The following is a 144,179-nucleotide window of genomic DNA, read 5'->3' as shown; positions in this document are numbered from 1 at the left end:
ATGCTGGTCGCCTCCTGGTTGCAAAACGGCTGCTGCACCATCACCCTCACATCAGCATTTCAGTCATGAAAAAGGAGGAAAGGGGTGGAAATGACTTTTGAATAGCCAAGCCACAGTGTCAGCCATAAGGGGATAGTAAGAGTCTCTCCCTCAATTACTTATTTTGAGAATTAAGTGAGAGAACGAATGTAGAGTATTTACACAGTGCCTGGTACTAGCTAGTGATCAATAAGTATCAGTCGTTAATATTCATAGTAGCCTTGGACTCCATGTGATACAACTGTACCATTTAGAGTACTTGGAGGAGTGAAGACCACATCCTTCAGCCAATGACCATGAAGTCTACCATTTCTCCGTAGGGCTTAACAGAAGCAAAAGATCAGACGTACACTATGTATTCTGACAAGATTCTGGAACGCTGGCAGGGAGAGATGCTATTCGTGAGCAGATGCTCTAGAAAGCAGACCAGCAGGAGAAAAGCTGGCATCCCCAGGGAGAGACTCATTCCGTTTCTAAATGAAGGCATGGGGTAGGGTTCCTAGGCTAGAATTAGAGAACAATTTTGATGGCAAACCTCGGCCAAATCCAATAAATTTCTGTATCACAGAATATAGACAAGATGATTTTGGAAAGTCTCAATTGTCAGGCCATGGATACAATGAGTAACTGTCATTAAAAATAACATCTTGAAACATTCCTTAACAAACCTATATATTGAATAGTTACAATAAATTTAATATTATCTTGTGGCTGTGTGGAGCTGATTAATATCTTTTGAGTCTTTTGGGGAACCAGTGGAATAAATATAATATATATTAGGGAAAATTCATTGGAATTAGAAGGAAAAGAAAAAGCATGACAAATAATAACTTGGGACTAAACATGGTCATAGGTAATGAAATCCAGGCTACGATGGTGATGAGGAGGAGGACGGCAATGACATTGATGATCATGGCTGAGGCTTCATCAACACCTACTCTGTGCCAGGCACTGTTCTAAGTGCTTCGCAGACCATATGCCATCAATTCTAAATGGGTAACGTTCCCTCGGGGTGACTACTCTGTGTCCAGCACCAGCACTTTGTCCTGACATCAAATCTAGGATGTCAGTTTGCACGTTTCTCATTCTCATTCCACAGATGAGGAAATTGAGCCTTAGCACGGTAGCTATTTCCTTGTACCTGAGGAGCTGGGGTTTGAACAGCCATCCATCCATCCTCCTCCTGAGCCCACGCCCTGAGACCACACTCTATGCTATAAAATATACTTGTATGTACATAAAATTTCATAGGAAAATTTTAACCTCTTTTCTTTTAAAAAAAGATGAATTAGAGATGTACTTCTTGTGAACAAATTGCCCGCGGTATTGCTCTGCTGAGAGGTGAAGTCTGGATAATATCTATATCCTTTAGCAAGGGGGAGGGGAGGCAAGGCCACGATGAGTCATTCCCTCTGCCGGGCCAGCTCCTCATTCTTTGGTGCTGAGAGGAAAGAGATCTGACCCAGAATCACCAAACTGTGACTCTCCACTCAACCGATTTCCAACAAAACAATCGTCTGGGCCGCGTTCCACATCACCTGATTTATCTCCAACATCGGATCATGCTCTTTCTTTCCATTTCTCTCTCCAAACCCACTCTTACTCCTCTGCCCTTTGAATTCTTTGTTCCTTCCTCCCTCAGACGGTCCAGGGGTTTTTCTGGCATCTCAAGTTCATTGCCAGAGAAGGTCACATTGAGCCCTCAAAGACGTAACACGGAGCGTGAGTCATGTTCTTGCAAGCAGGGCTTTCATTGTTTCCTGATGGCCTGGGTGGCACCATCTCCCTTCACAGCTTTCATTTCAGGATGTTTAGAGAGCAATCTCAGAGCTATGTCCACTTAGGTGGACGAAACAGGAGTCTGGAGGAGCAGCTGCAGTATCTGGGGTAAATTACCTTTTGCCAAAATGAAAGAACAAAAGTTTGGTACCTGTTCTACTCAGTATTTCAAATACTATTTTGTTCTTTAAAGGTGTATACTTCTGCTCTAGCTGGCTTGGCTCAGTGGATAAAGCATCGGCCTGCAGACCCAAGGATCCCCAGTTTGATTCCGGTCAAGAGTACATACCGTGGTAGCAGGCTCCTCCCTGGCCTGGGCCCTGGTCATGCAGGAGGCAATCCATCAATGTGTTTCTCTCACACAGATATTTCTCGCTGTCTTTCCCTTTCTCTAAAAATCAATAGAAAAATATCCTTGGGTGAGGATTTAAAAAAAAAAATTGTACACTTCCTACTGTCTGGGGCCCATGGCAGGCTGCCCCAGGATATCCCACAATGGCATATAATTACTTCAAGCTAAAATCTCCTGAGAAGGAGCAGGAATGAAAGGAGCTCTCTGACTCTCCTCGGTCCCCCGAAAGCAGGCAATAAATCTCATGTGATAGGTGCCCTCCCCACTCGTGAGGGCTGAGAGACGGCAACCTTATCACGGAGTTAGAAAATCCAGAGTCGAAAAAGCCTGTATAAACAAACCTTGCAATGTCATTACTAATTTACTACCTGAGCCAAAATCTTGCTTAGATTCCCTTCTAATGAGCACTAACTTTATTTGTCCTGTCAATTTCTCAACAAAGTATTGTTTCTTTGGCTGAAAAGTATAAAAAAGGTGCCTAGTTCTATCATTTCTTTGAGCCTCATTTTATGATCTGAGTATCATATTATGATTCTCCTGTGTGCGTGTATTAAATTGGTTTTGTTCTGTGGTTAATCTAGCCTTGTGTCAATTTGAGTATTTTCTTATTAGTCCAACCAACCGAAAGCACTAAAGAAGGGAGTGGGGAATTCTCCCCACTCCAAACACCATTGATAGGCACCATTGGAGAACAAGCCAATAAAAGTACATGAAGAGCCTGGCCAGCGGTTGAACATCGACCCAGGAACCAAGAGGTTGCAGGTTTGATTCCTGGTCAGGGCACATGCCCTAGTTGCGGGCTCAATCCCCAGTAGGGGGTGTGCAGGAGGCAGCTGATTGCTGATGTTCCTCTCTGTTATCGATGTTTCCCACCCTCTATCCCTCTCCCTTCTCTCTCTCTTAAAAAAAAAAATCAATCCTATATAATAAAAGGCTAATATGCAAATAGACCGAACAGCGGTATCTGACCACCAGGGGGCAGGTGCTTAATGCAGGCGCTGCCCCCTGGTGGTCAGTGTGCTCCCATAGGGGGAGAGCCACTCAGCCAGAAGCCGGGCTCACAGCTGGCGGAGTGCAGCGGTAGTGGCGGGAGCCTCTCCTGCCTCCGAGGTGGTCAGACATCCCCCAAGGGCTCCCGGGCTTCGAGAGAGCACAGGCCGGGCTGAGGGATGCCCCCCCCACCCCCACCCCCCGTGCATGATTTTTGTGCACCAGGCCTCTAGTAAAAACACATTTTTTAAAAAGTACATGAAGAATAAAATCCAAGTAATTTATGATATCTAAAAACACCTCAGAAGACATTTGTTAGTTATTTAGTATAAAATATAGATTCTATAGTATGCTGTTGCCAGACTTAATAATAATAAAAAAATAATAACAATAAAGCCCAGAATGTTCTGAGCTGTGATTATGGAGCTGTGCTTTGCAACCCTTCTATATATATATATATATATTTTTTTTAAATGTATTTTATTGATTTTTTACAGAGAGGAAGGGAGAGGGATAGAGAGCCAGAAACATCGATGAGAGAGAAACATCAATCAGCTGCCTCCTGCACACCTCCTACTGGGGATGTGCCCACAACCAAGGTACATGCCCTTGACCGGAATCAAACCCGGGACCCTTGAGTCCGCAGGCCGACACTCTATCCACTGAGCCAAACTGGTTTTGGCCAGCCTTTCTATATTATCCATCACAGAGCAAACAGAGATTTGCCCTCATCCTGTCTTCCGTAGCCTGACATTCCAAATGTGCCTTCGCTTCCATTCTAAGTGGACGATCTATAAGGTTTGCCCCTCTTTCTCTGAAGCAGTATCACTTGAATCTGTTAAAAAATCATCTAATATAAAAGGGTGGAAGAGCACAAATATTTACAACAAACTTATTCCATGCCAGGCAATTTCACATTTTACAAATGTTATCTCACTTAATCTTCAATAGAAGCCTATTAAGCCCTCCCTCATCTTCCTTTTGATAGGGGGAGGAAATGTAGGCCAACGTCTTTAAGTAATTCACCGCAAGTCATACAACCAGATCATGGTGAGCCAGGACTCGAACCAAGTCTATCCAGCTCCAAAGCCTGTGCTCTTTCTCCTCTATTGGTGGCTCTCAAGCCCGGCTTCAGACCACTCTCACCTGGGGAGCTTCTAAGAACAAACTGACACCTGAGCCCCACTCTAACCCACTTACAGGATCTCTGAGATTGGGCTTTTTTTAAAGCTCCCAGGTTATTCTAATGTGTAGTGACGGTTGAAAAATCTGTGCTCCCTGCTAAGCTGAACGTTAAATGTCAAGGTTGGAGAATGAACAAACTATTACAGAGCCAAAAGTCTGTATGTCTGTGACAACTTATGTAGGATAAGTTATTTTAACATTTATTCCAAAAGAGCTTTATTTCCCATTTGATTTGCTGCCGCGAGAAATGCAATCAGCATTGTTTTCTCCACCTTGAACTCAGGGTAGGAACTGAAGCGATTTCCTCCAGGTGGCCTCGGGAGTAGGCGGAGAGCTTGGCGGGGGAGTTAGAGAGTTCCCAGCCTTTTGTGCAATCCCGGGAGCCCCATGGCTTCTCCTGACAGCTGCCCAGTGTGGCCCAGCGGCCTGATTCCCAAGCACCAGGCACAAGTGCACCTTAACGGCGGGACCAGGCAGGAGTGGCTTCCCAGTGACAAGTAGAACCTTGTTTCAACACCCCTGTTTCTGACAGACTTACTCAAAGCTAAGGAAACGGGGACCCGCCTTGTAACAAAAATGTCCCGATAAGGACGAGAGAGCTAACGAGTCCTACCAACCGTGGGTGCAGAGAGATGGAGGCTGGTTGCAGAAGACCCCATGGTGCCGCGTATGAATCCTCCGAGGCAGGAAGGTACTGACGTTTCTCTCATGTCATCTTTCCTTCTCGGGATCTTCCGAAGGAGTGCGGCTATAGAAGCCAAAGATCCTTGAGGTGGGACCGCTCTGCAGCCTGCAGATATCAGGCAGGGAGAGCCTAGAGGAGGGACTACTACAGCGAAGGGGAGAGAGACGAGAGGACTCCTTCCAAGGAGCAGAGAACACCAGGCCAGCATCCAGTTCTTGGCCTTTCCCCCCAGTTCCTGTGACTGCCCTTCACTCCGCAGGGACCGAGAAGAGACAAACAGCATTGGGAAGGGCTTGGTCTTCACGTGGAGTAAAGGCAGTTCCTTCAACGTTTGTCTTCTAAACCAAAGCCGTGAGTCCGAGGAAGGGGTGAGCCAGGTGGCAGCAGGCCGGGGAGGAAATGCCTGGAGCAGGCAGGGTCTCCTAATCGCCCTCCAGTCATCTCAGTGGGATCGTCTGCTCTGCCTCCGGTGCAGCCAGGTGCGCTGTCAGAAGAAGGTCCCGGGCGGTGCAGCCAGGTGCGCTGTCAGAAGAAGGTCCCGGGCGGCTGTCTTCCCTGCTCTCGGGAGGTGTGGGGCCGGAGCCCAGGGCTGGAGAGGCCTAGCGACCAGGGTGGCAGCCGAGTGAGAGCCATCCGCCCTGTCTCCCGGTCAAGAAAATGTGCCTCCCCTACCTGTTCCCACGTGGTAAGTTGTCCCCACTCCCAATAGCTCAACATAAAACAGACCAACAACTCGACTCGAAGCATCTTAATTTCCCCGAGAGAAAATGAGTATTTGCAACTGGCAGCAATATCATAGGCCATAAAAGCTAAATAAAACGGGCTATCAACAAACACTTTGAAATACATCTTTGTAATTGAAGGGAAAAAAAAGAACACTTTTTGGTTTGTTTGTTTTTAGAAGAGGGGTCAGTTAGACTCAACAACAAAACAGAAAACGGGGAGTCCATTTTTGGGGTGGACCTACCTAGTATTTCCCCCAGTAGTTTCCGATCCTGCACAACTTCCCCAACCCTTTGTCTGGCTTCGGCGTTTTAAAGGTGCAGTCCTGAGAGGGAGGGGTCCGGCGATCCCCAAGACACCTTCGTAGGATTGAAGTGAGACGGCGAGGGGACTAGAGGTTCTTTCCCAGGTGAGCCCCCAGCGGACAGGGGGGCAGAATAGTCCACAGAAGCTACTGGGCCCAGCCTGGCACAGAGCCGTGGAGTCAGCCCACAGGCCCCCTGGCAGCACCCAAGCACAGAGGGTCTTAGCAGCACAGCGTTGCTTTCCTGCGCCCAGCATGGCTTAGGTGCCACAGAATGTTTCCAAGAGAATGTAAGAGAAGCACTGGGTCAGAAGGGACCTTGCAGACCGGAAGGGAGAATGGAGCAGCCCAAAGCCCCCATGCCCTCTCATGTATACTCCCCACTCCGGCGTGTGGCACACCTGGTGTGCCGCTGCAACTCCTAGGAAAGGTGGGACCCCTGAGCAGACCGAGATTACATTTCTTTCACCTGGACCAATGAAGACGGCATTGCTATCAAAACTAGAACTTGGAAAGAAAATTGTTGCATTTCTTGAATGCCTGTTTGCAGGCTGATTTTTTTTTTTAATATATTTTATTGATTTTTTACAGAGAGGAAGGGAGAGAGATAGAGAGTTAGAAACATCAGTGAGAGAGAAACATTGATCAGCCGCCTCCTGCACATCTCCTACTGGGGATGTGCCCGCAACCCAGGTACATGCCCTTGGCCGGAATTGAACCTGGGACCCTTCAGTCCCCAGGCTGACGCTCTATCCACTGAGCCAAACCGGCTTTGGCTGCAGGCTGATCTTGTACCAGCTGCAGTGTTAGGCACAGGCCTCACCATTTTCCATGTGAACTCAGAATCTGCCACTGTGCGTGACCATTATGATGCCCTGCTGTCCAGTGGCTTTTCTGCCTCTCTGCCTCTCCCTGCCGTGGGAAACATACCTGTAGTGGAATTCAGAGGCCTGTAGGTAAAGACAGAAAAATATAGTCTTTTCTTTACCTCCTCACATTTTATATACAAATGAGAACACCGTTTCACATCCTATAATTTGTGTCTATATTATGTAAAAACATGTGTGTTAGGAATTATTACATTTCCAGAAATCTATCTTCATAATCTTTCCACAAAGTCTGGAGGATGCTTTGCTTCTTTTTCTCGCTCCAAATTCTTTAAAATCACAGCACGACCAATCGCAGTGTCCTGGGCTTACAGCTTCCTTGTCCTAATACTAGTAGTTGCATGGAAGCTTTAACATGGTGCTTCTATCCTGAGTTATCGCCTGGAATATCTGATCTCTCCTCATTAAATGATTTCTCTGGGTCTAAATAGCTCTGCTTCCTTTGGTGCTAGGTCTTCTGGCCAAGAGGCAGATTCCCACAGCTCCATATCAGTAGTTCAAGTTCCTAGAAACCTGTGTACAGCACATGGGGTGCACAGGCCCTCAGCTGGCGGATTGTTGCCTGGAAAGTTGAGATTGCAGGCCAGGTGATATCAGAGTCCTGGGTTTAAAAACTGGCTAATTGTATGACCTTACCCAGGCTATGCAACGACTCTTTTTTAAAAAATTATTTTATTTTTTTCAATTATATATGACTTTGTATTTGTTTCAGGTGTGCAGCCTAGTGGTTAGACAATCATATACTTTAAAAAGTGTTCCCCCAGATATTCCCAGTGCCCAAATGGCACCATTATGCAACAACTCTTAACTTTCCTCACCCATAATAATATCCCACAATGTCTCTGACAATGAGATAATGTACACTGTGTCACCAGATTATTATGACCACCCCATCAGTACAATGAAGTGAATTAGTTATGCAAATAATAATAATAATAATAATAAAACCTTTGAGTATTTGCTTAGGAAGTTTTCAGTATTCAGTATTTTTGGAAGTGTCAATGAAGTACTAATGGGGTGGTCATAATACTGTAATCTGGCCGGTCATAATAATCTGACCACTCAGTGTACCTACAATGCTTGGAACTTAGAAGGCATTCAACAATAAAGAATCCCTTGGTTCTTTTTCTAAGCTAATATGGCTGGGTTTGTGTATTTAAGTGTTGGGGTTTTACAAAGACTAATGTCAAATCTTTTAAGCCATTTTATTATAGTCAGCAATAAAGTACTTATATTCGTGTTTATTCATCTGCTGATCCCCTATAATGTATTTGTCACGTTATATTGTAGCTATATGATTATGCGATGGGATCAAGCGGAGCTGTAACTCTGTCTAAAATTCCCCCTCTATCTCCAGAACTTAAAAAGCACACGCAGTAAATGTTTAATAAATGAACAAAGAAATTAATGGATCCCTAATTAAGCATTTAGGTCACGGACTTAGCTAATACCTTATGTCCCACGAGTGCTTTTAATCGAATACACATTTTCTGAGCAGACAGAATGCTCAACATCGTGTGTTCTGTGCAGTTAAGAGCCTTCTTACAACAAAGTGCAGTAACATAATCATGTCATAGACAAGCACAAGAATGTCTATACCAGGGGTCCTCAAACTTTTTAAACAGGGGGCCAGTTCACTGTCCCTCAGACCATTGGAGGGCCGGACTATAGTTTAAAAAAAAACTATGAACAAATTCCTATGCACACTCCACATATCTTATTTTGAAGTAAAAAAAACAAACGGGAACAAATACAATATTTGTATTTGCATGTGGCCCACAGACCACAGTTTGAGGACCCCTGGTCTATACCATGCATATAACATGGATAGAGAGAGCGCGAGCTGGGCACTGAGGGGAGAGAGAGATTACGCATGGTTAAGAGGATTAAGAAGTTTTCACTGAGGACTGAGGTACACTGGGGCTGACCTCAGGAGAGGAGTGAGATCCCAGCAGCAGTGGAGAGAGGATGCTCAGTGGGGATTTGTGCCAAAGGCAGAGCGATGGGCAGTCAGAGGGCTGCAAGTGGTCTGGTCTGAAGGACAAAATATGTGCAAGTTGGTCAGAGCTGTAAGCAGGGAAGTCTTGGAGGGCCAGCCAGACCGAGAAATTGATTCTCTTCGATTATTCTTCATGATAGTTGACATACGATGTTATATTAATTTTCCAATGTCAAACATAGGGATGCAACATTTATCTACCTTACAAAATGATCCCCGCAACCAGTCTAGCAAGCATCTATCACTGTCGTTATTATAATGTTATTGACTCTATTTCCTACGCTGCACATCACACGCCTATGACTTATCTTATTATTGGAAGCTTGTACTTAATTCTCTTCCCCCTTTTCCACCCAGAAACGGATTCTTAATTCAGGCAATGGGTGCTATGGAAGATTTAGAACAGGGTAGCTTCAGATTTAATGAATGTTTAGCAAGTGCCTTATTTTACAGGTTAGGCAAAGGAGGCTCAGACAGATGAAATGGTTTGGTCCCTGATACTTCCAGCACAGGGTGGGGACGCCTCTGGAAGACTCACCCTGCAGCAGGGTAGGCTGGACTGGGGGGAGTGAGACGGAAGCTAAGGGGGTTTTCTTAAAGTCACCTCGTGGGCCACTGCCACAAACACAGCAACCCCACACAGAAGGTTAGCTCCCCTTTTCCCAGTGAGAAGATTCAAACACAGTTTCCCATCTGATGTAGACACTGACCCAAGGCAATGGGAGGAGCCAGGTTGTGAAGCAGATATTTAGAAGCCAGCCTGATGGGAGTCTACATTTTGAGGGCAGTGAGTGCTCTGGTCAGATTTGCATTTCAGAAAGGCAATTTTGTCAGCAGTGTGGAGTCTGGGTTAGAGGCAGGTTGGGAGGCAGGGAGGTAAGGAGACTTCTGCAGAAATCCAGGAGGTGTGGTGACCACGTGAAGGTGGTGGTTGTGAGACACTGAGCAGAAAAGGCAGGTGGAGAGACAGTTGGAAAGTGTATGAGGCAGGATTTGAAAACAGAGTTTCTGTTTTGAGCTATTTGGTGAAGAGTGGGCCACGGACTGTGAGATGCAAGACCCATTGATGAGGACAAATGTATAGGGCTAGGGAGTGGTATTAGGAAGGGAGAGATAAAGGCAAAGGGTGGGAGAGAAAGGATGTTACAGCAATATGAGCAGAAGAGTCAGGAGGAGTAGCTGCTCAGGAGGAGTAGCTGGGGTGGGGAGAGGCAGCTCTGTTTGGGGAACTTTATTGTCTCCTGCCCTCTCCTACCAGCTTAGATTTCAACGTTGTCATCAGGGTTAATCATGTGGTACCATCAGAATGACTCTCTTTGCTGCTCTGATTGTTCCAGGGGGAGCAGGAAAAAGATGGCAATTACTGCTCCGTAATTTCCTCTCAGGAAAAGCTGGAGCTCCTTCTAAATGAATCATAACATTTCATTGACAGAGAAAAAAAAATTGAACAGAATGAAAACAATCTTCCTTTGAAGACAAGAATAAACAAAGTCACTGACTGTAATCACTTCCGTCTCAGCTGTCACCACCAAAGGAGAAAATGGCTAGAAGATCATTGGTCCAGGAATAATAGGTGACCAATTGACCTTCCATGGTTTTAGCACTGAAAATCCCACATCCCACAATCCTTCAAGGGCCACCCTCCCCAGGAATAAGAGGGTCATAGAGGTGAAGGTTTAGCCAAGAAGGAACAACAGAAGTGTGGTCAGGGAGGTAGGGCAGGGCTGGGCAGCAGCAGAAAAAGGGTGAGTATGCAGTCCTTCGCCTGTGTACCCAAGGACTGCTTGGGGCATTGGCAGAACATGGAGGTCCCTGGTTGCCATGGTTTTCCTCACCTGTCAGTCTTAGCAGCAATTCTGAGGGGTGCAAGTCCAATCCTTCGAATCCTGTAGAAGTCTCTCTTCTTTCTGATCTTCATTAAAGGTGCCCTGTCACAGAGGGTCAGAGTCACCCCTCTTGTGGGGGGGATAAGGGAGCCTGAGCCAGACACAAACCCCCCTCCCCGCAAGAGCTCCCTAGTCCTCTCTAGTTACTGCCGCCACCCTCTTAGACTTGGGCTCAGCGTTGTGTCAGGCTCCGTGACAACCCCCCACCCCACTCCACCCCACATGGCTGAGTCTCCCAGCCATGCCAGCCCTTCTTGCCAGGAGAGGTACCATGTTATATGGTGGGAAAAGCACTGGATTTTCAGACCAACTTCTCTCACTTGCATCTGCTCCATCACTTCCCGGTTGAGTGGACCACAAATACTTTTATAGCTGAACTTGGCGCTAACAGTTTTCTCTTTACCTACCTTTTTGGAGGAGTCATAGAGATCACTTATGTGAAAGGTCTTGGCTTAAAAGTGAAAAAAAAAATCTAAGCATCTCTACATACACATGTAAGGTCTCAGTAAAGATTCTTTGTAACTGCCCACATGTTTGAAATTGATGACTTTATTGACACGAATGTTGCCATAGAAAGTGTTATGCTAATAGGGTAGTAAGAATCAGTTCCCATATCACATCCACATGAAAAAACTGCCAGACAAATTTCCAGTAACAGTCCAGAAACGGTCTTGGTGACACCCAGATTGCTCTGCAGAGGGGCGGATCACATATGCCGTTTACCCCCTTCTGCCCCAGGAGTGAGAAACTGTCTCTACATCAAACGGAGACACGCTCTCAAGTGGATCAATCCCATGCAACATGGAGCAGCTAAGTGATGGAAAACACGGCTGTGCAGAGAAACGAGGCTTAGCCTGTGGCTGAGAGCAGTGCCGGGTGAAGGAACACCCTCCACACACACACACACACACACACACACAAGGCAGGTGCCCTGGGACAGTGAGCCCTTGAACTTGCAGGAGCAACGCCCACCTGTGGCAGTCGGGGCTCCTGCTCAGTAATGCCAGTGGGGACATAGGAGTCACAGGTTTTGCTTTTATTATTATTATTATTGTTATTATTAAACATTTCAAAACATGAAGTTGCTGAAAAGCCCTTTCTCAAAGAATCAGAAAGTGACAGAGATTTGAGGAAACTGTCGTTTGGGGTCCGGTGGAAGTCTTGTGTGATCGGGACACGCATGCAGAGTTTAAGACGGAAACCTGTCCTGAATATACAGGTGAGATCACACCGCAGGGCCATTCACAACACACGAGACCTCAGTGTCTCCGTCAGTCTCTGCTTATTAAGTCCACGGTCAGGGTCAGGATATACGATGGTGACCGGCCAGCCGCCCATCTCTCAGCATCTGCCAGGTGCCTGGCTCCGGGTTGGCACTGAATGTTTAATGAATAAATACGCAATCTACTGAAGGAGAGAAGGGAGGGAGGGAGGAAGTGACGCTGCCCGTTTGTGTTTGAGGAATAACAGAGTTGGCAGGTGAGGAGACAGTGTCTGGACTGGGACCTGCGGATGCCGGTTGTCTGGACTGTGCTATATAAGCACACAGCAGCAGGCTGCCTGTTCCTGCCACGCATGGAGCTCACTGGTATCATTTGGTGCAACGTCAGGCCTCTCTTTCCCAAGCCCTTGCTACATGACTTTGGAGGAAAATACTCCACCTAACCACTGAAAAAAATGCTAGAAATGTGTGTACCTAGAAAAACTTTTTTTTTTCCTGCATCAGCTACCTGATTTCTAACACAGTGCATGCCAATCTAATGTCAATGCGATTGCACATCCATCAGGTACTGACATTCTAAAGTGATTCCTCTGCAGCGGCCATAGTCCTGGGGCTGCCCTCGGAGAGGGCGAGGGAAGCCCTGTGCACAGCTGACATGGTCTGGATAATCTCCCGCCCGTGCGCAGTGCCCGCTCTTTCAGAAACAATTGCAAATGACCCGATTGAGTGAGAGAACGCTCGAGAACACAAGCCAAGGGACCTGGAAAGCTATGAAAAACGCCATGTCTGGCTGAGCCCGCGGGGATGTCCCTGGTTGGATGCACCGACCACAATGGCTGTGACATATGGTTCAAAGGCCGATGTGGACACCAGCATGGGGGCGGGGGCACTGCAGGCGGATGGGAAAGGGTGTGACTGCCTCCCAGAGACCTCCCAGAGACACACCGGGGTGTTGCTGGGCTTTGAGCTCAGGAAACAAGAATAACAGGGAGTTTTCCTGGATCTTGATTTCTCATGCATCTTGGCTTAAAGTTAGGCGAGAGCCAACTTTCAATCGCACACGGTAAGCTTGGTGGTGGCAGCATTCAAAAAGAAAGAACGAACAGGCTAGCCAGAAGCAACGCACACTCCCGTGGCCAGGAGAGCGTGGAGCTGACACGTGACTCTCCCACCCCTTCTCCTTTTTCTGCTTCAGAAACCGGCCTGTGGCTTTAGCTCAGCCCTCCCAAGCCGGACCTAAGCGCAGGCATTGCAAGGCAGCACGCTGAGCCGCTTCTTTGCAGCTTATTGGCCTATGTGAGCACTGTGCCAACACATGTACGTGAAAACCAGGGGCCCAGAATGTCCCGGGAGCTCAGGCAGCTGTCGGTTGCCGGGCCAGTCTCTCCAGGCACTCAGCAGCGTTCACGTTCAGCAGGGCCACCCTCCTCTTCGAGGTTCCTTGTGGGATCCGGTATGCGATGGACACCAAAGAAGTCCATCTGCCCACGTGGGCACAGTTCTCTGTGATTCCTCGACATCCTCCACCTGCCGGATGCTGCCCTCTGTGACGTTAATGGTGACTTCTTTTGCAGGCATTCGCTTAGCATCTCATTTAGCCTGTTAAAAAGTGTAGCACAGTGGATTGAGTTACTGGGAGGGAGCCAAAGTCCTCACATTGCATTCGTCTCCCGAGAGGGTTACACACAGACACACTCACACACATGCACACACGCGCGCACACACAGAGACACGCACGCACACACGCACACACAGAGACACACGCGCGCACAGAGACACACGCGCACACACATGCACACACACACGCACACGCACACAGAGGCAGGAGGCATGACCCCCGAGAACACATGCACGTGTGCTCCTTCTCACAGGCTTCTCTGGGGAACCTCTCACACCACGGAGCCTGGCACGGGGCGTGCTCAGTAAAACATGGCCGACTGAATGAATGAATAAGCTAAGGTCCATCACAGGGTAACGTGAAAGGTTTCACAGCTGGTTTCAGTAGAGTAGTTAAGGGTTTGAGCTTTGGAGTCAGACAGACTTTGGCTAAAATCCCGACTATATAGTTTCACAATGGACAAGTTTCTCCTAACATCTCTAACCTGTAGTTTTCTCACCTGTAAAACGGGGAATAATAATAGTACCTATCACAGAAGGCTATTATAAGGGTTAAATAAGAGGATGCACGTAAGGTGCTTAGGCCATGCCTGTAACTGAATAAAAATGAAAAAAGACTTAGTAAGTATAATAAGTAAAAAATAGGACAGTGTATCCCCTTTTAAGTGAAGATACCCCAAGGATAAAACTCCAGACTTCATATTAAATACTAAAGCGTTGACTAAACTGTAAGTTCTTCAACCATATGCACCACCGCACCCTCCTTCAAGAGAAAACAACTTTAACTAGTGAGGGGCAGCTGTGCCCATCCCACTCACTGGCCATGCGCTTGGAGCGAGTGTGAGATGTGCCCTGTGAGTGTCTTCATCGAGGGCGGACAGAGACGTGCCACCAATCCCAACCCAGGAAGGACCTGCTGTCCAGCTGCAGGGAATACAGCCAGCAAGGAGCCTCCGGTTGTCCCTCCAGAGTGGCCTCAGCTGCAGAGCCACCTCACCCAGGGCCTTGCCCTTCCCAAGGTGGACCAAGGAGCGGGGTGAAGGCAGGCGTACAAAAGCCTGGCTATTTGGCCCAGAGCAGGCCAGCTCCGACAGGCCGTTTATCTCCAGAGCTCCGCATGGGGTGGGGTCGGTGGGGTCGGCCGAGGCTGCCCTCAGGTCTGCACTGTGGCTCAGCTTCCCCCTCTGCCCGCTCCTGCTTCCAGCCCTCCCTCCCATGGTGCTGACAGGGAGCTTCCCGGGGAACATCCTGTCTAATATCAAGTCAGAGTCTGCTTCCTGGGAAACTCAGTCAGGCTCTGCTCTGCACGAGCATCTCCCCGTGCAGGTGTGAATTATTGACGACAAATGCATATTGATTATGCGATTTGGCCCCTGCACGCAAGGCAACTCCTTCATCTGCAGTGCCTCCAAAGAAATGGTGGGCTGTGCACCCCTGGAGAGAAAGAAATCGCCCTGTTGTCTTTATTAACGGATGACGCGCAGGCTTCTATCCTGTCACACAGACCCTGCCGTAGCTGCTGGTGATGGCCCTCTCAGAGTCCCTTGACGCGGCTGGTCCATCCATTCCCCCCGCTGCTGTGAGTTTCGGCTGCTAACTGTTCACAGCAGCGCCCTTCTTTTGAGAACTGCCTGCATCTGATTGGAACCACTTCGCCAGAGATGCCCAAGAGGTTTCACCCTAATTCCTGGAGACAGCCCCAAGCCAATGCCTGATTGTAGGGGACACAAAAGGCCGCCCCCTTTGCCTCAAGGGGTCTACATCTCTGATGCCACTCATGCTCCGGAGGTCCCGTGGGATCAGGCGGAGGCTGCACTATAGCCGTTCAGCTGGGCTGATGTGTTTGCTGAGCCTGGTCCTCAGCCCCACCCTGCTTCCCCACTCCGTCTGGTTTCACCTGAGACTTTCCATCACTTGCAAGAGAATCCTGATCGCAGGCCCTGCTTCTCAGGAACCTGACCTAAGGTCATACTCTATAGGTGATTAAAAAATTTTTTATTGATTTATTGATTTCAGAGAGGAAGGGAGAGGGAGAGAGAGATAAAAACATCAATGATGAGAGAGAATCATTGATCAGCTGCCTCCTGGACACCCACCACTGGGGATTGAGCCTGCAACCTGGGCATGTGCCCTGACTGGGAATTGAACCGTGACCTCCTGGTTCATAGATCGACGCTCAACCACTGAGCTACACCGGCTGGGCTAGGTGATTTGAGGGATATTTAAGGATAATTTTGACTACATGCAATTTTAGCCTGATTCATTGACTGCATGAGAAAGGATTTCACTGTTTTTCCTCTTCACGCTCCCAGTGCCCAGCTCAGTCTGAGACACAGTAGGCTCTCTGTTTAACTCTGGCTGGGTACATGGATGAAGGGACGCACAAGCACCGCGTTTGTCCGTGTCCCTTGCTTTAACACCTGTGGTCAGTGCTATCTAAGGATTCAGTCTACACTCAGCTCTTTCACGCCTGACCTGGCACCAGGGCCAGCAGTGCCACCTATGGATTTATTTTCCCCTAAAAGCAGAAAAGTCATAAAGTCCCACAACCAAACTTGTTTCCTAAAGAAAAGTGTGGCAATTATGAGGGTAATTCCATCTGAGTTCAGGTGTTCTCGCATAGAAGCGTTGAGGACTGGGCGTGGCATAGAGACACAGAGGCCTTATTGAAATGGGCCAAGTTGACGGCTGCGTTCCCCTAAACTGGTGGGCAGTATGAGAGCTTTCCAGAATGGAAATGTAAATTTTCTGAACGGCCTAACTGCTTTCCTTCGAGTTGTTGGCAAGATTTCACAAACAGTTTTAAAGATTACACACAGAAAATGTTCTGCTCTATATTTCAGTCTGTTTTTCTAAGCTTAAATATCCAAGCAAATATTCAGTAGTTGGTTGATTCTTAATTTCCCAACCTGTTTAAGTAAAGAGTCAGAGGCTATGAAATAGTCATTCCCAGAACAGTCAGAGAATATGTGTGGTGTGAGCCTCAGGTACAACGGGGCAATTTCTTAAATCTGTACATCAAAAGCCTATTCACAGGACAAGTTTGGGGGCAGACAGACCTAGATTTAGCACAAGGCTTTGCCACCCATCCCTTTGCCGTCATAAGCCCTGTTGCTCTAATCTTTGAAACTCAGTCAATCCCCTTCCCCGAAATTGGGGAAATAATGCTCGCTTCTTAGTTTTTTCTGAGAGAATTATGCATGTCACTTAGCATTAATAGGGGGACCAACTTCTCTCGGTTTACCCAAGACTGACCTGTTTTAACAGAAAAGTCCCAGGCCCTGGTCAGGTGGCTAAGTTGGTTGGAGCATGGTCCCGTACACCAAAAGGTTTCGGGTTTGATTCCTGGTCAGGGCACATACCTAGGTTGTGGATTTGATCCTGAGTCAGAGTGTGTATTGGGAGGCAACCAGTTGATGTTTCCCTCCCTCCCTCCCTCCCTCCCTCCCTCCCTCCCTCCCTCCCTCCCTCCCTCCCTCCCTCCCCCCCCTTTCTCTCTCTCAGGAAATCAATAAGAACATATCCTTGGGTGAGAATTAAAAATACTGAAAATCCCACATTCTGGGAGCCTGCCCAGGACAGTGAATCACCCCAATGACAGCCATCAACATTAATTATACTCGCAAAAGGATGTCAGTCAAACAGACCAAATTTATGTAGAAAGCTCTAATTCTTCTGAAACTATGACTATTGCTGCTACCACTTTTTCCTCGTGTGTGTGTGCGTGTGTGTGTGTGTGTGTGTGTTAATCTTCACCCAAGGATATTTTCCCATTGATTTTCAGAAAGAGTGGGAGGGAAGGGGAGAGACAGAGAGAGAAACATCGATGTGAGAGAGACACAACTACTACTACTTTTAAATAACATCAATAATCGCAACTCTATAAGACATGCACTTGGATCAAGGGCCAACTGGAGTTATGTCTTCTAGTGATGGGCACAGAAGGTTCCATGCCACAAGCAAACCCATTTTCAAATGATGACAGTGTATTGCCTTTAGGAAATCAAACACCTGGAATGACAATGCGTTCTCTCGGAAGCATTTTATAAAGGAGAAGCTTTCACGTCTGAGGCCGCAGGGGGAAGGTGCCCGCCCCTTTCACAGCAGCTCCCCTATTCAGGGGTTGGTCGTCACTGCAAAGCAGTTACAATCTGGACACCTCAGGTTTCAAGCCCAAACGAGAGTGAGAAAGAAGACGAGGACGGAACTACAACGCCAGATTATTGTCTCTAGAAGTTCCGAGAAGTAAGGTGCTTTGCCCTCCTATGGGAAAAAAGCAATACAGATACACGAAATAATGATACCACTTTTGTTCCTCCGGGTCTATGGCATTTTGTATATCACATATGTTTTCCCCTCTGATGTGGTTTCCAACCAGCCAAACCTTTTTATGTAACATCCCACCCTCTTGACTTAATGACAGGAAAAGAAAACGTGTCCTTATTGTAATTACGGGCTTAAAAAAATCTGATGGTTCACAACTCAATGATGACAGAAGCCTGTTTGGCACCTTTAGCCTTTCCAGCCGTCTGCTAATTCAATCCTTCTTCCACTTCTAAAATTCTTATTTTGTGAGTTTCAGCACCACTGACTCTTGTTAATGGGCCACCTCCTGTTTCTCACCCAGTTTTACAGCTTTTCCATTCTTCCCTGGCCTCATTTTAATTTCTGCAGGTTTAGTCCTCTGTGAATCATTGATTTTAGGCCTCTTAATCCTGCCTCTTTAATGAAGAGTAATTCATGGGCTGAGGTTTCTCAAGGGGAACCAGATTGACTGTGATATCTTCTCTGTAGCCTCAAACCCAGATGGACTTCTTTCCTTAGGGTTTAAAGTCAAGGCCCCAGCTCATTCGGGTGGAAGTGGGGATGGCCTGGCTGCTCCGGGGAGGCCTGGACGCAAGACTGGCCTAAACCCGCTCAGCCTCTTCTCACTTTCCCCCAAAATGGAAGCAGACGTTCGCAGCTTAATGTTAACGCTGCAAATATATCTATACCTAACATGGTATGACCCCTTTCAGTCCCTTGCAGACAACTAAGAAAAAAAAGGCTGAGATTATGATTTATCAGACACCGATTCTTCTGTATAACTAGGATTCTAATTATAAAAACAATACATATTTATGCTAAAGGAAATTCAGAGTAGAGAAGGGCGCAGTGAAAAGCAACACTTGCTTGCCCTGGCCAGTGTGGCTCAGTTGGTTGACTGTCATCCCGTGCACCGAAAGGTCGCCAGTTCGATTCCTGGTCAGGACACCTGTCTAGGTTGCAAGTTTAATCCCCATTTGGGGTTCGTACAGGAGGCAACCAATTGATGTTTCTCTTTCCCTCTCCCTTCCTCTCTCTCTAAAATCAGTACAAACTTTTTTTTTTTAAGTAACACTTGTTCCCATGCCCTGGCCACCCTTGGCCTCCCCAGAGGTATTCGGTGCGTGATTTTATGGAATGTGGCTGGGTTTCCTAAGACATAGGAGCAGAGGACCATCTCATTCTCTCTCTCACACTCTGTACTTCCTGGTTTTTAACTGCGGCTTGATTATTATATATTTACTATTTGCTTGCTTGCTTATTTTCTATGTCCTCATGAGATTATAAACTTCAAGAAGGTAGGCACCCAGTCTGTTGTGTTCACCACAGTATCCCAGAGTCTAACTTAGTGCCTGTTGCAGAACAGACACCCAACAAGAAATCTGATGAAGAATGTATGTGTGAAGATAAATCGAGAGAGAGAGAGAGAGAGAGAGAGAGAGAGAGAGAGAGAATCCCTAGAAATAGAACCTGTTTACATTGCCCTGACTAAACCTCAGCTTCCCCACAGGGTTTCAGTTATGCTCCTGATTGTCCCTTGCACTGCCCCGTGGGATGACTGGGAATGGTACTGTGCCCTTTCCTGAAGAGGCAGCTGAAGTCACCCAGGCCATACAATTTGCCCGAGGCCAATGTCAAAATAGGTGGTGAGTTGAACTAAAAATGGTGGCCCCGGGTCCCACATCCAGCCTCCCACAGCTGCCAGAGCTCACCCTAAATCCTCCGCCATCTGGTTCCAGGCAGTGGGAAGGAGGAGCATGGGGTCTGGCGGCAGACAGACCTGGGTTTGTGTACTCCAACATGGCCACGTCCCGACTCCCTGTGCCATGCTGGCCGAATACCACCTTCTGAGCCTGTTTTCCCAGGTGGGGAGGGACCTGCTCACCTCTTGGAGTTCTGAGGGTGAAAGGTAACACCAAACAAAGTATGTTTGGCTCAGAGTAGACGCTCTGAAAAGGTCAGTTTTCTCCTCTCCTCCTTCCCGAAAGATTAATGACTTGTCAGCTGTAACTCAAGAGAATTCTCTTCTTTTCAGTCAAATCCCGTTCAAGAGACATAAACGAGAACAGACCTCTAACTGTTCCTGAATTCCATGATTTACTTGCTGCTGCTGCTGCTGCTGCTTCATAAATCGTATGGCATTCATGCGAGGTTGGTCCGAAACATTTAATCTCAGCCAGTCCACCGAGGGCCAGGTTGCTAGCCTCCAGAGGCAGGGATCAGTGCATGTCTCAGGCAAAACTCTCAGGAACTCCCCAGGCCTGGCGCAATCCCGTGCAGTGTGAGCCCCATGCAAGGCACTCACCTAGGCTAACAGCCTGGGGTGTTTCTCTCTCAGGTATCAAGTGTCCAAAGCAGGTGTTGCTTTGCAACTTGAACCTCAGATCAAACAGCAGGAAGGCAGTAGAACCTGCTTTGGGAAAGCAACTGGGTTCCCACAGAATCGTCATCCATCATGTGATGGTGGTGCTGGAGCGGGGATGGGTGGGAGGGGAGCCGTAGGAAACCTTTCTAATTTTAGTCAAGTATTAGGCTGGTCTCAGTCAATCAGCATGTAGTTAGTGAGCACATACACGGCGGAGCATAACTCGGAAGCAAGCTCAGGGGCCAAGGGAAGAATACAAAGAAGAAAGTTTCTATCCCAGGAGGTTTCTAATAGAACTAGAGGCCCAATGCACGAAAATTCATGCAAGAGTAGCCTTCCTTCCCCGGCTGCCGGCACCGGCTTTCCTCCGGCACTCGGGACGCAGGCTTCCCACAGGCACCTGGGACCCCGGCTGGCTTCCCCCAGGCCGCCTGCAGGCACCCAGGACCCGGGCTGGCTTCCCCCTGGCCCCGGCTTAAGGAAGAACATCCGGAATGACGTCCAGAAGATGTCCAGTCTAATTAGCATATTACCCTTTTATTATTATAGATTGGTCTTGCAAGTCTTCATCTATCTAAGGAAGCAGCCAATAATATAAAGATACTCCGTGGAAATCCCTACACATACACATACACCCCACATCCCTAGACTGCCAGGATGGAACTAGTGAGTACCCCCAAGAACCCTTCTAAAGGTCTCCCTCTCTTTGGTTTTTCCCCAATAATTTATTCTAGTCTCCCCCTCCATTTAATGTCTTGTTTTTGTTTTCCTAGGAGACACTCATATTTACTTTCCAAACTCTTCTCAGATATCTCCTATTACTGCCATCCAGGAGAAACGGGGCTGCCCCGGCTTCCTTTCTGGGTCAGGCCTCCCTCTCTGGCCACAGCCATCTTTCCTGGATGGGCCAAGCCTTGCCTGCGGTCAGACACTGCAGGCAGGGAGGGGAGGGGGGCGGGTGGAGGCAGAGGAGGATGCTTAGGTGAGAACAGTCCGGGCACTGGCTAGCCCAGGGGTGGGCAAACTTTTTGACTCGAGGGCCACAATAGGTTCTTAAACTGGACCGGAGGGCCGGAACAAAAGCATGGATGGAGTGTTTGTGTGAACTAATATAAATTCAAAGTAAACATCATTACATAAAAGGGTACGGTCTTTTTTTATTTAGTTTTATTCATTTCAAACGGGCCAGATCCGGCCCGCGGGCCATAGTTTGCCCACGGCTGGGCTAGTCCCATTAGTGTGAGCTGGTCACGGTGCCAAGAATAATCAGGCACCTCGGATAGATGCGGTTCCTGACGACATGAAGCTCACCGGGAGGCCACACATGCTCGGGGCTTCGTGTACTAGGAGCTAGAACCACATAGATTTCTACCTCACTGACTACTCAAGGAGGTAGTTCTGGGAGAGAAAAACAGGCCCTAAGCCTGAGGAAAGGGCACGTTCAAGATGCGGAGTGGATATTCGGAGGCCGCCAGCGTCCCCGAACAATTCATTAGCCAGAGAGAGCAAGCAGCTACAGCGCTTCCTCTCATGCTGTTTGCTGAGCTCAGGAGAGGAGCTGGGGGAAGGAGACACAGTCACTGGTTTATCGATGCCGTGGAGTGGGAGTCCCAAGTGACCGGAGGAAAGCAAGGTGCCACAGAGAAAGAGCGAGAGCTCCCGCTGAGACAGCCAGTTCCAATTTGTGAAAGGTCGTTTTTGTCACATTCTTTTTGCCAGTTAGCACCCTCGAACAGCAGGCATAAGACAGGGGCCAGAGAAAACGGACAGAGGGGAGGCGTGGCTTGTTTGATGGCTTGCTTGATGGAACCCGAAGTGGAGAAGGGCTCCGAACATGAGATGCCCTGTTCGCAGGCACTGGCAGCCCCTCTCACCCTTCAGAGAGCGCCTGGACCTGTGGGCAATTTTATCTGTGTTCAGCAGAGAGACTGCTATTACCTACCAGTGGCTTTTATCTCCGTCCCAGCACCGCTTATTTTATAACCCTCACCCCTCATTAACACGGCAGCTACTTCAGAGCAAGGGACATGCGTGCCTTTTCCACTCCGAGGTGGTTGGCACTGGAACCTGGATGGTGCCTGGTACCTAGACGGCGCTCAATAAATGAACATTCGATGAATGAGGCCAAAGAGTGCTTCCGGGAACTGGTGGGGAAATTTCCAGGCCTAGCAAGGACCACCTGTAAGGCACAAGTGTGCTGGGAATCTGAACAGGGCGCTGCAGTAGGCACCTCCGTGCATGAGGACGCATGCTCCATGAAGGGTTCCTCTGGAGGAGGGAAGCTTTGAAAAAGTGGCGAAGGACCGTCAGCCAGGTGGCCCGGTGATGCCCAGGGAAAGCTGTGAAATGCTAACAGGTCATCTTGGGGGAGCAGAGGAAGACAGGAAGAGGCGAGTGGACACTGCCTGAGCCAGACGCTGAACATGCAGGAAGCTTTGGTCCAGAGGATAAGACACAAGCCAGGAAGAAACAGTATGTCCAAGGCCCTGGATGGAATAGGAAGAAAACCTATTTCCTTGGGCAGATTCCAGGTAGCTGAGAGCTGTGTTGGTGTGAGATGGCTCTGCTGAAAAGAAAGGGAAATCTGAGGTAACCCTGTCTTGTAAACCGACACCTTAGATCAGTGGTTCTCAACCTGTGGGTCGCGACCCCTTTGGCGGTCGAACGACCCTTTCACAGGGGTCGCCTAAGACCATCCTGCATATCAGATACTTACATTACGATTCCTAACAGTAGCAACATTACAGTTATGAAGTAGCAACAAAAACAATTTTATGGTTGGGTCACCACATGAGGAACTGTGTTTAAAAGGCCAGAAGGTTGAGAACCACTGCCTTAGATGGAAAACCTTCTCCACACCATGTCAGGGACCCAGGACATCTGGTGGCGGGTGAGCTCACAGCATAGGAAGACCCGCTGATGCATTTAGCAGCAATTATAACTAAAGTTATCTGCTCCCTGATCTTAGTTTGGAAATAGTTCAATGTAGCCATTGTTCATTGAATTGTGAACACAAAAGCAGCCTGGATGGCTTATCAGTATGAGCCATCTGCCCTCTGGTGCTTTGTGTGTGTGGTCCTCACTCCCCCGGCAATAGTTTCCGCTGCTGCTGAGGTCCCAGGGTCTGGGTCCCAGGGTCTGGCTCCGCTTGGCCAGACTTTAATAACAACACGAGATCCCAGGGTGCGTGTGAGTGTGGACTGAGGAAGTGCTCTCCCTCGCTACCTCCATTTCCATGTGTGGACCGGAGACAACAAATCAACATTTCAGAGTCCCTGTGAGGATTAAGTGAGATAATATCGCCATGTCATAGCGGCCTAAGCGATGTCTAGGAGAACTAAGCACAACACACTGGCTTTAAATTCTTATGCTCCATAACCAGATGCATATGCTGCTGGTGAGCGTGTAAGCTGGTGTAACCACTTTGGAAAACTATTCGTTTGTGTCTATGAAAGTTGCATATATCCCCATCCTAGGAGCCAGCAACTTCACTCCACGTATATACCCCAAAGAAGTGTATGTCCACAGAAGGGCATGCACAAGAATGTTACATGGAAACAACCTAGGTGTCCTTCAACATGTGATGTGGTATATACAAGGGAATACTCCTCAGCCATAAAAAAAAAAAAAATGAAATGTTGCCATTTTCGATAACATGGGTGGATCCTGAGAATGTCATACTGAGTGAAATACGTCAGATGGAAAAAGACAAGAACAGTATGATTTCACTCAGACGTGGGATGTAGAACAGAAAGCAGCAATGAACAAACAAACAAACAAACTCATAGATACAGACAACAGAACGGTGATTACAGAGGGGAAAGGGGTACGGGAAGGACGAAGAGGGTAAAGGGGGGGAGTCAAATGTATGGTGATGAAAGGAGACTAGATTTGGGGCGGCGAGCACAATGGAGTATAAAGATGTTGTATTATGAAGTTGTACACCTGAAACTTATATAATGGTATTAACCAATGTTACCCCCAATAAATTTCATTTTTAAAAGGTTTAAAATTTTAAAAATATACATATAAACAACAAAATATTAATAGCTATATTGTTTATAATAGCCCCAACTGAAAACAACCCAAATGTCCTTCCAGTAGAATGAAATATACATAATGAAAACGAGGAAATGTTGCCACTCACAACAACATGGATCATTCCCACTGGCATAATATCGAGCAAAAGAAGCCAGACACCAAAGAGCACCTGTTGTATAATTCCTTTTATAAAAATCTTGAAAATAAACAAAACTGGCATACAGTGCTGGATGTCAGGAAAGTGGTTATGTTGGGTGACTGGGGAAGGGCATAGGAGGATTTCTGGGGTAGTGATAATGTCTTCATATGGAAGATGGTTACAATTTTTATAATGTCTTATAAAAATGCATTGAACTATGACCTGTGCATTTTTCTGTATGTAGGTTATATGTGGTAGATTGTATTATTGCTCCTATCTTTCCACCAGGGACAACTCTGGTGGAGAGTATACTTCCTTGCCCTATTGCTGTAGAGCTTGTCCATGTGACGGGCTTTGCCCAACAGGAGGTTGGTTGGTAGGATGTAAACAGAGGCATAAAATGTGTTTGAACAGTTTGATTTCGCCCTCTTGGGTTTCTGCTGTCAGGGAAGAAAATATTTTCCTGACGCCCTTCTGGGTTCTTCTGGCTGGTTTAAGAATTAAGTGGACATGAGACAGTTTGACGGGAGAAAATCAAGTTCGTACCTATTGGGGTCTCACAGATATGCAACCTGAAGAAATGACCAAAGCAGGCAGCTTTTATACTTTTTTTTAGACAAAGAAACCACAAATTCGTGAAGAACTGATAAGACTAAGAAACATAAGCTTGGGTGCTTAATTAGTGAAGAATGTAAGCAGCGTTCTTCACACACGCCGTTCACACAGCCCTTGCAGCCCCGAGTTTCCTTCCTATCTCGGTGATGAGGAGTCTCCCTGCCTCCCGGTGGGAAGGGCACCTTTCACACAGGAGATTTACTTCCTGCTTCCAGAGACAAAGGACAGTCAGCATGCTCTTTTTGCACCAGCTGTTTCTTAAGTCACTTTAATTAAAAATAATCAATACGCCCAGTGGCATATTTTGGGGCAGTCTGCCCTGAGCCCCAACACAGTCCGAGTCATGAGGAGAATATACCTCAGAATGCTGCTGCTCTTTTGGCCCAATTCCCAGAACAATGCACGTGGAAAAGAAGGTTCAGCAAGACCTGGAGCCTGGAGCCTGAAGTCAGGCCTGGATCGGTCAAGTTGCAGCTGATGAGGAGGAAAAGGACTGCTATTCTAAGCCAGTGGATGTTGAAGTGCTTTGTCATGCAGCATTATTATGACAATAGCTGACTAATACACACTATTCTTCAGTAAAAAAGTACTTTCCGATCTCTATGCTCCCCCCCCCCCTCCGTTCTAATAGTCACCTGTTTCAATTTAAAGTTACTGGCACCCACCTCCAGCACTTACACAGCCAATTCCTGTCAGACAATTACTAGTAAATGCAGCGCATTTCCTTGTCTATAAAATGAGGATGACGCTTACTTCACAAAATGCTCTTGGGAAGTTTGAACGAACCAGTAGATCCAAAGTGCTCTGTAAATCACAGAACACAATTTTAAAGTGACGGATGATGGGACAGGAAGGAAGGTGGGAAAGCAAACGTGTGCACCACGTCACGCACCAGGCAAAGCAGCTTCCTCCCTGCCACGCACATCCTGGCTCAAAGGGAAAGGACACAAGTGTGGGGAGGAGGCTAGGGGGCAAGTGGCAGGGCCCAGGCTGGAGCTTCTGAGTGTAGTTCTGTGGGGCCCAGTCTGCCTTGGGAGATAGCAATGATGATTAGGCTTCTAGAAGGCCAGCTGATGCACAGGCAACGTACGCACTAGGAATCCCAGGAAGGGCCTCTGTGATCCTCAAATCTTCTCCCTACCCATTACCGTCTACCGTACCTGAATGGCCACCATCAGTTTTGTATAATTGGGTTATGGGCCCAGCCAGCATGGCTCAGTGGTTGAGCATCAATCTATGGACCAGGAGGTCATGGTTTGATTCCTGGTTGGGGCACATGCTGGGGTTGTGGGCTCGATCCCCAGCGTGGAGAGTGCAGGAGGCAACCAATCAATGATTCTCTCCCATCACTGATGTTTCTCTCTTTCTCTCTTCCTCTCTGAAATCAATAAAAATATACTTAAAAAATAATAATTGGTTTATGGCACTGTGTGCCTAACCATCCCTGTTAATCCATCCTGCCTTTCTTATAGTGCTTCTCGATTTACAAAGAGCAGGCCCATCTGCTGTCTCATTTTGGTATTATTTCCATTGTGTGGATAAGGAACCTGAGACTCTGAGAGATTGAGTGATTCCTGCAAGGCTCCTTCCTTAATGAGTGTTAGAGCTGAAGTTGCAACAGGTTTTTTGACCAAAGCTTAGCGAGGTAACACACGGATGTGGGCACGAATTCCGTCATTAGATGACCAGTTGTGCCCTCAGAAAACAGGTGGCATTGGCCTGAGGGGACAGGACCAGTAAGTTATAACAGGGAAGAGGGGAAAACTGAGTTTGGAGCGTGCAGTAAGCAGTGGACTTTGAAAGGAGGTGGGAGATGGGGAAGATGAGGAAGTGGGAGGGAGACGGGGAGTGGAAGGAGGAAGAGGCTGCAGAGCCTTGGCTGGTCTCCTAAGGGCATTCATTCCCATGGGAGGAGCACTTTCCAACAAGAGCTCAGAGAGGGAAGCAAGGATCAGAAAGGATGCTAGTGAGGCCAGGGACCCTGCAGTCCTACTTCCTTTCCAACAGCAACATTCTGCGGCAAGAGTCCCCCTAGGGGCTTCGCATAGCCCGCCTGGTCCTCTCTCTCCTTCCCTATCTACTCCACACGCTGCCAACCCCTAAGACTGGCCGACTGCCTGGCCTAAGACTGGTTGCTACAGCCAGCACAGTCCTCACGATCAAGATGGTGAGACCTGACACGGGAAAGGAGATCCTTGAACAAAGTTGCCTTTAAGCAAACACACTTCCCTTAGAGTGCCAACATCAAGGACCCATTTCAGCTGATTCAACTAAACCTAGCAGCCCTCAAGGCAGGAGTTGGGGTAGGTGTTGGGTCTTGCTATTTTATTGGCAGCAATTTTCACATGGGTGAGGCAGAGAATTTCCATTAGCAAGAGGAACCTTCACTGTTCTTTCCAAGGGCACAGTCTCTCCCTTTCTCCAGGCCCAAGTTGGTGTGTGGCTGTGACCTACCTACCTCTGTGGTCCGGAGGCCGTTGTGTTTCTGGGTCAAAGTGCCTGAGCTGAGGCTCTGAGGATTTGAGCACTGGGTTCCACAGCTCGTCTTCTTCTCTGGGTTGGATAGTCCACCTGGGGCTGTAGATCGGGGCACACCATTGGAGGACAGTCCATCTTCCAGCACACCTGGGGGAGGGAGACAGAGAATGGCATTAGAGTCTTGCCACAAACAATCCCCAAGAGCGTGGAAAATTTTCAGCCAAAAAGAAGAAAGGAGAGTCACCAGAAATCCCACCACGCCAAGTTACCCTTTTCGATAAGAACAGGTGTGTTGTTGTTTTGTTTTACGAAGATGAGATGTTTAAAAATAATTTATAACCTGATAACTTTACTTAATACATCAATGGTATTTCCCCATGCCATTGAATATTGTCATATTACTTTTTACATGGTCTGCTGTTATGGGAATATGTCACCATCTACTTTACTAATCCCTTCTAGTTGAATATACGTTTTCAAAATAAATGTTACTGGGATGAAACTCTTCAGAGTTAAAGATTTACTTTTAATTACATCCTTAGGATGAATTCCTAGAAATGGATTACTGGTTCGAAGGTTATACAGTTTTTACATAATTCCATCTCAAGGTGTTGGACTAGGTCCCTCCCATAACAAATGCCAAGAAATGATAGAATAAGTGTAAATAAACAGCCTCACTGAAACACAAGAGGAGGACTACAGTGAGGAATTCATGGCTAAAGAATAGCATATAGCAAGAGGGAGAGTACGAGAGGGAGACCGGAAGTGGGCAGGGGCTTTGCGATAGGGAGTCCAGGAGTAGCCAGGTGTGTTGGCCACTCTACTCCTCCACCAGCTGAGGCCAGTCAGCAAGGATGGAGCAGTCTCTGTGATATAATAAGAAATATGTATTTGGTCTTCATCCCTAGTTCTTGGCACAGAACACCTAAAACCCTTGTAATTTCCTAAGTGATGGAATGATAGAGCATCTTTTGTTATGACCTTGGTCTTTGCTCCTGGCTCCTAATATCCTTGGAACTTTGGGAGTAATAGGCAAATTTGTTCTACTGAGGCAACACATGCCCCCATTCCCACAGCTTCAGGATGAGGGCTGGTTGCCAGAAAGGCTTAACCTTGATCAGAAGCTTGGAACTTTCAGTCACCTCCCACCTCTTGGGAGGGGAGAGGAGCTAGAGATTGAGTTAATAATTGATCACACCTAATGATCAAACCTCCATGAAACCTCCTAAATGATGATGTGCAGGGAGCTTTAAGGTTGGTGAAAGCACCCCATGTGCCAGGAGGGTGGCGCACCTCAACCCCAGGGGGACAGATGCTCCTGCATTTGGGACTCTTCTGGGCCTCGCCCTAAGTACCTCTTCATCTGGCTTTTCATCTGTGCCCTTCACATTGTCCTCTACCCTAAGTGTAAGTAAAGTGTCCCTGGGTTCTGTGAGTCATTCCAGCAAATTATCTGGCTTAAGTAAGTATTTCTCAGAACAGAAGAACAATGTGAAACTGAAATAGCCTCCCAAGTGCTTGGCAGGATAAATAAAAAGAAAACTAACCTAGATGGACCTCAGTGAAATTTCAGAACGTCATTGAGAACAAGAAAGGCTTCAGAAGAGGACAAAAGTCAAGAATGAGGTTGACATCAGAGTTTGCATCAGCAACCAATGGATGTAAGACTGAAACACTGTGTTCAAGATTTCAAAGGCTATGCACATGTTAAGGTCTTTTGCAATGTATTGTTACGTTTATCCCTATAAATCTCCAATTACCCCATTGCCCTTTTGCTAACAGTATATGAAATGCAATAGTACCCAACCCCTCACAAACACTGAATATTTCCTTTTTTGTTTCCCATCTTTGTCAGGTTAAGAGGCAAAATAAAGTATCTCACTGCTTGGATTTACACTTCCTGACTTACTAGAGATATTACATTATTTGTATGCCTATTAGCTAATTAGGTGTGTGTTTGTTTTAAATTGTCAAATCATTTGCCTATCGTTCCTTTGGGGCGTTTGTCTGGGTTTGTTTGCTTTTCATCACACTTAAGGAAAACAAACAAAATCCTTTCCCAGAGTGGTGAGGCGGGCATCGGGCATCGGAAGCACAGTGTGTCTATACTGAGGGAGGGAGGGGTGGCTGACGAAGCAGAGTTGATGAGGCTCCAATCCCAACACTGAGGAAGCAGAGAGCCAAAAGTCACATGTCACCAGTGAGTCCATGTGTTACCCACCTACTCTGCAAACTGCTAAGAGGCTCTCAACTGTGGCCATGGAGAAAAATCAGAATTTAAAACATTGAAAGTCACAGCAGAAAATGGCTGGCCCAGAGTTTCCTGACTGGCCGGCTGTAGTATATGGGAACATGGTAAATGGGTTCCAGATGTACAGAGAAGTGGGTTCCTCCAGCTGGGCTTACCTCAAATCTTTGCACCCCCTTCCTCCACCAGCCAGCAGCCTGACCCCTTTTCTTCCCATCTCCCCTCCATCTGGCACCAACAGGACCTCAAATGCCTGCGTATGGACAGCCCAGCACACATATTCAACCTTTATCTTTGCTGCTCCCTCAAACAGCTGGCCCTTGGCCCAGGGTGTGCAAACCCAGAGGATGGATCAGGAGAAGAGGCCCATGAAGAACCTGGGAACAGGCGTCTTGTGATTTGGACTGGAGATTCCAGGGCCTGGAACCCATGTAAGAAGAGTCTAGAACAGAGCTTCTCAGTGTGGCCTGGGCAATAGTTGGGGAGAAAAACTGACTAATGGACTTATACGGTCTAGAAGGACAACTGCAGTACTAGCCTGTCAGTTCCCCCAAGGCCATGGGTCCTGACCAAGAGGGCTCCAGTTCCTGAGATGAATCACCAGCCTGTCCTATCCGCACTTGGCCGTGGGGGTTGGTGGTGGAAATGGCATCCCCTCGTACCCAGCAGCGTGCGAGAAAGACGCCTGCAGAGAGCAACAGCTGGAACAGAAAAGACAGCAAGAAGGAGCAAGCAGAGTCCTGTCTGTCCTTGGGGAAATCAGGCCCAAAGTCTTTTCTCCCCAAAGAGACACCCAGGAGGCAAGAAACAAGCTGATAAACTGGGAGGCAGCCAAAAGGAAAGGTCAAAATCTCACCTTTCTGTTCCCTGCAGACACCCTTAGGACCTCTCTGTGTTCTCCGAGGGCTCACCTTCCCTGCCCCCTTTGATCAGATCAGCGGCACCTTCCTTTCTTGACGTTTCTACCTCTGCTGTTTTATTTCTTGAAATTTAAAAATTGCCCAAACCAATCAATCCATCCTCTAGCCTCCATCTACGAGAGCCTATCCTGTGCCTAGCACACTGTGTGCCATTAGAGGATACAAAACACGTACCCAAATCCCCTCTGCTTCTGTAATTTAATTGGGAACTTAACAGGTTATGTAAGAATGACTGAAAAATAGAGCCATGCAAACTTCCAATAACAAGATATCATTTCTTACCCATCAGAATGGCACAAGTTAAGAAGTCTGCTAATATTACATGTTGAAAGGGTGTGGGCTAATGGGTCCTCTCATATATTGCTGGTGGGAGTACAAAGAGAACTATCTATCTTGGAGGACAACTGGCAGAATCTATTCGAGCTGCAAATGTGCACACCTTGATGCCCTGGCAATTCTAATCCTCTGTGCCTCCCGTAGAAAACCTCCCTCCATTGCAGAGCCTGTGGGGGGGCGCTCTCTAGGCCACTGTTCTAGTGAAGAGTGGAATCGATGTAGCCATTCGTCAGTTGGATAATTAAATAAACTGTGGTTTCCCTATATTATGGAATTCTACTGTCGGAGCCCGGAGCAGGCTACCCCAAAAGATCTCACAGTGGGATATGGATGACTTTGATTTAAAGTTACTTGACAAGCAGCCAGTGCCAGAGGGCAGGCCAGCCCGCCCTTGTCTCCTTGGGGAAGGTGCCCTCCCTGCTCCAGGGGGGCTAAGAGAGACACCCTTTGGTGAAGGCCTGGGGTGCATGGTTGGGGGCAGGCTAGAAGGGGTCAATGAGGGGTAAAGGGACATATGCAATACTTTCAACAATGAAGATTTAATAAAAATGAAAAAAGGCACCCTTATTGCTAGCGTGAAGGAATCCAGGGCCAAAAAGCTTACATAAACAAACCTTGTTACTCCTTTACTAACTTACTACCCGAGCCCAAACTGTGTTGAGATTCCTCACGAATGAGCACCCAAACCTAAGTGTCTGTCCTATCAACGCATCACAAATGTATTGTTTCTTTGTCTACGTAAAAAGGGTAACTAGTCAACTTGTTCACTTCTCTGAGCCTAATTTATGATCTCCTGTGGGCATGTATTAAATTATACATTTTTTTCTGTTAATCTGGCCTTGTGTGAATGTCATTATTAGTCCAGCTAGAAGAACTCAAGAAGGGTAGAGGGGCGACTTCCCCCTGCCCAACACTATACAACAACCTAAAAGTATGAAGTAGATTTATATAGATAGACATCTAATGAATAATAATCAGTAAAAAAAAAAAAAAAAAAAAAGCAAGTAGTTAGTAAAAAGAACTTTCATATGGGAAAAAACTATTATATACCATGTTATCATATTTATATATTTTATGCAGAGATATATACACACACACACGTGTGTGTGTGTGTGTGTGTGTGTGTGTGTGTGTGATAACAATATTTGTCTTTGAGGCAAAGACAGGGGACCAAAGTCAGAAGGGGAGAGGGGTTCATGGGGCTGTGTCTGTGACATTTCTACTTTTTAAATATATTGTTAGTGAAATAAAAGTGATTTTTAAAAAAATAGAGCTATGTCATATTCTGCTTTTTCTTATTAGTAAAGGCTTTGTACCCACTCAGAGTATTTGCCTATGTAATTTTTAGTTATTAGACTACAGTTAATCATCAATTATGCTATCAAAAATAGTAATAAAATATAAAGATACAAGAACAACACCCAAGAATCCATACCTTGCTATTCGCCTAATTTACAAAGAAAGTTCCATCACTTAACATGAAGAGATGAGCTCTCGGTCCGACATCTTGGCGAGGCAGCCGTGGAGGCCCTGCTCCCCGAGTCTGGCTGTGCCGCCCAAGGACAACTCGAAGGAGAAAGATGCTGGAAAGTCAGCCAAGAAAGACAAAGACCCAGTGGACAAGTCCAGGGACAAGGCCAAAAAGAAGAAGAGGTCCCAAGGCAAAGTCCGGGACAAGCTCACTAACCTAGTCTTGTTTGACAAAACAACATGTGACAAACTCTGTTCCCAACTATAAGCTCATAACCCAGCTGTTGTCTCTGAGAGACTGAAGATCCACGGATCCTCAGTAAAGGTCCTACTGGCCAGGGCAGCCCTCAGGAGCTCCTTAGGAAAACACTCACTCAACTAGTTTCAAAGCACAGAGCTCAAGTAATTTACCCCAGAAACACAAAGGTCGGCATGCCCAGCTGTTGGAGAAGATGAATGAACAACAGGTCTCACCAGCTGTACAGTTTGAAAAATACAACTTTATTAAACCAATCAATCAATAAAACAAAAAGATGAGATGTCTGACCGTCTGTATGGCAGCTGGTAATGTTCACTGAGATACCCTAATAGCTAATGTGGATGGGAGAGAAGATAGTTGTTCATAAGAACCTGGGGGTTGCCGGCGGGACTGAAACCAGCCATGGTTAGTCCTCACGAAGGAGGGAACTCTTGAACAGTGCTGGAAAGGAAAGCCTGGGGCTTGCGGCATGAGGCTGACAGAAGAAATGAAATGAAATTCACATTCGTGGGCTCCTGCTGAGGGCCAACCCCAAGCTCAGAGCCAAGGATGCAAAGAAAGGCTCCTGAAACAACTGGTAGCGAAGAGCATGGAGTGGAATTTGATTCCCAGCTCCTCTTCATTGTCCCATCAACCTTGTAGGTAAGTGCTACCGTCCTCCTCCTGCCCCCCTTTTTTTCAGAAGAGGAAACACGGAGGTTCAGTAACCTGCCTTGAGACCCTACATCTGATGCCAGAGGCAGGCTGCCTCCCAGGCCTGCCAGAGTCTAAAGCCTTTGTTTTCACATACATTTTGTTTACCCACATCACTGAAGAAAGCTCTTCAGTGAAGCATACTCTTCCTTCCAGGGCCAGACAATAAGGAGACACCTGGTGTCATCAAAATGCATGAAAGGCTTTTTGTTTGTTGTTTTAAAGCTAATCCACAGCTCAAAGGTCTTCCTCCTCCAGGGTGGAGCAGATCTTTCCCAGTAACTTGCCAGCAGAGTCAAGTAGGTCACACGGAGGTACAGACAGCGAGATGAGTGCATTTAATTCAAATTTCTTTGTGTGTTTTCTACCCCTCAGTCCCCTGCAATGGTCCTCGTGTCAGGTGCTCAGCCCTCGGGTCGTCCACTATAGATTCACAGTTTCTCCCCTAACCCCCTGGAAGCCACAGCCAGGCTCGCTTCCCCCACAGCTCCTGTTTCAGGGCTGCAGCCAATTGGCCTCTACTCCAGGCAGGGGTCAGGCCCTCAGCATCTTTCTGGAGCCCCCTCCAACCTCTCCCACTCCCTCCCCAGGCCTTCACCACACTATTGTCCTTGTCCATGGGTTATGCATATATGCATGTAAGTTCTTTGGTTAATCTCTTCCTGTCTCTCTCCCCTTCCCTCTGAGATTCATCATGCTTCCATCTCTCTGGGTCTATTTTGTTCATCAGCTTATTTTGTTCATTAGATTCCACATATGAGTGAGATCATGTGATACTCTGACTGGCTTATTTCACTTAGCATTATAGTCTGCAGGTCCCTCCACCTGTCTCAAAGTGTAAGAGATCCTTCTTTTTTACAGCTGCATAGTATTCCATTCTGTAAAATTACCACAGCTTTTTTATCCACTCATCTATTTGGGGCTGATTCCAGATCTTAGCTATTGTAAATAGCACTACTATGAACATAGGGGTGCATATATCCTTTCTGATTGGTGTTTCAGGATTTTTAGGATATATTCCTAGAAGTGGGATCACTGGGTCAAATGGGAGTTCCATTTTTTATGATTTTAAGAAACTCCATACTCTTTTCCACAGTGGCTGCACCAGTCTGCATTCCCACCAACAGCATACTAGGGTTCCCGTTGCTCCACATCCTCACCAGCACTTGCCCTTTGCTGATTTGCTGATAGTAGCCATTCTGGTAGGTATGAGGTGGTACCTCATTATCATTTTAACTTGCATCTCTCTGATGATCAGTGACTTTGAGCATTTTTTTCATATGTCTCTTGGCCATCTGTATGTCCTTTTTGGAGAAGTGCCTATTTAGATCCTTTGCCCATATTGTAATTGGATTGTTTGTCTTCCTTTTGTTAGGTTGTATGAGGTCCTTATATATTTTGAAAATTAACTCCTTATCAGATGTATCATTGGCAAATATGTTCTCCCATACAGTGGGCTGCCTTTTCATTTTGTTGATGGTTTCTTTTGCTGTGCAGTAGCTTATTTTGATGTGGTCCCATTTGTTTACTTTTTCCTTTGTTTTCTTTGCCCTGGCCCTAGGAGATGTATCGGCAAACATTGCTATGAGAGATGTCTGAGATTTTGCTGCCTATGGTTTCTTCCATTTTTATGATTTCACTATAGGCCCAGTGCATGAATTCGTGCACAGGTGGGGTCTGGCCAGCCCACCCCAGTCGGGGTCAGAGGAGCCAATCAGGGGTGGGGCTGGCCAGGGAGAGAGGCTGTGGGCAGTTGGCGGGCAGGCCTCTCCCCCCCGGTAGAACTCTGTGTCGAACTCCCAGTTAAGGGGACAATTTGCATATTAGCCTTTTATTATATAGGATGGTTTGCATTTAAATCTTTTATCAATTTTGAGTTTAAAGCAAAGGTCATAGCAAGAGACTGACAGCAATACAGTCATAGTAGGGAACTTCAACACCCACTGACTTCACTGGATAGATTTTTCAGACAAAATATCAACAAGGAAACAGTGACCCTAAGTGATATACTAGATCAGATGGACTTTATTGACATTTATGGAACATTTCACCCCAAAGCTTCAGAATATACATTCTTCTCAAGTGCACCTGCGGCATTCTCAAAGATAGACCACATGTTAGGACACAAACTAAGTCTCTACAAGTTCAAGAAGACAAAATTTCATCAAGAATTTTCTTAGATCACAATGGCATGAAACAAGAAATAACTAGAATAAAAACACTCAAAAACTTTCAAACACATGGAGGATAAATATGAATCGGTTACCAATGAAATCAAAGAAGAAATGAAAAACTTCCAGGAGAGTGCAGGAATTTTTTAAAATATATTTTATTGATTTTTTACAGAGTGGAAGGGAGAGGGATAGAGAGTTAGAAACATTGATGACAGAGAAACATCGATCAGCTGCCTCCTGCACACCTCCCACTGGGGATGTGCCCGCAACCAAGGTACATGCCCTTGACTGGAATCGAACCTGGAACCTTTCAGTCCGCAGGCCGATGCTCTATCCACTGAGCAAAACTGGTTAGGGCTTAATAGCTTTTTATTCTTTATTTGATATCTCTGAATCTGACTCCATTTTGAGACCGAACCTCTTGGGGCTCTCAGTGTCTGTGAATTAAATAACTTAAATTCATGTTCACTCAACAAGCATCACTAGTAGCCAGCTTGCTATGTGCCCAGCAGGAGGGTATGACGGTGGGGCAGGCACTGCCCTTGGAGTCAGGCAGCCTAGGATCAAGTCCCATCTCCAACTCTGTAAGTTGTGTGACCCTTCAGAAGTGACTAAGTAATAACATTTCCCTCCCCCCCCTTTTTTTTGTCTATAATGTGTCAAACTCTGGTATGATTACTACCATTTTACACACGAGAACATGGTGCCTCAGAAAGGCCAAGAACTTGCTCAAAACAACCAACCAGCCAGTGGTGGAGCCAGGACTTCAGCACCCAGATCTGTGTGACTCCAAAGACATCCGTCCCCATCTATTGTCTCTGTCATTGCCCCATTACGTAGCATCACTGAGCCTCGATTTCCTGGGGTATAAAATGAGAATTATGATATCTGCATCAGAGATGGGTGATCAGAGAAAAAGAGAAGGTAAGCCTGGCTCTGAGCCTGGCACACAGTGGGGCTCATGTCACAGCTTCCCACGCCAGGCACGACAATGTGCCAACGGCTGATTTGAGATCCTTCCTTGACAGCAAGGGGAGGGCACTAAGTGGGTGAAAGAAAATAGAGAAAAGACATACGAACAAGAGAGTATCAGCAAAAACCAGCTTCGCCAAGTCCACAACCCTGTCCCAGATCCAATCAGGGTGGAGCAACCCCTAAAGGGTCTAAGGCCAGAGACTAGGGGAACCCAGGAGGCCAACCAAGAGGTCAGAAGGTTGAGCTGAGGCGGGAACCCCAGATTACAGGCAGACTGCTGTTACATAGGGTCTGTTCACTGCATGTTATTCGAGGGCTGACATGTGACAAGGACGAAAGATAAAGCATAGTACTCACAAGCCCTCAGTGTGTCTCGCCTCCTTTAGGAGGACAGGAAATTTGGAGCTTAACCAGCAACGGGGCCCTGTTGTGCTGAAGAGAAATGGACAGCGCCAGGGACAAACAGACCGTGGGGAACAGTTGGTGCCGTCCTGAGTATTTATTGCGTCTCTCAGCGGGGCCAGGCCCTGTTCCAGGCCAGGGAGGCAGAAGGGAAGGACAGAGACTCCGTCCTTGCCATTTGGCAGGATATCTGGGATGTAGGGGAGAGAGATGTCTGAGAGGTATTGCTGGTGAAAAGGAACAAAACAGCCAAAGAGAGGCAGGGGCCAGGTCACGAGTGATCATATGGCCCCCGGTTGAGGAGTTTGGACAGAGTCCTGTGGGCGAGCGCGCCTGGGCCAGTGGAGGGTCCCTTTGAAGGGCTCAGGCCTGGAGGCAGGGAGTCCAGCAAGGAGAGAGCCTTGCCCTCGGGGATCCACCTCCTCTAGAGGTTCCCTTCGTGGTCTGAGTGCATTTTTGAAATGACTGTCTTCCCTGCTGGACTCACCAAATTGGAACCCACTCTCAGAAGGCTGCAGCTGGAAACGGTGCCACTTCAGAAAGATGGCTTTGGCCAAACACACACCTAGTAAGTGCAAGTGAGTACTTGGAAAGAAGGGGGTGGGGGTAGGGGGAGTAAATTTAAATAAATTAAGATAATCATCTATAACCACAATCTGGATGAAAAGGTTTCCAGTGACCATTTCCAAAGGACATGGCCAGAATGAGCAGGATTAAGCTTGACAAGCTTCTCAGTCTGTGTCTCGCTGTTAGTGTCTAAGCAGCTGGTGGCGTCCAGCATGTCTTCCACAACAGCCACACAGGACAGAGATGCTGTGGGTCTTCTGCCGGAAGCATACATAAAACTTCAGTTGGGCCGATTGGATTTTGTGTTTCTGTAATGCAGTAATTGGCTCTCAAATCCCCAGTTCCTGTCTTTGGAGCTTTCCCTGGCTAGCTTTAAAAGCAAGTTTAAGCTTCCTTTATTTTTTTTTTTTCTTCTGAGAAGTCAAGTTCAAGCTCCCACTTTTGACAAGTTCCTGCAAGGTTCTGGAAGCAGGTACAGTTGGCTTTGATTTAAATCATATTACCATCCTTGATGTTTACGAAAGGAGGTGGCTTTTCCAATGGAAGAGTTTGGACAGAATCATCCATAAAGTCAATAACCTGCTTGTGTGGCCTGACCCCACCCCAATGCACAGATTCCATTGTGAGACAGTTCTGCTGGCCTTGGTGTAATAGACACAGGGACGTGAAGCCTGAGAAAAATCAATATCCTTTCAGGGTTTTCCTCTAACACAGCTTTTTCTTCAAGTTTTCCATCCTAAATATCTAGATCTGACCTCGGGGATTTAAAAAATATATATATATATATATATATATATATATATATATATATATATAATATATATATTGATTTCAGAGAGAGAAAGAGAGAGGGAGAGAGAGATAGAAACATCAATGATGAGAGAATCATTGATCATTTGCTTCCTGCACGCCTCTTACTGGGGATTGAGCTCCCAACCTAGGCATGTGCCCTGGCTGGGAATTGAACCGTGACCTCCTGGTTCATGGGTCAATGCTCAACCACTGAGCCACACCAGCCAGGCAGACCCCAGGGACTTATAAGAAGGCACGTAGCCCTGTGGAAAACCTCATGAAGCCAAGGTCATGCAGGAACTTAGATGACGCCGTAAGGGGACTGGCTCACGCAGGCCCCACACCACTGACCCACGGCCTTGTAGTTCCTATCCAGAAAAATCAGTAAACGGGGGGCTCAAACATCACTGAGGAGAAGACGGCCACTCTACAAGCCTGGTTCCCCACGCTGTGTTCTAACCCTGTCCTCTCTCAGAGAGCACGTCCACCTTCACGCATTCAGCTCACATCTGATACCCAACTCCCTGCTCTGAGGGGCATCTCAACCAGTATTTGCTGAAGGCCATCACACACCCCAGGCGTTTCACCAGGCTCTGTGGCTCACAGAGGCGGAAGTCGCAGTCTTCACCCTGCAGGTCCCATGTCTCGGAAGCATCAGGAACAGAGCCTCTCTGACGGGGGGCCCACACAGAAGAGGGGGCTTGAAATGTGAAGAGGGAGACAGGGGGTCCTTTTGAGCATCTGAGCCTTGAACTCTGCCTCACCCCAAGCCTGCCTACCCATGGCCTTTCTCCTCCCTGAGCCAATAGTTCAGTCCCTTTTTCTGCTCACAGTTCTGTTTCGGTGGATGTTGACTTGTTTATTACTTGCTAACAAGACAGTCCAGCTGACACAGGGGCAAACCGCAGCTGTGCCTGCAACAGCGCTCATCCACGTTCTGTAGCCCCTGGACATCGATTCACAAAAGATTCCCCGTCTCCTTTGAGCTTAAGCTGGGACCTGCCCTGGAGTTCAGACGTGTCAGGACAGAGGGGTGGTGCAGGCAGCGTGTTTGCATTGGGGACTGAGGAGCCTCCCCGAAAATAACTCGCCTTCAGGGCAGGGCGCCAGGCCCGGCAGCCTCGCCCAGCAGTGGGAGAGCCAAGCCTCAAGGTCGGAGGGGAGGACAACTCCAAAGACAACCAGCGTTTGTCCTCAGATCTGTCCTCTGTCCACGACCTGAGCCCATGGAGAGGAGGGGCTGAAAGCAAAATCTCAGGAAGCTAGCCCTAGCGGTTTGGCTCAGTGGATAGAGCGTCAGCCTGTGGACTAAAGGGTCCCAGGTTCGATTCCGGCCCAGGGCACATGCCCGGGTTGCAGGCTTGATCCCCGCCATAGGGGGCGTGCAGGAGGCAACCAATCAATGATTCTCATCATTGATGTTTCTATCTATCTCTCTCCCTTCCTCTCTGAAATCAATAAAAACATATATTTTTTAAAAATCTCAGAAAGCTATTTGCCACAAAAGTATCCACGGTAGGGTACAAGCAACGCTACGAGGGATCCCCTCTAAAATTACAGCACAACACGGAAAGGGAGAGGTCTCCCGACTTTACGATGTCACCTGCCCATTCTGGGTACGCCGCTCTAGAGCAGGGCTTTCCGCCTCACAGCACTGATGCTGGGGACTGGTCGTTCTTTGTGGGGGGGCGCTGTCCTGAGCAGTGCACCCCTGGCCTCTCTACTCATGGATGCCAACAGCAGACGCCCCCAACTTGTAACAACCCCAAATGTCTCTAGATTCACCAAATGTCCCCTCGGGGGCAAAACTCACCTGGTGAAGAACCACTGCTCTAGAGTATCCGTGGTTGGGGCAATAATTAAGAGTGCAATCGCTTCAGTGCCCACCGGAAGTGGGCAGAATAAATGCTGCAAAAATAAATGTGCCTGGACCACAGGCCGGCGCCCGGGGTTTTGCGGGGGAGGGGGCTGCCAGGGAGGGGACACTTTCTTAAGCAGAAAGACAAAAAAACAAAGAGCAGAGTCAGGACCCCGGGGTAGAGAGCAGCAGCTGGCAGGACTGATTCGCGAGCCGCACCCGAGGTCGCCCTGAAACGCTTTGGGAGACTGCAGAGGGCTCGGCCCCGGGAGGACGGGTGGTGGCAAGGCCCAGTGCTGAAACAGGCGCTTTTCTCTTCACGTGAGCCCGTCTGCACCAGAGCGAGGGAGACCTGAGAACATTTGGATTAACTTTGCAAAATCCCATAACCTCGAACCGTATTAAGTAGCTTGGTTCGCAATTACCCACTACTGTTCTCTCAGTCACAAGTCAATTTACCGAGGGCCACGGGGTCATAGACTCCAGACTCCATTTCTGGGGACAGAGAACAGGGCGGTGTTACCCGGGCCAGTTTAACCAACGGTCTCCAGGGCGGCAGGGAGATTAGCTTGGGTGAGAGGAGGCACTGAGACAGAGAGAAAATAATTCCTGTGGGCCATGGGAGTGGAGTTTGGTGACAACAGGCAAGACCCTTTGGGGGTTTTAAAAGGAACGAGATTAATTTATTCACCACAATTTGGGGGGCCCGCGGGGGGGGGGGGGGGCGCTGACGCTGAGGTGCTAGAGTGCAATGAGAATTGGCTTTGCTGTCAGACAGAGCTGGGGTTCAATCCCCTCGGTCTCATCTACTGGTTACGTGATATTGGGCAAGTTACTTCTGTCTCCTCATCTTATAAAGTGGCTAGAACAGACCTAACACTTAGTATGTGCCTTACCACGCTAGCTGACCTCCCATAAAGGTAAGCAGGAGGTGCCCCCTGGACAAGTCCCGAGGGGACAGTGATCATCTGTGTTGTTAGGTGGACCCTGTGAGGGACTCACAGACCAATGAGGCTTGGTCCCTGCCCTGAAGGGGCCTGACATTTCATTCTTCAGTCCCATCCAACCAACATTTCCATTGTGTGCAAGCAGAGGACCGACTGGTCCCTTTTTCCCACCTTACTCTCCCTGGGCCCTGCCAGGAATCCCAGGAAGGAGGCCAGGGCTTGAGGCTGCTGAGGCTGGAAGACGTCCTCCTTACACTGCTGCAGTGTGTGAGTGAGGCCGGCGTGCTGCATATAAAATACCTTGGAAGCAGCGCCTGTGCCAGCCTGGCCTGGACTCATGCTCTGCCAAGTTTTTGTTCGAGGTTCGCATCCAAGTCTCAGTTCCAGAGGCTATACCCTCCCCGGGGCCCAGCCCAGGAGCCCTGGTGCAGCCAGCCTCGAAGTCCCAGGCTCAGATTCCTGGGCAGTCAGCTCCCTGAGAACCCATCGTGACTAGCACCAACGAGCCACTGGCACCACCATATGCTCTAAACCAGTGATGGCGAACCTTTTGAGCTCGGCGTGTCAGCATTTTGAAAAACCCTAACTTAATTCTGGTGCCGTGTCACATATAGAAATTTTTTGATATTTGCAACCATAGTAAAACAAAGACTTATATTTTTGATATTTATTTTATATATTTAAATGCCATTTAACAACGAAAAATCAACCAAAAAAATGAGTTTGCGTGGCACCTCTGACACGCGTGTCATAGGTTCGCCATCACTGCTCTAACCACTGTGCAGTTTAAACCACTTGTTTTCTTGGTCCTGGGGCTCCAGCTGCCTTCTGTTCTCCATCTTGCAATTACATCCCTCTCACTAGCCCACCCTGTCCTAGCTTTGGCCTTATCTCTTGGCTAACAATATGCTCCCTCATTTTCCCCCGCTCCCCATTTCTGCAACCCCCTCTCTTATCATTCTCTTCTGGGCCTGCCAGTAATCTCAGAACCTAGCCCAGACCTGCCCTGGGCTGTTAAACTCCCGTCATTAGACTCCCCTAAACCCTGAGACCCTAAGGCCATCAGGACCCTTTACCTCCCTCCACCTACCTTCATACCATTTCTACTCGCTGCGGAATATCCATCTCTAGGAATGACCTGCCCACAGCCTCATCATCCAGTAAGACCATCAGTTCCTTCAGGGCAGGAACCCAATGGTAGTTATCGGCCGAGCCTGGAGCCTAGTACAGTGCCTGGCACATAGTTGGTGTTCAACAGTTTCAATGACTCCATAACGACTGCCTCAGGTCCGTTTTGGAATAAGATGAGGTTTAAGGGAACACACTCTGCCATGAACTAGCCGCTTGCCCTTAGGGAAGCCATCTCCACTCACATTGCTCAGCTGTAAAATGAGGAGGTTGGACCAGGACCAGTGAATCTCTTTTCCATCTGACAGAGAACCCCAAAGACCATGGGTTTTTCCCCCTCATGGGATATCACAAGTTTTGTATTTAAGTTAGTCATCTTATCTCAGCTTCCCTTCTTTCCACTGCCTACTTAAAACCACCACAACAAAACAACAGTTCTTCTTATTTTCTTTTTATCTGAGTTATTTGTTTTGTTTTTAAACTTTTTATTTTAAGATCATGTGTAGATTCACACACACACACACACACACACACACACACACACACACGTAAGAAATAATACCAAGAGATCTGTATGCCCTTTCCCAGGTTCCCCAGAACTATAGTACAAGATCACATTCAGCATTGACAGGGGTACACCCCACCCATCTTACTCAGATTTCCCCAGTCTTACTTGTACTCATTTGTGTATTTGTATTTGGTCCCATGCAATTGTATCACATGTGTAGGTTCATGTATCTACCACTAGTCACGACACAGAGCAGTTCTGCCAACTCAAGGACCCCTCGTGTTGCCTATTTTTTGTTTGTTTGTTTTTTAATATATTCTTATTGATTTCAGAGAGGAAGGGAGAAGGAGAGAGAGATAGAAACATCAATGATGAGAATCATTGGCCAGCTGCCTCCTGCACACCCCTCACTGGGGATCGAGCCCACAACCCCGGCCATGTGCCCCTGATCGGAACTGAACCCAGGACCCTTCAGTCGCAGGCCGAAGCTCCATCCACTGAGCCAAACCAGCCAAGGCTGTCATGTTGCCTGTTTAATAACCACACCCTCATACTCTCTTGTGACCTGGCTTCATCATCCCGCTGGAGCCCTCATTAATGAGCTAAACAGGTAGCTGCACCGGCTTACCCTTTGTATGAACATTAAGATTTTTAACGTTTGGAGGAATACACTTTGATATATTCCTTTGGCATTAATGAAATTATCCTATTAAGTAGCAGCTCCAGGCTGAGCCCTGATGACAAGGGTAGACCAGATGGTTCCTAATTCTCCACCGGAGACTATATTAATGAAAACCATCACTCTATGTGCCAGGAGCATGGGTGATTTAGAAAGCTACTTTTCTTCGTTGTGATTCAGTTTTTTCTTCTGTAAAATTAAAACAATAACAGATCCTATTTCAAGAAGTTCATGAAGAATTTAATTACAGATGCTCCTCAAGTTATAATGGGGTTATGTCCTTGTAAATTCACTGTAAGTTGAAAATATACTACGTTGAAAATGTGTTTAATACACCTAACCTACTAAACATCATAACTTAGCCTAGCGTACTTTAAATGTGCTCAGAACACTGACGTTAGCCTATATTTGGGCAAAATCATCTAATATAAAGCCTGTTTTGTAATAAAGAGTTAAATCTCTAATGACATTTCTTATGTGTGTCACTTTGGTACCATTATAAAGTCAAAAAAATCATTTAGTCAGACCATCTTAAGTTGAGAATCGCCTGTAGTGAATACACAGAAAGCACTTAGAACAGTATGGTATGTATGTTCTCTCATTTAATACCCACAACAACCCTATGAGGTAAGTACTCTTATTATTTCAATAAACTGATATGAAAACCAGAACATTTAAGGAAGTTCAAGTATCTTTCCCAAAGTTTCCATGTAGAATTGTAACTCTGGACGCTGTGATTTCAAGTATCGCTTTGCCCGTCTCACTTCATGAGAATATTGGGCAGCTGTACCAATAAAAACCAGAAACTGGGGTTCCAGGGGAGCCCTGGCTGCTGAGACGTGGGGGATTTTGCACGAAATAGGTGGCTATCAGGAAAACAAATCCTGAGATCCAAATAGCCCCACCATCTTATTTCTAGAGTTTGAGAACTATTCCTCGGAACAACAACTTCAACAACAAAAACCCAAAGGAAAACCTTTGTAAGATGAGTGAAAGAACATTTTGTCTACATTTTCTTCCCACACAGAGCTGGAAACACCTGGGGAAAAGAAGCTGGTACTCACCAGCTCCAACTCATTTAGCAAAGGGAAGGCAGCACAGTAGATGAGGCCCCAGAGCCTCCTCCCTCAAAAAGCCAATGTTTTGGATTCACAGTTCTTCCTTAGAAATAGTGATTTAAATCGAGGCACAATAAAAAACTTCCTGGATCATGTCTGAGGCAAGATAAAACTTCAGCCAGTCAATAGCCTAGGACCGTGGTCGGCAAACTGCGCCTCACGAGCCACATGTGGCTCTTTGGCCCCTTGAGTGTGGCTCTTCCGAAGCCTTAGGAGTACCCTAATTAAGGTAATAACAATGTACCTACCTATATAGTTTAAGTTAAAAAATTTGGCTCTCAAAAGAAATTTCAATCGTTGCACTGTTGATATTTGGCTCTGTTGACTAATGAGTTTGCCGACCACTGGCCTAGGAAGTGAAAGCTCACCGTTGGAAAAGGCGTGGAGGAAAGGAACCAGAGGCAGAGCTTGAACCATCCTCATCAGTCCCTCTCATCTCACCTTCCCTGGAGCTGGGAGCTGGGCCCCCGGGATGAGTGCCCACGTGCTGGTACAGTGAGAAAAATGAGTTACTATTGTGGGAATGTTCATATGGATGGGTGCTAAGATTGTCCATGTCCCTTCTTGGCAAGACTGGTATATGCTTCCTCACTTTTTCAGCAAGGGCTTCCTTCCCGACTCATATCCCCCTCTGCCCTGCCCTGTTTTTCCCCGTATAGCATTCATTTCTAATATACTGTGCACTTCCCTTCTTTTTAATTAACCCATCATGCCTTATTTCGGAGGGCAGGGATTCTTTGTTTATTTTGTCACTATTATTTTCTGCAGTGCCTAGAACAATGAATGCCTGGCACATAATAGGTGCTCCATAAATACTTGGCAAATTAATTTAGAAGTTTTTTTTTTCATGTTTGTGTAAATATCCTTTCCAATGAAATGGCAATAATAAATGATAAGCCTTTGTCATGCCCTGATGGCAAAATAAAAAATTAGCAACTCTATATTAGCATGTGCACACATTCACACATATTTTTCCTTTTTAATTTTACACAAATTTTTTTTTTTTTAAATTTTGCTGGCCCATGAATTCTACAAGTCTGGGACTCTAGGTCCTCAGGAAAGGGTTTGGAGTAAGGCAGGCTTGGCTTGCGTCTGGCTCTTCCAGCTGTGTGATCTTGGGAAAGTTCCTTTATACCTGTAAGCCTTAATATCCTCACCTACAAAACAAGAATAGTAATTGAGAGGGTGATTTCTATACAGCAGGGACCTGGTACGGAGTAAGTTTAGTTCGACGAATAAGTGACGCTCGCCACTGTGGCTCAGCGGTAGCACAGGCAGGCCTCCCCAAGGCCGTGTCCAAGGCCCTCTTGGGGTTTACCGACAGCTGGACCAAGCCAGGCCAGGGACACCCAAGGCAGTTTCCTGGCATTCAAGGAGCTAATCTCGATTCACTATTCAACTCCTTTACTATAAATACGAGTGATTAAATCAAAAGGATTCAAGGCACCACTTCCAAGCTGCTGAACTCCATCTGCCTGGGGGTGCTGACTTCGAAGACCCTTATAAATGAAGGGACTGATCAATGAATCCCTTCCCCCAGCATAACTAGGAAAGACAGGAATCGGGTCAGGAGCCATTGCCAAGAGGACAGCCTTCAGAAATGATGACAAAACAATCCTGAAATGTAAGCGAGAAAACAGCACTTTCAGAGGAATTTGATTTGCACACATTTTCAATATTGAATGTTTTGCTTTTCTTCAAGCACAACCTTGCTTTTTGCTCGAGTTCACACTGTTCAAGAGTCATGTTAGCAAAGGAAAGTTGTGGAGACAGGAAGGATGAAGACAGAGGTGAGGTCTGCTGCGTAGCCTTGAGAAAAAGAGAGCTGAGTCAGAGCAGGAGAGAGGAGTCTGGACTTTCAACTGTTTGGGGAGGGCAGAGAGATGAGTAAGTGGGGAGGGTAAGGCAGTCAGCCACCTTCTGACAGCAGGCTCTGTCCCAGGGTCACCCTGGGTAGGGATCAACCTGTACAATTCCATGCAATGAAGATGGAAGGGGGACATGTGCTACTTTAAAATTCTTGGCTTAGAGACCCTGACAGTTCTTCCCTGTTGAGGATATGCTTTCTAGCCTATTTAGAGTGCTCTGTCCCTAAAGGATTTCCCCGGGACATTGTCTTTGGTGAGATCCATGGAGGTTAGAATGGATTTGAGGGAAGGCTAACTAGTTGAAACCCCTGCCCATGTAGCCCACAGACTAGTATTTAAAGGGATGAGTTGCTGAGCAGGCGACCCAGAAATCCTCTGCAAAGGTCCAGCTGTGGGTGTCGATCCTCCTCCCCTGAGAAAGCAGCACCATGTTGGTGCATAGGACCACACAGTCCCTTGAAGTGGCCACCTCCAGGCAGAGTTGGAAGCAATGCAGGTAATGAGAACAGTGTGAGCATTGAATCTACTAGGGACTAGGAGACCAGATAGATCTTCTGACTAGTTCTGTCCCTAGGCCTCCTGACATTCTTGGTGCAGACCAGCATTAGCAAGAGGATTCCCCCTGCAAAGTGACCCTGGGAGTGCTCACAAGAGCACCTAAGACGCTAAGAAGGCACCTCTGTGAAAACATGTGCAGCTTGTGTGGTAGATGGAAATGTCAGCAAGCTTTGAATATTACATCTCATCCTATATAATAAAGAGGTATTATGCAAATTAACCCTCACACCCTCACAAGATGGCTGCCTACGACCAGGCCGGCAGGAGGGTTAGTGAGGGACAACCAAATGACTGAACCAGAAGTTGGACATCCCCTGAGGGATCCCGGATTAGAGAGGGTGCAGGCTGGGCTGAGGGAACCCCACCCCACCCCACCTGTGCATGAATTTTGTGCACCGGGCCTCTAGTAGATATAAAATAGTTCAAATACATAATGGGTAAGAGGCAGCTGGAAATGTCGGGATACCCTTTCTATGGAAAGACCAAAGGAAGGCACGTGGCATGGCCATTCTGTGGACTCCGGTGGCCTAGGGTTGGAGCCAGACTTGTAAGTGTCCTCAGTGGTGCCATTGTGGATCAGTCATTCATAAAATCATCTCAATGTCTGTCTCCTAGAGTGGATTCCTCAGAACCTGAAGTTTACAGAATGATAACTGATGTCCTTTGAAAAAAAAAAGTTATGGTAAATGTGTAAGTTTGGGCAATTCTGTGTTAAGGGATATTCATTTCCTGAGGCTACTGTAACAAATGACCACAACCTTAGTGGCTTAAAACTACAGCACTCTATTCTCTCACAGTTCTGGACGCCAGAAACACAAATTCAAGGTGTTGGCAGGGCCGCCTCCCTCTGGTCTTCCTGGCCTCACCTGGCATCTGCTGGCAGCCGGCATTTCTCTGCATTCCTTGGCTTGTGGCCGCATCCCTCCTTCTCCACCTCTTCTTCACACGGCCGGCCTTCCTCTGTGAGCGAGGACGTGTCGGAACTCACTCTGCCTCTCTTTTAAGGTTATGTGTGATTGTGTTTGCAGCCGACCCTGATAATCCAGGATAAACTACTGCTCTCAGGATCCTTAACTTTCCTCACGTCTTTTGTCACATGAAATAGTAGTCACCCTTTTTCCATATTCACCCGTTCTGGGGATTAGGACTGTTGACCTGGCTTTGGTGCTACTGTTCAGGTAAACCTCGAGGTTTAGCCTTGAATGCGCTAAAGCACATTGTGACTCTCTAAGAGGAGCTCACAGCATGAAGCATTGCCCGAGCTTATCTAACCACAGGTGCTGAGCTACTTACCGGTGCCTTCCTGGCGGGAAGAAGTGTTTTCTGCTTTATCGCAGGTCTTTTCCAGGCCCGAACCTCTCTGAATCGTCACACTGTATATTTCCAAACAACTCATCCAGGGTGTCCCCTGGCCCTCTTCGGCATCTTTGCAATTCCTAGGGGTTGGCATCCCTGTAGCAGAGGCCCCAGGTCATGGAAGAGCAGCACCTGTGCTGTGAGGGTCGGGAGGAAGCCCTTCCCAGGTCTTGGCACGGAGTCTGCTTTGCTGTCAGGCCCCTGGCAAAGCCTGCCATGGGAAGCTGCAGCCCTGACGCAGCTGGTTCTCAGCACACACACAAACGACTTTCTCTTTATTCCCAGAACACACTGGCACTTTTTCTTTTTTTTGATATGCTGTAGGGGTTTCCCTGGCAACCAAATTGGAATTTGTGTATTTGTCCTTTCCTGCGAGAAGTCCATCTGATGGAGGAGGTTGGAGGAGAGGATGCAAGACCCAGTCCCCTTTCAGTGTCTAATGAGTCATCGGTTTGGGGGCTTGAATCCTCCAAAAATGGTGCTGGGTCCTGGTTGTGTAACTTTCCTTTTCGGGATTGTTTGTGGCTCAAGGCACCAGTGTTCTCTTCGAGGACAGCACTTGCCCATTGTGAGAATGGGATCTTTTTTCATAACCCCTCCCTCCCTCCCTCCTTCCCTCCCTCCCTCCCTCCCTCCCTCCCTTCCTCCCTCCCTCCCTCCCTCCTTCCCTCCCTCCCTTCCTTCCTTCTTTCCTTCCTTCCTTTCTAGTTTTTGTTGTGTTTCTGCTGTTGTTAATCCTCACCCAAAGATATTTTTCCATTGGTTTTTAGAGAGAGTAGAAGGGAGGGGTAGAGACACAGTGAGAGAAACATTGATGTGAGAGAGACACATCGACTGGTGGCACCCCGACCAGGGCTGGGGATCCAACCTGCAACCAAGGTACGTGCCCTTGACTGGAATCAAACCGGGGACCCTTCAGTCCTCAGACCAACGCTCCATCCACTGAGCCAAACTGGCTAGGGCATGGGATAGGTTTTTTACAGTAATTTCTCAAGGGCCTTTGGTTCCTAGGGAAGTTGTGGGACTGTGGGGCTGGGACCATAACTAGTTTTGCATCCTGCAGGCCCCTTTACTCACTTCTGCCACCACTGTTACTGGTACTTAGATTCAAATTCAACTTGGTCATCTCGGCACAAGGTCCTCTAGGGACCCAGGACTTAAACTCTGACCACTCCATGTCCTGCTTGATTCTAAGACGTCACTTATTTCTGTAACCACAGCAACACTTGCTTCTGCCCGTCTCTGCTCCTGAAATGCGGCAGGGCTACCCTTCCGTTGTTTTTCTTGCAGAGAGCGGGACAACATGGATGGGAGCCAGACGAAAAGAAGGCAGAAGCTTAATATTCATCATTGAGAAGAGCGCAGTAATGGGCGGATGACAGCAAGACCTGGGAACTCTGAAAGGAGTTGAACTTGTACATCAGATGAACCGAGAACTGATCGTGAAAGGGGAAAGTAGGCATTTACGCCACCTTCTCAGGGAAACCAAGTGAGCATAAGGAGAAGCTATAAAAGAATTCCAGCTAATAAAAGTTAAAGAAATGTTAGAACATCGCGATTTGCAATTCCTAATGAAGTAATTCATGTAGATAATGGTTACTGATGACAACCAAATGACAATTTCATATGGTTCAATCTTACATGTTTTTTAAGAGTCCTTATCTTTTAGATCCATACTGAAGTATTTAGAGATGAAAGTACAGGACTTTTGGAATTTGTTTCAAAATAAGCCAATTGGTGAAAGGGAATGGAGATAGAGATGAAACAAGATTTGCATGTGCTAATAATTGTTGATGCTGGATGATGGTTCATTATACTAGTCTCCCAATTTATATGTGTGTGTGTATGTGTGTGTATGTGTGTATATGTGTGTGTGTGTTTGAAAATGTGTCTGTGTAGTTTTAAAACTTTTAAATATATAGATGTTTGAAATGTTATGTTTAAAACATACCTACGGCGACAATTAAGGGATTCCAGAATTGTTCTGAGCAACTGCAACTCCATGGTGTCTGCTGGGAAGAGACCATCCCTGTGAAGATACAGTTTCTGGTGTATGTCCATATGTGCGGGGGTGTGGGTGGGTGTGTGTGTGTGGGGGGGGGGTATTTAAATCAGCTTCTCCTAGAAGCTTTTGTTCTATTCCCCACTGATTTTTTGCTTATGGCCATGGGATTTGGGGATTCTAAGAATGCTGCAGTCAGTGTTTGCACTTTGAATTCATGTGCACAAAGAAGGAAAAAACAAGGCTTACGGGCATGGCACTCTCCCTGGGTCCCTTTGTTAACATTTTGGCAGCGCTCTTTAAATGATGCCTTTTCTCTCAGTTCCCTGGATGCTTTCTGAAGCCTGTGCAATGACTAGAAGGCTCTGTCTCTACAAAGGAATACCTGATTCAGAAGAGTAAACATCACAACAGCAACCTATTCATCAGCTGCCAGACCCAAACCACCAAAGGTGGTGACTTCTGAGGACTCCAGCTTGGGCCTTACAGCCCCTGGCGGTGAGCGAGGGTTGGTGGGCTGAGTGAGGGTTGGTGAGCGAGGGTTAAGGAAAGGTGAGCGGAGCTCAGCGAGGTACAGGGAGACTGAAGATCCCTCACGCCTCCTGGCAGCAGCTCCCCATCCTTGCAAGTGTGGAGGGCCAGCAGGGAAAGCACCCCAGGCCACAGCAGCTGCCCTGGAACCTCTGAGTCAACAGGGACCTGTGATGAAGGGACAGGAGGATCCCAACATTCCTGGGAGCTGAGGCCAAGGCCGGGAGAGCTCCTGGGGATGCCAGGATACTGTCTTCTTCCCAAATCCCACTCCAGCCAAGAGCATGATTTGCATAATAAAATATCGAATGCCTTCATACCCCAATGTTACCAGTCAGACTTGAATACCCTTAAAAACTGCCTTCAAAATGAGAAATGTACTTAATCCCATTTATTTGTTCATTCCACAAACACTGTTTGAGGGCTCTATGAGCTGAGCTACTTACAGGTGCGTTTGAGGGCTGGGACTAGTCCCTGCACGTCCCCGTCTCTCCTCTCTCCCACACTTCCTTCCCGGTCAAAGACAGGGGCTCCTAAACCTGGCTGTCCCTCAGGAGCGCCTGGGACAGGAGCAAGCACTGGCACACAGCCATGCTCATTCGCTGATATATGGTCTGTGGCTGCTTTGGTGCTAAAAACAGCAAAGTTGAGTCGTAGCACCCCTGAGCATGTGGCCTGCAGAGCCTCAAACCATCTGGCCTTTTACAGAACAGGTTTGCCAGCTTCTGACCTGGGAGGGGTCCACGGGCCAACGGCAGGAGCAGCATCACTTAGGAGCTGTTAGAAAAGCAGGGTCTTGGGTGCCCTCCTGGACCGATGGAATTCCAATCTGCGCCCACATGCAGGTCTTCTGGCCCCACCCAACGCTACCATCAGAAGCCCCCAGGGTGGGGCCTTTACTGTGTGTTCTCCAAGTCCCTCTGACAGATGAATAAGGTGCCGAGGCCCCTGGGGTGACCTCCCTGCAGGCCTGACACCAGATCCTCCAGCTGCCAGGGGAGGTGAGCACTGAAGGCTCATGCGTGAGGGAGTGAACGCCTCTCTGGGAACTGCCCTCTGTGGGAGAAGTGGCCCCACCCAAAGTCACTTCCTCCAGCTAGAGGCAGCCTGAATCTCACCCCTAGGGGGAAACACCTCTCACTACCATAGCTGAAGCGCCAGCCCAGCTCCAGAGCTCCCCAGGGGATCAGCTGAGACGCCTCTGCCAACAGCAAGCAGTTCAACTCTCCCTGCCCTGTCCCACCTCCCTCACAGTGTTCCCGAGAACTCTCCCCAGTAAAAGTCCTTCTCAGGCCTTTCCTGACACTGTCTTTGAGAATGGACACAGTGTGAGAGGAGAGAGAAGACATGGCCATAAACAAGAACATTCAAAACAGAATGAGAGTCCTGGGAGGTGAGTGCTAGAAGGGAACAGGTGACTGAGGCGGGTGTGCAGGAGCTGAAGGGCTCTCAGAGGTGTGGGGGCGGTGGCACAAGGCAGCCCCTGAGTCTGGCTGAGGGGAGTGGACTGCAGGCAGCTAGTGGAAGAGGAGGCTGGAGAGAAAGCCTTAAATGCCGGGCTAAGACAATTGCATTCAGTGGGCAAAGGGAAATCATCATGGAAGGCTCTGAGCAGGAGAAGCACACAATAGCGATCCTAGCTCTGCTTCAGGAATCTTCGCCTGGCAGTGGTGTGATAGGGAGAGCAGTGGCAATGCCTGGAGCTGGGGGGCCAGTCAGAAAGCCATTGCACATGACCCGGTGAAAGGCAAAGAGGTCACGAGCTAGTGATCAGCTAAGGGGCTGGCAGAGGAAGAGCCACGGGGCTCAGAATAATCTAGGCCTGCCTTCCCAACCCCCTCACTCACTTACAACGTACAGGCACTTGGGCAAGCACCTCGCCTTTCTGACATCCCCGTCTGTAAAATGGGGTTAACAGAATCAGGTACGGTCTAGGAGTGCCTGGCACATGCTAGGCATGCAATAAACGGAACCATGCTCACGAGGCCTGGCTGTGTTCAACCTGTGTTTGCACACACAGCGCTTGTCACCCCGGCAAGCAAACAGGAGTGTGTGCTAGGAAGGCCGGCCTTGTAAAGTGGTGATTATTGGACGTAATAATTTAATGAGGCCTCAATTTCATCGTGTATGGAGGCGCTTAATCCGGAATCGTCCCTCTTACAGTGCACAGGCGATCCCGCTTCCATTGTGGCCACTGCCTGCCCTGTTGTTATGACGACTGGTTTCCCAAATGCCCCGTTATCTTCTACAGATCCTGTCGGCTTTCTCATGCCTGAAAGTCCATAAGCCCTAGAGACAAGAGCAGGGCGATAGCTCTGAGCGTCCACAGGAAATAGTGTCGACTCCTTAAATTAGCCAATTGGCTGTCTGCTGCTTCTCCGACAGAAGCCCTGGCCGGAGCGCCAGCGCGGCCCTGCACGGTGGCCCTCCAAAAATGCGCCTACTCGTTGGAAATTGGTGCCACGGAGTATCAGCTGGCACGTCAGTTCCCTGCGGCATTGACTCTGCAGGAGAATGAAGCAGAAAGCAGAGGAGCATCCACCACGTATCTCTTGTACCCATCATCTGATGTCAACAGATCATCCTAGTAAAAGATTGAAGTTTAGGGTATTGTTGCATTATTTCTAAAACTAGTTCAATATTCACACATGTTTCTTTCAGCAAATAGCCACCTTTATGAACTCACTTGACACATGGGAATGTTACAAAGACAGTCACTATTATTACTAGAGGCCCAGTGCACAAATTCGTGCATGGTGGGGGTCCAGCCGGCCTGCCCCAATCGAGGCTGATCAGGCTGGGCCAGCTAGGGGGAGGGGCTGGAGGAGGTTGGCCGGCCAGCCCTGCCCCCTGGTCAAACTCCCGGTTGAGGGGGCAATTTGCATATTAGCCTTTTATTATATAGGATTATTATTGCAAAATCTTAATACCAGTAATTACATTCCTATGGTTTTCGGCAGAACATCTCCCCTCCTCACTAACCTACTTCCGTTCCTCCTTCTCCCTTCCTCCCGCTAATCTTCTCTCCTCTCTGACATATCCTGCTCACAGTCTACCCGAAATCTCTTCTCCTCTTTTTCTTTCCTGGCCAAAAGGACCCAATACGTTAAGGGCAGTATGTGTGTCTAGCAATTGCCGTGATTTCCTTCACTCTTGCAGCCAGCTAGTCATGTAACATGGTCCTGGCCAAGGAGACTCAAGCAAGCTGACTGGGTTTTGGGAAAGCTATTGCTTTACAGATTTTTAAAAAATTGCTCTTCTCTGCATCTCCTCTTCCTATCTAAGATAAGATGCTGCAGCATCTTGCAGCTAGAGGATGGAATCCACACCCCGAGGATGGAATCCACACTCCAAGAATGGAAAGCAATAAACGCTGAGAGCCAGCTCTTTGCGCCTCCCTGAGCAGTGCAGCTGCCACCTCCGGATTTTCTGTTAAGCGCAAAGATAAACCCTCTACTTGCTGAGCCACACTGGCCTGGTTTCTGTTCGTGCCACCAAACACTATTTCTACCCGATGCAAACGGTGAGGAGGATTCCCTCACCCAACAAATACTCGCTGAGTGCGGACTCTGTGCTGAGTAAAGAGATGAACAATAAATGAACAAGACAATGGCAGGCTGTGGTATTAGGAAAGAAGTAACCAGACAGCGACTGGGGAAGGCGGGTCTCTCTCAGGAGGTGACATCTGAACTGAGAGCTGAAGGGTGAGGTGGACGCACCCATGTAATGAGTCGGAGGAGGGAGAGCACATTCAGGCAAATGCAAAATCCTGGTGACAGGAATGCGGTGGGGTTGAGTGGGAGGTTCAAAGAACAGAGAGGAAGCCAGTGTGGCTGGAACACAGAGAGGAAGGAAGAGAGTGGGGAAGGGAGGAGAGGAAGAGAGGGAGGGAGGGAGGAAAGGAAGGAGGGAGGGAGGGAGGGAGAGAGACAGAGGGAGAGACTGGGTCATGCAGGCCGAGGGTTGGAATTTTATTCTATGTATAACAGAATGGAAAGCTACCAGGGGAATTAAACAAGAGAATGACAAGACCCCATATATGTTTTTAAAAGATTGTTCTCCCTATGACGTGATGAATGACTTGTCAAGGGCAAGAAGGGACCCAGCCATTGCAGGGGTCCAAGTACAAGAAAACTTGGTTGGGCTGAGGCAGGGCCAGTGGAGATGCAGAGTAGCTGTCACCCCCAAGGAACTGCCCATGATACCCTCACCTGTGGTTACAAGGACCCACCTGGCCAGCGCACTTAGAATCCAAACAGTCAGGTTTGAAGAGGCGATGGAGGAAGATATTTTTAAAATACCGAGGCGACAGAAGGAAATACAATTATAAGGTAACTGGAGGAAAAGATGGGCGAATTCGCAGCAAAAGTTTTGATTTTTCAGTATTCAGAGGGGAAGAATCGGATCCTGTCGGAGCTGATACACGGGGACTGTCACAGCATATGAACAAGGAATTAATGATTTCCAAGAGGTGGTCAGAACTCTGAGGTCCTAGATGCCCACGGCCCTGGCTCTCTCCAGCAATGCAGGCAGCTGAGGAACAGGGATGGAAGGCGCGGAGGGAGGGGTAGCCCAGGTGTGTGCCTGGAAAGACCAGCCCAGTGCAAGAATGAGCGGGGGAGGGGATCCTCCGTGCCTGGGTTGGCAGCACTGAAACCCTGCCACCTCCGAAACGGGAATACATTTGTTCTCCAGTGACTCCCATCCCACCTTGTAGGAACGGAAACCCAGAAAAGCGGAGAAACAGCTGGTGAATGTCTGTCGTTAACGTCTAATTCCTTCACCACTGAACATACTGTCTCCAAGCAAAATACAAGGAAGATGGTGATGAAAAGAGCGGAAAAGGTCCAGTGACTGGGGGCCATGATGCGTGTGAGAACCTGTTATTAAGGAAGGTCTCTCTGCCCTGACAACGTACGCAGAGGCCAATACTATGGCACTGGCATTGGGGGTGGGGGTGGGGGTGGGAGGTGGAGGGGGGCTTTTACTTCGAGTTCAACCAGCAAGGAGACAGTAGTCAAGGCTCAAATCTGCTCCCCATCCAGGGCTCAAGGTGAGATTTAAGGGGTTTCAGCACCAGATCATTCAGGACAACAGACCCTTGGCTTCTGAATGCTGACAGGAGCGCGGTTTCCTCCTGTGGGCTTCTCCACACTTTCTACGTTTTCTATAAGGAACATGCATTGCATTTGAAACCAGAAAAAGTGTTACTTTGCACAAAGACGGTTCACCTGTAAAAAGCCCAGCAGGTGACTGGGATGCAGGTGATGTTCTGAGCATCCCCTCCAGCCCTGCTCAGGCTTCAGCACAGGGAGGGGCTGCAGGTGGTCCCTCAGGACTCTCATCCTCAGCCTTGTCAACGCCGGCGGGAGGCCCCCACTCCACGTGGTTCCTATTTTCAAGAAAGCCAAAGGCAGATGGGGTGGAGGAGGGAAGTAAATTCGTGCTTAGCAGTGACAGTAAAATGGACCCTGGCCTGGATTTAGAAACAAGAGGCCCGAATTCTGATCCAAGCTCTTCTCTTCCTTTCTTAGCTGGGTGGCCTTGCTCAATCTCTTAATCTCACTAAGCCTGTATCCTCACTTAGTAAATGGTGATAATAATGGGTTTTTAAGTCTTTAGAGAGTTATATAAACCAATATTCAAAATAAAAATTCCCACATATAGCAGATGCTCAGTAAATGCTTTTTGAATTTAAATGATAAGGAAATAGATCCAAGCTCAGAAACAAGTGTGAGGTAATGACAACAGAAATCCTCTCTCTCTGAAAAAAATTTAAAAATCAATGGGAAAAATATCCTCAGGTGACTATTAACAACAAAAAAGGCACATGACCGAATGACCAACCTACCACCTAAGCCAGTGATGGCGAACCTTTTGAGCTCAGCGTGTCAGCATTTTGAAAAACCCTAACTTAACTCTGGTGCCGTGTCACATGTAGAAATTTTTTGATCTTTGCAACCATAGTAAAACAAAGATTTATATTTTTGATATGTATTTTATATATTTAAATGCCATTTAACAAAGAAAAATCAACCAAAAAAATGAGTTCGCTTGTCACCTCTGACACGCATGTCATAGGCTCGCCATCACTGGCCTAAGCACTGTTGTTGAAAATATAACCACAGGTGTAGCAGGTGTAAAGGGAGAGCTGGGGAGAAGGAGGCTGAGCCATCAGGAAGCCCCAGGTGGGCTCTCCACAGGTGCTCCCACCTAAGGGAAGGAATCCAGATGGTCTTCCTTCATTTCTTCAGGCTGCGAGGGCCTGCAGGGGTCTGTGCACACACTCCTCAGACACACACTGCTCAGTCCCCTACTCCTCCCGCATCTCTCCCTCATGCTGTTCCTTTATGTCTGCCTCCCCTGTATTATTGACTTACTCATCTTTGTACCAAATGTGTATGGGATGAACAAAAGAGCAAACAAATGTCTTTTATCCTTGGTCTGTCAACAGAGGGAGATAAAGACCTAGAACCGTGGTCGGCAAACGACAGCTCGCGAGCCACATGTGGCTCTTTGGCCCCTTGAGTGTGGGTCTTCCACAAAATACCGCCACACTCAAGGGGCCAAAGAGCCGCATGTGGCTCGCAAGCTGTGGTTTGCCGAGCTGCAAGTTTGCCGACCACTGACCTAGAATATTGTCTTCGTGGCACTATCAAAATGAATCAAGGTCAGCAAGTTTCAACATTAATCTGAAACCAACAAAATTAATTTTAACAAGAATAAATACAAAAATCCCAAATTTGGGTTACTGAAATCAATAGTATAACTACAAGATTCATTTATGGAATGCCACCTATATTCCAGTCACTGTTTCAGGTGCTGGTTACATAGCCCTGAAAACACCATGTCCCTGATGTCATAGAACTTTATCTAGAAAGAAAGGTCTAAGGGTTTTAACTAATCACAGGGTTCATGTGAGGCATCCGTATGTAGCTTGGAGCTAGCCATAGGTCCCCATGAATTGAGAGAGACTTTGACAAACCACATAGTGTTTGGAGGAGTATGGTTAAGCCCACAGAGGCCCAATGAGAAATGAGACACGACTGGAGGACCAATGGTGAGAGGAGATGCAATAGCAGTCCTTAAGTGTTGTGAGAGCTGTCTGTACAGACTTGATTTCAAGGGCCAGATAGAAATTCCAAGGCAGCAGGAATAGTTTCTCACAAAGGTAACAGCTCCACGGAGGTATGGGGCGGCCCTGTTCCCTACGGAGAGGTATCCCATCCTTAGCGATGCTGCAGGAGAAAACTATGCTGAGACCAGACCAGACTATCAAGAGATCATCAGCTCAGCTGGGTGTGACTCCGCAGTTGAGTGCCAACCCAGGAACCACCGGTTTGATTCCCGGTCAGGGCATATGCCCAGGTTGCAGGCTCAATCTCGAGTGGGGGGTATCCAGGAGGCAGCCCTGATCAATGATGTTTCTCTCTCATCGAAGTTTCTATCTCTCCCTCCCTTCCTCTAAATAAATAAATAAATAAATAAATAAAATATATTTAAGAGAGAGAGAGATCAGAATAGTCTCTGAGTCCCATCAACAGTAAAATCAAGAATTTCATAGTTCACCCCCCATTGATCGGGAAGGCAGTATTCAGGAGTGTGGGCTTGGGATTCTGGTCCTGGACTGGGACAAGTCCGAACTGTGTAAACGGGATGGTAATAGTTGCCACCTTCTCAGCTTGAGGATGAGCCCAGGTGATTTACATCCAGTGCCACGGGTACAGTGCCCGGCCCTTCGTAAGTCATCAGGACCTATTAGCTAACGGTGATACTAAGTGCTGTTCATTTTATTTGATTTTCCAGTTTACCCGGGTAAATCATTTTGCTGCGAGTCTCTAACTCTGCAATCTTTCGTGTCGCATTTACTAAATCAATTATTACAGCAATTTAAACCTGTAAAGTGGAAGCACGGTAGAGAACTTTGAAATGTTTTATTCTCCAGAGAAATTAGAGAGAAAAAACAACAGTACTAAAGGGGATGGGTAAGGATGTAACGAGAGGGACTTGTGATTAAATCAACGTGAAGCGAGGGAGCGATTAACCTGTAGAACGGCTGAGCCAGGCAACCTCCGTCTCCCTTCTCCTCGGGAGACCTCCCGCAAGACAACAGCAGTAAACATCAATCCAGCAAGCTGCTTTCATGAGGAGTCACTCATGCCAGACCAATTTCATTTCCTCCCGTGACAGAGACACGCTTCGGTGACACAGCGAAGCAATGGATATCCGATACTGTGGCTTCAGCTAAGTCTTTGATTCCAGCCTACATAACAGCTAAGTCTCAAAACGCAATTGAATTCTGCTGGCTAGTGGAAGTGATCTCCAGAAATGGGAGCCAGAGGCTCACCATCACTCTTTGAGTAAGGGGGAGGCATGAGCTCTTTCCTTTGTGGGACCTACGAAACCATGCCCCGTTCTATCAATATTTACCGAACACCTGTGTGTGTGAGGGGGAGGCCCTCTATTGGGAGGCATGCTCCCCGTGGTGCTGGCACAGAGGACACAGAGATGATGGGTTCACTCCCTGTGCTCAGAGCTCCTGAGGTTGGGGTGACCAGCAGGAAGTGGCTTTGACACTAAAGGAGGGTGACCAGGGGCTCAGAAAGAAAGGATCTTGGAAGACAGGGGGAACTGAGGGTAAGACTTATGAAGTAGTTGAGAGAATGTCTTGACCAGGGCAATGTAATTGAGCCCATTCTGTCTTGAATTAGGTGACCTCCAGAGACCCTCCCCAGCTTTAAAATTCGAGTGACCAAGCCATTTTTGTGATTTTACAGTCTGGACTCTGCTGAATCCAGCCTTTCCTTTCGTCCCCCATCAGAAAAAGATCGATGGAAACAGGAAAAAAATGCCATTCCAGCTTCCTATACAACACATTCACTGTGGGCCAGCAGGTGCCCCCCCACCCCCCACCCAAACCCCCCGGAAGCCTGGGACTGAGTCCATGGGCTGCCCTAGGCTTGGCAGGGTACCACCAGTGAGCATGCTTGTCCTAGGCCCCACCTGTTGCAGGGACCAGATCTCATGATGCATGTTGGGATCTGACTCAGGATGGCAGGGCAATAAATGAATAAGCTTTGGAGAGGAATAGCTATGTACATATTTAGCCAGCACGCAATAACTCTCTCATACGCATAAATATGAACACACACTCATACCATATACTCCCAGTCACCAAGGCAACCATTCCTGATGCTGCACTTTGTCCTTTTCAGACTAGATCTTTTCCACTACGTTTCCTTGGAGTGCAGCTCTGGCCTTTGGCTCTGCTCAGCGGTACCATACCTCCCTGGGAGAGGCTGTTCCGTATAACAGTTCCCAGGCCCACTTTAAAGGCTCCCTACGTCTCTTGCTCCTTCTGACACTGAATTCAGCCAGCACGTCGCCTGGAGAGTTGCTGAGAGCGTCAGCCACAGAAAATAACCGTCCTATTGAATAACTGACAAGTCTCGCTTTTGTTTAAAAAAAGGGAATCACAAAGTTCACGTGGAAAGGGAACCAGCTTTGGTCCTACAAGATGGACAGACCGATTCTCAAGACGAAAGGGACAGCTCTTCTTTAGGAGGTGTAGGTTAGGATTCTCCATCTTTTAAGAGCAGTTCACATGTCTTTCCGCCTCCGTAGAGTATACATTCTGCTTCGAGTTAATCTCATTTTCTATTTTAGATTTCATTATTTAAAAATGCCAGTAACATCAAGGAGTCAATAGATGGTTAAAGGATGTTAATCCAAATATTAATCTGTTTTTTTACAACATCCATGTAATAAGTAGTGAGATTTTTGCCTTTTCACATCACCAACAGTTTTATGATTAAAATTCAGTCTGTGGCAACAGTTAGCCTATTTTCCTCTCTACCCTACAATTATTAGTGTCGCTAAAATAATAATAATAGTAATAATAATAATAAACAACTTGATTCTGTGACAGGACCAGAAAGTTCTTTGCACGCCTTTCCATCTCAATCCTGCTAGCGGGAGGGGGGCGGGATTACCTGGATGGGAGTGTTTCCACCTACATGCCTTGCCCCACTGAAGCACTGAGGCCCCAGGGAGAGGGAGGGAAGTCCTTCACAACTGCCTGAAGGTGCGCTTACATTGCCTTGAGCTGGGATTCTGGTGTTGGAAGCTCTCTAGGGGCCACCTTCCCAGGGGGGAGGAAAGGGGAATCTCGAAGGAACACTCCACCCAGGCCATCTGGGTGAGGCGCTGCGTCTCTAGGTCCCCGGAGAGAGGGCCAAGGTCTGGAGAAGTGACCCGGCTGAGTACACAGGGGGCAGCCGGGGACATGGACCAAAGTGGGGGCGGAGGCGAGCCCCCGGGGGCCGGGAGCGTGGGTGGAATGCTGGGCAGGTGTGCGCGCCAGAGGGGCAGGTGTGTGCCCAGGGGCGCAGGTGTATGTGCCAGGGGGGCAGGTGTGCGCGCCAGGGGGGCAGGTGTATGTGCCAGGGGGGCAGGTGTGCGCGCCAGGGGGCAGGTGTATGTGCCAGGGGGGCAGGTGTGCGCGCCAGCGGGGCAGGTGTGTGCCCAGGGGCGCAGGTGTATGTGCCAGGGGGGCAGGTGTGCGCGCCAGGGGGGCAGGTGTATGTGCCAGGGGGGCAGGTGTGCGCGCCAGGGGGGCTGTCCTCTCACCCCACGCGAGCGCTGAGCCGGTCTCCCCGCCCCTCCCGTCCCTGGCGGGGGCTAAGAAGTGCTGGGCTTCCCAGGCACCGGGGTCCGCCTGGGACCCGCTCCCGGGCCTAGGGCTGCAGCCTGTGCGGGCTCTCACTGCCTGCTTCCTGCCTGCCCCTCTCCCTCCTCCCCTCGCCCCAGCCCCGAGTTCTCTGGGGGACAGCGCTGCCCTGGCGCCGCCACCCCGTCCTCCCGCGTCCCCCGGGCCCGGCCTCCTGCGCCGGCGTCGGCGGGACCCGCTCACTCACCCGCGTGCAGGCCGCCCGCCTCGGGGCCGCTGTCGGGGCCGGCGACGCTGGGCTGCGTGTCCGAGTCGGTGTAGGTGAGCCAGGTGGACTCGGTCTCCCGCGTCCAGCTCTCGTAGTAGCGGGGCTCGATGGCATCGGCCCTGCTCCCGCCGCAGCCCATCCTCCCGCGCGGCGGGCTCCCCGCGGCCGCTCGGCTCGGCTGGGGCGGCGGCTCAGCCCCGGCGGCGGAGCCCGGGCCGGCGAGACCCGGGAGGCGGCGGCGGCAGCATCGCGTCCCCAGCCGCCCGAGCCGCCCGCACCCAGCGAGGCTCCCACTCCCGCCGCGCCCTCCGCGGCGCCCCCTCCCCGCGCGCCCCTCCTCTCCGGCTCCAAGGCCCGCCCCTTCCCCACCTCTCCTTCCCCGCCTCCTCCCTTCAACCTCTCCGCTCCCCCGCCCCCCTCACCCCCTCTCTCCCACACCCTCCCTCGGAGCGCCAGCGGGGGACCCCCCTCCCCCCGGGGATCCCACCAGGGCTTCCGCCTGCAGGGGCTGGAGTTAGGGCCTCCACCTTCTCCCTCCCTCTTCCTCCTTCATCCATCCTGGGAAGCTAAAGCCTTTAGGAAGGGACCCCAAGCCTCCTGGCCACTGGGTTCAATGGCGGTGGCTGTTGCTGTCATTTCCCAGTTCGAGCAGAAAGAGTGCCTGAGGCAGGGCGCTGCCAGGACGCCCTACAAAACGAGAGGAGGCCCCTGGAGCTGGTTTCAACCTGGACAGGGGGGGCAAAGTATGTATTGCTGTTCAGAGTGAAGGGCAGCCGCGCCACGCAGCCCTGTCTTGGCTGGTTTGGGCCTGGGGAGTGCGACCTATGCTTTCCCAGAGAGCTGGATAGGCTCTGTCCCCGACACCCTTTCCAGGTCTGCCACTTGCTGACCCCAACTCTGTCCTCAAGAAAGCCAAAGACAGGGGCCCTGAGACATCGGACACCCTCTCTGAATGGGGCTGGGAGGCACGCTGGCTTCCCTCCAAACCCCCAAGGCAGCCTTGGCATTCCGGGGTCTGGCCCAGCTCTCAGCCTTGTTCCCTGGTGCACACTCAGCTCAGACTTGGGTGGGAAAACAAGTTCACCTGTCCCACAGACACCGGAGCCCGCCCCGGGGAGAGGAGGAAGCACCTGCTGAGAGGAGGAAGCACCTGGGAGAGGAGGAAGCACCTGCTGAGAGGAGGAAACCACCCCTACAGAAAGGGCTAAAAGAGGAGGACTAGAAGAATAAACCCTCCATGTTTTCATTCATTCAACCTGTATTTACTAAATACCCATTATGGCAAAACACTGTCATAAAATACACAATATAGTACACGATGTCATACCCACATGCTATGTTGTGTATATTACCCATTGTCTATAGGCAGTAGTGTGTACTGTTTAATACATCTTATAAAATATACAGAGATATGTATAGTATTCGTTAACCTATATAATAAAAACCTAATATGCTAAGTGTGGTCATCCACTCAACCAATCAAATCGTAATATGCTAATGATATGCTAAGGCTGCTCAACCGCTTGCTATGATATGCACTGACCACCAGGCGGCAGACGCTCCAACCGGTAGGTTAGCTTGCTGCTGGGGTCCGGCTGATTGGAACTGAGTGAGACAGGCCAGACATGCCCTGGCCTGGAGCCCCCCGGTGGCCCCTCCCTGGCTGGCCAACTTCCTGCATTCCTCTCCAGCCCCGATCCTGCACCGGTGGGGTCCCTCAGCCTGGCCTGCACCCTCTCGCAATCTGGGACCCCTCAGGGGATGTCGGAGAGCCACTTTTGGCCCGATCCCGCAGGCCAGGCTGAGGGACCCCACTGGTGCACAAATTCGTGCACTGGGCCTCTAGTAGCCTATAAATTTATGGGATACAGACTAGAGCACATTGTCTATAACATTTATTATGTAGCATCCAGTAAATAGGCCCAGTCCAGGGCATTGCCTGGCACACAGTAGGCCCTCAGTACATGTCCACTAAATAAATAATCTTTCTGTATAGTTCAATTCACTTCAATTATTACAGTTTAGGCTGAAGAAAAGTTATGCAGGGCAGAGCATCGGACATGCCTCTGGCAGACACTAATCAGAATCCGGAAGGTGGAAGTGAGTTAAGACTCTGAGCCAAGACCAGCATGCTGAGCTGCTCCCACCCCAGAGCCCAGGCTGGCCCTTCCCCTGCAGGCATTGCTCCTCCTTTAAAGACAGCCCCAGCAGGGAACCTCTGTTCAGCTGTGTGAGGTGGTGGTGCAGTCATCCAGGAGGTCCCAGTTGCCCTTTTTCTTTCCCTCTGAATATTTTAGTTTAAGAAGGATCAGCTTGACCGGCTGGCGTGGCTCAGTGGTTGAATGTAGACCTATGACCCAGGAGGTCACGGTTCGATTCTGGTCAGGGCTACAGGCTTAATTCCTGGTGTGGGGTGTGCAGGAGGCAGCCGATCAATGACTCTCTCTCATCATTGATCTCACCTCTCTCTCTCTCCCTCTCCCTTTCTCTCTCTGAAATCAATTTTAAAAAATGCTTTTTTGGAAGAAGAAGAACCAGCTCTCGGGGACAGAGCACTCTCAAGGTCTCGGCAGGAGCCCCTGCTTCCCTCCGTTTTAGGGTCAGGTGCACCTTTCACAAGCACCTGCTTTGCGATGTCACACCTGCAGAGGTAGTCCAAACAGAAAGAGCGCCTGAGCTGGGAGGTGGCTTTCCAGTTTAGGCTAAAGGGATCTGGACTTCACACTGAGAGCAGTGGGAAACAGGGGAGGGCTTTAAGCCATACCAGCAGCATCAGATCTGCCTTAGCAAACTCACACTGAGGGCAGGTGGAGAATGGGAGCGCGTTATGAGACGCCCAGAGAAAGGCAGTGATGGTGGAGGACTTGAGGAGTTGGGTGGATAGGATCGCCAGCTACGGGGGAGAGGAATGCTGGAGGCAAAGCAGCCAATTGCACCAGGGTGGAGAGGTCTGGAAATGGCCGGTCAATGAGGAACACTGTCCCGAATGAATTTGAAATGCCTGTGAAGTCTGAGTTCACATATGTAAAGCAATGAACTCAGAGCCGGGACTATAGCAAAAGTCGCCCTTTATAAATGCTAGTTTTCATGATCACATAGCTTCAAATCTGGGACTCAAGAGAGGTTTCAGCTAGTAAAATGGATTTAGGAGGCACCAGCATATGAAAGATATATGAAGAAATGTCTCTTTTCCCCAAATAGCCAGGCCTTTCCTGTTTGGGTTTTCTACTGCTCACACTTCCCAACTCCTAGTGCCCCACTTCCTGCTCCATCTCTCCTGTCTTATCTCTGTCCCAGCATCTGACTCCAACTTTGATATTCCAGCCACTACTTATCACTTTCTCCAGGTGTATCAAAGACTGGATGGATGAAGATACTCAGCACTCAGCTTTGAAAGGTCCTCCAGGTCTCCGTGCCTCAGTTTTCTCATCTGTGAATGGGGCTAGTGAATTGTGTGAGGATGGGTCAAGTGCTTAGAAGAGTGCCTGGTACATAGAGAGCCTCAATCAGTGTTAGCTATTGCTGCACTTTTGGGGCAAGGAGCAACAGAAGAAATATCTGAAAGTAGTGTTTTCACATGAGATCATGTCTGTGAGTTTGCTTAGCACAGAGCAGAAGTTTGGCCAATGTTAATCTTTTTTATTTTCCCTCCCTTTCCCCTCACCCTTCCTTTATGATGTTCCTACTAACAGCCTTTCTGCAAATAAGATTTCTCACCACCATTTATAATAATAAAAGTGTAATATGCTAATTAGACAGGACAGCTGACGACCTTCCAGACGAAGCCAGGGCTGTGAGGGCCCAGGCAAGCTGCCACAGCCGCAAGGGCCAAGCCCCTTGCACGGATTTCGTGCATCGGGCCTCTAGTTGCTATATAATCATTGATGGAACAGCCATCTGGGTTTTTTTCATTGAATCTGTTCTTGCTATTACATAAAACCACAAATTCAGAATCACCCAAAGTCAGAGTAAGTTGTTATCTCTCACAGAGCTGAAGTTTCAACAGGAGCTCGGAGCCTCTGACGAATGGCTCAGCGTTAGTGGCACACACAAATTAATTACAACTCTTTAGCTGGTATTGAATTTTCTCCCAAAACTTCAGGGATAAATGCAACAAATTAGATACAAATATGTAAAGTGTAATAAATGGTCTTAGACCATCTCTTCAGACGTAATCTCTCCTGTTCCCAGTCTTGCTTCCTTTCTTATGAAAAGCAAAAGAATTGGTCATCTTTTTCCATCAATTTTCAAAGCAACAACAAAAAATGATTCTAAAGGAAGGAAGCTTATAACAGGGAATTGAAACGCTTTAGCCAAAGCCATCCAGAGTAATACAATACATTATGCCTTTAAAGCTGTTGCTGGGTGGTATTTGTTACCTGATGGGATTCTCAAAATAATGTATCTGTGGCTTTAAGACCCTCTGTGGTGAGTACCGCCCCTGGCTCATTTCTATGGAAACCGGAGCTGTGGTCTAGGGCCTTCCAGGGCTGATTTCTGTGGCCCAGCATCACTGGGCTCTGCCCAACTATGTGGATCCAGGGAAGGAGACCTTCAGTGATGCAGTGAGTGCCAGGACAGAACACAAGCTCCACAGCCCCTAAGCCTGCTGCCAGGATCAGTCATCTGAAAGAGTAAAGAGTGATTCACTGCCTTATAAGTTTCATTTTTTCCACATGAAAAACTAATACAGATGAGGAGCAGTAGCAGCAATAATTCTGGGCAACGGGCTGCAGACCCCAGCTCCTGAATGCCATACCTCTGCAAGTACCCACTGCACTCCATGCCCTCTCTCTGGAGGATTTCAAAGCAGTTTCCACTGAGCAACCCCCCCCCCGCCCCCTTCCCCCATCCCCTGTCCCCAGTCCTGGCTAGCTGACGCATGCTCATGAATCTACAAAGTGTAATTTTCTGGTAAAGGGAGAAAGCTCGAAGTTAGCACCCCAAAGCACAAAATCTGATCCCACTCCCCGCACCTGGGTGAGAAAGTCAGCAAGTGTCATTTGAGGAAGGCCCATTCATGCATCTCTCGCCTTTGAAGAATGACTCCATCCCCTGGGGGAAACCTATGGTACACCTGGCATTGCAGACAAAGGTGATAAACTAGGGAAACTGAAATATTAAAATGGCAAGAGGATAAATGAGCTTTTTACTTGGTTTAAGAGGGTAGACAAGGTGAGAGAGGAAATTTTGCACACACACAAAAAAGGAACTGGATATGTTACCACGAAACATTTATATGGGAAATGAAATTTAAATGCGAAACTAAACACTATAGAGTAAATTCTCCCTCCACTAGTCTTTTTTTTTTAATATATTTTTTATTGATTTCAGAGAGGAAGGGACAAAGAGAGAAAGATAGAAACATCAATGAGAAAGAATCATTGATCGGCTGCATCCTGCACACCCCACACTGGGGATTGAGCCTGCAACCCGGGCATCAAACCGTGACCTCCCGGTTCATAGGTCAACGCTCAACCACTGAGCCACGCCACCCGGGCTCCACTAGTCTTCAAACTAAATAATTCTCATGAGAAGAGAGGTCTGCTCCTTTGGGTTCATTCTAAAGAGATTCAGCAAGTTTGTCCTTCCTTCCTTCCTTCCTTCCTTCCTTCCTTCCTTCCTTCCTTCCTTCCTTCCTTCCTTCCTTCCTTCCTTCCTTCCTTCGTTAATCCTCACCCCAGGATATTTTTCCACTGATTTTTAGAGAGAGTGGAAGGGAGGGGAAGAGACAGGGAGAGAAAGAAGCATCAATGTGAGAGAGACACATCGATTGGTTGCCTCCTGCATGTGCCCCGATCAGAGGGCCTGGTGCCCCGGACCAGGGCGCCTGCAACTGAGGTAGATGCCCTTGACTGGAATCGAACCCAGGACCCTTCAGTCCACAGGCTGACACTCTATCCACTGAGCCAAACCGGCCAGGGCTTCCGCACGTTCTTTCAGTGTCTTCAGAACGGTCTCTGCCTGAGTTGGCGTCCTGTGGCACTTTATCGTTCCCCAGGTGGAAACCCAGGAAAAAGCCGCTGCTGATGTTTCAAGCTTCTGATTTCATTATTCCTCCTTCCATTGAGAAGATGTAATGAATAACTGATTTGTTCTCTCCCGAGGGAATGTGAGCCGCCTTCTGCTGGAAATGGCCTGGGGGAGAAATCTGGTGAAGATGAGGCGGATGGGCATTTTTTTTTTTTTTAAATGAAAAACAGCTTCAAGTTGTGCATTATAATAGAAGAAAAGAGGACCGGATTATAGGTGAGAATAGAAGCCATATTCCCACAGGACTAATTCCAAAGAGAACTCTGAAAGCCCAGAGAAATTTTGATAAAACATCCACGTAGCATTCCATGTTCTTCAGGACCTTTAGAGCCATCAGTACCTGTATCTTCTAACACTGGAGTGGGAGGGTTAGTGAGATTCTCTTCTGCACTTCCTCTTCACCTGGAACAAGTAACTTGCCAAAGGTTAGGTTTCCTTAAACCAGCGGTTGCCAACCTTTCGGACCTCACGGACCACCGGTTGGCGGCCGCTGCTCTAAATGTCAGGGAGAGAAAGATTAGAGCCTAGGTCTCCTAGTCCACACGCATGGAGTCTGACTCCTCGTTAGAAAAAAAAAGGAGTGGTTTTCCATGGATTTGAATAATGCCTTCCACAATGTTCATTAAGACCCAGGGTCCTGTCCCCCTGCGTCAGCTTTCTCTGATTGTCCCTTCACCTTGAACCCATGAAGATTCTGATAGCGCGCGAAGCTGAAGAGTAGTTTGAGACTCAGCAGGCATCCGTGAGAATATAATCTGATGAAAAGAGAAGAACTGAAATAGATGGGATCGATTTTGGCTGGCACTTTTTGGCAGAAGATGACTAGTTTGCCATGCCAGGAGCCCAAGAGCACAGGGCTTGGGGTTTCTAAGGCAAAGCTCAAGATGAGGAATAGAATGTTCTCACCTCTGACCATGGCCACAAGCATGGAGACAAACGAGTTTCCTGGAGCTTTGGAAAGTTCTCAGAAATGTTTGCGCAGCACAAAGTAGGCCAGATAATTGAGATTCTTTCTCAAAGTGAAAAGAGTGCTTTCAGACAATGTTGATTTGCTGTTTGCTTAATTATAACCCGGACCTCCCATCATTAACAACGAGACTGGTACATCGTATTCATTTCCTTTTGCAAAGAGTTGCTTTGCAAATAAAAACGAGTCCCAGGGAGGTGGGAAAAATACACATTTATTTTCATGCTTATTATACTGCTCCTAGGGTGGGGCGGGCTGTTCACTGTACTTATGTAGAAAGTCAGACCACACCACAGCAAAGAAGCTGGCTGGGGGGTGGGGGGGGGGGGACGGGGAGCACGGATGGTGACTTTCATTCATCATTTCCCAGATAAGGGGGAAGGGACCACAGTCATTTACACCGTCAATGCCATTTGGGCTGTTGCTGCCATGATTGAGGTAGAGCGATGACGGGAGGGGTCGAGACGCTGGGAAGCCAGGCTATCTCTCAATCCCGTCTCCCTGAATTATAGTGGAAATGAGGCTCCGTCTGCTTTCTGCCAGTCGTCAGTCGACAGGAAAGTAATTGCCTATCCTCAATGAGAAACATGACTTCCTGATGATAGTAAATAGGGGGAAGAGAAAAAAATGAACAGAGCAGACAACCAGGTCTTTCATCTGTAATTACCCGGTGGAAATGCTGCCTGCGGGGCGAGGAGGGGAGGGGCTCAGAGCTGGCGGCTCAGGAGCTGATGGAAAAGAAGACGAGGTGCCCACAGGGCATTTTTGAAGGCGGAAGTTGTCCATATGCATGAAGCTCCTTGCACACTGCCCATGAGAGGGGTAGACCTGACTCTGCCTGTGTTTGGGGGTAATTAAAGCAAGAAGTTAGAGTGCTTTGTGCATTCTTTCTCCCCTCAAACAAAGCTGTGTTCAAATTCTGGTTCAACATCATGGGCACCTTTCTGTCCTCCAGCCTTATTTACGAAATGGAAATGAGTGTGGAACCTGCTTCATGGTGTTGTCGGGAAGACGGGGCAGTGCACGGTAAGTTCTGAAGACGCTCGTTTTTCAACCTTTAAACATGTTTTATTCTTGTCATTGTCATTTCTTGATCGACTGGGGCAGCGGGGTCTAATTTCTGTCCTGCCTTTGACCTTGCAGGACTGCCTTTGCCTGCTCCCTCACAGTGTCCCTGAAGTCCTGGCATCCTCAGAGCAAGACAGAGTTAACCCCCAGAGGGTCTCCAAGGTGTGGAGGCAGCTCTCCCTTTCTCTGTGTCCCCCCCTCCAGGCAGAGAAGCAGAGGTCACAGTCAGGACCAGGTTTCTGCACAGATGCAACTGCATTTTGCACCCAGAGTCAACCAGGGGAACCAACTGGAGACGCTGGCAGGTGACATTCCTACAAGGACACTCCTGAAAAACAGTGACTCAGCGGGACCCTTGGTGCCCTGGAGCAGGCTTCCCAGGCTGCAACGGGAACCCTCAGAGGGAGGCACGGTCCTCCACCCGCCCCATGACTAATCGCTCACATTTATGGAGCACTTGTATGTTCCAGTCTCTGTGTAATGAGTACTTTGAACATAGATCAGCTCATTTAATCTTCACAGCAACACTAGGAGGACTCATGATGAGAACACTGAGGCTGAGGAAGGTTAAACGACTTGTGATTTGTCCCATGTCAACCATAACACGAAAGCCAGGATTTAAACTCAGGTCTATATGACACCAAAGTCCATGCATTGATCACAATGGGGAAAAATCAGGAGTTCTGTTTTGCAACTCAACAAAATTATGATTTTTTTTTTTTTTAAAAAGGAGACATTGCAACTGATATCACAGATATACAAAGGTTCATAAGAGGCTACTAGAAACAAGTAGACGCCAACAAATTCCTGGACAGCCTAGAAGACACGGAAACATTCTTAGAAAATTAAAACCTACCAAGACTGAATCGGGAAGAAATAGGAAATCTGAATAGACCAATCACTAGTAAGGAGATTTAGCCAGTAATCAAAAATCTCCCAACAAAGGAGTTCTGTTTTGGATGCCTGGAAGTTAAACATGCCTGGGAGATCAGTAGGCGATCGGATAAAAAAAGCCGAGAAATCAAAGGAAGGGTTGGGTTGGTGCCACGAACAAAAGTGTGAGATTCCCTGAGGGAGAGAAGAGATCAAGCCCCGAGGAAACTTCTCTTTAGAGAATGGACAGAGGAAAATGAACTTGAGGAGAAAACTGAGAAGGGGAAATCAGAGAAGCAGGAAGCAAACCCAACAGATGTGTTGTTCCAGGAGCCAAGAGGAGAGCCTGCCAGGCAGAGAGCACCCGTTTTAACGGTTTAACTACGGCTGCTGAGAGTTGGCGGCGGTCAAGGATGAAACTCAGCCTGTTGGATTCCAGTGCGTGGAGGTCACAGGTGACTTGGTGAGAGGCATATCCGTGGAGGGGTGGAGTCAGGGTCAGAGGTAAGTGGGTGACTGAGTGCGCGAGCATATGATTCTAATTTTACTCATCCTTGAAACCCCACAATAGCAACTTAATAAAGTGATCGTCTTGAACATAAATCCACGAGGAGGGTGAAATGGGGTGGGGGTTGGGGACAAAACAACCACAAAGTTTTGAGAAATGGACACCGTTTAGATAAGTTTTACCTTATTTAGGAGCCTGAAGAAAGCTGAATCCTAAGTCAGTAGTGAGGAAACTTAAAACCAACACAATTTACACCTTTAAAGTCTCAGGAAACTTTAAAAGTGGAGTTGATTGCCTGGCCAAACTGGCTTAGTAGCTGAGAGTTGACCTCTGAATCAGGAGGTCACGGTTCATTCCTAGTCAGGGTACATGCTTGGGTTGCAGGCTAGATCCCCGGTGTGGGGCATGCAGGAGGCAGCCGATCAATGATTCCCTCTCATCATTGATGTTTCTATCTCCCTCTCCCTTCCTCTCTGAAATCAATAAATATATATATATTTTTTAAAATAGGATGGCTTTGAAAGAGGCATTTCAATTTATCAGGACAATATCCCCCATTAAAAAAAAGTGTAGATGAGATAAGGGGACTGAGAATTGGCATTAAACCAGAAAAACTGGTTGAATATAGTTTAAAAAGAAATATCTGCAGAACCTCTACCATACTCTGAGTAGTCTTTTAGCAGTTCTTCCCCATCTGGCAGAAAATTGGATTTGTTCTCTGCAAAAAAACCCCACAGTGAGGCCCTAGATGGGGGCACTAAGTGGGAAGATTAAGAAACTATATGCTGCCCGGCCGGTGTGGCTCAGTGATTGAGCGTCAACCCGTGAACCAGAAGGTCACAGTTCAATTCCCAGGCAGGGCACATGCCTGGGTTTCAGGCTCAATCCCCAGTAGGGGGCATGCAGGAGGCAGTGGATTGGTGATTCTCTCTTATCATTGATGTTTCTATCTCTCTCCATCTCCCTTCCTCTCTCTGAAAGCAATAAAAAACATATTTAAAAAAAATAAAAAAGGAAATAAAACACCTGTGTTGCTTTCCCAAGTATAGCCTTTGGAACACGTGTACCACTATCACCTGAGTGCTTACTACTAGTAAAATGCACACTCCTGGGTCCCATTCCAGACCTACTGAGCCTGGCCTCTCAGGGTTGAGCCTAAGAGTCTGTATTATTGCTCAGTCCCCACAGAGGGAAATCGGACACAGAGACCCAGCTTTCCTTTCCACAGTCATATTCCTGTAGCTTTTGTCCATTCATCACGGTATGAACATATCCAGTGCATCCATTATAAAGCTTAAGAAAATAGTAGCTAAAAAGATAGCACCCCCTAGTGCCAACAAGATGGGAACTGAATTGGCTTGGGTGCTGTGTGTCTCCTGTCAGAACACAGCACGGGCCTAGTCCAGACCTGGAGCCATTGCTGTGCTGGAATTCTGGTCACAGCTCAGTGATTATAATGCATAAAATAATGTGATTGAAGATGATGGGAAGTGGGGGCCATAATAAGAGCTAATATAATAACTTAATGTAGACTGTGTTCACCAGGAATTTAGAAGTGTTTCGAGAAGCCATGGCTGAGTAATCAGGAGACTCTTTGCAGGTAGGACCCAGGAGGGGCTGGGAGAAGAACTCACTCTAAAGCAAGGGAGAGTCAGACATCGGCTGTGTCCAAAGAAAATGAGCCCATTTCAAATAGAAGAGCTAATTTTGAATACAGCAGAGGCTGATTCTAAATTTCCACTTCTTTTAAAAATATATTTTTCTTGATTTCAGAGAGGAAGGAAGAGGGAGAAAGGATAGAAACATCTATGATGAGAGAGAATTATCGATCAGCTGCCTCCTGCATGCCCCCCATCGGGAACTAAGTCCGCAACCCAGGCATGTGCCCTGACCAGGAATCGAATCTTGACCTCCTGATTCATGGGTTGATGCTCAACCACCGAGCCACACTGGCCAGGCACTCTTCCACTTCTTAAGCACAGACCATGTGCCAGTCACTTTATACCCACAAATAGGGGGTGTTATCATCCCATTTTACAGATGAAAAAAACAAGGCTCTGAGATGTTACCTTACTTACACGAGGCTATAATACTAAGTAGCTGACAGAGCCAGGAATTGAACTGAGCTCTATTCTGCATGGTTGCCTCTGTACCAGGCTGTCTGGAAACCATAGCTTGTTGTTGAACAAGCCAGGAGGCGTGGGTCACCCTGGACTCTACCCACCTCCCCCACCACACCCCCACTTTCCACTCCAAAGCCACTCCAGAGCCACGCCAATCAGTTCTACCACCTAAATGTTTCTCAGGTTGTACCTCCTCTCCACTCAACGGCCACTCTCTTGGTTCAGCCTCTAAATTATTTGTCTCTAGCAACACCCCTCCTCCAAACCCTCGCTCCGTGAACGAACTTTCTCCGATACACCTGACCATTGCGCTCCCCCAACTGAGAGCTTCCACAGGCTTCCTATTCCCTTGAGGCTGAAATCCCAACTCCCTGTTCCTGACACTGCCTGTCCCCAGGTGAGCTCTTGTTGGGTCTCTGCAAAACCTGTGACATAATTAATAAAAATGGGCTTCTCTCTTGGAGGTTCCCATTAACCAATATGACCTAGCATCAGAGCATCACTTCCTCCATACTCTGTTGTCAAGGCAATCACAAAAGCCCAACCAGGTGTAAAGAGAGGGAACATGAACTTCATCTCTTGATGGAGAGTGGCAAGGTCCTAAAAGAATATATGGGGCCTGGCAGGGGTGGCTCAGTGGTTGAGTGTCAACCTATGAACCAGGAGGTCAAGGTTCGATTCCCAGCACATGCCCAGGTTTTGGGCTCGATCCCCAGTAGGGGCCTTGCAGGAGGCAGCCGATCAATGATTCTCAAATTGATGTTTCTATCTCTCTCTCTCCCTCTCCTTTCCTCTCTGAAATAAATAAAAATATATATTTAAAAAAAAACAATATATGGGGTGAAAAATATTGTTATGACCTTTTTTTGGAAAACACAATTTGATGCAGTATTACTATAGTTTCCATTTACATAGTTGCTTAGAGTTGCAGCTCAGAGGCCTGCAGCGGCAGGCGGGGAACGTTGGAGTCCTCCGTCACTGAAGCAAGCAAGCCTCATGTTAGTTTCAAGCTGCCTGGCTGCCGGCCGCCATCTTGGCTGGCAGTTAATTTGCATATTGCCCTGATTAGCCAATGGGAAGGGTAGCAGTTGTACGCCAATTACCATGTTTCTCTTTTATTAGATAGGATATATTATTGATTTCAGAGAGGAAGGGAGAGGGAGGGAGAGATAGAAGCATCAATGAGGAGAGAGAACCATTGATTGGCTGCCAACTGGAGATGAACCTGCAACCGGGGCATGTGCCCTTGATCGGAATCAAACCTCAGGACCCTTTAGTCCACAGGTTGAGGCTCTATCCACTGAGCCACACAGGCTAGGGCCTGCATGCTCTTTCATTGGTATATTCTAGCTGGGGCTGGGAGTACCCCCATGGCCACGTGGGCTCAGTCCCCAGGGTGCAGGTCACAGCAGCCCAGCCAGAGGGGATCACGCAGCCTCTTCTCACGCGTGACCTTCCTCCAGACGCACGGGGTGCGCCTCTGTATTCGCTTCCTGGGGCCTCTGGAACAAAGCGCCCTGTGCTCTCTCCCAGTTCTGGGGGCCGGAAGTCTGAAGTCAGGTGTCGGCAGGTTCTGAAGGCGAACCTGTCCCCTGCCTCTCTCCTGGAATCCCTGGTGGCTCCGTGACTTACAGATGCATCGCTCCAGTCTCTGCTCTGTCACTTTCTTCCCCAAGCCTTCCAGCGAGCCCATATCCAGGGGGATGGAAGCCCCACGAATGCACAAAGGCCTCTTTAAAAATCTCTCTAGGCTCCCGCTCTGTTATGTGCTGGCTTCACAGCGTCTGTTTTCACTCCCTGGGTTACAATTCAGGCCCATCTTCCCCTGCTGGAGCCTCTATTGAGGGTTGGAAACCCAGTCAGAGGACGATGCCACCGCCTTCCTTGGCCACACAGGAGCGATGGCTCCATGACACACAGAGCTGGTGTTTTTCCTGCCCCCCACCCCCACCCCCCAAGTCTTGTTCTGAAGGATTTGTCTTAACCACATACAAACCTGACAGGTATTTCTCCCAAAGCATCAGTGGGGAGGAGCTGAAGTGACATTTTTTTAAAAATAAAGAGATGTAATATTTAAAGAGGGAGTTTTCTATGTCACCCCCTTGGGGAAGGGAGCCCTTAATATTCCCATCAACGTTGACACGTGTGAATCACAGCCGTTTCGTTCCTCTGAAAGCACCGTGACTCATCACGAGAAGCCGGCTGTGGGCTGCACATTCTTCTTCCGACGGAGCAGGCTCTGCCCAGAGGAGGACCAGCGCACACCACTCCCAGCCGCGTGCGACCACAGCCAGCCTTCCGTTTACCTCTTTCCAGACACTGCGGATGGACTGGGGTGACCTTAGCAGCGGTTCTCAACCTGTGGGTCGCGACCCCTTTGGCAATCAAACGACCCTTTCACGGGGTCGCCTAAGACCATCCTGCATATCAGATATTTACATTACGATTCATAACAGTAGCAACATTACAGTTATGAAGTAGCAACGAAAATAATTTTATGGTTGGGTCACAACATAAGGAACTGTATTTAAAGGGCCAGAAGGTTGAGAACCACTGATCTAACTCCTTCCATCTCCAACTGGTTTTTTATTCGAGGCGGCTGCTCCTGAGAAATCACCCTCCTCTCCTTCATGGCTAGCGTGAAGGCTTTGAGTCTTGTTCGAGGCCCTGCAATCCTTCTGAAGCCCCAGCAAAGTCCTCACTAGACCCCTCTCCTCTGGAGGCACCTGGGGTCAAGGACCACACAAGACTCCCGGGGTGGCCGGGCACTTTTTGGTCCCCTGAGTCAACCTCTGCGCCGGTCACAGGAAACTCCCGAGATCCAGACCCGGCCTTGACCCGCGCCCTCTTTCCTCAGCTGATTCCCCTATTGTTCTGCCTGAAAAGAGACATCTGTAAGCTGCCGGCTCCAATTACTGCCGTTTCTCTCTAAAATGCTACCGTTTCTAAACGTTTTCAACTGAAATTGGGTGGCTTCCCTTTCTAATTAACTCAAGTGGCCTCTTCCCTGATGGTGGCAGCTATAATTATGCCCCACTTAACTCAGAGAGGGCTGTGCAAACTAGGGGGATGTCCAAGGTGACCTTGCTGTCACTCCTCGTTTATCTGGGCTTGGATTCTGGGAAGAGAAGGACATTGCTGACAGATGGGTTGTTTTCTCCCTTCGGCTCAGAGGGATGGGCTGACATGCACGTGTCAGTCCCTTCCTTTCAGCCCCTGAGAGCAGCCGACTCAGCCAGGGCAGGCCCAGGGTGTGTGTTCAGTGATGTGTGACGGCGGGAGGAGGAAGACGGCTGGTCCTGTCATTATTTAAAATCACTTCCACCCACTGGGCTGAGTCACCGGAACGTCACTGCCTGGGTTTTGCATCCGTCTGAGAAGTATACCTCTGTGGAGCTTTCCACTCTCGGCCGTGTGCCCTTTGCTCACTCGGCCCCCTCAAGGGAAGGCTGTGTGTATCTCACCCTCAGCTGCTTCTCTCTCAGGCGCCTAAATAGTCCCTCTTCCTGACAACAGCGATGCCCACGCGTGTGCAGCACCTGACGTTGCCAACCTGAGCTCTCAGGGAGGCAGTGGGACACCCACGTCACATAAGAAAACTACGATTTTAATGGGCTGAGAGGGACTTGACCCAAGGCAACCGGAGAGCAGTCTGGACCAGAATCCAGGTGTCCTGCCTCCTGGCCTAATCCTGGACCAACAGAGGACCTTTGGGTTTAAAAACACAGACCCCCTGGCCCAGCCGGGGTGGCTCAGCTCAGTTGCTTGAACGTCATCCTGTGCACTGAACTGAAAGGTTGCCAGTTTGGTTCCCATCAGGCTGTGTACAGAAGGCAGCCGATCAATGTTTCTCTCTCACATCGATGTTTCTCTCTCTCTCTCTCTCTCTCTCTCTCTCTCTCTCTCTCTCTCTCCCCCTCTCCCTCTCTAAGCATGACCTCCAGTGAGGATTTCAAAAAATAATTAATTAATTAATAATAAAAACACAGACCCCTGTTTTCAAATGCACCCGCAGCAGGCCAATGGACAGAGAGGAAAATCCACTTTGGCGGAAATGATGTGAACACCTGGCACTTGATTTCAGAACAAATAAGACCATTTCCTTTTTTTCCTTGAACCTCAGGTTATGATAAATATTCTCTCCCTGATGCTCAAAATCCAAAACAAGAATATAAAAGGCTTGGCTGGTTTTCAGGACACTCATGACTGTTCAAAAGGAAAAGAATGATTCCCCCAAGCAGTGAGCTCTAGTGGTTCTGGGAACCCAGCCTTGGGCCAAGCAGGTGTGGGGAAGAGCCCTGTGTGACTTGGGGCAGGTGACCATGGCTCTGGATCTCATTACGTGTGGTTATCGCCATCACAAAAGTGTTATAAAGATTAAATGAGATCATGAATGTAAAGCTCTTAGCAGAGTCTGTCACTTATAAAACCCTCTATAAATGTTGGTGATACTATAAATAGTCAATAATTGTCTCCTGTGACATAGAGATACATACTAAGTAAGTAATGGCTCTGGCCTCACTTTTTTAAATTTTAATTTTTGATTAACCAAGCCATTTGTTTATTTATTTTACAGTCAATATTATTTTATGTTAGTTTCAGGTATATAACATAGTTATTAAACAATTATATATTTTATAAAGTGGTACCCCCCATATTTCCAGTACCCACCTGGCACCATACATAATTATTACAATATTATTGACTATATTCCCTATGCTGTATTTTACATCCCCGTGACTATTTTGTAACTAGCAACCTGTACTTTTTTTTTTTTAATATATTTTATTGATTTTTTACAGAGAGGAAGGGAGAGAGATAGAGAGTTAGAAACATCGATGAGAGAGAAACATTGACCAGCTGCCTCCTGCACATCCCCTACTGGGGACGTGCCCGCAACCCAGGTACATGCCCTTGACCGGAATCGAACCTGGGACCTTTCAGTCCGCAGGCCGACGCTCTATCCACTGAGCCAAACCGGTTTCGGCACAACCTGTACTTCTTAATCCCTTCACCTTTTCACCCAGTCCCCCAGTTCCCTCCTCTCCGGCAGCCATCAGTCTGTTCTCTGTATCTATGAGTCTGTTTCTGTTTTGTTTGTTCACTATTTTTTAAGATTCCACATATAAGTGAAATCATACAGTATTTGTCCTCTGTCTGACTTATTTCACTCAGCACAATACGCTGTAGTCCAACCTCAGGTCTCACCTTTTTTTTTTTTTTTTTTTCATTTGTTTCCTCCCATTCACCACCACATTGGTTTTTTTTCCTCAAACACTAGGGCAGTGGTCGGCAAACTGCGGCTCGCGAACCACATGCGGCTCTTTGACCCCTGAGTGTGGCTCTTCCACAAAATACCGACTTCTGCGCATGGGCCACGAAGTTTCAATCGCACTGTACGTGCGCGCCCACACGTGGTATTTTGTGGTATTTTGTTGAAGAGCAACACTCAAGGGGCCAAAGAGCCGCATGTGGCTCGGGAGCCACAGTTTGCTGACTACAGCACTAGGGGATTCCTGGATGCTAGCTCCTCTGTGTACTCCAGCGTCCCTCTGGGCCTGTCTGTGGGGCGCCTTCTGAGCAGGACCCCCTTCTCCCCTTGCTGGGTGTTGGAGCCCCTCAGAGCTGCCCGCCTCGTGGCCAGCACTCGCTGTCCTGTGGCATCATCACCTTACCGCAGCTTGGCACTGAATATTAAGGAATTTACAAATGAAGGACCTACCACTGAAACTAGATGTGTCTCTCCAGAGAGCCTCTTCCCCTAAGTCGTAGGAGCCGTTGATCCTCAGATAAACGCCAGAGAAACCATAACAAGCACCACAGAGAGTATAAGATCACTCAGCAACATCACGGTGAAGGCCTGGAAGACGGAGCTACGGGATCTGCACACATACATCCTGTGATTCCGCCTTCGCTCACTGTTTTAGGATGATGGTCATCACAAACACAACTTAACCCGGCTAAGGCTGGAGAGGGGAACGTGCGGGCACAGAACTCCCAAGTGCAGGCACGCATCAGGCTTCAGGCGATTCTGACTCCAGGGGCTCAGTCTACTGGTTTCCATGTTTCCCTTTTGTTGTTGTTAATCCTCAACTGAGGATACTTTTCCCATTGATTTTTAGAGAGAGTGGGAGGGAGGGAGGGAGGGGGAGAGAGAAACCTCGATTGGTTGCCTCCAGCAACTTTAGGAATAAATGGTTGGGATTTGGTGACCAGTTAAAAGTGAGGAAGGCTGAGTGGGAGGGAGAGGTCTCCCCTTGGTTGACTAGGTGTGCCCCAGGGGACAGGGAACAGGACGGGGGAAGCCAGTGCTCTCAGCCAGGGGCAGCACCGCACCCCTGGGGGCATTTGGAAATGGGGGGAAGTGAGGCGGGTGTTTGGGTTGTTCCAGTGAGCAGACAGGACCAAACACCCTTCAAGCCACAGGGACAGTCAACTCGAAGGAGAACTGTCAGATCCCAAAAGCCAAAAGTGCCCCCTCTGAGACATGCTGGCGACGATCTCAAAGGACACCCACCTGCCAGATGTGGGAGATGTGGGAACGAGTGACCAAACCTCAGGAAAGAGGTGACCCCGGAATCCATGTGCCAGGCGGACGGCACGAGGGAGCGCTCACAGTGCAGGCCGTCCTGAAACCCCAGCCACGCCGACGTCAAGGCGTGGTCTCGGGGGCAGCAGCACGTGGCTCCATCCGCATCACCTGGGGTCCATGCCACGCAAAGCCGCGGGCCCGCCCTAGCCCGCTGAATCAGGAGCTCCCGCGTGGGCCGACCGCCTGCGGTGTAACGAGCCCGCCAGGACGGTGACGCTGGTGAGCAACCACGTGTGAGAGCCACTGGGCAGCAGGGCCAGAAACAAGAAATGAGAGTTTCTGAAAACAAAGAACAGAGAAAAAGGAGTGATGAAAAGTGACAAATGCTATGGAGTCAAGCAGAGCGGCCACCGCATTTGATTAAACAGGATGCTTTCAATGACGTTACCAAGACTCCTTGTAGCGGATGGGCCGCCAGTGGCCAGTGGCGCTCAGCAGGCTGCGGGCTGGCTTGGCGGTAAGAAGAACGAAGAATGGAAGTAAGAGCAACAGGAGGAATCAGCAGTAGCTCCAGGGGGACATAGGGCCCAGGAGAGTTCTCAGGACGGAAGAACAGACCCGTGCTTATATAATACAGATATAAAGAGAAAAAATAAACCGGGAAGAGGAGATAATGCTAGGAGTAAAAACAGTGCCGGAGACCCACGACCAGGAGGCGGGCGCTGGGCGGTAGGACTGGAGCAGAGTAGAGTGTTGCCTGCGGAAGGGGCAGGGAAATGCTGGTTGGAGCAGGACATACCTTCCCAGAAATGGGAGGGCAGAGGCACAGCCGCCTGGAGGTGCTGGAAAACGAGGGCGTTCAGCACGTGGCAAGAGCACCCCGTAGCTCAGTGGCTCTCAACCTTGCCTGCACATTAGAATCACCTGGGAATCTTTTTAAAATCCTGATTTCTGGGCCTCATCCTCCGGAATGACTTTGAAATCAGGATTTTAAAAAGATTCCCAGGTGATTCTAATGTGCAGCCAAGGTTGAGAACCACTGCAGTAGCTTCCCAGGAGTAACAAGCCCAATTGCTTCCAGTTAAATCCCAGTTTGACCATTCAATAGCTGTGACCTTAGGCAAAGTCACTCACCTCTCTGAATCTCAAGTCTCTACCACCTGGGAAAGAGGAGGGCCGATCTTAGGGGCAGGAGTTGGGACGGGACCTTGAGAAATGGGCACATTTGGAACGATTCCTGTGGGGAATGGGAGATGGTTGACCAGAGACCAGTAAAAAGAGCACATGGTAAAAGGGTACACGACCAGAATGCAAAACCAGGGTGACAAAAAACTTAAAAAAAAACCCCACAATGTCACAACTCTGAACGCAGATTTCAGTTTTTTCCCTTGGTTCAGCTTCTGTATTTATCAAACAACAAATAACCAATAACCCCCAGACCCAGGAATGATACGTGGTGACTGAGAAAGCAAGTGCTGCCTGTGATGAGTTGATTTGATGTGTCAACCTGACTGGGCCACGGGGTGCCCAGATAGGTGGTCAAACATTATTCTGGGTGTTTCTGTGAGGGTGTTTTGGGAGGAGATTAACATTTAAATTGATGGACTTGAGTGAGCAGATTGCCCTCCCTGATGTGGGTGGGCCTTGTCCAATCAGTTGAAGGCCCACCCACATCCATCCTCCAAGTAAGGGAGAATTCCGATGGCCTTTGATCTGGGACATCAGCTCTTCCTGGTTCTATAGCAGCTTCTGGACTTTAGACTCAAAGTGGGCTACTGGCTCCAGATATTTTGGACTTTCCAGCCTCCATGATCCTATGAGCCAGTTCATTATAAAAATCCCATACGTAGATCTCCCATTGGTTTTCTTCTCCTGGAGAACCCTGGCTGATACGCTGCCTGATTGCAGGGTCTGGCATTCTCCCTCTCAACTTCAGAAAATATTTGACATGGCTGCTGAGCAACACGAAGTTTCAGGCATGAGGGCTTTCTTTTAAACTGCCATCCTTCCAGGAGAAAAAGCAGGTTTGTGGGGAAGGGGTTCTGAAATGAAGGGGGTGGAGGGAAGAAAAAAATAAACAGAAGGAATTGCCCAGGTGAAGATACCTGAGTGTTAAAAATATATATATATCGTATAAAATTAAGAAGCAGAGAATAGGAGGGGAAACTAGAAAACAAAAAAAGCAATAAAAATAAGTTCAGCAATGGCATTAAAGAAAGAGAAAAAGAAGAAGAGCCCAGTAAGTGTTTCTGTGGCTTTACAAGTTTCATGTGGGATTGGATGGGTTCGGGAGGCTGGTTAAACCAGGACAACGCTGCGCCTCATCAGCTGCAGAGCTGACTCCCCGGCCGGAGGAACTGCCGCTGTGTGCCTGGTGTGCAGATAAGAGCCTTCCAGACCAAGTATTTTAGAAAAGAAACCCTGACACAAGGGCAAGCAGCCAATGAAAAGCTGGAAAGCTATGACTGTGGAAAATTTGACATTTCCTTTCAACATCAGTACCTGATTACACAGCCCTGTTCCAGGGTGGAACACTAACACTTCCCAATTCCTATATCCCAATGCTATTTCCTCTGGAAGAACGGGAGGGAGCCGTTATAGCTGAGACAAATGAACACCTCAAATGACTTTAGAGGCAGAGGCCACAGAGAGGTTGAGTAGCAAGAATTTAATGACAGATTTACATTTCTTCTGTTAATGAGTGGAGGTCATAGCCACTGGTCTCCCAGGAAAAGGCTGTAGCAGTTTGAAGCTGTTCATTATAAAAAATAAGAAGCAGCCCTAACTGGTTTGGCTCAGTGGATAGAGCATCAGCCTGCGGACTAAAGGATCCCAGGTTTGATTCCGGTCAAGGGCATGTACCTTGGTTGCAGGTACATCCCCAGCAGGGGGTGTGCAGGAGGCAGCTGATCGATGTTTCTCTCTCATCGATGTTTCTAACTCTATCTCCCTCCCTTCCTCTCTGTAAAAAATCAATAAAATATATTTTTTTAAAAAAAGAAGCCATCGCCGAAACCGGTTTGGCTCAGTGGATAGAGCGTCGGCCTGCGGACTGAAAAGTCCCAGGTTCGATTCCGGTCAAGGGCATGTACCTTGGTTGCAGGCACATCCCCAGTAGGAGATGTGCAGGAGGCAGTTGATCGATGTTTCTCTCTCATAGATGTTTCTAACTCTCTATCTCTCTCCCTTCCTCTCTGTAAAAAATCAATAAAATATATTTAAAAAACAAAAAAGAAGCCATCCCTTCCTCTTTAAAAAAAAAAAAGAAGCAAAGGCCCAGCTGGCGTGGCTCAGTGGTTGAGCATTGACCTATGAACCAGGAGGTCATGGTCTGATTCCCAGTCAGGGCACATGCTTGGGTTGCAAGCTCAATCCCCAGCAGGGGGCGTGCAGGAGGCAGCCAATCAATGATCTCTCTCTCTTCCTCTCTGATATCAATAAAAACATATTTTTTAAAAAAGAAAGCAAGCACAGATTAAAACCTGGCAGATGGGGCAGCTCCTGGAGGCAGGAGAGAAAAGCAGATCAGCCCTGAGAGCATTTACAACCATCACCCCGTGGTCAGTTCCCCCATCAAAGAGACTCTGGTCCAAGTAAAAAACGAATATTAAACAGTATTCGACTTGTAGAAAAGACACAGAGAGGCAAATTCAAATTTCAAAAAATAAAGGAAAAATTCCAATTTGGACAAAGGGACCGTCTTCTGGGAGAAAAAGAGGAGCAGGGGGCCTCGGGATGTGAGCAGGGCCTTGGCATTCCAGTCAGTGGTGCCAGGGTTGTTGGGGGCAGCTAGTTAATTATTAACCAAAGAGAAGGCCCTAAGCCTGATTGACTAGGAAGCTACAGCGTCCAGACACTCCGGGGACAGGACAGCTGCATTGCCCGCCAAGGGGATCAGCCTCTCTCTGTGCCACGCCCACCCCCCCCCCCCCCCCACGGCAGAGGGAGGAATCCTGGGGGTTTGGGGGTGGGGGAATGGTACTGGGGAAATTCCTCTGCCAAGGCATGCGCAGAGGCTAAGATGGTGCAGGGAATGGGCCCAGCACAAGCCCTCGATGTGCCAGGAAAGAGATTGGGGGGTAGTTTGAAAGAAAGCTTACTCCTTCCCAAACCCAAGGAGATAGAATCAAAGCTTAACGAAGGCTTGGGGTTTGTTCATTCATTGGCTCATCCTCGCCATCCAGCCTGGGTGGCAGCCGTGTGGACGGGGAAGTGAGATACAGGCCAGCGCAGCCGGGAACAGAGGCTAAGCTAGACTAGGGATAATGGCACAGCATCCCTGGGCCCTGGCCCTTCTCCTGGGATCGGTGAGGGCAAGTGTGGGCCGTCCGCTCAGAGGCTGCACTCCATTCCAAGTGAGATGGAGCCAGGCCAGCGGGCACCTGGGGACAGTCTTTGTTTTCGCTCCCGTAACTTTCGCCACAGTACCGCCTCCTGCCACAATGCATGCATCCTTGAAATGCGTTTCCCGCGATACCGTGAAAGAATCCTGTTTCCATCAGCAACAGGGTGAAGGAAAGGTGAGCAGGGAGGGGGACCGGGCTGCCTGCTGGAGGCTGCCAGCAGATTGGGGGGAGGGGGGCTGGGAGTGGAGGAGGGAAGGAGGGCCCCTGGGTGCTTGAGGGCCTGAACGCAAAGGGTGAGAGAGACCCCGTGAGCAAAGAGCACTGGCTACACTCCCTCCTCCCTTGGCTGGTTATCCTGCAGTGCCCAGCGGCGCCACTGGCCTGGAGGAAGAGGTAAGATCCCTGCCGACCTATCACTGATGAAAACAACCTGAGACAAGGTGCTACCCTTCCGTATACAGCCTGCCTCTTTCCCAGGGCCCCAGTATGTCACTAGGCTTCTTGTCAGAGGCCGGAACTGTTCATTATTATATGAACCTCCTAAACTCCTAACAGTCAACAGAGACAACTAAGGTTCAAGATCCTGTGCTGAGCGTCTCCTTGCTGCCTCCCTACAGAGCCTGGCCCAGCAAACGGCCCGCACACAACGCGCTCTCAGTGAGCACTGACAGCAGAAATGACGCTGCCATCAGAACCGCACAGCTGTGTTTTCAGTCCCGCTGAGTCAATATTTTCCATCAGAAACAGCTTGGGGTCTTTCAGTATCGCACCCCGTTCACCCTCATATACACAAAGGCACAGAGTACGTGCAGTTGTCTCCTGTGACCAGAGAAAGACAGCTGTCTGTGCAGCCGACCGAGGCACATCCTCAGTGATTCAGAAAGCAACCTCTCCTCTCCTCGTGTCTCAGACTCGCGGGGAAATTAAACCTGGAGAGCAAAGTGAATAGGAGCCAGGCTGGCTCTTCCAGTTAGAGGAACAAATGACGCCAAAGGACACGCAGCATATTGGGAACTCAAGTTATGGGGCTCATGCCTCCAATGTGACCAACTACCTGCCTGTCCACGGCAGGAGCCACTAGCCACTGTGCCTCCTTACTGCTCAGCAGCATGTGTCCAGGACCTAAAACAAGGCCTGGTCCCTAGTTTGCGCTCAGTAACTACTGGCTGAATACGTGCTTATTTATCTATGTATGCACACCCAGAGATGGACATGTGGACATACTTTACTTTTTTCATTTTACCTTTGTTTGGCATTTGGGAATTTTGTCACTGGTTGGCACAAGTCATCTGAAAGGTGTTTGGGTTCTACACACACACACACACACACACACACACACACACACACACGCTGGATTAAGTCACAGAATGAATGAGTCGTCTACCATTTTCTGAGAACTTTATGTCAATAAACGCTTCTAACAAAATATTCCAAATCAGAATGGATTTCTCTGCACTGACTGTATTTCATCACCAAACCATGAGGAGGGGCAGGGGGAAAACTACCTGCTTGCTTTTCGTGGCACCACAGTGCCCTCTTGCGGTAAAATCAGTACCCGTGCACGAAAGTCAATTTTTATTTTAAAACACAAGTTACTTTATGCTTCCAGGAACATTAAACCCTGTACTGAGGCATAATTACTTGGAAAATCGACCCAAATATGTACCTAGATAGTTAAATATGAAATCTGGCCAGTTGTATTGGTGAAAAGATAAATGACGGACGACCTGTCACAGAAGTCTCCACACCAGGAAATGGTGAAGTACACGAAAGCTGCTCTTTGGATTTAATATTCTGATCATTTCTGTTCAGCCTCTGGTTAAACAAACACTACTTTCAAGTTCAGGTAGTGTTGTACATACAATTTCTCTCTCCCCACCACCCCCAACCTTTTTTTGGTCTAAAACTAGGTTGTGCATTAGATTCCCGGTGTGGGGCATGCAGGAGGCAGCCGATCAATGATTCTCTCTCATCATTGACATTCCTCTCTCTCTCTCGCTCTCCCCTCCTCTTTTTAATGCCGCTGTGCTCGCCAGCTGTGAGCCCGGCTTCTGGCTGAGTGGTGCTCCCCCAGTGGGAGCGCACTGACCACCAGGGGGTAGCTCCTGCGTTGAGCGTCTGCCCCCTGGTGGTCAGTGCACATCATAGTGACCGGTCGTTCTGGTTGTTCCACTGTAAGGGTCGCCTAGGCTTTTATTATATAGGTATTACTTTAAAGGTACTTGATTTGTGCTCATTCAAAAAGCCATATGGGTTATGTTCCACCAGATCACAGTGTCTGCTTCAGAGCAACTCCAGCAGGTACTATCAGAGGCAGGGAAATGTTTGTGTAAGTCAGGCTACTGAAATTAGTATGCAACACCTAGACATCCTTGCCCATCAGTGACAAAATGTTCGGGGCTCCTGGATTCCTGCCAAACACCTACACAACCTAATATCTCAAGATACACACCCAATGTCTTCTTTTTAATCCTCACCAGAGGATATTTTTCCATTGATTTTTTTTTTTTTTTTTTTTTTTTTTTTTTTTAGAGAGAGTGGAAGGGGGAGAGAAAGAAACATTGATGTGAGAGAAACCCATCGATTAGTTGCCCCCCACACACGCCCTGACCGGGGCCAGGGATCGAACCCATGACCCTTGGGTCCACAGGCCAATGCTCAACACTGAGCACCTGGCCCAATGTCTTTTCTTCTCTTAAAATGTTTTTATTGATTTTTTTGAGAAAGGTAGAGGAATAGAAACATCGATGAGAGGGACATCATCGATTGGCTGCCTCCTGCATGCCACCTACTGGGGATCAAGCCTGCAACTCAGGCATGTGCCCTGACCAGGGATCAAATCATGACCTCCTGGTTCATAGGTCGATGCTCAACCACTGAGCAACACCGGCTGGGCCCAATGTCTTTTCCACATCACTAACGTGAACTCTGGTTATGGAATGCATTTGGCTCACTTACACAGTAAGTACCTAGTGGAGGGCAGGAGACATGGTGCCAAGGAAAGATCTCAGCAGTCAGAACTTTGAGGTTCAAGTTCTAATTCCGACTCAAATTTTGTGAGTTTTAACAAAGAAATCCCTTCACTTCTTTGACCCTCAGCCCCTGCAGTGTAGAATGGGGACCAGCAGTCCTCCCACCATGAACAGGGAAGGGACGAGGTGGTGGGTGTGCACACCAGCTGAAGGGTCTCAGCTCTACCCTAGAGAACCAGTAGATTCGTCACAATGCAAGGCCAGCGATGAAACAGCCCCTTCCCAGGAAAGGGAGCTGCCAGTAACAACGTAAATAATCCACCACAACTGAGCTCGGAGGCGCTCAAACTGCTTTAATGTTATGTTACAGACACAAGCTCTGTTATCCACCTTGCCCGCCCCCACAATTACTTCTTTCTGGTCTTCAGACTCCAGTGTCCCGGGCCATGAAATTCCAGATCACACACTAGTGAACGAGGAGCGACCAGCACTCCTCCAGGATTGTAAGTCCATGTTTCAAGCACTGACCAGGCACCTTTCTAAGTTCTCTATGTGCGTTTGGGAATTTGCCTCCCCAGCACAGCAGCCCTGTGAGAGGGGGATCTCTAGGCCGTGAAGGAGGGACCGAGCGTGGAGACCACAGAGCTGTTCCGTGGCAGAGGTGGGCGCTGGCTCCAGAGCTACACTCAGCCACTCTGCTGGACTGCGTCCCTGAGAAAAGCCATAGCGGAAGTCCAGTAGTTCCAGACCTACGCTGGGATTTTAGACTTGATACAATTCTACCTACTCCTATCAGGATAATATTAAAGTCTAAATCAAACCTTAAATATTGCGTAGGCCTACAAATCTTTTAATCAGCAAAACACATTGCCCATGATAGAGATTATATTCCTTTTACAGATCCTAAGACTCAAAGAATACTCGTAAGAAACAGAACCAGAATTTTATATCAACGGCAAAACTTTTCAGCTTCCTCTTATCCGAAGGAAAACTGAAAATAAAATCTGCATTCCAAACAGGTTTTCAATGAACATTAATGGATGACTTGGTAGTATGTGTCAAAATGTAAGCATACACACCTTCCAATCTGCTTCCAGGATCTCTTACAGAAATACTAACAGAAGGAAACAAAGACATCTGTGCCAGATGTTTACTAAAGCAGTAGCGAAAACTAATACAAGCTGACAGCCATCCCGTCAGCTGTATTATGGCACAAACACATGAGGGAAAACCACACAGCTGGTTAAAGAATGAGGTAGCTCTAGGTACATGGACACGTAAGGATAGCTTGGGTATACTAGTAAGAAAAAAGGTGACAGAGTATGTGCAATATGCTCTTATTTTTATTTAAAAATAAACTGTGTGTGCATGTGTGTGCGCGCGTGTGTGTGCACATGCATGTATCTGTGTGTGACATATGCTGTGGAGATAAAAAAAAAAAGGCTTGGAAGAATACATACATAAACTCCCTTGGGAAGAAGCAATTGGCTGGGGGTGGGAAGGTGGGGAGGGCAGGGAGGGCAGTGGAGGGAGCAGGCATCATCTCTCATGTTTTACTTTTAGAAGTCTATATAGTTTGACGTTAACAATTAATTTTGAAATACAAAGATCTTGGAGACTAGAGAAAATAGGATCGTTTATAAATGCCCTTAAAATGAAATGTAAACTTCTTTCTCCCACTTAACTAGGTGGTGAGGGCACAGGAAGGGCAGCTCTGCCACAAAACCCTCGTTTAAAAGCTCTAACGATGCTAAACTAAGTCGTGCACTAAGGCTAGCAATGCTTCTATCTTCAGACTATGTCATAAATGTCAAAATAAGGGCTTTTATAATTATAGAGCTTTAAAATGTGTAAAATACTTACACAAAACAAGTGACTAAAGCTGCAGCTTTGCTATACTTTGTTCAAAATTGGCCCTACTTCCTAATGATTTGAGAACGATGAGTCTAGTGTCCAAATGTAAATGCCCATCTGAAAGTGGCACAGCAAGTGAGCTCTGATCCCATTCATTAAACTCTCAAGCTGAACTGTAATCTGAAGGTACGCACACCACATACAGCTTTGCACAGGTAACTTTATTCTCTCCTGTGGATGTCAACAAAGCTCCGAGATTTCATTTGAAACATTGAGAAAGCACATACCTGAATATTGTCACATTTCTTTACATCACGATTCAGTAACTATTAAACAGTTATGTCTACTAAATACAGTGAGCAAAATGGCATAAATGTTTACACCATTCCCTTGTAAACAAGGCTTCTGTGCACAACAGTAACAAATGGAATTACGCATATCACAACATTGTGAGGAAAGACCTCTTTAAATAAACTATTCTGTTTATAAATAGACTCTGATTTTTTTAGTACACATTTACAGACCTGATCAATAAAAAGAAACAAGACATACATTTTTCTTTTAAAAGAAAACGTTTGGAAATGGACCACGATGGGAGAATTCACCTAGGAAAAGGGTCAGAAGCAAGCAAAGGGTAATAGAGTTAAAAGCACTGCCATACTTCAGCCTATTTCTGTTAGCATACACCAACACAAGGACAGGGCTGTCTGGGAGGAGCTCGTTTTCACTTGAATTCCAGCAAGTTGCAATCGATCTTGTAGTATACATAGGGGTAGTATTCCTGCTGACTCAGGTTTAAGCCTGGGATATCCATAGGCGCCTATGGAAATCAGACAAATTGCTCGATTATGTACTTACAGAAAGCAAACAAAGAAGTATTACCATGTACCGTCTATTAAACACCTCCTCTGGACTAAGTTTATGTATTTCTGCTCATTTAATTTGAGGTAGGCATTATCATCTCCATTTTGCAAATGAGGAAACCACCTCAGAAAGGTTGACTTGCCCTAGGAAACAGCGCAGTCAGGCCAAACGTCAAGCCTGTTGTGACTCCAAAGCCTGTGTGTCTACCTGGTCCTGCCAGCCCTTTTTATGCACACTGTAAAGAATTGTTTTTAAATCTCAGGCTTGGAGTATTGAGTTTCCAGGATAAAAGAAAATAAAGTATTGGATAAAAATAAGTGAAGCTTTGTTTTAAAGATATCATATATTACATATGCATGTTATAAGAATTTACTGTTAGGAAATTATGTAGCAAATATTTAGACCTATTTTATAGACAATTTCATGAAAATGCAGACGGTCATTTCTTGCACTTTCTATCAAAAAAACCTTTATTTTCATAGGTTCTAACTAATACACGTGAGATTTACCATCCTAAAGAGGGGTAAAAAAATCAAAATATTTGAAATAAAAAATATAAAAGCCCACTACAATTTTAAACAATGACAAAAACACATATGCTTTATTTTCTATTTAAAAGATGATATAAACACATACCATTTTAGAAAAACAATTTGCTTTACAATGCTCATCTATTAACTCATTACTTCTACCAAATAAAGTTAAAATAACTACTAATTTTCTTCTCTGCAAGAAAAGAATTATAATTTTTGTAAATAACTAGTATCACTGGTTGGTTCTGTATTTCTGCACCTATGACCATCTGGTTTAAAGCAAGATAATTATTGGCTTTTAGCATTCCCAGTTCTAACTAGTATAAAACAGGGTAAACAAGGTAAATTACTGGCTATGTTTATCAAACAATTAACTGAGCATCTCAAAAGTACTTAGAAATAACTTCTAAAAAATGGGTAACATGATATTCACTATCCCTTTTCTGTCTATCTTTTCCAATTTTTTCTGAAATTCATTCCAGTTCTTATTCTCCAAGGCTATCTAATAAGTACTTACATCAATGATCGCTGCTGCACTGCTATCTAGATGTTTATACAATTCATATAATACTTCTCTTAGTTTCTTCATTGTTTTCTTATTGGGCTGAAGTAGCATTGCTTGGAAGTTCACTGGCAAGCCATACCTTGTAAGGAAGCAAAAATATATTATGTAACACAAACACACACATAGACTTTATTGTGAAAGCAAATATTTTCATACTCTTCTTTAATCACAGCTAAAGGGGAGATGGTACCTCATTTTACAAGTTCAACTAATACACATAGAAACTCAAGCCTTCTCTGGTCCTCACTGTCCATGAGGTATTTTTCTCTAAAATGAGAGCCAATTATCTATTAGGAATTACTTTAATTATTCTTTAATTTTTAAGGAAATCTATGAATAAAATAGTGATAATGTGTAAACTTAGTAAATACTTTCAAGATAAACAATGAGATTACCCACATCTACTTTGAAAATTCCAAGTAATTTTAAAATAGCATAGCTGCAGGTATGTCTATAACAATTTCTAATAGGAGTAACATGTACACAGGATCACAAGATGATTTAGATATTATGTCAAAATATTAAATATTATAGGTTAAATGAAACAATGATTTCATATAAGTCATTAGTATACTGTGTACATGTAAATATCTGAAAGATCTTCTTTTAAGCAAACATTGGCTAATATTGTATAATCTACGTTTGGCTTAAACACGAGAAGAGACTCTGAGAGCATAGCAGCAGGGAGCTCTGGTCCTAAACCCAGTGTTAAGAGACACGACTAACACACATGCAATAGCTGGGTGACACCAACAGCCTCTCCTCACGACTGGCCCTTTGGTTTCTACAAGCCCATTTCCTATTACTGGGCTGTGTGATATAATAAAGGGGTCCAATATAAAGGCATCTATAAGCTCTTCATACCCATGTTTCTCAATTAACTTTCTTTTTTTAAATATATCTTATTGATTTTTTACAGAGAGGAAGGGAGAGGGATAGAGAGTTAGAAACATCGATGAGAGAGAAACATCAATCAGCTGCCTCCTGCACACTCCCCATTGGGGATATGCCGGCAACCAAGGTACATGCCCTTGACCGGAATCGAACCTGGGACCTCTCAGTCCGCAGGCCAACGCTCTATCCACTGAGCCAAACCAGTCAGGGCTCAATGAACTTTCTTTACCTTAAAACAGACTCTACAAAAACTCTCAATGCTTTCACATGAATCCACGCAATAAATGCTTCACTGAAATTCACTTTCAGCCACCGCACAAGTGGTCCCTATAAAAGAGGGAAAAAATTACCACAAATCTGGTCTTGAAAATGGCAAGTAGGAATTAGATGAACCAATTGGTTTGCTTAGATATTACTTGGGTAGGGTTAGTTTTCTTCCAACTAAGATAATATGGTTTATAAAGTTCTTAGAAATAACTTTAAATGAAATTTGCTTTTCTTTTCTCTTTCATTACAAGAGAAACACCTTTTCACTAGTCACGTCTCCCCTTCCTCACAATCTTTTGGTCTTCACAATAGTCCTGTATTTGAAGATGGCAAGAAAGTGCACACCAAATCCATTCCTGTTCCCATTTTGCCTAGAACATAACAATTCTCCAATGATTTCAATAAATTGCTTCAGTAAAATATTGTGGCATTAAAAACATTTGCCTCAAGAAAAGAAAAAGTCTTACTGGAAAGGAAAGTTACTACTTAAATAATGCTTCCACCACAGGGGTTCCAATCAAAACGCTGCATTTAAAATTAATTTCTGATATCGATTAAATGGGAGTAATTAATTTTAGGTATGTATTTTAAGATAACTACTCACAAATCTCAGCTTTAGAAAAAACTCATTCTGCTTATTTAATAGAAAAAATACTTAAAATCAAATGTCTTAAAAGCAAAATGGGAGTTTTGCTTTCTTAAATCAAATAAAAGCAACATCAGGTTTTCTTCTGTTTAACAAGGCTAGTGCTAAATGTTAAGAACACATACAAATTGCTTCTTCTTGTCAGTAGAAAGCCTGTTCATTTCTTCTTTGTCTGCTTTCATCTCCTCTTCATTATACTGGAAATCACGAACAATGAATCTAAACGTGGGGGGAAAACAAAATTGTCCACACCAGTGTATAGGTGATTTAACAAAATAAAAAAACAAAGAAAAAATAATGATCTTACTTGTTTTCCCTGGCTTTGTGTCTGAAGTCATCAACTGCCTTCCTAAACAAGGTGACATTACAAAGGTAACTGTCTTGGTCCTCTGAGAGCACACTAGGGAAAAAAGACGAAGTCTGGTTAAAACTTACATTGACTTGTTCTCTTTAATAGTGAAGACAGGATTCAGAAACACTGGGGGGGGGGGGGGGGGGGAAGAGTAGGGTGTGGCAGCCCTCCCAAACCATCTCAATGCTACCATCTGTATTGCCTCAAACACTGAGGACACTGAGTCTTGGACGTTTTTACTCACCGTAATAGCCCTGTATTACATTTACTGCATCCTAGCCTATAATATTACACAGTAACTCCAGGAGAGCTCCCAAACTCTGAGAACCATGCTGTTCAATCCACATCAGTGCCGGGCTGGCCGAGGCAACCGTCCAGCAGCTGGGTTGTTTCCAGAGTCTCCTTGCTTCTTTGCTGCATCCTCTTCTCTTCTGGAAACCTCATTCTCTCTCCAGGCCAGCCCAACCCCTGGGGCCTGGCCCACCCACTGCACTGCCAGAACCTCTCACCTCAGACCCTTCCTTTTCTCCAGCACACCCTAGATCAATACTAATACAGCCGTCTAAATAACCTCTGAAAAAACACTCTTTTATGCATCTCAGGGCTCCATGTTAGGCTTTTAAAATATATATATATATATAGAGAGAGAGAGAGAGAGAGAGATTTCTAAGAGGAAGGGAGAGGGAGAGAGAGAAGCATTGATGGGCTGCCTCCTGCACGCCCCCACTGAGGACTGAGCAAGCAACCTGAGCATGTGCCCTGACCTGGAATCGAACCGTGACCTCCTGGTTCATAGGTCCATGTTCAACCACTGAGCCATGTGGGTCGGGCCATGTTAGCCTTTGTAACGGGGTGGGGAACATCTGGCCAGTGAGAATCATTTGGTCTGGCCCTGCCAAGACATTAGGGGTGAGTTAATTAAATGTTTTACCAAATACTAGTATAGCAGGCTAATCTTTAAGTTGATAATTTTGTATGGCCTGTGAACGATGTTATAAATATCCAAATAAGGCTTGGCAGAAAAAGGTTCCCCACCCTGCTTTAGAAGAACCCAGAGAGGTCGGCACGTCCATCCAGTCACAGCTCTCAGGGACGTCACTGACAAGACCTGCCATATGCACTGCTCCCAGTCAACCTACCTGCTTCATCGTCAACACATCTTCCCTGATTTTCTTCATAAATGTGATCTCTGCAGCCCTAACCAGTTTATCTCAGTGGATAGAGAATCGGCCTGCAGACTCAAGGATCCCAGGTTCGATTCTGGTCAAGGGCATGTACCTTGGTTGTGGGCACATCCCCAGTAGGGTGTGTGCAGGAGGCAGCTGATCAGTGTTTCTCTCTCATCGATGTTTCTAACTCTCTATCCCTCTCCCTTCCTCTCTGTAAAAAATCAATAAAATATGTATTTTTTTAAAAATGCTCTCTGCAACCTCTGTTCCAAAACAAGAGAAAGTGTCCTCTGCACAGTGGCTAGTGTGTCTTTTTCTAGGTCTTCCTAGCGAGGCTCCTGTGCCTCATCTGGAGCTCTAGCTCCTTGAATTAAAACCTCCATGAAGCAGCAATGAGTTTGTTTCTGACAACAGAGGCAGAGGTGAACCAGTGACCTGACCCTTTCAAATGACCTTAACAAGCAAAAGCAGACAGACAAAAAGGAAAGTGGTAATTCTGAAAGCATAAATGCCAAGTACCTCTTTCCGAACTGCTTTTTTTTTTTTTTTTTTTTTTTTACAAAAGAAGCAGAACAGCAGCCCAGCCTCCACTTTCTTGGTTGTTAATACTGACATGGTATTTATACACATCCATGCACGTAACACACAATAATGGCAATATTTCAAACTGTCCAATACTTGAAGACTTTAGGTAGAATGTTTTGCAAATAGCTAGATTTTATGCATTTTTAAATATATTTTTATTGATTTCAAAGACGAAGGGAGAGGGGGAGAGAGATAGAAACATCAATGATGAGAGAGAATCATTGATTGGCTGCCTCCTGCACTGCGCCCCCATCCCTACTGGAGATCAAGCCCCCAAACCAGGCATGTGCCCTACCGGGAATGGAACTGTGACCTCCTGGTTCCTAGGTTGACACTCAACCACTGAATCATATGAGTCTAGATTTCATGCATTTTTAAATGAATGTTTCTTTCAGGTTTGAGATAGTATTTTTCAATCTATTCTTCTACCTCAGAATTCCACTTTCATCTTCACTCCTCCAAAGTATCATGCCAAAAAGCCACAAGTATTACTGCTTATAACTGAGTTAAAAATAAAGCACTTAGAACAATGACTAGCACGTAGTAATTACTCCAAAATGTTAGTTATTATGATAACCACAAATCCAGCACAAGCCACAGAGCCCTTTCCTCAACAGCGGACAGGATTCCAGACGAACCCACTGGCCTGTCCCCACAGGCACTGACCTTCCTCCCCCGGCCCGGTGCTGGCTGCACGCTGCTCTGCTCTGGACTACATTTAGACAGTAAGGTTTCAAGTCAGTGATTCCAAATGACTTCTGAGCTGAGAAACAGAGTAGAACAGATGTCTTCACTGGGCGAGGAAGGGCTGGGACTCTCAGGTGGTCATGAGCACTTATAGGTCGTTCAGAGGACTGGTACTGCCTGGGCTAACCTGTTACTGCCTGACACTTTTTCTTTGAAACTACTATAGTGACTTTAAAAGATGGACATCTCTAAAGTAAGATTATTTACTTATTTACTTAGTGTTTGTTTGTTTTTATATATTTTTTTTATTGATTTCAGAGAAGAAGGGAGAGGGACAGAGAGAGAAACATCAATGATAGGAGAGAATGATTGGTAGGCTGCCTCCTGCACGCCCCACACTGGGGATTGAGCCCACAACCCAGGCATGTGCCCTGACTGGTAATCAAACCTGTGACCTCCTGGTTCATAGGTTAATGCTCAACCACTTAGCCATGCCAGCCGGGTTCTAAAGTAATATTTTAAAGTCCTTCCTTTAGAATAAATCAGGGCTTACTTAACTAGCCTACACACCACGCCCCTGGAACCCAGGTTTGGCATATGTACAACTTGGGGGGACATACCGTGTGCATGGGGTCCTTCTCCTCCCTCCCCTGCCTCCCAGACAAAGTCACCCCCTACGGCTTTAATGCCCACAGAGGTATAAGAGGTGTGATCTGTCAGGATAAAGAGCTTCCGTGGGAAACTAGTGTCAAGACACATTAGTCTTCAGTTTACCATGGGAAGGGCTGGTGTGAATGAAAGGGACAGCCCCCCTCCCTCACCATGCTCCCTCCAAAAAAATATTTCATGATGGGCACTGGTTTGTGGTTTAGGTTTCAAAAAAATCAACATCTGGCCCAGGTGGCGTGGCTCAGTGGTTAAGTGTTGGCCTATGAACCAGGAGGTTATGGTTTGATTCCTGGTCAGCGCAAATGCCCAGGTTGCGAGCTCAATCCCCAGTGTGGGGCGTGCAGGAGGCAGCCTATCAATGATTCTCTCTCATCATTGATGTTTCTATCTCTTCCTCTCCCATCCTCTCTAAAAGCAATAAAAATATATTTTTAAAAAGAATTTTCAGAAGGTAGCAGCAGGGAAAGTGCCACATGAGACCGGGGTTCTAGTACTGGCCCTGCATGAACAGACGTGTGACTCTGGACAAACCACCTCACTTCTATGGCCTCAAATGTCTGTACCAGTCAACATGAGCAGGCCAACCAGATTGTGCAATCCCAGGTCTAAAAGTATGACAGCTGGAGTTAATATAACTCATTGATAAGGTGAAAAGATGATTTTAAAATATAAATTTACCACAAAGGAAAGTCATAAAGGCATTTCCTAACCCAACATCCAGACTGTAAAAGGAATTCCAGGAAAGAAACGGGTTTTACAAAGACTCTGACTTACTTGCTAGACCTGGGAACGACCATCTCGGCTAGTGTTTCATACTGCTTCATCCAGTCGTTGTGGTTTAACCTGCAGGAAAGGTGCAGTAAGTACTGGGGGAAAACAAGTCCTACCTCCTGCCATACCCAGGTGGAGAAAAAGGATGGGACAAACAGGAAATGTGGCTATAGTAAGTATACGTCAAACCTATTTAACAAAATATTCAAGTATCCTACTGAGAATGAATTTCAAACACACTTGTTGAGTGAAACGGGAACTACATTACATCCAGGAACTACTGCAAAGCAGACACAGCCCAGACGAAGTTTAGAAAGGAAATAAAGCAAAGTATAGATTCTCAACTACTTTCAAACTTTAGGGTTGAAGTATATTACCTCATTTTTTAAAAAGAAAGAAAAAGGTCATGCATGACCAACCATGACCATTTCTTTTCAGGGCCATTAAGAAAGGCTGGAAGGAACTATATTTACTGAAAGCACCAAGTACCAGGAAGTGTTCAGTAAATAAAGGGACAGCAAACTATGCTGCCACAGCGAATTGTGCAACACCCTTCTTTAAAGAACACTGGCTTTTGGGGGTGTGGAAAGTGACAATTATGTCTGTAATTTAAAATAAAGAACTTCAGTATTTGTAGACCAGGACAGAAAATAATTCATTGTTTAAGGTGCTTAGGTTCTATGTTTCAATTACTGTATACAGAAAACTGTGAAAACTTCTGGTTTTAAACACAAATTTTAAATAAAAGTTAAATGAGACCAATCTTTTATCTGGGCAAAGGTATTTTCCTATATATTATAAAAACACAAATACACAGAAATTGATGATAAAAAATCAGTGTTCCAGTACAGCAGGGCTGAGTTACATAACTCACACACGAAATACAACTTCTGGAGCCCTTAGTTTCTGTGTTGTGTGTTTTTTTAAACTAGGTAATTAGTCTTCCTTTTCTTATATTTGAATTTTGTTGTTGTGGTTAATCCTCACTCGAGGATATTTTTTCCATTGCTAGAGAGAGGAAAAGAGTGAGGGAAGGGGAGAGAGAGACACACACACCAATTGGTTGCCTCCCACATGAGCTCTGGAACCTGCAACTTTTGACCAGGGAATCGAACCTGGCACCCTTTAGTGCAAGTCCCTTTACACTTGGATTTTATGGAAAACTTCAAATTAAAATGTCAGATACAAACATTTTTCTTGTATTTTAACAGGTAAAAAAAATCTTTTTAATAAAAAAACATACTTGGGAACTACAACCAGTAACGTGACGAGATACTCTGAATCAAGAACAAAGTCATCCTTCTTCACAATTTCTGAGAGACTTCTAGTTAGCAAACTTCCTCTGAGGAAGAAGGAAAAAATCATTAGGCTGATAATTATGGGCTCCCACAACACAAGAAAGAAACAGCAAGCTAATTATATTCACACACTATAAAGACATCTCAAGAGAGGCATTAGTATAGTTAACATTTTTACTTTATAAGTCATCAAAATTTAGCTATTTCTCACCCCTGCAATGAAGGAAATGGCAACATTTATCAAAATCTGTCTCTAGTGTCTGCCTTTGTGTTTGCCTTAATTATTGGAAGATGGGTCTTCTGTTGATTACATTTATAATATCTTGACTGGGAAAGTGTTATTCATTAGATATCAACTAAAGTCTATTTCATCATAATTATGAAATTATATCATCTATACCTTGGTTTTCCTCCCTCTCCCTGGGTATCTTTGATACCAGGCAATTTTGGTTAGTTAACCCAATAATCAACTCTTCCAATCAGTCTTCATGTAGTGTACCAGTACTGATCCTTTCATAATAAAAATGTCTTGCCTGTTTGCACCACTGACAGTAAATATATCAACCACCTTTTCCTCTGGGATATAAATGCTTAACTTCAACAGTTAAGTGCTTAAAGCTACATCTGTAGTAGTTATGCTACAAGGAGATCAACCAGAAGAAGTGTATTTGATTTTAAGTAAACCTAAGGTGGAAAACACCTAAACTTGGAAAACAAAGAATGAATATCGGATTATAAAAGAATTCCTCTATAGAATTCTTCTAAGCAGACTGTGCAATTAAACTATGATTTGATTTGAAACAATTAATTTTAGACATTTTTCTACCAAATGCATAAAGCAGGGCTGAGCGCTTGAGCAGCACTCACAGGTGTTATTTATGAAACAAGTATAATAAATCAACCTCACATCTGTTTTGACTAGACTCAATTAATACACTTTTCTCCATGAAGTGAAAAAATACCACTTTGATTATAGAAACAGCTGGAACTTTACTAAACCCCAACAATATCTCATTCAGTGTATGCTACAGTGCTTCTCTAATTCTTAATATTCACAAATACTTGATATGCTTACGCATTCTTTCGTTCCAAATTCTGAAGATTCCCTTTCAGGTTATTATATGCAGATGCTCGAGATTTCAGGTCATTGTCGATCTGAGTCACTCCCTTTAAAAATAAAATAGGCCCAGAGACAAAGAAGCATGGAACAGACTGTCAAATCTCAGAGGGAAGGTGGGGGTGGGTGGGTGGGAAGAGATCAACCAAAGAACTTGTATGCATATATGCATAACTCATGGACACAGACAACAGGGTGGTGGAGGCCTAAGGTAGGGGGTGGGGGGCAGGGGTGGTTTATAAGGGGTCAATGGGAGAAAAAAAGGGACATATGTAATACTTTCAACAATAAAGATTTAATAAAAAAATAAAATAAAATCAATAAAAAATAAATAAAATAAGCAAGATTTTCCTAAATCCACCTCTATTAATACAATTAAAGTAGCTGTACTTAAACACTAACTTTAAAAAATAACAATTAGTTCCTAATGTAAAAATATTTTAAAAGCACATCTTCATAAGGTCATTTTTAAAATAACCTACTTTATTTTTAATAACCATGGTAATTTCCATATTAATCTTTTCTACTAAAGATAATGTTTTAGACCACATGTATTTTAATTATTTACTATATTACTTCTTAAACCTAAATGGAATCTAGGCCACCAGTTTAGAGATTACTAATTAAAAGGCCTCAATTTATACGGCTGAAGGACTAATTCCCAAAGGAACTAAATTAAAGTTGTATTGTTCACAACTCTATTATTACTATTATTACACAAAATGTTTTCTCAATATACTCTGAATTGTAGTTGCATTTATTTATAAATTTTACAAAAGCTGATTTTTCAAAAAGATTACTAAAACTACTAATACTTTAGGGAGACAACACAAAGCAGATTTCACATTTGAGCACCTTGAGTCTGAGGCCTTTGACCACTCAGCAATCCTGACAGCATCTGAAAAACTAGTTTCAACTCAGCTCTACCATTATTAGCTTTGTGTACTGGTAAGTCCCTTGACTTTCTCTGAGCCTGTTTCCTCATCTATACAGTATCAGGAAGAAGAACACTAAATCCTTGATAAGAATAAAAAAATAAGGCTCAGTCTTAGTAAGAACACCATTTTATATTATCAAACTACTCAAGTTCATTGAATTCTATGATTTTAGTTAAAATCCTTGATAATCTATTCAGTTACATTTAACTATAGAGCACGCTATACAAGTAAAATCATAGAGGGGTAAGCAAAGTCTGTCCAAGTAGTTTAAACCATACTTTTCACCCTAGCCAGGTCATAAAAATGTTGACAAATAGCTTTTTGTCTATTTGCCTCGTTATAATTTCAGGTTAAGACTTTTACATTTTTTCTCAAGCTCCAGGACTTTGCAATATAAAAGGAGCTTTTAACTCAGCGAGTTCATGGATGGGCTTCAGGATCTGTGTACTCTCTGAAACTGTACACAGATTCATGTGGTATATGAGCGTGGCGTCCTTCTGGGCAGAGAAGCAATAATGACTGTCAGAAGGCGTCAGAGAACACATAAAGTTTAACGTCTAAATCAGCACTGCACATAAAACATAAGTGGCCACTGCCATCCACATGACTCATAAATCCTTAATAGACTCCATTTTCCTGTTCTACAACACCTCAGTTACCCTTAAAATGTGTATAAGCGATAATTACAGAATTTTAAAGATTCTTATTTTACCATTGTTGATGCAATATTTAAATGAACTATGTAAATAAGTAAACTATACTACTTGGATACTCTACACATGAAAGTGCTATACTTAACATTTTTTTTTTTAGTAAAGTTGTAGTTAGGGTAGCTCCTGTTTGTATCAATCATCTGTAATTAAGTTGCCTTGTCAAAACCTAAAGCGTATTTCCATAGCTAAATGCTAATAAAATGAAAGTAGCCACTATAAATCGATGTGTCCTACCTGTGTTATTTTTTATCTTACCTTGGCAATTATTTCAGAAATATTTTTCAGAGACTGTTTGATTGGATATTTAGCCATGTCCCACTGAAATCTTGTTATATAAGTAACCAAGTCAACTGAAATAAGGAAATAAATTAATTACTGAGGAGAAGCAATAGAATTTTTTGTAGTCTGCGACGCAGTAAACATTCAGATATTTGAAATTGGCATTTGGAAAATCAGTAAAGATATATCATCATTTCTGAAATGTTCTGATTAAATAAATGTGGAACATATGTTAACATCAGTTACTCAAAATTTTATGTTGCGATTTGATTGAATCTTTTTTTTTGATTGAATCTTTTATACTTACTCAAAAATATTTTAAATAATATATCTTTATTGATTTCTCAGAGGAAAGGAGAGAGAGGTAGAAACATCAATGATTAGAATCATTGATCGGCTGCCTCCTGCACACACTACACTGGGGGTTGGGCCCATAACCTCGGTATGTGACCTGACCAGGAATTGAACCCAAGAACCTGTCACCTATTGGTGCATAGGTCAACACTCAACCATTGAGCCACACTGGCCAGGCAAAATACTGCTACTTTTGAGAGTCTGACCAAACTACTCCATAATGCTGCCTCGGCATCCATCCCTTTTGTGTGGCCAAGTGGCCTGCAGGGGCCTAGAAATTACACTCCCTCTCCCTCAATAACAGCCGTAAATAACAGCCTCCAGAGTCACAACCAAGTGTAAGTTCCTGATTGAACTCTCCCTGATCCCTCACTGCCCAGGGCCTTCCCCTGTGTACCCTTTAGAGAAGGCCCTCTCCAAGTTACCAAAACCTACTCTTTTTGGTCTCAATTGACCAATCAGGACTTAGCCTGGGAATCCCAAAGCACTCCATCCACAGACCCTATTAAAGGCATGTGTCCTGATGCTCTGGCCTGTACCCTGCCTTGACCTCTCCATGGGCCCTACCTCCTCCAGGACCTGAGAGTAATAAACTTCTCAATTTCACTTTCCCTTTTGTTGAACAGTGGCTCACCATCCCATGATGCCCTGAGGCTCTACTTAATAAATGTTAATTTAACAAAGTCACATTAGTGACTTTATAGTAGGCAATACAGAATAGAAGGAAATACAGAATAGAAGGTTATTTTGTATTGTAATGACATAAAACTAAAGATCAGCCTAATTTAAATTAAAGAAAATGCTAAAGTGGTATTTCATAACAAACAACAAATGCAGTACAAATGACAGCAATGATGTCAAAGCCACCTTTATAAAGCTACTAGTAGCCTGCACACAAATCTGTGCGCCAGTAGCTCACTGCCGCCTTCCTGTAGATCTCCGCTGCCCACTTGCCCACTTATAGCTCGCTGACCCACCCTCCTGCTGATCCCTGATCCAGTCGTTATGTGGTCGGTTGTTATGTAACGACCATTTGCATATTACATCTTTATTATCTAGGATTATTTCACAAAGCAAACTCTTTTTTGTTTTTGTAGCTTGGTCATTCACTTTGTACAAGTCAACATCAAATCATGAGACATTAGCTTACCGCCATTTGCCAGCAGATTCTCCTGGACTTTATCTTTACTATCCTCCAATACATCAGCCATATATTGGGCCACTTTCTTAACCACCCTTGGGAGAATAGAAAATCAACAATAACTTTCAGGAGAAAGACCCAAATTCCATGCTATACAATGAACACACTACATAAAGACATGAAACTGACTATATATGTTCCCATCACACATCTACACTAATAAAAGAGAAACATGTAAAGTGACCGTCCCTGTGCTATGCCCACCAGCCAATCAGAGTGATATGCAAATTAACGCAACAAAGATGGCAGTTAATTTGCATACACAGGCACGGAGTGAAGACTGAAGACAGTGTAGAAGGAAGCCAAGCACTGCAGAAGGGAGCGAAGCGGCGGAGAAGGGAGGGAGCGAGGTGGTGGAGATGGGAGGGAGAGAAGTGGCAGAGATGGAGGGAGCAAAGTGGTGGAGAAGGGAGGGAGCCGAGGCAGCAGACAGAGACAGGAGGGAGCGAGGCAGTGGAGAAGGGAGTGAAGCCAGCCTCGGCCGGCCTCAGGAAGCCCTATTCTTGCAGGAATAGGCCCGAGGAAGCCCTACTCTTGCAGGAATCTTCCTGCAACGGGCCTCTAGTATCTATATAATATAAAACAAATGGGTCCTAACTTCTTTAAATAATGTTTTAAGGATAAAATGGACCAAAATTTTGTTTTATGCAAAACTCAACTGAATAACCATAGAGTTTCAAAGAGACTACATGAAATATATTTATTAATCTGAAAAGGTAGTGAGAAACAGTTTGTAAATAGCCATATATTATAAACTGAAAAACTGGGCAATGGATCTGCAAGGACCAAGAACAAAGGAGGAGGCAGAGAGCTAGTGAGCATTCACCAATTATATGCTTTCACTTAGGATGAAAGGGAGCTGGAAGGCAACAGAATACAAGCAACAGTAATGATTCAGCAACATTTGCAAGAAGCAATCATATACAAGAAACCTCAGTGCCAAACTTCTGAGGCACCTAGATATCATCCTGTCAATTTCTTCATTTTATAAGTAAAGACATCGAATTATAAAGAGAATAAGTGACTTAGTAACAAAACCAGTTAGTGGCGGATTTGTGACTAGAAATGTGTTTTGACTCTGCTGTCTGGTGTTCTTTCCCTTATCCAGTTGTGCCACTAGGCCCTGGATGAAATTCAAATGTATACAAGACAAAATCACTAACTTCGCATTGCTTAAAGTTGAATTGGAGAGCTACCAAAATATACAAATGACTAAATACAAAGCAATCTGTGGTAAGTGCCAGCTAAGATTACCAAGATATAGAAAGAGAAGCATAAAGGAAAAAGGGATCACTCCCAACTGCTGTAATCAAGAAGCATATGGCTCCTGAACTGGGTAACTAAGGAAAGGAATGGTTTTGAAAGGATGACTAGACAGGAAGAAAGTATACTCTTGCCACAGGGCAGCATATGAGTCAAGACCAGGAGAGGTAGAAAAGCAACAGGCAATCAGAGAATGATGAGCAGTCCAGACTGCCTGGAATGTCATGCTGACGAGAAGGGGATGTTATGCTGGAAAGGTAGGCTGGGCCAGACTGCAGATAGATAGCCTCTGATGTCAGACTTTAGAGAGAGGGATAACAGAGTCAGAACAGGGCTCGGACAATCTGATGACTGTGTGCTCAATGGCAGGAAGGGTAAATTGAAAGACAAATTCAGAAACTCCTGCACAAGAACCAATAATAAAGACCAGAAAAATTGAAAGAAGGGCTAAATTTGAATGACCTCAACCTAAGGAAGTGGAACAATTTCAGAAAAAAATATAAGCCATAAATCTTCAACATGTTTAACCTGGTATTTGTACATACACTTGGCTGTGTCTCCAAAATTCACCTATTCCTTCAAAGGAGACAAACTATTATTCCCCTATAAATTAACAAGTATCTTTTAAACAGAACCATTGCTATGAACATTCAAAAATGTGCATATGTTCATGGTTGATAAAAATATACTAAGGTTGATTATGGTGATGGCTGCACAACTCTGTGAATATACTAAGAATCAATGCATTGTACATTTTAAATAGGTGAATTGCATGACATGTAAAGTATATCTCAATAAAAATGGTAACATCACACTTCGAACAGGTGTATTTTATTGTATGGAAATTATCTATCTATCTATCTATCTATCTATCTATCTATCTATCTATCTATATGAGCCTAAGTGACTGTTCAGCCGTTCGCTATGACATGCACTGACCACCAGGGGGAAGATGCTCAATGCACAAGCATGGAAACATGGAACAGACTGATGAATCTCAGAGGGAAGGGGGTGAGGGGGTGGGAAGAGATTAACCAAAAATCTTGTATGCATACTAGAGGGTGCACCGGTGGGGTCCCTCAGCCTGGCCTGCGGGGATCAGGCCGAAACCAGCAGTCCGACATCCCCTGAGGGGTTCCAGATTGTGAGAGGGCACAGGCCAGGCCGAGGGACCCCACCAGTGCACGAATCCATGCACTGGGCCTCTAGTATCAAAATAAAGTCGATTGCAAAAAAAAAAAAAAGAGTCAACATTTCTAAAATCAATCTATGTGTGATAATAAACCAAATGTCTAGTAGCCTGGTAACAGTGACTTTCATTTTGCTCTAGTCTGTGCGTATAAGTACATTACCCTTCTACAAATGCATCCAGTTTAGCCAGTTCATCCGACAAACCAACCAAGACATCCAGTGTGCCAACCTAGAGGGGCAATACAGCATTTTATTACTTAGGTTTCTCTCTCTCTCTTTTTTTTTTTACAAGATGGTACAACATCTTAATTTGAAGGGCCCACAAACTTAAGTTCTCCTTTTTTTTATTTCATAATGTGCAAGTGTGGTTAAAAAATGTTTGCCAGACATTTCAAAACTATTACATGTACAAGATAATCCTCTAATGCATGGGTATAACCACTGTTTAAGACATGACAATTCTGCAAAGGCAGGTCTATGCCTCTGCTTGTCCTGCCCAGTGACGGTGGATCGTCTGAAGCCATGGTTTACAATAGCAGCTCTTAAGCACAGATCCATGACTGCATTAGAGGGTCTGTAACTGAATTTATATGCAAAACTGTGTGTGTGTAAATGAGCATGTTTTGGAAGAAATGTCCATAGTATATATCAGTGTCTTGAAGGAATTCATAACTCCCAAAATATATATCAAATCTTTTTATAAGATTTCTCATTACAATTTAAATTACAATTTAGAAAAGCATAAATGTTTAGAAAAAAATGTTATTTTGTTTAGGTAGCTCACTTCTAAAATCTCAATTTACTTATTATCTAAAATCTGAAGATTGGAAAGAACAAGAACAGGTTCTAAATTATGCCAATGGCCAGAGAAGGAACTTGGGTATCTCATTTCTACCAAAAGGGAAGCAGAGATACACTGTCTCCCTTTCGTGATGAACTCATACGCTGCTGCAGGGTGCAGTTTTACCTTTAAGTCAGGAATGTTGAACTTTGAACTAACAGCAAGATTATTGTTCTTTGTGGTTGCCGCATGCAATTTCTCCCACGTTTGTTGACATGTTTTCTCCCCAGGAGCCGAAATAAGCCAGAACTCAGTCATGTTTGTTACCAGGTAATTCTTCCAAAATCAACAGAGACTCTGAAATACAAAGGAAAACAAAAAATAAATTTAGTATCGTTAGCTTCTAAAGCACTTCAGAGTCACAGGATAAGTGATAAATATAACCTATTTCAAAACTAATTTACCACTGATATATGATCCCAAAGTCAAAATTACTTACTTGGAAGTAAATCCATATAAATGGTAAAAGGTGATATATTTATGATAATATAAAAGAGATGATAAAGACCTAATACATTAAGTATCTAATTTTTTTTTTAAATTACAAAACATCCTAAAAGGGGAATTATTTAAGAAGATAGACTACCCAAAATACCAATCACCAATAGTTACATTCCACAAAAGTCAGAGAGTCAAATATTTTTAAGTTTCTCTTAAACTTTTAAAGCATGAAATAAAATAAAAAAACATTCATCCCTAGCCAGTGTGGCTCATTTGGTTGGAGCCTTGTCCCGTGCACTGAAAGGTGGTGGGTTCGATTCCCAGTCGGGGCACATACCCAGGTTGCAAGTTCCATCACCAGTTGGCAGACGTACGGGAGGCAACTCATCGATGTTTCTCTCTCACATTGATATTTCTCTCCCCCTCTCCCTTTCCCTCTCTCGCAAAACAATAAAAACATATACTTAGATGAGGATTCAAAAAAAATTAGTTTAATATGCATAAATTGAATCAAAGCATTTGAATAGTAGCCACCAAATATATTTGTCATACTTGGCTTAGCAAATCCTACATGGTTAGCCAAACTGGGGTTAATTTTAATCCATATTCTACCTAAGGAATTCTCCTCAAATCCCTGGCATATACTAAGCTGCCATAAAACATTTATACATTTGCAAAGAAAAAAAGAAAAGAAAGAAAGAAGAATCTTGACAATCAGCCCTGCATTTAAAAACATGACCTTAGGGTAGGAGTGGAGGATACAACACTATTGGATCTGAGTGAGAAAGAGGCCGTGGATCTCCTTTTTCAGCAGTTCCAGTCCCATTAAGACACAACCAACCCTCTTCTACAGTCCTTCTCTCTCCCCCTCTCCCCCTCTCTCATACACACACGCAAACACGAAAAGTACAGAGCCAAATGTATTCAGAATCTAAGTAGTAAAGCACACAAACCAAAAAGAACTCATAAAAATTAAAATATAATAGTATCATTATTTCTACTTTAATATGCCTTCATTACAACCACTATCAGCTTTCTACTACCACTGCTTGTTTAACCTGTCCTGAAACTTGAAGGCTATCTTAGATAGAAGATAACTATCTTACAAAGTTGTCTTGGTAACAAAATCAGATAGTGAACTTTATAAAGAACTTGATAAATTTAAATTACCTTTAAAATGTAAATTATAGTTAATCATAATGAACTTTCATAATTTCAGAAGCCCACTGCAATTAAAGTAATCCTACCTAGTCATTACACAATTGAAAGTGAATTTAACGTAGATGCCATTCTATATGTTTGTGTGTGTTTTTGAGCTTCAGTTTGTAGAGCACCTGCATTATACCAGGTACTGGTCTAAAGTTTTATGCATTATTATCCCAATCATCCCATCACCTCTATGAAATACATATCGCCCTACCCACTTACAGGTAAGAAACTCAGAGAAGATAAACTGGTATAAGTTTAGACAGTAAAGAATTGTACTCTAAGTGTCTTTTCCAACAATACTGATAAAGCTGCATAAAGAGCTATAATTGAATGGCCAACAAACTAAACACAGACTTGTTAGTGATGGCTAGACCAGACAAAGCACTTGGTCTGGCCAGAAAACAGTACAACTTTACTGGCTGTCCAAGGATGGAAGCTACTCAAAGCACCAGTTCTAAGGAGGCCATCCAAAGATAAGCTGCGATTTAAAACAAAAGCAAAACCAAAATCCTCACTAGCCTACACGAGAAACTTCAAATGTTAAACTTCAAAGTTATTACAAAAACACCAGAGGCCCAGTGCACGAGATTCTGCGAGAGTCCCTCAGCCCGTCCTGTGCCCTCTGGCAGTCCAGGAGCCCTCCTTAGCCCTTGGGGGATATCCCTCCACCACCACTGCGCTCGCCAGCCTTGAGCTGAGCTGGCTTCTGGCTGAGCGGTGCTCCCCCTGTGGGAGCGCACTGACCACCAGGGGACAGCTCCTGCGTTGAGCGTCTTCCCCCCGGTGGTCAGTGCACATCATAGCGACCGGCTGTTCTGCTGTTCGGTTGATTTGCATGTTACCCTTTTATTATATAGGATAAGTCTACCCATATTCTTTCCAACCTGACTTTTTCACTCAACCTATTTTTAGAATTATTCATGGTGATTCATATAGACATAGTTCATTTTAAATGCTATATGGTATTTTTAAGCAAACTAAAATTTATCCATTTTCCTCTGATAGTTATATTGTTTTACTTTTTGGCTATTATAAACAAGTCTGCAGTGCACAACTTTGTACTACATGTTTCTGTTTTGTAAGTTTCTCCAGGACAGAGAGGAGTAAAACAGCTGAATTGAAGGGTATGATAATGTGGTAGAATTTTCTCAAAAATGAAGGCTTGCTTTGACCAGCAAAACACATGGAAGCCACACTATTATAAGTTCAGGGCCCAGGCCATGAGAGACCTTGAAACTTCAACGTATGTTTACTGGATGGCTGCCCTCGGACCACCATGGAAGGAGGCCAGTCTAGCCTATTGTGAGACAAGAGGCCAGATGGCAGAGGAACAGCACTGTAGCTGACAACCAGCATAAACTGGCAAACACGTGAGTGAGACCATCTTGAAGCTTTCTGCCCAGCCAGTGTCCCAGCTAAATCAGGCCCATTAACGAGCACAGATGAAACAAACAGGAGAACCACCGAGACAACCCACAGAACCAGGAGAAATAAGAAATCACTGTGTCAAGCACTAAATTTGGGGTGGTTTGTTATGTATCATGAGATAACTGACAAAGACCAACATCAATTCTATTGGGTATTGCCAAACTGTTCTCCAAAGCAATTACCAACATACATTCACATACAATGGTATACATTGTTCATAACTATATGCTTACAGAAAGCACAAAAGCATACATAAAAGGGGCTTTTTTAGTTATTTATATAAGACATTATCTCTTTAAAAAATATTTGGGGTAAATATGACAAAATGTAATACCTATTAAAACTGGGTAGTGGGTACATGGATGTCTATTAATCTAAAATACTTCAACTTTTCCTGTAAACTTGAAATATTTCAAAATTAAATACTTAAAATCTGTTACAAGAATTAATTTATGATAAATTAAATAGAATACTTAGCAAATTTATAAAAAAATACAAGTTTCATGAAACTTCAAATGGAATAGCCAGAGAATAGTCTAGTTACCAGATTAATCCTCCAAGCACAACTTATCTGTGTTTTTTAACTTTTCTGTTTTAACCCTAGCAGATACGCTTTCTAAACTATTTATATCCTCTTATAACCAAGTGTAATATATTGAACACAAACCTTTTTGATGTTTCAGGATTTTTTTAGGAAATATTTTCGAGCCCTGGCCAGCATTGGTCAGTGGGTTGGGTGTCATCCCATGCACCAAAAGGTTGCCAGTTCGATTCCCAGTCAGGGCACATGCCTGGGTTGCGGGCTCGATCCCCAGTAGGGGGCATGCTGATCATTGTTTTTTTTTCTCTATTCCCGTCCCCTCTCTCTCTCTAAAACAAAATTTTTAATTTAATTTAAAAATTAAATTCCTAGTGAAATGGTGCGGGTCTATCACCTGCTTTCCTGTCATCCCCTTGTGCTCTCCTGCAACACCCAGGGCACCTCACATCAGCTGCTCCAATACCTGTCACCTTTCCACTTTCCTTTGTCCTCTTTGGCCTTGGTTATCACCTTATCTCTGTCTCCTGAATCTCATTTTCTTGCACTTCACCAATCTAGCTTTTTCAGCCCAAACACCAATTACAGGACTACCTTGGCCTTTTAAATTCTCAGTTGAATTCTATACATCTTTAAATTTATTTTAATAATCCCAATCTTCTAAGTCAGTGGTCGGCAAACTCATTAGTCAACAGAGCCAAATATCAACAGTACAACGATTGAAATTTCTTTTGAGAGCCAAATTTTTTAAACTAAACTATATAGGTAGGTACATTCAACTTTAAATTCACGGTTTTCGTCTTCCGTTTTTCTTTGCTTCTTCTTTGTAGCCATCTCAGAGAGGGCATCTAAAAAAATGTTTAATTTTATAATAATAAAGCCACCAACACAAAAGAATTACAATTCTTAAAGTGATGACAAAAATACCTGTAGGATTTGCAGCTGGTTGGAAAAATACAGGTAACTTTATGCTTCGAATAGGTACTTTTGTCACCTGGGCACAATTTGCGGACGCGACTAGCACTAACCATTGCACAATGAGACTGCTGACTGACTGGCTCACTCAACTCATGCATGAATCGTGCGCGCCTCCCCCGCTGCGTATCCTGCGGCCTCGCCTACACTGCATCTCCCATCGCCCAACCGACCGACACCCCCCACTTCTTCTAACGCCACTTCTTCAAAATAGACTCACCGAGGCCGAAAACCGACTTCTGCATGTGGGCCACGAAGTTTCAATCGCACTGTACATGCGTGCCCGCACGTGGTATTTTGTGGAAGAGCCACACTCAAGGGGCCAAAGAGCCACATGTGGCTCGCGAGCTGCGGTTTGCCGACCACTGTTCTAAGTGATAGTAGTTTTGGAAAATTGAGGTTTTATTGTAATTATTTATACAAGTGATTCTGTTAAACAAAGTATAGTTGATCACATATTTTTATACCTCCTTTCTCCCCCAAAATGGCAAGTTTTGATAGTCAATTGTTAAGTCCTTACTGATTTTACTGTTAAATTATCTAAATTGCAGCTTCTTAAAAGACTGTAATAATATGAGCTATTACTGTAGATGTCACTATCATACCATTGAGAGTTCTAGGAAATCTTTTTCATCTAATAGGTTTCCAAAGGACTTCAAGAAATTACAACCTCCTGGTTCATAGGTCAACACTCAACCACAGAGCCACACTGGCCAGGCACATGCCCTGGTTTTGGGCTCCATGGGGGGGGGGGGGGTGGTGTGTAAGTAGCAGCCAATCAATGATTCTCTCTCATTATTAATGTTTCTATCTCTCTCCTTTCCTCTCTGAAATCAATAAAAATATATTTTTAAAAATTGTTCTCATAATTGATGTTTCTCTCTCCCTCTATGAATATTTTTAAATACTTAAATTTTTTAAAAAATAAATTAGAAAAAGGATCCCATTTTCTCATCTATAAATACCTGCTCTATCCTACTTCACTGAGCTTTTATCAAGATCAAATAAAACGATTATCACGATAATTCTAAAAGAAACTGGAGTCCAAAAATGTTTAGGAAAATTATAGAATGTTCTCTAGTTCCATTTTTTAACTGAAGCTTTCTCTAGAGCCTGTTTGGAGATGAGGAGGCAAAGACCTCTTCCGTGCTTAATATGTGTTATATACACTTCTCATTCATTATCTTAATTCTCACGTCATCCCTCAGGGGTGGGCAAACTTTTTGACTCGAGGGCCACAATGCGTTCTTAAACTGGACCAGAGGGCCGGAACAAAAGCATGGATGGAGTGTTTGTGTGAACTAATATAAATTCAAAGTAAACATCATTACATAAAAGGGTACGGTCTTTTTTTTCAATAGTTTTATTCATTTCAAACGGGCCGAATCCGGCCCGCGGGCCGTAGTTTGCCCACGGCTGCATGTAATACTCAGAGAGGTTAGTCATTTACCAAGGTCACACAACTAGCAAATGGGGTTCAAATCTCGCTGTACTGCACTATTAAGACCATGTTATTTCTATTGTGTCATGCTAAAAGAAAATGTGCTGCACCTAAGCCTACCTGAGCTCTCCTGTTGGAAGAGTGATCCACACACAGCCTTAAACCCTTTCACCTCATGTTTGATTCCAGGTCAGAAAACCCTGCAGGCCCAGTGAATTCTGCTACTAGATAAAGGGACCTGAGCTTCCTTTCCCTTTTGTTTTGATTCCTAAAACAGCAGCATCCAACCTTCAATACTATCCTATCTCCTAGAACAATGATTCCTCCAAATAGAAAAGCATTTTTTTTTTTTAAAATTAGATATTCAAGAGACCTGGCGCTCAAGAGCACAAACTTTGGAGTCTCACATAGTTAAAACCCTGACTCTCTCCTCTTACTAGTTTCCACATCTGTAAAGTGGAATATTACAAATCTCCTCCCAGAGCTGTTGGAAGGAATGAATAAAATGATGCATCTAGATCTTCCCCTTTCCATTCGACCTCCCTTCCTGGGGGTGACTGTATTTGCTGCTGCCCCAACTCATCCTAATTCCAAAGGCTGTTCCCAGTATTCCAGATGGAAAAGATATTGTTTACTTAATATCTTACAAATGTTACTATTACGCATTTATCACACTATCCTCCCTCTTTTTTAATAACATACTTTCTACTCCACCATACTGGGAAATCCTGAAGGGCCAAAATCATATCATCCCTGAAGCCCTGAACGCCAGCATACACAATTAATAAAGAGTTGTCTTATGAATAAATGAAGGGTAATTATAACAGTGACTCTGAATTAATCAAAACATCTAATTAGGGGAAAAATAAGGACCAAGAAAAATATGTAATCATTTTTTATTTAGGGGCTTTCAGAAAACAAATCCTAATTTTAGTTTATAAATTAAAAATTGGTTAAGTTGCAGATTACTAAGCCTTTGTCTTTTGTTATTTTAAGGGTGAATCCAATCAAAATATAAAAGAGAGGGCTGCCGAAACCGGTTTGGCTCGGTGGATAGAGCGTCGGCCTGCGGACTGAGAGGTCCCAGGTTCGATTCCGGTCAGGGGCATGTGCCTGGGTTGCGGGCACTTCCCCAGTGGGAAATGTGCAGGAGGCAGCTGATCGATGTTTCTCTCTCGTCGATGTTTCTAACTCTCTATCTCTCTCCCTTCCTCTCTGTAAAAAATCAATAAAATATATTTTAAAAAAAAAAAAAGAGAGGGCTTGAGGAAAAAAAAATTATCTGTGCTTTAGCAAAGACATGGCTTCAGTCCTTTTATCTCCTAGTCAAAGCAAACTGTAAAAAGAACCTGATGGGAAAGACAAGCTACTTCAATACCTAAGGATAAATTAAGAACTGCCCATGAGGACAGCATCAGTAAGTCTTTTGCAAAATCCCTGTTTTCTCTGTCTTGAAACAATGTTCACTTTTATCCTGTCATCTATGCAAGTCACATAAAAAAACTCTTCTTGAAATTTAAGAACAATTTAAGCTCAGTTCCAAACAAAAGTTTTCGTTGCAGGTCAATGTATATGCTTTTTTTGGTTAGAAAATGAAATCCATGTTGCTAAACGTATTTCCCTTCTCTCGGCTGCATGTAAGCAGAGTGAAAATTGGTGTCCATCTCACCAAGAACCTGGACTTCTGTTTTTATTCCTAATTATTTCCTTTTGTTTCAGCTTGTATTTTGGAAGACAGGAACAAATGCAGCAAATCATACTAAAGAGGAAATTATTAAAAAGGCATACCAATTAAATGCTGGAGTTCCTCAAGACTCACATCTAGGTCTAAGTCCCTCTGTTATATGTAGGTATGGATGTGTGCGTACACAGTTTTTCTCTCTACACTCAAGGCAACTTCAGTCTAGATGCTGAACACTCTCCAAAATTTCTATCTCCAGCCCAGGCCTCTCCACTGCTTCTAGAGCTGTACCTAGCAAGTCCCCACAACCGCTTACAGGATACCTTCACTGGGGTGTCTCAAAAGCACCTAAAACCCAACATTTCTCATCAAACTCATAATCTCGTCCCCCAAACGTGGTCATACTCCAGTGTTTCCTGAGTCAGTCCAGGCAACAACTAGAGTTGTCAAATGTCATCAAGAAAGCAGCCAATACTTCCTGGGCACCTCCTGTCTACTAGCACCAGTCAAAACACTTTACAGGTATTAAGTCACTTAGTATTTTTAAAACAACCCTATCAGATGGGTAGTAGTTGCAAATGAAGAAACCAAGGCACAGACCACATATGTATTCATGTAATATGTCACAAGAACATATATGCTAAAGATAAATGTTTTATATGCTCTCATAGCACCTTCCCAAGGGGCACTGTTTATTAATGTTTCTCTTTCAAATAAACTGCCCATTAGGGTAAGTGGAAACACTGATAGATTTCACTCACAACTGTATCTGCAGTACCTGGCACAGAAAGCTGGTATGTAGAACCTCAAAAAGTTTATGCTGACTATTCTCAAATGAATAAATAATTGTAAGGGTTAAATGAGATAATATAAAGTACCTGGCTTATAATTGTATCTTCACATAAAAGTGTCAAAAATCAACTTTACTGAAATATAATTTATATACAATAAAATATACTCATTATAAGAGTAGTTTCATGAGTTATTGACAAACACATATACAGTGGGGCCTTGACTTACGAGTGTCCCGACTAACGAGTTTTTCGAGATACAAGCCATCTCTCGGCCGATTTTTTGCTTTGAGTTGCGAGCTAAAATTCGGGTTACGAGCCAGCTTCAGATACCCCACCGCTAGTTGGCGCAGCGAACGTCACAGTGAACGCCACAACATCAGCCCAGCATCATGTGTCTCACTCGTTCACAATTGATTTGACATACGAGTGATTTGACTTACGAGCTCCATCACAGAACAAATTAAACTCGTAAGTCAAGGCCCCACTGTATCTGTATAACTAGCACTAAAACCAAATTTAAGAACATTTCTGTCATCCCAAAGCCTTCCCTCATACCCAGTCCCAATCAGTCCCTACCCCATGCCAGCCCTGGGCAGATGCTAATCCGCTTTGTGTCACACTATGGATGACTTCTGTTCTGCCTGATCTAGAATTTCATTGCAAATTCATGGAAGCATACATTATGTACTCTTTTGTCCCTGGCTTCTTCCGCTCAGCATGTCTGACCTTTGTCCATGCTGAGTGTATCAGCAGTTCATTCTGTTTATTGCTTAGTATTCCATTACATAAATGTACTAGTTTGCTTATCTATTCATCTGTTGATGGAAATTTGGATTGTCACTGGTTTGGGGCCATTAACAACAAGGGTGCTATGAACATTCCTCTACAAAGTTTTTTGTAAAAATATTTTTTAATTTCTTTCGGATAGACATCTTAAAATGAAATTTCTGAGTTGACTAATTAGCATATATTTAACTTTATAAGAAGCTGCCAAACTGTTTTCCAAAATAGTTATAACATTTTATATTCCATTAGCAAGATATACAAGTTCCAGTTGTTCCACATGCTCACGAACACTGAGTTCTGTGAAGTTTTCAATTGGGATGTCTAATATATCAGTTTATTTTATAATACAGAGTGGGGCAAAAGGAAGTTTACAGTTGTGAGTACCTGAAAGTTTATTATTGTATTACTAGAGGCCCAGTGCACAAAATTCATGCACTGGGGGCGGGAGGGGGGGGGCGGGGGATTCCCTCAACCCAGCCTGCCCCTCTCACAGTCCAGGAGCCCTCAGTGGATGTCCTACTGACGGCCAGTCTGTCAGCAGAGGCTCAGAGCAGGCCTGAGTGTGTGTGTGTGTGTGTGTGTGTGTGTGTGTCCACTGGGGGCCTGCCGCATGGAGGCTCAGAGCAGGAGTCCCTCTGTGCTGATCTCTCAGGCTCCTGGCCTCCACTGCATGTTTTTCTTTCCCTTGAGCTGTGGCCAGGGTGGGGTACTGCCTGCAGGCTGCGCTTTCCTGCTCATGGATCACCGGATCACTGCAGAGACCAGGGGCAGGCCCTGCTGGGTGCTGCCTGTGGGGAACTTTCCTGCTCTGGGATCGCCATGGCGATCCCAGGAGCAGGCCCACCTAGGGGTGGGCCGCCCTCTGCACTGGCCTGCTCTGGGATCGCCATGGGGTCCCGGCTGGGGCGGGGCTTAGGTGACGCGATCGCGCCGCCTAAGCCCGGCCGCCCAGGGCCGCACACGGGGCCCAGATGGCATCTGGCACTGGCCAGCCCTGCCTGCAGTATGCAAATTAGCTGATGGGAGGCGTAGTGAAGGTACGGTCAATTACCATGTTTGTCTATTATTAGATAGGATTATGTATTATTGTATTGTTCTCCATATGAAAAATTGTAAACCTACTTTGCCCAACCCTGAATATACTTTCTGAGCATAAGAAAAATGTGCCTACCCCAAGGTCACAAAGATTTATCTTGCTTGGACTTCATGAGCTTCTTGAATCTGTGTTTATAGTTTTCATCAAATTTGGAAATACTTCATCCATTATTTTCTTCAAAATTTTTTCTGCTTCCCTTGCACTTCTTTTGAGATAGACGTTACATGTTAAACTACCTGCTATTGTCCCACAGGTCAATGAGCTTCTATTCATTTTTTTAGCTGTTTTGTTTGTTCTTTGTGCTTCAGTTTGGATATTCTTGCTGTATCTTTCCATTTGCTGACCCTTTCTTTAGAATAATCTGCTATTCATCTCATAAAGTGAATTTTTCCCACTTTAGATGTATTTTTAAGCTTTATAAGTTCCATATTTTTACACTTTCCATTTCTTTCCTCACAATGTTCATGTTTTCTGTTAAATCACTAAGAATATTCATAATTTATAATGTTATTAGTGTTGCTCACTGGATTTTATCTTTTTTTTTTTTTTCCCAGAAAGGCAAAGGGGGGAAAGGGAGGGAGAGGGAGAGAGAAACATTGATTAGATCGAACCCACAATCTAGGTAAGTGCCCTGACCAGTAATCGAACCCACAACCTTTCAGTGTATGGATGATGCTCCTACCACTGAGCCAACTGGCCAGGGCTTGTCTTCCTTTTTAAAGAATGCTGTATTTTGTTTTGACAAGTAGTCAAGTCACTTGAGAATCAGCATGATCAGCCGTGGGCAAACTACGGCCCGCGGGCCGGATCCGGCCCGTTCGGCTGTTCTATCCGGCCCGCGGAGCCGAAAGAGTGGAGGGTTCTCTTGCTCTCCCCTCCGCTCCTTCACCAGCAGCAGTGTTAACATGTATTAGTTCACACAAACACTCCATCCATGCTTTTGTTCCGGCCTCCGGTCCAGTTTAAGAACCCATTGTGGCCCTCGAGTCAAAAAGTTTGCCCACCCCTGCGCATGATCCATTCAAAGCTTGTTTTTAAACTGTTCAGATGTGTCTACGGTGGCACTCTAGGACTACTCTAGCTCTACTACCAAGAGCTGAGCTTCTGGGGGTCCTACTGAATGCTCCAGGTATTTAAGAAAGTATCCCAATGCCTCTTGGCCCCAGGAACCCCAGAAATTATTCAGCTTAAAGCTCTCTAGGGATTTTTGCTGGCCCCTGTGCAGAGATACCTGAACAGGTTTCTGTCTACCTCCCTCCTCTCTGCCAATCTGACGTGCAAATTCCAGCCAGAAAAGCCTCCCCCAACTCAGTCTCCTCAATTCAGCACGACAACATGCTTTGCTTGGTTTCCCCTTCCCAAACCAGGGTCAAGAGAATGGCTCCAGGCAGAAAGATGGAGGGATTATAGAGCTCGCTTCACCTGTTTCCTCTCAGTTCCTATACTACCTGTTATCCAAGATCTGGAAGCAGTTTTTTCATATATTTTGTTGTTTTCTAGTTGTTTATGGAAAGAAAATATGTTGCCAGTTATTTCATTGTGGCCAAACATTGAAGTCTTATCCAGTTTTGTTGTATGAATTTTTCTTGAGTTTTTGGTTTTGCTATCTAATTGCTGTTTGTTTCTATGTAAGAATCCGGCCACAACCTCCTAGCCTCTCTCAGTCCCATATTTTAACATTTAACAAAAAACAGGAGTAACAACAACAGGACATGAAAAATGTAACAAGTCTAGGCTGAAAGACTATAGTAATACTGTGTTTGTGAAGAATGAAGCACACCAATGAACATGTACTGCTTTGGTAATAAGGACTAAAAATGTTCATTTTCATTAAATATAAAAAGAACAGATGCAGCTTGAACAAATGTCCCGCACATGCACATGTGTCATTAATGTGCAAATGTATGGCATGGTATCATAACTAATAAAATATAAATTCATTTAAAAGTGTTAATAAAGATGTAACTTGCCATCATTAATATATTCTTAATTTAAAATTTTATCACATGAGACCCCCCAAAAAATGTTGGGATTAAAAAGGGAGGGCAGCCCTAGCTGGTTTGGCTCAGTGGATAGAGCATCGGCCTGTGGGCTGAAGGGTCCCGGTTTGATTCCAGTCAAGGGCACATGCTCGGGTTGTGCTGGATCCCCAGTAAGTAGTAGGGGGTGTGCAGGAGGCAGCAGATCAATGATTCTCTCTCATCATCAATGTTTCTATCTCTCTCTCTCCTTCTCTCTTCCTCTCTGAAATCAATAAAAATGTATTTTTTTAAAAAAGGGAGGACAATTTCTGAAAGGCAGTTTGTCAATATTTATCGATAGCCAAATTATGTGCACACATTTTAGCCCAACTTTAAGGAAACAAAGATATGTATAGGTATAAACATTAAATTTTTAAAGACTGTTAAATATTACCTCCTGGAAATGGATTAAAAATGTTTATTTACAACCTTTCTGTATATTTCTATTTCTTAAATTTTAAATAAATTACATATAAACACACACACACACACAAAAAATACTTTTTAAAAAGTATTCTAACCTCACACTTGAAACCACTGAAAAGTTTAGAGACCACTCATTAAATGGTGTGGCAACAAAGAACTTCGGTGATAATACCAAAGAGAAGGACAAAGCTGGTCAGCAGTAGCTATCTATGTCTGAAGCATGAGATCAAAGCTGGTTAACAGCCTATCTCACCAGGAATTACAGCCAGAGAAAACCCACAAGCGAATTTCAGGGAGCACACTGTTAAGGCCAGAGAACTGCACTGAGACTATGAAGACTTGGAATCGAATCTCAGTTCTGTGTATCACTGTCTGCATAAATTTCATTTGTAAAATGAAAGGATTGGATTATGATATCCAGGATCTTTTTCTGTTCCTTTATACCATGAATCTATATTGGTCGAGATTTAAAACTTCTTTTTTTCTATTTTCTTGTTATGTCCCTCAGGTAATTCAGATGATTGGTTCAGTTTCAGAACCACTGTACTAAAACAGGCATTTCTGTGGTTATATAGTGATTAGTGAATGTTACAACAAATAGCAAATATTCTTTAATAAGATGGCTGAAAGTCATATCACCATTACCAAGAATCACACACTACTGTTAGCCCTGTATTACATAAATGATTTTTGTGCTCTGTTGTTTAGAAACTTTATATATATCAACTGCCTTATTGCATGCTATCTGTGGAAGCTTACAAACTTTAAAAAAGTGAAAGCAATCTATAACAATAAAAGCGTAATATGCTAATTAAACCAGATAGCCGAACGACCTTCCGGATGTCCTTCCCGGCAAAGCTGTGGTGGTGGGGGCTGAGGCAGAGGTGGTTGGGGCAATCAGGCAGGCAGGCAGGCAGGCAGTCAAACAGTTACGGGCGATCAGGCAGGCAGAGCAGTTAGGGGCAATTAGGCAGGCAGGTGAGCAGTTGGGAGCGATCAGGCAGACAGAGGGGTTAGGGGCAATCAGGCAGGTAGGCAGGCGAGCTGTTAGGAGCCAGCGGTCCCCCATTGCAAGAGGGTGCAGGTCAGGCTGAGGGACCCCCTCTAACCCCCCTCTAGCCCCTTTGCATGAATTTTGTGCACCAGGCCTCTAGTATGATACATAAAATTGAGTACAGGGCAAAACAAAATCTGGTTAAACTCTTTTTTTACTCAAAAAATGCACAATTTTATTTAATTTATGGAGGACAGAATACAGGGGATTTTAAATGGCAGAAAATTTCTTGTAATTTCTGGGAAGGCCAGAAAAATTGGTAGGCATGGCAAAGGAGGGCACTGTACACCTATTACTGAAGTCATCATTGGAACCTTCTGAGTTCCCAGACACTTCCTCTCTGCCTCGGGCAACTCAGCAGTGACCCAGGGAGCAAACAATGCCTTCCATGCCAGGGGGTTCCCTGAGTCTACACTCATGGCTCCCAACATGTTACTTCCCTTTTTTACTGGTAATGGCAATCACTTATTGAATATGTACTATATAATAAGCACTTTATTACGCCAAGCAATTTTGTGCTTAATTCTTTCAAAATGTTATCACCACCCCCACCTGCAAAGGAGAGAAGTGAATGAAATTACTTGCCCAAGGTCACACTGCTAGCAACTGCATACATTTTACATGCTTGTTTATTAAAATACTACTCTTAACTTCTATATCCTCAACATCTAGGAGACTGCCTGTCACTAACAAGCACTCAGGTATCTGTCCAACAAATATGATGGCACTACATATAGGGTTTTACAACCAAATGGTACCTCTATCATGAGGGTCTATATCAGCAATGAGTGGGTAAGGGCTAAATAAGGGTCTATCCCAAATGCCAATAGCACCCACAGAAAAACACTAAACTATAGGCTGATTCATAAAAATAATAATCTTTCATGGTAAAGTTAACCCACCTGTTAATGAGCTTAATTTACAAGTAACTTCATATTCATTGATAGTTGCCTTAAAATACCTTAAAAGGTACATCAGTCTCATTTTATATAACACCATTTTTGCTGTTGTTAATCCTCACCAGAGGGTATTTTTTCCATTGATTTTTAGAGTGAAAGAAAAGGGGAAAGAAGAAGGGGAAGGGGAGAGGGGGAGAGGGAGAAAGGAATAAGGAGAGGGAGAGAGACATCAATGTGAGAGAGGCACATCGATTGGTTGATTGATTGCCTCCCACAGCCACCCCAACTGGGGCCCAGGACTGAACCTGCAACCCAGTTACATGCCCTTGACCTAAAACAAACCCGAGATCCTTTGTTGAGCAGGATCTGGTCTCTAACCACCAAACACCCCTGCAGGGCTTATCTGGCATTTTATTTTCAAACTAGAGACCCGGTACACGAATTCGTGCACCACTGGGGTCCCTTGGCCTGGCCTGCGGGATCAGGCCAAAATGGCTCTCTGACATCCCCTGAGAGGTCCCAGATTGCGAGAGGGTGCAGGCCAGGCCGAGGGACCCCACCAGTGCACGAGGGGGACCAGGGAGGGACACGGGAGGTTGGCTAGCCAGGGACAGTCCACGGGAAGGCTCCAGGGTATGTCGCTCAGTCCTGATCAGCTGAACCCCAGCAGCAAGCTAACCTACCAGTCAGAGTGTCTGCCCCCTGGTGGTCAGTTTACATCATAGCGACTGGCCGACCGGTCAACTGTCTGCCCCCTAGTGGTCAGCGCGCATTATAGCGAGCAATTGAGCGACCTTAGCATATCATTAGCATATAACGCTTTGATTGGTTAAACAGCCAACTGGTCGACCAGACACTTAGCATATTAGGCTTTTATTATATAGGAAACACACACATCTCATTTCATTTTATTTTAATTGATTTCAGAGAGGAAAGGAGAGATAGAAACATCAATGATGAGAGAGAATTATTGATCGGCTGCCTCCTGCATGCACCCTACTGGGGATCGAGCCTGCAACCTGGGCATGTGCCCTTGGCAGGAATTGAACCTGGGACCTTTCAGTCCACAGGCCGACACTATCCATTGAGCCAAACCGGCTAGGGCGCATCTCATTTTAAATATAGAGCTAATGTTCCATTTTATATTCTCTGATGGAACCAAAGCACCTCTCCTCCAATGTCCACCTGCCTCCTTTCAGCAGATCTGCACAATGATATAGCATAAGAAGCAGACTTGCCTCTGGAAAATCATTTTGCTTCATTATCAAGACTAGAGTTTGAAATTTCTAGTCCCAAGGTCAACAGGAAATTTTAGATTGCCCTGGTTCATTGCCTGAGCTATCTTTCCAAGGGCATTATGCTAATGGTTTCTACTATGTCTTAAAAGCATCATTGAAATGGGAATTTAATAAGAATTAGTTTACAACTAAAATTGTATAAAAATCCACATCCAAAGAGTGAAAGAGATTTACTATTGCAGACAGATCAGAATATAGACAAGAACAAAACTTAACTAGGAATACTTAGTTACAAAACCTAGTTCCGCCTGAACAGACTTAAGTTCAAAAGACTGTTTAGGGCAGGGGTGGGCAAACTTTTTGACTCGAGGGCCACAATGGGTTCTTAAACTGCACCGGAGGGCCGGAACAAAAGCATGGATGGAGTGTTTGTGTGAACTAATATAAATTCAAAGTAAACATCATTACAGAAAAGGGTATGGTCTTTTTTTTCAATAGTTTTATTCATTTCAAACGGATCCGGCCCACGGGGCCGTAGTTTGCCCATGGCTGGTTTAGGGGCTGATGGACTATAAGGAGAGCCTATTGCAAAGGTTTATTCTGGTATTCTAGTTTTGCTTTTTGACCAATGGATTATTTCGCAAGTTGGGAGGGGGGGGGGGTGTCAGAGAATGAGATTTCTGAAGCCAGAAGTTTCTTTTCAGTTATAAAAACAAATTTATATGAGGCTCCTGACTAATATGCCAAAAAATAAAAATGAGCATATCCGGCAGTTTTAAAAGCAGATTTACTTTAATCACCTAGCTCTCAGCATTTACTTTAGTCAGACCCCAAGTACCGTTTCTTTAGATTGTATCTAGGCTAGTCCCTGCAAGACATACCAAAAGAGAAAAAGATCCGGGAATTCTGAGACAACCCTGAGGCTCAGTCTTCAGCAAAATGTGAGACTTGCTTATTGACAAAATAACCCTGACTGACAACCTGAGCACTTTCAGCTTGCTGTTTGTTATTACCTCCAACTGAACTGCAAACTGAATAGCTTTACTCAAGCTTACAGAAAACAGTTTTTAACCAGCGCCAATCCCCTGGAGCTATCCTACCAGAAAAAGTTCACCCAAAGTTCTGAACCACAGATTACAGTGCAGCTTCAAGAAACTCACCCTTCTCTCTAGATGGGATTGTGGTAAGTACTGTGTAGGTAGTCAGCAGGAACAATAGACCAGCTACTGTGGAAGTTATGCTAGACTTGGACTAATCACTATATCTGTTTCTTAGTTCCAAAGTCCAAGATCGGTTCCTATTTATACAGTGAATAGCATTTTCATCTACTTCCCTCAAAGACCTGTGAGAATAAACATGAAAGGTAACTGAGTCCTCCCCGTGACTGACTACTGTTCCATAGAAGATATTTTGGAAGATAACATTACCAAAGGATAAAATTGGAAAGCCAAAACAGATTTTTGCAAAGGAGTCAACCACAAAACGATCCAGCTCCCCCACCCCCTGTACTTCAGGGCTGCTTAGGGGTACAGGTAGTTATAACAACCCGCAGTGAAGGATGCAAATAGAATCACCCTTTCCCTCCCCGAATCTTAGCCCCTAAATCTCTAAAAGTTTACACAGCATTCTCCTTAACTACCTTTTGGAAGAGATAAGGTGTCTGGCCTTCCAGTCTTTCAGAGGCTTCTCACTTCCTGCAGGAAAGTTTAAACTGCTTTGCCATCTCTTGGTGAAATGACAACGCCCTTCTGAGATGATCTCTCTTCATTCACTTTTGCATCCTCCACATTCTCAACAAAATTTTCTTTTCAAATCCATGTCGACTCCCTTCACTGCCTATAACCTTCACTGGCTTCCCTCTGCTTTGGGGAATAAAAGCCCTGCTGGGCCTGACCGCCGGCTTCCCCCACCTGCCTGCCTTACGTGGCTCCCTCCAGATTCAGCCATGCGAGTCCCCCTACCACTTCTCAGCTTTATTCTTCCTCACATCTCAGGGCATTAACATTTGCTGTCCCCTCAGCCGGGAATGTTTCCCCTTACACCTTAACATCCTTTTCGGACATTAAGTCCAAAAGTCACGGCCTCCAAAAAGCCGTCTTTGAACCTTCTGTAAAGGCTATGTCCTTTACACACGCTTACACATCACCCTCGGTTATTCCTTCAAAGCAAATTTCAGACTCAAAAGCATGTCCTCTGCTTGACTGTAAGCCCTATGAGACCCGGTGTGTTTTCTAACTCCTAGGACCAACACAGTGCCTGGTATATATAGCGGAGCCTGTAGTAGTTGAATGAATAAGTAAAGAAGGCATTGAAAAGTCTGCGTGACCTGGCCCCCAACTTTACTTCCCACTTCTCCGCAATTCCAATCCACCAAACTGGGCTTTGGACGCTCCTAGAAGCACCCCTTCCCTCATCGTCAGGCCTTCAAACCCTGCGGCTTTCCCGGCCGAGCAAGTTCCCCCCGTGTCTCTCCGCCTGTTCAGACCCCACGGGCTCGCCAGGACCTACCTCCAGTCACCTTTCCTCCGGGATATTTCGCGGTAGTGCCCGTCCATTCATTCGCCCGTCCCTGCTCCACCATGCCCCAGCACTCAGCACTCCTTCTTCTAATGGCACAGAATCTCACCGCGTCACGTCCGTGACTTATCTCCCCGACACGGGTGCCAGCTCCTCAGGCTGCCCTGTTCACACCCCACTAAGGACCGCGCGCTCACTGAGGTCTCCCCCCCCCCCCGACACACCCCGTTTTTCCTCGGAAGAGAATACGCGCTTCCCCCAACGCCTGTTTCCCAGGCGATTCAATCTGCCTTATGTGACTCTCCCCTCGAGCTCCTTTCCAGGAGGCTCTTGCCCACCCTTCCCCCATCCTAATGAATGGTTTGAATTCTCTGGATTCTTGCTCTCCCCATGCCTGCAAGGACCCCGAGTCCTCGGTGAGGGCCCCCTGCCTACAGCGAGCGGCTCGCAACCCCTTCAAAGTGCCATCAACACCCGCCCCCCTTCACGCCCCTACACCCAGCGAGGGCTCTTTCGCTCGCGGTGACCTCACACACACCACCCCGGGTCCTCCTCTGGGCCGCTCACCTTCATCCCCCTCAAGCAAGGGGGCGTGGGTACCCTGGACACCCCCTCCCTCCTCCAAGGGGAAATGTCCCGGCCCGCAGCGTTTCTCCTTTTCGCCTCTGCCATTGAGTACCCTCGTCGCGTCCTTTCTTTTTCCCTCCTTCCTCTTCTTAAGGGGCAGAGCCTGGGCCTAAGATGACGAAGAACCGGTGCCGAGAAACCAGTCACAGCCACCCAAGCCGGCGCCAACGCCACAGCCCCGGGCCCCGCGCCCGCCCCCATCCATCCCAGCCGGCGACCGCCACGCCAGCTCCGGCCCGGCCGGGACGCCCACCCCTGGTCGCCATCGCTCACTGACCCAGGCAGGTGTCCAACGAGGATGTGGCGGCAGAAACAGGTGCGGAGGCGGACGGCCTGGCAGACGTTAAGGGCTCAGCGCTCCATCCCTTCCCGGACCTAAGCTCGGGCCTCACGGCTTCCAGGATCCCAGCGCCCGAGGAGCGAGTCACGTGCCAGCCGGGGCAGTCAGCTGACCGCGGCGCGCGCCCTCCCGCCCCCGCGCGCGCTCCTGCGCAGCCGCAGCTCCGGCCCGACCGCCGAAGGGGCGGGGCTGGGAGACCCGGGAGAGGGGCGGGCCGATCTCCGAAGTGGGCGGGGCTGGGAGGCCGGGGGGAGAGAGGGGCGGGCCGATCCCCGAAGGGGGTGGAGTCTTCCGCTCAGCCCGGTGCGGGCGGAGTCCCGTTCGCCCCCTGCGAGTGTCAGCGCCCCCATTCCTCACGCCTAACGTGATCCCACGTCTTCAGGTTCCTGCGGGTTGGTTCCGGTCTCCCCTTCTGCACGGCCTTCTCCCCTCGGGGCTTGGCTCGGGCAGCCCCGTTTTCTGAGTCATAGCCTTACGGGTTCATTGTAGCTGGTTCACATTTTCCTGCCCGTCCACTTGACGTTAATTCCATAAATGCTCACCGCGCGTTTACCGTGCACTAGGAATTGAGTTCTTTTTTTTTTTTTTTTTTTTTTTTTTAGGATGAGGTATCGGAGCGATTCGCTTCTTGAGCATGTTACCTAGTTATGTTATCTAGTTCATGGGTTTGTGTGGTGCGTGGTAAACGTAACTAGTTGAAACCACTTGGGAAGGGGAAACTAAGGAAGGTGTGGGGACAAAGACACCGAGGGGAGGAAGCGTGACCTTTGGGGGGCGGGCAACCCTTTGAGACAAGTATATTATTTACCCCATTTACGTGTGCGCAAACTGAGACAGGTGATTATGTAATTGGGCCCGGGGGTGAGTGGCAGATCTGAGTTCTGACCCCAGGCTGTCTGGCTCCCGTGTCCCTGCTCAACCTCTGGAGCAGAAAGCCTCTACTGATCTGTCTCTGAGACGCCCTCCTTTCATACCCTGCATGCTCATGCACTCACGGCATGTAGCTCACTTCACTTGCATTCGTCCTGACCTTACAAAGGCCACCTTTTCCTCCGAGTCTTACATAGGCATTGTACATAGTACATCGTAAGCATTTAACCACATAGATTTCACAACTAAAGCGCAGGCGAGGTTTCCAAACATTTTATGATGGAGGGCAAGGGAAGAGGTTATCTGGGTAATTAAACTGTAAGTTCTTTTCTTCTGTTCCCTAAACTAATAGAAATTATTATCTTTGTCATTATCTTCTTTGAAATGTTATGAAACCTGGGCAGCAGCAAATGTTCATAGACATAGAAAAACATTTTTTAAAAGTAGTTCTGCCCTCCGACCTTCATTTCAAGATTTTGTTACCTTTATTATTAGTCAAATTTGCTCAATGGTTGCCCATGAACAAAATCTATTTAATTTTCATGTTATTTACACAAATATTCTAAAGTACCACAGTAAGTTAGCATTCAATAGTTATAATGAACCAATCAGTTAACCAAAAAAAAAGCAAAAACATGCAAAAAAAGACCTAGTATTTAATAATTATAAACATCTATTTCATCTCCTATTTTATTGTTACACCTAATTTCTCAATTTATAAACATCGTTCCAAAAAAATTGATTTACTGAAGGGAGAATGTGTATAAAAATTATCAACAGAAATAATGAACACCCATTTTAAGCACCCTTTGAATATTACTATTTTATTGAGTGTATTTATTTATTTATGTGACTACTGTAGGAAAATAATTATTCATGGATCTGTCACATTTCTGTATATCTTGTGAGTAGAAACACTAACTCCCTTCTTTCCAAACTATCTTTTCAAGGATATTTGTAGAGCAAACAGCATTGGAAGAGAAATAACATTCCCTCTGAAGAACTGAATAGCCACACTTACTGTATAGCCTAAAAGATTTGGGTTCTCTAAGCTCAGTTACTCTCCTGTAATGACTGTGTGTCCCCTCATCCATCTGGGCCCATCTGTGTCCCATTGTGGGAATTAGGGGCACGGGGAACTGATGCAGATATGCCTGTGCTCATACCACTTGCTGTGCTGTGTGTAAAAATCCCACCTCTGACCCAGGGATCTTGTGCCAGCTGCCAGTATCCATGAGACTGTGACATGCCAGGCTAACTTATAGGGCAAAATCTTAGGCCTTCCTCAGTTCTCGAAAGTGTGGGTGACAGTGATGGAATACATCAAAGACAGGGCTTTCTCGAAGAGAAAGGATGAGGATCTCATGGGCCAATAATGGAATTTTCAAGAAGTCCGTAGAAATTGATAGTGAGCCAAATTGTATTGAAACAGGAATTTTAGGGGAATATAGACAGGCTTAGGGAAATTTTAGAATTGGGGTCCATGGAAAAACACAGAGCTACAGATTGGGAGAAGGTACAGCTCCATAACACAAGTAAGCCAGATGCAGGGAGCAGCAACAGTTACATTTACATAAGACAAGGGAGCTGGAAGTAGCCAAAAAGGTCTATATTTACAAAATAAAGAAGAAGGAAGAAAGCCAGAAAGAAAAGAACAATGAGGGAGGAGGGCATCACTTGTCCCGGCTGGTGTTTGACCTTTGAGTGCAGGAGTTACTATAGTAACCAGTCCAAAGGAATAGTGACCAATCAGAGGGGATATCAAGGCACCAGGATCTGCAGCCTTTATAAGCCATAGGGAAAAAGAACTCAGTGGGACCCTTTTCCCCCTCCCCATGTGGGAATCCATTCTGTGGGACTCTTTCCCTCTCCCCACGTGGGAGTCTGTACTTGTTCTTCAATAAATTTCCACCTTTACTATACTACCCTCTGTCCATGGATTCATTCTTTGACTCCAGTGGACAAAGAATCCGGGTTCCAGCCCAAAAATTCCATTTCAGTATGGTCCCTTGGAATCATAAATTGTATGGCCTGCTAAACAATAAATTGCCCTCTGCTTTATTACCTGTTAATGCAGAAGAATTGGGGAAGTTGTTGCAGGCCAGGTTGTCTCAAAGACTCCAAATGGGGCCATGGTTGCTATGCTACTGAAGTCCCTCCTCCAGACAGAGGCACTTCCTCACCATTTTGGCAATCAGCCTCAGGTTTGCCCCTTAGAATGACTAGTACTGGTATTTGTCCTGGGTAGGCAGAAGGTCCCACCCTCTATTGAACAATAATTACAGGGATCATACGGATAATGACCACTTGGTTGAGTACATTACTTGCCAAGTCTCCTTACAGTGGCCTGTGTGGGCCAAAGTGGAGACATAAGTCTCTGTAATTTATAAAAAATGCCTTGTCCCTCATGTATAACTCTTCTAGATGAAAGGTCTGGTTGAGAGCAGGGAATGATTGGGGAAATGTAAAGGTATAGCAGCTGATCAATGATTCTCTCTCATCATATGCTGTAGCTACTGGAATGGGACAGACCGATTTTGTGATGGTAAAGGGAGAAAAACAACCCACATCTGGGAAAGTAACACCGTAGACCTCAGCAGGAGTCGGGGAGGAAGGACCTCCAGTGTCTTTGTCTTTCAGAATCATCCCTGGAGGCTTTTTTTCAGGGAGGAAACCATCTTAGAGTGATTCTCCAAAACTGTTGAGCACCTTCTGTTTAATTCACTGTTGGGTCCACCATCCCCTGCCAGATGGCTCTGAGCACAGTGGAGGCTTGGTTGCCATTCCCTTTAACCTTAAAGGGTCTCTACCTGAATAGCAAGGGATGGCCCCAGCTCCTACCCCTCCCCCACAAAATACCTGTCAACACCTCTGGATGTCTTCCCCAACCCCATTCTATAGCCATTGCTCAGCCATTCCATGGGGTGGATAAATGCCACCTTCCTGGTGACATGGACAAACAGCAATCTGACTGCCCTCGGGCAGCTCCTCCATAAACAAGGACTGAACTCGATTATTCAAAAGCTGCCTGAAAACTATAAGATTTAACAGCTGGTGAAGAGGCCATGTTGGGGGTATTGTTAACCTATGCCCACTGAATGGTATAGTTCTGACTTGAGGACCCCAACAGTTGTAAGTAATACTTTCTTTCACGGTTACCATGTGCACCCCCAGAACTATATTGCTTGCATGGAAGCCAGGCTTTACCTTGACTCGCTTTTAAAAGCATGGTATCTTGAACCTTAGGTAGTGATCATAAGATACCTTCAAGAATTTAAGGAAACACAACCAGTAAAGAACATAGCCCTCGAATGACTGTGGGGATTTCTCCAAAATGAAGCTTCCTTTGATTATGCAGTTATTATGGACAATCAGCAACCAGTTGTTGCCACAATGGAGGTCAATTAGAAAAAGCAGCACAAAAATTGTCCCTGAGTTTAGTTGAAGTGATGACACCAACTCAATGCCAGAAGGCATTCACGTCAGCCTCAACTTATTGGCCAGAGAAATATTGTAACACTAGAATAAAGTCTATATGAGACAATGAACAGATGTGGTCCCAGCCTGTCCATTAGGTTAATCACAGGGGCCAGTGGAGTGGCCTCTTTATGGGAAAACTCACCAGAAGCCACGACAGTGGACAAACTGGGAAACAATGCCTCATAGGGTTTCTTGCATTTCTGCCATTGTTCTGGGCTCGCTTTTCAAGGATGTCTCTATAACAAACGGTGTTGGGAGACAGAGATAGTACTTCCCTCCAGAGCAAGGGTTAGGTAAGCATGTATTACAACAAACATGTATTTTAGGATAGTTTTAGATTTACAGAAAGGTTGTAAAGATAATAGAGTTTCCATAAACCCTACACTCAGTTTCCACAATTCTCTTACCTTGTATTAGTATGGTGTATTTGTCTAGGCAAGCTTTTATACCATCTAGTCTGAAAGATTTGGTTCCCTCAGCTTAGGGTTTCTCTCCTGTAATGCAACCCACCATGTATCCAGGTGTCCAGCTGGGTCTGTCTATACAATCCTAAAGGACTCAGAGGCCAGGGGAGCTGACGTAAACATGACTATGCTCATGCCGATTACTGTGCCATGAATAATAAAGTCCTTTCTCTCTGTCCCAAAGGCTTGTCTCTTATACGGTATCCATTAAAATATGTCAGACTGACTGGATAGCTTACAAGCAGGATAAAATCCCCAATTCTTCACATTTTTAACAATATCCTCCTTCCCCTACCCACTCCCCACATGACTGTAAGCTCCTTGCAGGCCTGAAATAGGTTCCTGTTTGATAGAGACATATTGAACTGAACTAAATGGGGTAATAGTTTATTTTATCAATTGTGTAGAGTGAATTTGAGGTCAGAGGTCAGGCTGGTATCTGCATAGAATTGGGTCATATCACTCAGACTTTGCCTAGTAATTGAAAGGGAATGGAACACACTCTATGGGCCCATGGGAGTAAAGCGACCATCGGAGTGAAGGTGAGAGAAAGCAGAGTGTGGGGGAGTTGGACAAGTGAGGGCTATCTGCAAGGTGACAGAGAAGCCCAGGCCAGTTGGTAAGCCTGGTGTCTGAAGGATGCAGGAATAGACCCTCAGGTATTGCCGTCATGCGGTCATGAGGGTGCATGAGGAGCACAGTAACACACCATAAGTCACGTCAGCGTAGCTCAGTGACAGGAGGGTCCGGCGGACATTCAGCGAGGTCCATGAGCCTTTGGGCGGGCCCTGGCTCTTGGCCTGGAGTTCAGCAGTGGGAGTCCAGTCCTGACCTGTACAGCAGCAAAAGGGACCTGGATTCCAAAGTAGGGATCCTCCGACAGAGCTGGATGTACTCTGAAAAGTACAATTAATATCATAATATCACTTTATTTTTGGAGGGGAACACAGTGTATCAAATAGAAATTACAGAAATTAACATCTGACAAAATACTCTTGGCATAACTGATTCTCTGGGGGCCTTGGGCAATAGCCAAGTTGCCAAAACTGTAGTTGGTCCGTTGGGCACAGGGCGATGATCGTGAATCTCGGCATGGTGAGCTGGAGGGTCTCCTGTCTCTGCCCCCTCATCCCTCAAGGCTGGCCTCAGAGACTGACACAGAGCCCTGAGCCTCCGGGAAAAAAGCTGCCTCAGAAGCTGAACACAAGCTGAACAACCATGTGAATAATCACAACCTGTTAACACACATGCCACACATTTGCTTTTTAAAAATATATATATTTTTATTGATTTCAGAGAGGAAGGGAGAGACAGAAACATCAATGATGAGAGAGAATCATTGATCAGCTGCCTCCTGCACGCCCCTCATTGGGGATCGAGCCTGCAACCTGGGCATGCGCCCTGCACCTGACCTGCAATCGAACGGCGGCCTCCTGGTTCCTAGGTCGATGCTAAAACACTGAGCCATGCCAGTAGGCTACACATTTACTTTTAAAGCTTTTTCACTTTTAAAAGTTAAAGCATCATTACACAGTTGGATTATGAAAAAACAATCCCTGACATGAATTAAACCCCCAAAGTAGCAATTTCCTTAGAAACCATCTAAATATAGCTACTAATGTATATTAGCATAAGAGATGACCTCTTAACTTTACAAATAATCCTATAATAGTAAATCTAGCTAATCTATTGTGGCATATAAAAAAAACACACACACACACACTTTTTCCTGGCTCCTTTATTTACTAGTTTTATGATCCTGGGAAAATATCACGTTCCTAACCTATTAAATGAGATTAATATTAGCACCTCATAAATTTTGAGATTTGAGATCATGGAAGTGGGAGTTCTTGAAATCATACTCACTATATACTTAAAAAAATAAATAATTAAAAAGCAAAACAGAGACAAATACTTCTTTTACATTAAATGAGTATAGGATAGTTAGCAATGAATGTTTACAGCGCACAGAGATGGTATTTGGGCAACAAAATATCGATGAGGGGTGCTGTAGTCTCTGCTTTGGTGGGAGATTGTGCCCTGAAGAGGTCTGGGAAAAGGGGGATCACCCTATGATTCCAAAAGTATGTTATCCTAACTGCAAAAATAAATAAACAAACAGACAGACAGACAGACAGGCTAAGTGAAGGTAAAGATTGACCTTTGTCAAGGAAGCCACAGGCATAGGATGCGACTACCCACTACGACTCGCTTTTAGTTGGAATTTTTATGTTCAGACCATCCTATGTGGCTCTGCGTTTGTAAGGCCGGCCGCCATGCAGGCCTCCCCTGAGCCTGTCATGTTTAGCATGTAGCCCCTTCTTCATCCACAGTGTCTTTGTCCCGAATCACATATATTGTCTGGTGATGTGCCTGTTCTTTATATTTCTCTTACGTATGTCTCTGACATACGCCTCCCTTCACTTCCCTGTTCCAGAGCCCAAATGCAGAACTCCAATAACACTGGGAAACATGAGGTTCTTTCCGATGTGATCAGAGACACAAAGTCATGTGGGAGGCTGAAGAGAAAGCTCTTTCACGGTCGGCAGAAGCTCTTCAAACATTTTCACTCCCTTTAAACTAAACGACAAAGTTCCCCCATCATGCTGGACTGCTCTTGCTGCTTCCCAGACTGAAAAGCAACCGAAGAGACAGTTACTGCTTAGGAATGTTAAATGCATATGTGGCTCTCCTGCTAAATCTGACAACCCTCCCTCACCAGCCCAGGATGGGAAATTAGCGATGTAAAGCTCTCTTTGAAACATGCAGTGGATTTACTCCTCAGAATTAAACACACACACACACCCCAAAAAAACACACTTCATTCAATTATACTAAGATTAGGATGTTGTGATTTACATAGTATTTTTAATAAGTAAATATTTCACTCTATAAAACTGAGATAGGAAGTGTAGTTAGAATACAGACCTACTTTAAAAGATTTATCTAGTTCAAGGAAAGCCCAGACCTGGGGCTTTGAAAAATAGGGCGCCATACATTGTGAATGACACATGACGTAAAATTTCTGGTGGGTGGAAGGTCCAACTGCCCCAGTGGGAGGCTGGGTTATAACCTGCGAGATCGCAATCTCCACTTCTTGGGAATTCAGGCACAAATTAGCATGACAAGAACAGCCCAGTTGTTCCCTGGAAAGCTACAGCATTTTCTTCCATCCCAGCATTCTTTTTTTTTTTTTCCTAAAATAAATTTTTATTCATTTCAGAGAGGAAGGGAGATGGAGAGAGAGAAATAGAAACATCAATGATGCCGAAACCGGTTTGGCTCAGTGGATAGAGCGTCGGCCTGCGGACTGAAGGGTCCCAGGTTCGATTCCGGTCAAGGGCATGTACCTGGGTTGCTGGCATATCTCCAGTAGGAGATGTGCAGGAGGCAGCTGATCGATGTTTCTCTCTCACTGATGTTTCTAACTCTCTATCTCTCTCCCTCTCTCTGTAAAAAATCAATAAAATATATTTAAAAAAAAAAAAAGAAAGAAAGAAACATCAATGATGAGAGAGAATCATTGATCGGCTCCCTCCCACACACCCCACACTGGCATGTGCCCTGACTGGGAATCGAACCGTCACCTCCGGGTTCAGAGGTTGATGCTCAACCACTGAGCCACACCAGCTGGGCTTCAGAGAGTTCTTTAAAGGAATGGCACAGTCCTGCCTGGAGCCTCAGTCATGACGGGGCTCCTCCAGCAGACCCACCAGTTAGTGATTGACAATAGGGAAGAGGCAGCTCCCTCTGTCCCCCTGGGAGTCTCATAAAAATGCTTGTCACTCCCTGGCCAAACTAATTCAGAATAGTCTTCTCTTTTGGCAACATCCATCCCAACATGCTCACCTGGGCAAGACGCCCTACTTAAGTTTTATCCCCAAATCAGCTGGGGTGCTTGTTAAAAATGCAAATGCTCACACATAACGCTAGGCCTGGGAATTTGTATTTTTAACAAACAGCCCAGTGGTGTCGGACTCATCCTCAGTCCACAGTTCCGTTTCAGAAAGAAGGATGTTTTTTGTCTTTGGTGCTGTGGTAACAGATCCCCTGCCTTCTATTTGGGGAGCAGGTCCTCCCAGGGTGTGAAGAGCCCTCAGGTGTGGTGACCACACCCAGCCCTGTCCTCCCAGCACGTCTTTCTCTTCTCTCTCGCCCGTCAGACTTCCTTTCCTCACAGGAGCTCCAGGCCCATCTTAGTGTCAAAGGAAAACAGCCACTATTCCTTACATGAGCTTTTTTTTTTTTTTACACTCTGTGGCTTTCAATTCTTGTTCTTCCAGGGACCCATCTTCGGAATACTGGTTTTAAATGCATCAAATAAAATAAAAAAGAAACCAATGACATCAAAACGCTGCTTTCCTAATATGTTTTAAAATGTGATGTAGTCATACATGTTCGTCTTTATTAGTACATTAGAAAACAAGATCTAGAGGCAGGCCTAGGACTTTTCTTAATTTCAAACCAGAAAGAGTATATGGTATTTCAAAATATTCACAGCAACTGTAATGTTACCCAAAACTATGTATGATTTTTCTGGTGACAAAGTCTTAGGTAGTTCTACGGTTTGTGGGCTACATTTGTTACCAAGGTTAAATATTAATAAGAAGGAAGCAAAAGGAATCAGACATTGTTGAATTGAATTATGGTACACTGAACTGGTACACTGAGCGTGTTCACTGCACCTGGAAGCTACAGTTAACAGCCGTCCCTTCCCCCATGTAAGGAGCAGCCGCCCCACCCCCCCACCCCCCATACAGGATTGGGCGGGGGGGGGAACTATGATGTTATTAGGGAGTGTTCCCAGGAAAAATCACAAGGAGAATAAGGAAGTGGGGCAGGGAACAAAAGGGGGACCAAAAAAGGGGTGACACCAAGCAGAGGAGACTTGGGGATGAGGTAGAGTCCATCTCAGAGTTGTCCAATGAACAAAAGGTTGAGAGCTTTTATATTCCCATGCCTGCTCCTGGTCCATGTGGAGGAGGCGTAATCACCAGGGAAACCTGGCTCCCCCGGGAGCAGGGGTGAGGTGGGCTATGGCCGAGAAGGGGTGGCTGGTGGCGGAAAGCACGGTGCATGCTGACAGCATGGCTAAGGTGGGCTCGAAAACGGAGCAGCTAGGTAACACAGTGCAGCTCTGATTTTGCTGTTTTGTCTTCGTAGGGACACCAACATAGCGTTCAGTGCCGAAGAGAAAGCAATCTGAAGAGAGTAACAGCACAATCTTCCCTTTGGAAGGCCTAGGCTCTGTTCCCAGTTTGTCAGCATCTTGACCCCAGAGGAGCCATTATCTCCGAGGCCCTCAGCTTCCCCTCTGGACCACAGGCAACCTTAGAGGCCACACCGAGGGCGCAAAGTAGACACTTTGTGATGGACTACAATTATTTTATTCCTTTGGCACCGTAGGAATTCGGGTTGTGACTGACCTACAAGCTCCCTTCCTGCTGGGTCTCTCACCACAAGTGCCTCTCATTTTCCATGTTTCTGTTATTTCTCCCAGGAGCGTTTGCTTTTGGGTAGGTGATTCAGCTCTTCAGAGGGAACCCATGACCATCATGTGAGCCGTGTTTAATTTTGCACAGTTCAATTGTCTATTAGTCAGGCTGTACGAGGTGACTCTACTTTTCCAATGATACCGCACAGGAAAAATCATTCAAGATTTTTTTTCTAGGAGGTTTAAAAGAGGGAAATATAAGTGACTCATCTCTTTGTGAGGATCCGTATTGTAATGAAGACATGGCAGAGCCTGTTATGTCCTTCAAACATGTGTGAATAAGTGACCTGTCTTCCAGTCTTGGGATGAGACTGATGCTATTAGACTTGTACTGCGGTTTTACTAGTATGATATTCTAAATTGGTTAGCAACCGGAATGAACTTCGGTAATGCTGCTGGGTGTGAGGAATGTGACTCCATGGATGTGGTGGACACAAGAGATGTGGCCCCCAGATGCCCCGAGGTTGCAGGTTCGATCCCTGGTCAGGGCACATACAAGAAGCAACCAATGAATGCATAAATAAGTGGAATGACAAATCAATGTTTCTCTCTCCCCGCCCCCCTTCTTCTTTCTCTCTAAAATCAATAATTTTTTTTAAGAAGCCAAAATAGGCCTAAAGCTAGGCCTCTTGCACCAAACAATTAGTGAATGCAAAATAAAAGTTATTGAAGAAAAATAAAATTCATGCAACGCATTTTATTGCAATATTTGCTTTATTGTGGTGGTCTGAAACCAAACTGGCACTATTTCCAAAGTCTGCATGTCCTGTGATATCATCTAGGTAAATGTTGAAATAATGTAAAAACAATGTTAAAATGTTAATAAAGCTGTAGAACTTTTAAAGTATTTTTAAATACCCTGATTAGACACATACTACACTCTCTTCAAGGACTCCAGTGGTGAGAATAAAAGCAGGAAAGATTCTTTGCTTTGCAGGAATTTTTCTTTAAAAAAAAAATATATATATATTATAAATATATATATTATATATAATATAATATATATATTGATTTCAGAGAGGAAGGGAGAGGGAGAGAGAGATAAAAACATCATGATGAGAGATGCATGCCCCCCCCCTTCACCCCCCACTGGGTATAAAGTCTTCAACCCAGACATGTGCCCTAGCCAGAAATTGAACTGTGACATCCTGGTTCATAGGTTGACACTTAACCACTGAACACACCAGCAGGGTGGAATTTTTCTTTTTTTAAAAAAAAATGCTTATTTTGTTAATCCCCACCCAAAGATATTTTTTTCCATTGATATTTAGAGAGAGTTGAGGGGAGGGGAGGAGAGGAAGAGAAAGAGAGAGAGAAAGAAACATTGATGTGAGGGAGACACATCAATTGGTTGCCTCCTGCACTAGAGATCAAACTTGCAACCCAGATATGTGCCCCTTGACTGGAAATTGAACCCATGACCCTTTGGTGTGCAGGCCAATGCTCTAACCACCGAGAAACACTGGCCAGGGCTTTAAAAAATATGTTTTTATTGATTTTAGAGAGAGAGAAAGGAAGAGAGAGAGAAACTTTGATCCACTCCCCCTACTAGCATTGAGTCCTGAAACCCTGGCATGTTTCCTGACCAGGAATCGAACCAGCGACCTTTTGGTGTGTGGGCCGATGCTCATCCAACTGAGCCACACCGGCCTTGGCTGCAGGAATTTTTCTTGGATTTAAAGTACTTTTAAGGCTGCATTGGGAGCCAGCATTAGGAATCATGCTTGGTAAGTGAGCACAGCCTGATTTTTTTTTTTTATATATGGAAGGCTTCACGAATTGGTGTGTCATCCTTGCACAAGGGCCATGCTAATCTTCTCCGTACTGTTTCAGTGTCAGTGTATGTGCTGCCGAAGCGAGCACAGCACAGCCTGCTTTTGTAGCTTCCAGACCTTTTCAGAGACCCAAGATCCTCATTTCCTGTTCTCCAGGGCTAACCCACCTCTTCCCACGCTCAGATTTCTGCTTCTGGAATACAACATGTGCTCTGTGAAAGTCCCCGAGAAAGGAATGCCCCTCACAACCCAACCCATCTATCCCCTCAGCGCCCCAACACAATTAGATTTAGTTCTGGGGCTCAGTCCACTGGCAGTGAGAGCTAGGACTCAGCCTTCCCCTGTGCACTGGGGGCGGTTTTAGGGACCCTCTGTCTGAAGAGAACAGCTGGTGGAGACCCATTGAATCTGGCTTATTGAAAGGCGCTTAGTCAGAACAGGAGGTTCCCTGAAAACCAAACCAGTGAGCACATGTTCATGGCTCTCCCTAGCGCCCAACATCTGGGTTGCTGCTGCTACTCCTTCTATTCAGTGTGGGCTGAGCATGGAACTCACGGAGGCACAAGAGGGTATAAGAACTTCATCTGTTCCAGTCTGGACAAGGCAAGAAAAAACTGCCTCAATGCCCCCTTGAGAAACCAACCCCCCACCCCCACCCCGCATAAACTGCCTAGACATGCAGCACTGCAGGAGTACCCAGGATGCACTCCAAATGCTCCAAGATTTGGCTCAATCTGGTGTATCATTCCCAAATTCCACTTCGTAGTATGTATTTCTTGCCATTTTTATTTTATTTTACCCCTGCCCTAAGCGAAGTGCTTTTGAGTTGCCTCTCTTTTCTCGTTGGTCAAAATTATCAAGGCATCGGAGATCACCCCAGCTATGAGTTGGCAACCCAGGAAACAAAGAGAGCGAAGAAATATGATGTTAAAATATTTTACATGTTAAAATTCAAAAAGCGATTATTTGAAGTTTTTAAGACACAAATGGATTCTTTACACCAACATCAACCAAAGGGGTCACAGAGAGCAGAGCAGATTATTTCTTTTTTTTTTTTTTTTTTTTTTTTTTAATATATTTTATTGATTTTTTACAGAGAGGAAGGGAGAGGGATAGAGAGTTAGAAACATCGATGAGAGAGAAACATCGATCAGCTGCCTCCTGCACATCTCCTACTGGGGATGTGCCCGCAACCCAGGTACATGCCCTTGACCGGAATCGAACCTGGGACCTTTCAGTCCGCAAGCCGACGCTCTATCCACTGAGCCAAACCGGTTTCGGCTAGAGCAGATTATTTCAATTATTTAGAATAAAGACCAGCTCTATTTTACACGCCTGGGACATTTGAGAATCAATAGGACAGAGTTTGCAAAGCACTGGGTAGTTCACCTGGCTCATAGTAGGTGCTTAATAAACTCTGTTACCATTCCATTTCGTATGCATCATAGTAACTCCTCAGGGCATTTTCGGAAGATTCAAGCTCTCTTGAACAGCCCTTCTCACAGGTGATGTGCAAATAAGTTACCTGGGGATTTGGTGAAATTGCAGATTCTGACTCTGTGGGTGTGGAGTGAGGACTGACAGTCCGAATTTCTAACCAGCTCCCGGAATTGCTGACACTGCTAGAATGAGATCCATACTCTGAGTATCAAGGGGTTGAAATGATCATTCCTACTCCCCCGACTGTACTCACAGTCACCCCTTGGTACTCTCAGGGGATTGATTTCAGTGCCTCCTGCAAATACCAAAATTTGAGGATGTTCAAGTCCCTTATAGAAATAGCATAGTATTTGCATAGAGCCTCCACACATCTTCTTGAATACTTTAAGCCATCTCTAGATTACTGATAATACCTAATGCAATGCAAATGCTATGTAAATGTGTCTTACACTGTATTGTTTAGGGAATGTTGACAAGAAAACAAATGTCTGTACATGTTCAGTACAGATGCAACCATCATAGGCCCAATCCCATTGGACACATCAGCAACAGCATAATTGTTTTCTGAATATTTTCCATCAGCGCTGGTTGAATCCTCAGATGCAGAACCCCTGGGTAGGGAGGGGCAGGGTGGGCCACTGTACGTCGTTTGTTTCACGCCTTTGTACCTTCCTTGACCCCCAATCACCTGTTTGGAGCCTGCATAACTTTCAAGGTGTAGTTTAAGCCCCATTCATGTGATTAAACTTTCTTCCCAAATTTCTTCAGCCATAAATGATCAATATTGTCTCTGAAACCCTGAATCAAATTTAATAGGATCCCTTTTATTAAAACGGATGAGAGATTGCTTAGGTTCTCTAAAAGGTTGGTGAAAGCGGAAATAGGGGAATTTAACACACCTATGTTAAGCTTTTAATAAGAACATTTAAATGCACATTTGTTCCACAATTTTTTGGACTTCTGACCCCCAGACCTGTAAGCTGTGGGGAACTAGCACAGGCCCAAGCGCAACGCTCCAGGGAAGCGCTCAGTGCTGCCGGTAGACTAGTTCTGCAAGGATGTGTGGTTGGTCTGGCAAGTGCAGTAAGTAGAGCGTAATTAAAAGCATTTCTACTGTAATTAATGCAGAACTGCATTTTGTTCACTAATTCTTTCATATGTCTTGCCAGACAGATGGTGAGGGCCTCAACATGTTCTTTTGCTGGCCTTTGCCTCTTAGAGATAGCATTTTAAGTCAGCAGCTAATCGCTTTATTTATAATTTAAAAAGAGTCTATGTGGAATTGGGGGGGGGGCTTAAACTTTAGATAGTATATTTAAAATTTGTTTTCCCTCTTGAGAAAATTGAATTCTCTATTGTGCTAAGAACCTTTAATATAGGAAGCATGAGATGGAGAAAACATCACAAAGGTTTGGAGTCCCACTGGCTTGCTTCCTGCTGTTACCAGCCCTGTGGCCTTGAACTGCTGGGGAGCACAGGAAACTTGGTTGGAAAGCTGTAAGGAGGATATTCCGAGAAAAGGGAGGTGTGTGGACAGCCGCCTGCCCTGCTTATGGGAATTCCGACTTAGGGGAGACTTAGGAGAGTGTTGAAGGCAGCGCCCCTAATTATTCCTTGACCTTTCCAAACAAGCCTGTGCATGTGCAGACCCCCAAGTGTTTACTGGAATCCTTATGCTTAATCCCTGGATGCCTTTGCTTAGGACAATGTAAACATGTGTGCCCTCCCAAGATTACTCACCCTACTGACTGTATCTAAAATATAAACTTTATCTCAAACTGTAATAAAAGCCTAATTAGGCAGGCAATCGGGGCTGCTTGGTGCCTTGAGCCAGGCAACCCCTTAGCCCTCTCTTTCACAGTGAAACTGTGTCAGAGTAATCTGTTCATCCATTGTTCAGGGGCTGCTGGTCAGCCCTGGCATTGGACCTGTTAAGGAACCTCTCTCAACTTAGTTCCTTCTTATGTAAAATGGCGATTATAATAGTATCCACCTAATAGTCTTGCTGGGAGGAATAAATAAAGTACACACACACACACACACACACACACACACACACACACGTGCTGGGTTCACGCATACACAGATAAGTGGGTGGTAGTAATTCTTCCCACTGTATTGCTGGTAGAGAGAATGCTCCAGAATGATGTGAAGGAGTAAAAGGACACCAATAACACCATGTAAATTATCAGACCGTTTATATTTTAAAGCCAGAAGGACTCCCCAGGACCATTGAGAATAGGGGTTGGCAAACTGTGGCGCACAGGCCAAATTGGCCTGCTTCCTATTTTCCTAGATGACTTTTACTGGAACAGCCATGCCCATTCGGTTACCTGTTATCCTTGGCGGCTTTTGCACTACAATGGTAAAGTTGAGCAGTTGTGACTTTACGTGGCCGGCAGCGTCTAAAATACTTACTATCTGGCCCTTTCAGAAAAAGTTGGACAACCCTGATCTATAACACCTAATTTTCCAGATAAGGAAAAAGGCACAAATAAGAGTAGTAACTTTGTCTGCAGTCACATGGCTAGTTAGGGACAAAACCAGGACTAAAATTTAGATGTCTCGACTCTCACTTCAAAGCCTGAATGAGACAGAGAAAATGACAGTTCTCTGAGTCCAGCTCAAAAGGGAGTCATTGGTGGAGCTTGGCTCTGATCTAGGTTTCTATGAAACAACTGCCAAGTGCCTCCCACAGGTGCCTCCCGGTTAGTCCACACGTCCAAGTCCTGACACGTGCAACTTGTAGACCTGCCCAATGAGAAATGCTAAAAGGAGTCCTTCAGGTGAAAAGGAAAGGATGCTGGACAAGAACTGGAAGCAATGTGAAGAAATAGAGAGCAATGGTATATACATAGGTATATATAAAGTATTATTATATTTTTCTCCTATTGATTTAAAGTACAAAGGCATAAACAATAATTATAGATCCATGTTAATGAGCATAGACTGTGTAAACATGTAATTTATGATGGCAATAGCCACATAAAAGGGAGATGGAGTTGTATAAAAGCAGAAGTGTTTTATACTATTGAGGCTAAAGTGGTGATAATTCAAAGCAGATCCTTCTATGTTTAAGAGTTGAGTATAATCTCTAGAGTAACCACTGAGGATAGAACTAAAAAACACAGGAAAGGAAATAAGACAGGAATCAAAACAGTACACCGCAGAAGAAATCAAACACAGGAGAAAGCATACATGGAAGAACTGAGCGCTGGCTTCTCTCCCAGTCCTTCTCTCGATGTAACCTGTGTTATATTAAGACTGCAAAATAAGCCCGGCCAGCATGGCTCAGTGGTTGAGCATCGACCTATGAACCAGGAAGTCACAGTTAAATTCCCAGCCCAGGAGCCCATATGGGGCATGCAGGAGGCAGCTGATTAATAATTCTCTTTCATCATTGATGTTTCTCTCTTTCTCTCCCTCTCCTTTCCTCTCTGAATCAATAAAAATATTTTTTAAATTCTTTTAAAAAAAAGTCTGCAAAATAAAATAAAAATGAAATGCGGCCTATATAAGATTGTTTTGAAATGCTTCTCAAGCAATTGAGTGTCACAAACAGAACTCGTCCTTCCTCATTGCCTTTCAATAGTTGCCTACTTACTGTAAATTCTCCTTTCAGTGTGCTGGCTTGCTGGCTTCATACAAGTGCGTCTGTAGAGCGACACTGACACTGACTTAATTCATTTCTTTAGGTTTTATTATGCTGTTTGATTTTTTAGGTACCTTTATTGTATTATTTTTGGCCATGGTCTTATGGATACTTTGCATAGAAAATACCTGAAGATGTCCAGATAGACAGTGAATGAAGGGAAACTGCCTTATGTCAGGATAGAATAACTGATGTCCACATTTGAAACTATCAAGTGCTTTTAAATGAAATTGGGTGCCAATAAAACAAGATTTGGAAACGTTAGGATTCTTTCTGCATAGGGCAGAAACCTGAATGTAGGTGAGGCCAAGAAGAAAGGCTGTTGGTTCAAGGAACTGAAAAGCCCAAGGCTTCAGGCACTTGAACTATGTCATCAGGACCTCTGACGTTTCTCTGACTCTTGGCTCTCCTGCTTCTATGTTGGCTCTTTTCTGGGACAGGTGGTCCTGATGATAAGATGGCCACAGCACTGCCAACTTTACATCCTTCCAGGTTCAGGTAGAAAGACAGAAGGCCGGAGGTCTATTCTGATTGGACTGGTCATGGGTCCTGAGGGATTTGGGGCACTGATGTCCTGGGGCCAGGCCGAGCCCCACTCAGAGCACATGGACAGGGAGTGGGGGTGAAGTGGGAGAGAATGGCCAGAAGGGAGTCAGAGTCCCAGGATGTTAGAGGTAGCTGCATCCAAAGAAACTGAAACCAGGGAAACTAATGACTTCTACAAGGTAACAATAGCTTCATAGCATGGGGGTGAGGAGAACGGATGGGAAGGTAAGTCTAGGTACTCTGACCCCTCATGTAGACAGCTCCCCTCAGCAACCCTAGGAGAAGAGATTAATTAGTGTCTTAGGACAAAAATATTTCTCAGAAGTAGGCAAAAGTCATGACTTGTTCTTTCTCTATTCTCCATATACTCAATAAGATGTTGAAATAGATATCTGTATATGTACACATATGTCTACATAGAGATTTTATAATGGTATTATGTATAGTAGATAGATATATGTATAGATATAGATCGATATATGTATGTCTATGTATGTATACAGGGTGGGGCAAAAGTAGGTTTACAGTTGTGAGTAT

At 45.7% G+C, this 144,179-nt stretch overlaps 2 protein-coding genes and 1 non-coding gene across 5 annotated transcripts; all 3 read right to left on the bottom strand.

The window, feature by feature from the left end:
• Nucleotides 1-11,367: 11,367 nt before the first annotated feature.
• On the bottom strand, nt 11,368-62,258 carry BAALC (BAALC binder of MAP3K1 and KLF4). Its single transcript, XM_036338333.1, is given in 4 exon segments — nt 11,368-13,572; nt 13,575-13,650; nt 27,592-27,758; nt 61,917-62,258. Coding segments are annotated over 4 exon segments (570 nt in total). The 5' UTR covers nt 62,077-62,258; the 3' UTR covers nt 11,368-13,405.
• Nucleotides 62,259-89,415: 27,157 nt separating this feature from the next.
• Nucleotides 89,416-126,050, bottom strand: ATP6V1C1 (ATPase H+ transporting V1 subunit C1). 3 transcript variants are annotated; one of them, XM_036337967.1, is made up of 13 exons: nt 125,859-126,047; nt 106,537-106,707; nt 105,731-105,798; nt 103,065-103,150; nt 101,537-101,631; nt 99,589-99,680; nt 98,459-98,557; nt 97,219-97,287; nt 93,290-93,382; nt 93,108-93,201; nt 92,299-92,396; nt 91,128-91,254; nt 89,416-90,033 (listed from the first exon to the last, which is right to left on the bottom strand). In XM_036337967.1, the coding sequence occupies exons 2-13, from the start codon at nt 106,666-106,668 to the stop codon at nt 89,938-89,940; spliced, it is 1,149 nt and encodes a 382-aa protein (XP_036193860.1). In that variant the 5' UTR covers nt 106,669-106,707; nt 125,859-126,047; the 3' UTR covers nt 89,416-89,937. The 3 variants fall into 3 exon arrangements, with proteins under 3 accessions (XP_036193860.1, XP_036193861.1, XP_036193862.1); XM_036337968.1 differs by lacking the exon at nt 97,219-97,287 and having other exon boundaries at nt 125,859-126,050; XM_036337969.1 differs by lacking the exons at nt 105,731-105,798; nt 125,859-126,047 and having other exon boundaries at nt 106,537-106,674.
• An 11,935-nt stretch (nt 126,051-137,985) lies between these two features.
• On the bottom strand, nt 137,986-138,092 carry LOC118671067. Its single transcript, XR_004972584.1, has one exon. It is a non-coding gene; the product is annotated as a U6 spliceosomal RNA (small nuclear RNA).
• Between the last annotated feature and the right edge of the window lie 6,087 nt (nt 138,093-144,179).

This window comes from Myotis myotis, unplaced genomic scaffold (assembly GCF_014108235.1).
Source record: "Myotis myotis isolate mMyoMyo1 unplaced genomic scaffold, mMyoMyo1.p scaffold_m19_p_16, whole genome shotgun sequence".
NCBI lineage: Eukaryota > Metazoa > Chordata > Mammalia > Chiroptera > Vespertilionidae > Myotis > Myotis myotis.
Note: the sequence above shows the minus strand (reverse complement) of the source record. Positions and strands in the feature narration are given on the sequence as shown.

What these genes read in the sequence shown, in the direction of transcription:
- ATP6V1C1 (XM_036337967.1), bottom strand. Translation starts at nt 106,668, where the DNA reads ATGACTGAGTTCTGGCTTATTTCGGCTCCTGGGGAGAAAACATGTCAA. An exon ending in TTTCTGAAATAATTGCCAAG is followed by an intron (nt 99,681 to 101,536) that starts GTAAGATAAAAA and finishes TTATTTTTAAAG; the next exon opens with GGAGTGACTCAGATCGACAA. An exon ending in AATTTGGAACGAAAGAATGC is followed by an intron (nt 98,558 to 99,588) that starts GTAAGCATATCA and finishes CTTCTTCCTCAG; the next exon opens with AGGAAGTTTGCTAACTAGAA.